This window comes from Brassica napus, chromosome A9, assembly GCF_020379485.1.
Source record: "Brassica napus cultivar Da-Ae chromosome A9, Da-Ae, whole genome shotgun sequence".
Taxonomy (NCBI): Eukaryota; Viridiplantae; Streptophyta; class Magnoliopsida; order Brassicales; family Brassicaceae; genus Brassica; species Brassica napus.
In genome coordinates, this window is record NC_063442.1 from 9890741 (window position 1) to 10033269 (window position 142529).

The 142529-nt window shown below is 34.1% G+C and overlaps 18 protein-coding genes, 4 long non-coding RNA genes, 1 other non-coding gene and 1 pseudogene across 37 annotated transcripts; 16 read left to right on the top strand and 8 right to left on the bottom strand.

The window, feature by feature from the left end:
* The first annotated feature begins 20392 nt into the window (after positions 1-20392).
* LOC106417496 (WRKY transcription factor 6) lies at positions 20393-23118 on the top strand. The gene is made up of 6 exons (XM_013858314.3): positions 20393-20920; positions 21045-21146; positions 21253-21399; positions 21480-21806; positions 21924-22037; positions 22361-23118. The coding sequence occupies exons 1-6, from the start codon at positions 20549-20551 to the stop codon at positions 22955-22957; spliced, it is 1659 nt and encodes a 552-aa protein (XP_013713768.1). The 5' UTR covers positions 20393-20548; the 3' UTR covers positions 22958-23118.
* A 4150-nt stretch (positions 23119-27268) lies between these two features.
* LOC106417577 lies at positions 27269-33907 on the top strand. Of its 10 annotated transcripts, none has more exons than XR_002654428.2 (7): positions 27271-27629; positions 28223-31929; positions 32030-32139; positions 32243-32601; positions 32700-32781; positions 33127-33191; positions 33372-33907. It is a non-coding gene; the product is annotated as an uncharacterized LOC106417577 (long non-coding RNA). The 10 variants fall into 10 exon arrangements; XR_002654427.2 differs by having other exon boundaries at positions 27274-27629; positions 28223-32139; positions 32243-32340; positions 32457-32601; XR_001283393.3 differs by having other exon boundaries at positions 27276-27629; positions 28223-32139; positions 32243-32291; positions 32393-32601.
* Positions 33908-38154: 4247 nt separating this feature from the next.
* Positions 38155-41319, top strand: LOC106373008 (S-type anion channel SLAH1-like). Its single transcript, XM_013813250.3, has 2 exons — positions 38155-40149; positions 40236-41319. Exons 1-2 carry the CDS (start codon positions 39289-39291, stop codon positions 40518-40520), a joined length of 1146 nt encoding a protein of 381 aa, XP_013668704.1. The 5' UTR covers positions 38155-39288; the 3' UTR covers positions 40521-41319.
* A 4180-nt stretch (positions 41320-45499) lies between these two features.
* Positions 45500-52981, top strand: LOC106417979 (S-type anion channel SLAH4). The gene is made up of 3 exons (XM_013858702.3): positions 45500-45744; positions 51420-52305; positions 52578-52981. Exons 1-3 carry the CDS (start codon positions 45500-45502, stop codon positions 52875-52877), a joined length of 1431 nt encoding a protein of 476 aa, XP_013714156.1. The 3' UTR covers positions 52878-52981.
* An 843-nt stretch (positions 52982-53824) lies between these two features.
* On the top strand, positions 53825-55717 carry LOC106418280 (UPF0540 protein At1g62060). The gene has a single exon (XM_048739789.1). It carries the CDS (start codon positions 53880-53882, stop codon positions 54312-54314), a length of 435 nt encoding a protein of 144 aa, XP_048595746.1. The 5' UTR covers positions 53825-53879; the 3' UTR covers positions 54315-55717.
* Positions 55718-59499: 3782 nt separating this feature from the next.
* Positions 59500-62131, top strand: LOC106418367 (pentatricopeptide repeat-containing protein At1g62260, mitochondrial-like). Of its 2 annotated transcripts, XM_048739790.1 has the most exons (2): positions 59500-59822; positions 59916-62131. In XM_048739790.1, exons 1-2 carry the CDS (start codon positions 59807-59809, stop codon positions 61709-61711), a joined length of 1812 nt encoding a protein of 603 aa, XP_048595747.1. In that variant the 5' UTR covers positions 59500-59806; the 3' UTR covers positions 61712-62131. The 2 variants fall into 2 exon arrangements, with proteins under 2 accessions (XP_048595747.1, XP_013714547.1); XM_013859093.3 differs by having other exon boundaries at positions 59504-62131.
* A 182-nt stretch (positions 62132-62313) lies between these two features.
* On the top strand, positions 62314-63288 carry LOC106357114 (UPF0540 protein At1g62060). The gene has a single exon (XM_013796800.3). The coding sequence runs from the start codon at positions 62579-62581 to the stop codon at positions 63017-63019; it is 441 nt and encodes a 146-aa protein (XP_013652254.2). The 5' UTR covers positions 62314-62578; the 3' UTR covers positions 63020-63288.
* A 2271-nt stretch (positions 63289-65559) lies between these two features.
* On the top strand, positions 65560-66256 carry LOC106373016 (UPF0540 protein At1g62060). Its single transcript, XM_013813257.3, has one exon. The coding sequence runs from the start codon at positions 65628-65630 to the stop codon at positions 66072-66074; it is 447 nt and encodes a 148-aa protein (XP_013668711.1). The 5' UTR covers positions 65560-65627; the 3' UTR covers positions 66075-66256.
* Positions 66257-69883: 3627 nt separating this feature from the next.
* Positions 69884-73028, bottom strand: LOC125577842. Its single transcript, XR_007316247.1, has 7 exons — positions 72495-73028; positions 72061-72261; positions 71407-71523; positions 71063-71312; positions 70916-70987; positions 70662-70786; positions 69884-70579 (listed from the first exon to the last, which is right to left on the bottom strand). It is a non-coding gene; the product is annotated as an uncharacterized LOC125577842 (long non-coding RNA).
* A 1523-nt stretch (positions 73029-74551) lies between these two features.
* Positions 74552-75910, top strand: LOC106373023. The gene is made up of 2 exons (XR_001274802.3): positions 74552-74798; positions 75657-75910. It is a non-coding gene; the product is annotated as an uncharacterized LOC106373023 (long non-coding RNA).
* A 3917-nt stretch (positions 75911-79827) lies between these two features.
* On the bottom strand, positions 79828-79934 carry LOC125578694. The gene has a single exon (XR_007316777.1). It is a non-coding gene; the product is annotated as a small nucleolar RNA R71 (small nucleolar RNA).
* A 6908-nt stretch (positions 79935-86842) lies between these two features.
* LOC125577847 lies at positions 86843-87349 on the top strand. Its single transcript, XM_048739796.1, has one exon. The coding sequence runs from the start codon at positions 86843-86845 to the stop codon at positions 87347-87349; it is 507 nt and encodes a 168-aa protein (XP_048595753.1).
* A 213-nt stretch (positions 87350-87562) lies between these two features.
* Positions 87563-88894, top strand: LOC125577844. Its single transcript, XM_048739794.1, has one exon. The coding sequence runs from the start codon at positions 87563-87565 to the stop codon at positions 88892-88894; it is 1332 nt and encodes a 443-aa protein (XP_048595751.1).
* A 71-nt stretch (positions 88895-88965) lies between these two features.
* Positions 88966-89703, top strand: LOC125577846 (uncharacterized mitochondrial protein AtMg00860-like). Its single transcript, XM_048739795.1, has one exon. It carries the CDS (start codon positions 88966-88968, stop codon positions 89701-89703), a length of 738 nt encoding a protein of 245 aa, XP_048595752.1.
* Positions 89704-89756: 53 nt separating this feature from the next.
* On the top strand, positions 89757-94894 carry BNAA09G13510D (transposon Tf2-1 polyprotein). 2 transcript variants are annotated; one of them, XM_048739792.1, is made up of 2 exons: positions 89757-94417; positions 94508-94894. In XM_048739792.1, exon 1 carries the CDS (start codon positions 89757-89759, stop codon positions 91500-91502), a length of 1746 nt encoding a protein of 581 aa, XP_048595749.1. In that variant the 3' UTR covers positions 91503-94417; positions 94508-94894. The 2 variants fall into 2 exon arrangements, with proteins under 2 accessions (XP_048595749.1, XP_013668716.1); XM_013813262.3 differs by having other exon boundaries at positions 91523-94417.
* Positions 91578-92594, top strand: LOC111200668. The gene is made up of 3 exons (XM_048740306.1): positions 91578-91583; positions 91756-91815; positions 91857-92594. Exons 1-3 carry the CDS (start codon positions 91578-91580, stop codon positions 92592-92594), a joined length of 804 nt encoding a protein of 267 aa, XP_048596263.1.
* A 200-nt stretch (positions 94895-95094) lies between the features above and the next one.
* Positions 95095-96927, bottom strand: LOC125577843 (transcription termination factor MTERF2, chloroplastic-like). The gene has a single exon (XM_048739793.1). It carries the CDS (start codon positions 96673-96675, stop codon positions 95338-95340), a length of 1338 nt encoding a protein of 445 aa, XP_048595750.1. The 5' UTR covers positions 96676-96927; the 3' UTR covers positions 95095-95337.
* A 122-nt stretch (positions 96928-97049) lies between these two features.
* On the bottom strand, positions 97050-98516 carry LOC106418852 (annotated as a pseudogene).
* A 9605-nt stretch (positions 98517-108121) lies between these two features.
* Positions 108122-110008, bottom strand: LOC106418604 (transcription termination factor MTERF15, mitochondrial). 3 transcript variants are annotated; one of them, XM_013859449.3, is made up of 3 exons: positions 109867-110008; positions 108464-109748; positions 108122-108352 (listed from the first exon to the last, which is right to left on the bottom strand). In XM_013859449.3, exons 2-3 carry the CDS (start codon positions 109728-109730, stop codon positions 108315-108317), a joined length of 1305 nt encoding a protein of 434 aa, XP_013714903.1. In that variant the 5' UTR covers positions 109731-109748; positions 109867-110008; the 3' UTR covers positions 108122-108314. The 3 variants fall into 3 exon arrangements, with proteins under 3 accessions (XP_013714903.1, XP_013715005.1, XP_013714829.1); XM_013859551.3 differs by lacking the exon at positions 109867-110008 and having other exon boundaries at positions 108479-109855; XM_013859375.3 differs by lacking the exon at positions 109867-110008 and having other exon boundaries at positions 108464-109854.
* A 750-nt stretch (positions 110009-110758) lies between these two features.
* Positions 110759-112623, bottom strand: LOC125577848. Its single transcript, XM_048739797.1, has one exon. It carries the CDS (start codon positions 112364-112366, stop codon positions 111011-111013), a length of 1356 nt encoding a protein of 451 aa, XP_048595754.1. The 5' UTR covers positions 112367-112623; the 3' UTR covers positions 110759-111010.
* An 8600-nt stretch (positions 112624-121223) lies between these two features.
* Positions 121224-125390, top strand: LOC106373038. Its single transcript, XR_007316248.1, has 6 exons — positions 121224-121633; positions 121738-121975; positions 122045-122183; positions 122268-122328; positions 122408-122869; positions 122944-125390. It is a non-coding gene; the product is annotated as an uncharacterized LOC106373038 (long non-coding RNA).
* A 963-nt stretch (positions 125391-126353) lies between these two features.
* Positions 126354-127275, bottom strand: BNAA09G13560D. The gene has a single exon (XM_013813285.3). It carries the CDS (start codon positions 127076-127078, stop codon positions 126482-126484), a length of 597 nt encoding a protein of 198 aa, XP_013668739.1. The 5' UTR covers positions 127079-127275; the 3' UTR covers positions 126354-126481.
* A 6814-nt stretch (positions 127276-134089) lies between these two features.
* Positions 134090-137116, top strand: BNAA09G13570D (uncharacterized GPI-anchored protein At1g61900). 2 transcript variants are annotated; one of them, XR_007316249.1, is made up of 9 exons: positions 134090-134475; positions 134763-134882; positions 134954-135535; positions 135618-135863; positions 135976-135987; positions 136086-136229; positions 136325-136369; positions 136471-136683; positions 136948-137116. XR_007316249.1 is itself a non-coding variant. In XM_013859838.3 (8 exons), the coding sequence occupies exons 1-8, from the start codon at positions 134406-134408 to the stop codon at positions 136542-136544; spliced, it is 1293 nt and encodes a 430-aa protein (XP_013715292.1). In that variant the 5' UTR covers positions 134090-134405; the 3' UTR covers positions 136545-136815. The 2 variants fall into 2 exon arrangements, 1 of the variants encoding a protein (XP_013715292.1); XM_013859838.3 differs by lacking the exon at positions 136948-137116 and having other exon boundaries at positions 136471-136815.
* A 378-nt stretch (positions 137117-137494) lies between these two features.
* LOC106357136 lies at positions 137495-138199 on the bottom strand. Its single transcript, XM_013796818.1, has one exon. It carries the CDS (start codon positions 138197-138199, stop codon positions 137495-137497), a length of 705 nt encoding a protein of 234 aa, XP_013652272.1.
* Positions 138200-142529: the final 4330 nt, after the last annotated feature.

Below are 142529 nucleotides of genomic sequence, written 5' to 3' on the forward strand. Positions count from 1 at the left end.
ATAATCAAAAAGGTGTAGCTTAAAGTATTGTCTTTTATTGACTCTTATCATTAGACAAAAGAATAGATTCCCATGGAGTTGTAATGGTTCATGCACACTTGGACTATTGTGAGAAATGTTTCTCTAAAAGCACATGCTAATTAATTACTTACTAAATTTATTTTCTGGTCTTGCAATGTTTGGTGAGATTTAGAATAAAGTTACAAGGAAAAGATAAATAGAAATAAGTTATGAGACTTATGTTTGAATAATAATTATTCACCTTTTTCACAGAGAAAAATAAAATTGTATTTTATTGAGAAAAATGAACTACGTAAAAGTTTTCTTATAAATTTCTAGATGAAGAGTAATCATGTACAATAAAAATATGAGTAGCATAATATGTAGGGCAATTCTCCTGAATAACCTTTTTAATTTTGAAAATATTATTTTTAATTTTTTAATTTTTAAAATTTAAAATTATATTCTCAAAATCTCATCTCTTAATTTTAAACTTTAAGTCTAGTTAACCCTAGTGTATAAATGTATTTTTATCTTTTAATAAAATTTATTTTAATCATTTTCTTGATTGATGACTATTTTGGGAAATTTCTCAAAGTATTGGCATATTTTCTTTTAGTTAGCTTTCTCCAACTACAAATAAAGTCTACAAACTTGTCGTCTGTATGCGCCCAAGTTGTTTTATTATTCTCGTTTACTTTTCTTTGTATGATATATGTATGAGAAGATATATCCATGAGAGAGAGAGAAAACTTAAAAAAAGAAAGAAAAAAAAAGCTAAAGACACGGATCTTTCGCCATTTTCGTAAATGGGAGTCACAAGAGAGTCGTAAATGGCAGAACAAATCCCTTACATTCACTTTTGTTGCTCTAAAACTTAATATTACTTCTTATCTCTTTCTTTTTATTTTTTATATATTCTGTTTAAAGATGGCAGACATAATACGGAACCAATGATTCTTTTCGTCAAACCCCAATGCTTTTTCTATCCTTGATGTTTTGAAGGCAATGAAACTGAATCAATTGATTATGACTTTCGAGAAGCAAGTAAATAATTATAAATAATCTAGACTTCTTGTTTGAACAAAAATAATATAAAATTTTTATTATTATTTTTAAGCTTCGAATGTTTTCTACCGCACCACAGTACACCGCAATTAATAATTACAAAAAATCTTTACAAGTATCTATTGATCTGTGTTTTTATCATTATTAAGATTATTCTGCAGTTGTCTTGCATATTTTCATTTGAAACCTAAATTCTTTTCCACGATTGCTTAAATGGAATATTGATAAAAGAGAGATGTGATAAAATTCAGGGTGAGTATTATTTACAGGTATAAAAATCAACAGGTAACTGACTGCTGGTAATATTAATACTCGGTTGTATATTAATATAATTATGGGGTCATTGCAAGATTTTTATAGAAGATTATGTATTGAAACGTAACTTGCAAGTGAATGTTAATAATAGAAGGTACTTTAAAGTATCCACTTTGTAATTCCAAATAATTCAGAAGAGTTTTAGAACAACAAACTCATTTGTCACATTTATCTTCGTTATGGAATTCTACTCATATAAACTGATTCAGATTGAAATGAAAGTAAACAAATACTAAAGTACGATCTAATATATCCGGTCATTTCATTTCACTCCGCTAAATTCAGTATCCACCATTCCAATGTATAGTAACTGCATGGAAATAGTTGAAACTGAGGCAATCCTTCTTGAGTTTAATCCACTTTGTTCCCATCAAATTTGCAATAAAATAATTTAGAAGTTTTTTCGGAAATTAAACAGTTTAGGCAAGATCGGACCATTAATCATATTTGTGGTGTCAAATTTATGCATAGCGAATATTCTTGACCTAAACGAACACACATCTCATTCAGTTTCAATCACACGAGGTGTAAGTTAGTCAAAATTTATATTGATAAGAAGGTGTTATCATTCTGTAACCTTCTTCTTCCGTCGTTGATTTTTTTGTCCTCATTGCCCCCTACAAGTCGTATATATACTATAGACCTGTATGACTTATCCACTCTTTAAATTTTCTGTTTAATCTTGTATAGCCGTTATATTCAACGACTTGATGTTCCCAAAAAAATAAGAAAGAGCGTAGTTGATTGGTCAGTTTGTTAAATCCTTTTGTCACCCAAAAAATAATGCGTTCTAAATCTTCGGGGAAATTAAAATGATACGTAAATAACTAAGAAAACATCAATAAAACAAGAAAATAGGATTTTGGATGTTTTCGCTTTTTATTAGTTTTTTTGAAACTTTGAAAAGAAAACGTGACCCAAACCACAAGGTTTCTTATTATCTTCTGCTCTTCTTCTCTTGTTGGCCTTATCACTAAACAAGCAACCAATGCAGTCAATAAACTTGTTCATACACGAGACAGTGTTCTAAGAGATGTTGGTTTCTAGTTGGAAGGAAAATCAAGTTTATTGATAAACTGAAAATAAAAAAAAATTAATTGGTAACTATTTCATAATATTCGGCTAATTATTATTAGATTAACATATTGTGATGAAAAGTTCACCTAACAATTTTAAACAAACTAGTAAGTTAACATCTAGAGTCTAGCAAGTCGTAGACTAAACTAGATGACTATATTTTGTACGCCAATAAAACTATGATCAAATTCTATACTTTATAAACTATTTTGTACGCCAATAAAATTATGATCAAATTCTATAATTTATAAACTATTTTTTGTTAAAAGTCTTACATCTGAACATTTACTTGATATAAAAGAAACTGTTTTAAGTTTTCAATCTACTCTATAACATCCTAAATCTTTATTTCTTACAGATTGTTATTTTTTTTTTCAATTCGTAAGCCCTATCCTTCTTTTTAAGATATTCATATAAAATGGTTTTATCCTTATTGATGATAAGTACTATAATATTTTATGAGATTTGAAATATTTATTAACAACTTTTCCATATTTTACTTTCATTTGTATGAAATCAAAGTTTTATATATAATATAATCCATCTTTAACTTATTATAATCATACTTTTAACATTTAACTTTAAAATTCTCTTTAGAAAAATAATAAAAAGAGTAAGTTATCATCATTATATTCAAATAATTAAGCATATTACATATAGCTTACTATCAATTAATTTTAGACCCGTATAGCTTACAGATTTATTTTTAGTAACCATATAAAGAAAAAAAAAAAACTTCTCTCTCTTCTCTCCTCAAAATCTTTCAGAGAGAGAAAGTTTGTCGATTTGGTTTCTACGGCGACCTTTTTGGTGTTTGATACTCCGTCGCTCTAGACCTTCCGGTGACGGTTCTATCCGACCGGACTTCAGACTCCGGCGTCGCACCTATCTTCGGTGGACGGTCGGCTTTTGCCTCCGGTGTCCTTACCTTTCACTCCGGTGATGGACGGCCGCCTTTCGACTCTGCGTCACACTTTTCGTTTGTGTTGACGGCGGCTTATCATCGGGATCTTCCCGATTATGTTCGATTTATGGTTCTCGTGTCTCCTCTGTCCAATTGATTCTCGTTCCTCCATCCTTCGGCTGTTTCTCTTTCCTTCCCTCTGATGAGGTTGCTTCATCTTCGAGCAATTCTTTATCATCAAAGATGTCTGATCTTATTCTGGAAAGACGAAGGTTAAAGGATCGATTGATGTCGATTGTGCTCCTTCATGAATCGTAGATCTGGTGGCTGTTTAGGGTTTCTTCTCCGATCACGGCGGAGTTCCCTCTCGCCTCCTCTCTGCTTCCGGTGGACGAAAGTGACCATCATCTTGACGCGTGTACATGCATCGCTGGGCGACCGTACGCGTGGTGGACGACGTGTCATTCTCTTCCTCGACGGGTTTCTTCTATGGGCCTGTTGGGCCTCTAGTTGTGTTGGTTTAGTTTGCCTCTCTTTTGGGCCGTTTGTTTGTAATGTTGTGGGCTTTGTCCTTTTGGACTTTGTTCTATTAATAAACTTTCAGAGGAAAAAAAAAAAAAAAAATTTAGAACTAAAAGGCTAATAATTGTGAATGGATTTTTTTACGGCAAACGAAGACACTGCTGTTTCATTAGTCAAATTTGAAATAGTTTGGGAAATCAGACCGGACTAGAACACCGGTAAACATGAGTTTTTTTAGGGGTGGGTGTTCGGGTACTCGTTCGGGTTTGGATCGGGTATTTCAGATTTTCGAGTATTTCGGTATAGAGGTGTAGAACCCGTTCGGGTATTTCTGTAATTCGGGTCAGATTCGGGTATTTTTAGTTCGAATTCGTGTATTTCAGATCGGGTTCGGATATTTAGATTTTGAAAAAAAAAATTAAAATTTTTTATTTCTCAAATTTCTTGTATTTAAAAATATAACTTTCACTTAACTATTTTTTTATTTTTAATAGATTGAATGGTTAATGGATTTGGACATAACATTTTAAAACTAAAAAAACGTTAATTTGATCATTGTTTTTAAATTTTGGATGTTACTTTTTGTTAATTCTTGAAATAAAAAGTTTGACATGCATTTTAAGTGAGTAGCAAATCATTTTCTCTGTAAGTGTATGTATATCATACGAACTTAAAGTATGTGTAGTATCAATATAAATATTTTATATAAAATGAGATATGTAAACTAGAAATATAAGGTTAATTATATATATGTTCGGTTATATTCGGATATCCATTCAGGTTCGGATATTATCCTTTCAGGTTCAAATTTCCAATCTCTCCTAATTCAATACCCGTTCGGATATTTTGCTACTTTGATTCAGATTTCGGTTAGGGTTTTTCAAATCGGGTTCAGGTGTGGCGTCGGATATCGGGTAAAGTGCCCACCCCTAAGTTCTCTATGAAAGGATCTTGCGATTCTAGCTAAAAAATAATCAGAAAACTCATTGTCTTCGAGGAATATGACAAATCTTGAAATTTTGGAATCTTGATTGAAGGTTATGTATATCTTCCGGATCTGTTGAGAGGTTTGGTCACTCCAGGTTCTCTGATCATATTAATCAGGTCCATACAATATGTTCTAAGATTATGACATGTAGAAATGTTTAGCATATTTTCTATGATAGAAAATATTACACTCAAAAGCAGTTTCAAGTTATTTATAACACAATAAGGCAGATTATGCTATATACACACTTTTTTTCTAACTTCATCACAAATCGTTCAGTTTTTCAAGTTAAAACTAAACTGTATTGTAATTAGTAGGACCCATTTTCATCTCTTTTTTATCTTATTTTCTCTGAAACTTTCGCATCTTCTTCATTTTAAAATCTTTGATTTCCACTTTTTTTTTTCAAAAGATTATATTTACAAACTCTAGATTAAGCCACAAATTCAGTTCATAGTGACTGATTTACCGTCACAGACCATAGATATAATGATTGATCTAAGTTGACAAGTTTTCCACCGCAATTCACAGGTACGACGAGCTCCACTACCATCTCTTTTCTTCTACAAAGATCTTCTTTTCTGCAGTATCTCAAGTTCGATGGGAAATCTCAACGTTGTGCCCTCAGCCTCTCTTCCATGGTGTCCCAAGAAGTCTTCGTGGTGATTTCAGCCTCTCTTCGTGCCTCTGGTGGACCGTAAAGGGAAGTTGTTGCTGCATCCGAGATTAGATCGCCATTGTTAAACCTTGAAATTAAAATTTCTTAATTTTCATATGTGGTCCTTGTAATTTTAAATATTTTTACTATTGTCTTAAAAATTTCAGATTTGCAAATAAGTCCTCTTCTGCTAACCTAAAACTTCTAACTTTTTATTTTAGACCCTATTGAATGAAATGAAGAAATAAATATACCATAAACCTCTAAATACTTCTTTGTAGCAACTATACTCAAAATCATTAAAATTGTTAAAATATCATAATTTGAGAAATGTTGATATACCATGGATTCTACCCATTTTCAGCCATGATATATAAGTGTTTTAAGATATAATTGTTATGTTTTGGAGTCTTTTTAAAGTATTTTACAGGTTCATGTACGTTCTGGAGAAATATGGTGATTTTGGAGCCTTTTGAGTGTTGAGCTGCACATATGCGTCAGATGTTTAGCTATGGATGGAGACCTTCCCGCCTTATATTGAGCCCATATTTTGACACAAGATAGAGCTTTCAGTTAGCTTTCCAATCCCGCCGGTTTGAGTAGCAAAAATTATGTCCGTTTTACTGAAGAGTGGTCAGTCTGCCTCGCGATAGGAAGCTGTCGAGGAGATGCATGACTGTCGATCGATGAAACAGCATTGCCATCGATCGACAGTGATGCCAGAACGTGGGCCAAGCATATTTCAAGACCGATTGAATCCCAGAAGCCACACAAAGTTACCAAAATACCCATGGAGGACCAAAAACCCTATTTATGTATTTCTAAGCCATTGTTGATGGCAACAATCTTTCTATTATCCTATTATATTGTTTTCTCTTAGGTTCGGAGAGAAAATCAATTCTCTTTCAGAGATTGATTGGAACTCCATTGGTTTTATCATTGATTTCTTATCTATTATATTTTTCAGACTATGATTAATTTGTGTTACTGCTTGCATGTCTGAGTAATTCATTCTGTTAAATTTAGGGATATCATGAGCTTAATGTCATATTGATAGTCTGTTAGGATTGCTAGGGTTGTTTACTGATTTCTACACCAGGGTAGCTTGTAATACTAGGATCTGAAATAGTTAGAAAAACACGACAGTGTGACTGATTGTTTGAGCCTAGAATCATAGGATAATTGAGAGGCACGAAAGTGCAATTGATTAACAGAACCCGAACCCTGAGTGGATTAGTTATCTAGGCGCATACAAGAGTTGGTTTAGATCTAATTGAACATTATTGATCTGTGCGATAACACTTGCCTGAAGAAGCATCAATCGACACTTTGACCATAGTATCGATCGACGCTCGCTTCTGGTTCGCAGCGAAAGAAGGAACACATGACTTGGACAGCTGATTAGCAATTGCATGCGAAAGCTGAATTGCTACTTATTAAAATATAGTTTTAGAATTGAATCTATAAGACCCTTGGTATCCTTGATTGTAGTATTGAATCTCTTGATTGATAAATCTCTAATTCTAGCTATTTCTCCTAATTGTTTACAACATCAATCAACCAATCGAACAACTACTTTCTTCACCTTGCTTTCATTTATCTACTGTTTATTAAACTGTTTGCCTAGCTTAAACTTGATTTCTATAGTCTATTGTGTGCCCTAGCTCTCTGTGGATTCGATCCCTAAGTACTACAGTTGAACCTCTTATTTAAGAGAGTAAAATAACTCATTAGGGTAATTTGAGTGATATCAAATGTACAAATGAAACTGTGTACAAGTATCATTTCGTATAAAATTGTACACATAGACAGTAAAATATATGTGCACACGTTGATGATATTTGACATACCGAGTACCTTTCAATTATCATTCAAAATGTGATTTTGAATTTTTAACTAGACAATGTGATTTACGGTTTTAGTGAAAAAACATGATATCTAATTATGATCTAACCAGATAATTTTGTTTTAATTGTGATCTTGTATGCAATTGTAGTGCAGTTTGTTTATATATAAAGAACATATGTAGTGTACATATGTACACTTTGAAGTTGATGTACGTATACAATATGAGCACGTAGATGTTACTATTACATTTTAATTTGGTAATTTAGATTATTTAAATAGTATTTAATTGTTAATATGTGTACATGTACCAGGTCTAGAATGCATACATGTGTAAATTTGTACATGTTTATATGTGTACATTTGTACATGTGTACATATTTATATGTGTACATATGCTACCATATCCAATGTACAGTACAATCATGTTTTTCACTAAAACCGCAAAACACATTGTCTGGTTAAAAACCCAAAACCCAAAATCACAATTTTGAATGATGCTTGAAAACTACTCAGTGTATCAAATATCATCAATGCGTACACATGTATTCTAGTGTCCACATGTACAATATTATACCCAAAGGTACATGTACCCTGATTCATTCGTATATTTTTTAAATTATGATATTTAATAATTTTATGTACATAAATGTTATGTTACATTTTAAATTTATATTTACATATTATAGGGAGTGGATTGAACAATTAAAAGTTTTTGCAAAATTAAAAGAGATGTATTTAAAATTTGATAGTTTGGGCCAAATTGATAATAACCTAACAAATAAAGGACCAAATGTAAAAATGTGAGAAAAATTCTATTGTTGCTGAGCTTCACCGTGCGATACCGCAGTGGATTCCCACATCACACCAACCATTACATATTGTAACAGTGCAAGGTGGATGAGTTGCGGAGTACGACGTGGAGGAAGAAGCATAGTCATGTTGATTTATGGCGAATGAGAAGACGAACCGCCATCGAACTGAGGTTCATCAGAGTCACGGATGAGAATTAGGAAGCACGGCGAAGAGGAGATGTAAAAGAAGAGAAAATGAGATTGTGTTTTTGTTTATGAACTGAAAAAAAAATCTGAAAAAATAAAGAAAATAAAAAAGATGAGAAATTAGTGAGTCTTACAGATTAGTATGTTCTAGTTATACTTTAATTAGTAATGAATTGAATATGTTAGTAAAAGTTAAGAGAAAGTGTCATAGGAGCGGAAACTTAAAACTGCCTTTTAACGTTAATAATTCTTTTTTATCACATAAGTAAGTGCTTCGAGTTCTGAATGTAGTTCTAAGTGTATAGTTGATTATGTTCATATATGTGTGATAGGCATCGATATAAAAAAAAATACTTGTAAAGCCAAAACTATTATCCACAAGATTTCTACGTCTTTTAGCAAGAAAAATAAAATTCTACGTCATGCTAACTCGGCCACGTGGGATAGTATCATGTTGGTCAACTCATATCTCAGACAGCTCTGCAGATTTCCTTCTCCTTTTTTCTAAGAGATTTTCTTCTTCTTTTCAGTAATCTCTTTTAGAAAAAAAAATCAGTGGGGCCACTTTTGACATATTACACGGTTTCTTGGCTCCTTCCTCCGTCTTAAATGTGAAATTAGTAAAATACTTCATCTTACAATTTAATAGCGGCTTAAAATTAATAAAAATATGCATCGCATTATATGATATTTTTTGGCAATAAGGTTTATCTGTACACTTTGTTAGAGAGTTCTCGATCACAGAAACCTTTTAAATATATCTACTAAAACAAACGTCTAACTGAAGAAATAATTGACCTAAATATTTTTATATAGAAATTTTTAAAATACAAGTAACTATTCGATTTCACACATAGCAATATAAATAAATTATTAAATTGATATAAATTATTCAATAGACTATATACTTTTAGTTTATCAAGCCTGGTTTTGGATAAAAGCTAGGTAAGCATGAATTTAGAGTCTTCGAAAATCTATTTATTCAAGAGCTAATATTAGCAAACAAAATATCAATAATAGTAAGAGCATCTTCAATCCAAGATTTTATTTTTTAAAAAAAAAAGAAAAACTAAATGAGGATTGGAGTGCTGATTGTTCTAACCATAAATCATCAAAAAAATTATTAAAAATTTATTTATTTATATTATATTTTTTGGCATAAAAAAAGTTACTAATTGATAAAACTTCACAGATACATATAAAACATGCATTTAATACATTATATAATACACATTATTATAATATTATATAATATATTTTTATTCTATGTGAATTTTATTTGATGTATTTTTATTTTGTGCGAGTTATATTTTAATGTTATGTAGTATTTATCCTATTTTATTTTATTTGTGTACTTAAGTTATTATAACTTAAGTTTAGTATATGTATTTGTGAAAAATACTAACTATAAAGATTCAAAAAAATAAAAGATAGTTTTCAAGTTTTAAATAATAAAATTTGAAGATTTGAAATTGAGTTGTAATGATACAAAACCTCAAAATTTGAGGTTTGAGGTTGGATTGAAGTCTTGGAGATGCTCTAACACGTCTTTAAAAAATGATTGAAGAAGTTAATTATCTCCGAGTTTAGCTATGTCTATTTATTCATATTTTATATTGTTGACAATGAAGAGTTGACATAATTGTAAAAAAATTCAAATTATTTAATATATATTTAAGGTGTCATAGATTCAATTTTATTTGGAAAGGATCTGTTCCTGTAAGAAAAATTAATTTAATATAGTTTAAACATGGCTCTAGAAAATGTATGTGATTTCGAGCTCAAAGTATTTAGATATTTAAAAAATGATAAACCAAGAACTATTATCCAAAATCGTTTTGTGGTTTATGTTTTATAACCTAATTTAGAAAAAAAAAATTAATAAATGTAATCCAAAAAAAGTTTAGAAATATATAAATAAATGCGTCGTGAATATCCGCGCGTTCTTATTTTCAGAAAAGCAAAATAATTTTGCTTAAATATGAGAAAATACACTAATGACACATATTGTTGCCTCTATTATTTATTTATTTTTGAGCAACGGTTGCCCTTTATTAGAGGTAATATTGACACGAGAGACGGAGAAAAATGCCATAAAGATCAGAAGAAAATAAAGATGATTTTATATCGGGACCTTTTATATATCTTTGAGTTAAAAATAAATGTGATTAGATTGAGAATAAAAAGGCATACAAGTCAAAGCTAATGACTCGGTCGTTCCGATACACAGTCATGTAAACCAAAAACTTCAGATCCACGTCTCTTTTGTCAATACGTGGGAGCCCTTAAAGGCTCTTGATTCGGGTTCAAATTATAAAAAAAAAGATCTCTCTGTCTTTCTTCGTGTGTGGACTCAAACTAAATTAAGATTTTATTACCTTCTTAAAATTATAAATAAAAATGTCATGTCAGATATGGTGACACGTTTGTTCACCATCTAGTTTTAAATTGATTTTATGTCTTTCATGGCGTACATTTATTTAAAAAATTTAATAATTTTTTTTATCGTCTATTTAATTATGCTATTACAATTATGAGAATATTACATAGATAATTTTACAGTCGATAATTCTACCATTTTGTGAAAATACACGTCTAACTGCATTACTCCGAACCGTCTTATGAGATACATGTTCGATGGTACGCCATACACCAAACTCAAGATCTCTTGTAACATATTTCTCCATAATCTTCATAATTTTTATTTTTCTGAGATTTGAATCCCAGACTTTCGAATGCAGAAACATTAAAAAACTCTTAATCAAACCACTAGACCAAAAAAACTTTCACAATGGTTGGTGATTTATGTTGTAATAATTCTGATTATTTAATCATATAAGAATTAGCATTAAGAACACATGGGAACTCTCTCTATAAAAAGCTCTTCTCTCTCTAACTTATCTCTTCTCTGACCTCTCTCTAAAAGCAGCTCCCTTGCCTCCGGCGTGTGGCTACCTCTCCGCCGCTGCCGGAGGGCTCCCTCCTCTCCTTAGCTTTTTTTTCCTTTTCTTTTGCTCCTTCGTCTAACCTCTCCTCTCCCTCCGATATGTGGGTCTCTCTCGAGGAAGAGCTCCTCCGATGATGGTAACGCGGCCAGACTCGGTAGTTGCTCGGGTCTCCGGCGTGACTACGAGGTTGGACAGGCGACGGCGCGTCAAGGGGTCGGCTTTTTAGGGTTTCTCGAGTGGGTTCAAGTTTTCTCATGCTTTTCGAACTCACTTTCACAAGACGTTGGCGCGTGTGGAGGTTTCAGTGGCTCCTCCCCCAGATCCAGGCATCAATCTTCTAGATCTGCCTCTTGTGGTCTGGGTTTGAGGCGCGGTGTCGGATTTTCAGCTTGGTGGGCTTTCCTCGGCGTCTTGGTCAGCCTCTGCTTTCAATCCCGGTGTCATGAGTGCTCCGGAGTATCCTTTTTCTCGGAGGCGCGTTACACCTTGCGGCTTCTAGTGCGTACTAGAGCTTCTCTGGTAGGCGTGTGGAGGTTCGATGGGCTGTTCTCCGGCTTGGTCGTCTATGGCCACGTCGTCACGGTCCCAGAGATCTCTCTCTCATCTGCGGTGTCTCTATTCGGTGTTCGTCTCCAGTCCGCCTTTGAAGCTACCGGAAAGCTTCTTTGGCGATTGCTCCCAGATGTTTTCAGTTGGGTCGTATCTTGGTCATCAATGCGACAATGTGATAGTGTTAAGTTAGCCGCGTTCCGGTTCTCGGAAACGGCAAGCAATGAGGCAGTCGTGCAGCTTGGGTGGTCTCCGGCTCATGTTTCTTCCTCGATGGCTTTGCTTGTTGAAATCAGCATATCCCAGTGCTGGTGGTGGTTCATCATCAGCAATGTTTGGTTTCTTCTAGCTTTTTTCAGGTCTTTGGGAGTCATCTGGTCACGGCGCAGCTACCTTCTTGGACCCGACTTCTTGCTTCCGGTTGAGGTTTTTCCTTTGCCATTTATTTTCCGTTTCGTATATATCGGATTGCGCTTCATTTCATAGGAATGAGACTCTAGTTAGTGTGTTTGGATTGGACCTTTGTGATTCTCCGTGGTGCGAGGGCGTGGTTCAGGTGGGATGCACCTTATCGGTTTTGAGCTTAGGAGATTGAAATGACCAGTTAGGGATGGCGGTAACCCCAAACAGTGTGGTCTGTTTTGATTTCCTGAGTTTTGGTCGGTCGGTTGAAGAAGGAAGTGTCTAGTAAAACTCGATTCTGTGTGTTGGCGTCATCTTTTGAAAAGAAAATGGAGAGGCAGTGGTCGGCTTGACTTCGGTTAAGTCGGCGTTGTTGGCCGCGTATCTCTGGCGATGATTGGTGACCGGTTCCTTGAGCCGAGATTCTTTCCCTCCCACTATTTTTTCGTTTATTTTTCCATGTATTTAGTGATAAGCCTAGTCTATTATCGAGTTTTACTGTTTATCCAATGGCTAACCGGAGGTTTGTTCCGGTATGCCTTTTATGGGTTGATTTTAATATATATATATTTATTTAAAAAAAAAAAAAAAAAAAAGCATTAAGAACACATGGCAGCAAAATGGTAAAACCTAGAACAACAAAAAAATCAATGGTAATATAACCATGTTGCCAATATTTTTAAAGATGGTATGTCTTTGAGGGTGATTGGTGAAAACTTTGGTTAATTTTTTTAATCTCACAATCATATCTACTTTTTTATTTTATAGCTGTGGAGAGCTAATTTTCTAACACTCAAAAAACAAATTCTATAAACAGACGTACACCTCCTTTAATCTACAGTAATATATTTCACTAATATAATATAATAATGTATATCTTATGTATGTAATCCAGAAATATGTTACAAGTACTATTTACGAATATGAATACATATATATGGTATATAAATAAAAAAGTTTCATCATACATATATAAATAAAAAGTACATATTTTTATATCATAAGCATTTTATAATTTCTACAATAATCAATCAACTTCTAAATTTTAATTTTAAAATATTATTATTTCAATTTTAGTATTAATATAATAAAATTTAATCTCAATATAAATGTATAATGTTAATACTAACCAATCATGCTTTGTTTTAAAACTCACAGCTAAAATGTTACGGCTACAGCACAAAATCCTACATCATATATTCTGTAGCAAAAATATAAATCCACAGCCGTTGTCAATCAAACACAATTTTTTTATCAAATTATTAATTAAACTTACTTTTCCCTAAATAATGACTTTGACTAATAGTATAAAGGTTGCTCTGGTTTATTTTGGACCTGCATATAGATATTATTATTTTAATCATATTTTTATTTTTAGAAGGAAAACTAATATAAGCAAAAAATACTCCATATTTTTTTTTTTTTGAAACATAAACTTTCATTAAATTTGGATTTAAGATCCAACATACAAGTTGTTCAAACAGGCTTTGGTTAGGACATCAACTGGCCCATTAAAATTCCTAAAGACAAAATATAAAAGGCAGAGGACAAAAGAAGAAGAGAGATCGATGATGTCCATGGGATTCCATGGAGCTCCGATGGTCCTCGTTTCGATCGATTGCTCTGACGAGCACTTGAGAGTTTGAGCATATTCAGATGTCAGTGATGTTGAGAGAGATCGCATGTAAAAGCGCTTCCCTGACAGCTAGAGATTCGGCAAGCAGAGAAGAAGAGACATGCAACTGGATCATGGATCCCTGATTGAGTTCGGAGGAGGAAGGAGAGGTGAAAACCCAACTGATACTCGCTGTAGAAGAGTCTGACCTCTAAGCGGCTCCCGTATTGTAACATATTGAGATCGTCATTTCCGAAGGGAGCAAAGGTAGGATCTGATAACTGGTTGATCTCCCGGCGCTTGAAAATTGAGCTTTTTTTCATTCCCTGACCAAGAGTATAGCTTTATTGAAGGTATGTCGATCTGTTTAGGAAGAGGAGTTAGTTACGAGAACACCAGATTAACTAACACAGCCAAGGAAGTAAGTTGATGGAGATCCCATAAGGTTAGAGATTCTTCCTTGATTGTAATCTTACAATGAGAGCTTTAATTGAATCGACAAGATTAGGGTCAAAAGGATTGTTCCATGGTCCAAGCTTCCACACATCTTGAGCGTAGCGGCAATGTGCTAGAGATAACTCCCCTCCTTTGTAGATTTTCACCTGTGGCAAGGCGCTCTTGGACCGCTTTCCAGAAAAACATCTTGAGCTTAAGAGACGGAGGTATAGACCAAATATTCTTTTTCCAGTCGAATATTTTCATAGTTGTGATATGATTATCAGCATTTATAATCACATTGTTGTTTAAATTAATGTTCAGATCAGTGGTTGAGCTCGAGAGTAATAGAGAGTCGATCGAGATGAGGAGTTATGCATAGAGTAGTAATTGGATTGGACTGAGTAGAAGATACCTGACTTATCTGCACTCCAAATGTAAGAATCCTGAGCTTTTAGGACGCTGGGTTGGGAGACTGAGTAGATACCTGACTTATCTTTTCTCCCGTTCTCTCTCTCATTATAGCTATGTAAAGCTAAATACAAACTTCTAAATTACCATTTCTTTTATTATGGAAAAATATCAACTATCTTTTGTTTGCTATGTCAATCTAAACACATGTACGTTGTCATCAAGTCTCCAATATATTACTCCATTTTTTTACTTCAAAATGAAGTTGGGTTTTACTCCAATGTATTACTTCGTTTTTTACTCGAAAAGAATATTCCCAAATGATTATTTTTTATTTAGTTAATATTTTTTAGTAATACCTTCAATTTATAAAAATTTAATAACTAACCCAACTTTTTTATGTTTTGCTCATTAATAAAACAACATATGGTATCTTATATATTTTAATGAGTTATTGTAATTTTTAATAATAAAATTTATTATTAACTAATGAAATCTTCCCACATATTATCAACTAATGTATTTAGTAATGAACAATGAGTTTCTTTGTCTTTGATTTTCCTAAATCAAACAAGAAACTTCTGAAATCAGACTTTTTCATCCTCTGTAATTTCAATATTTTTGGGTAGAGTTTCTCTTCCAACTTCAATTGGTGCAATTTTTTTCTAATTCAAAAGCAAAATTATGCATTAAAAGAACATACATAAGAAAATAAAGTTTTGTTTTGTTATTTGAATTTCGTATAGGATCCAAATGTTTGTGCATATATCAAGCTCAACAAATGCACACGTTATCAAAATCGAAATGTTGACCTACAAGATAAACAAACTCATCTATTCCGTTTGAATAATATTTCACTGATCTTAGTAGTTCCGAAAGCAATTTACTAGATTATTAAATCACTTATTTTATATTAATTTATTTTTTCAGTTTTGATTTTTATTAGTTTATGCCTCTTTTATGTAAAATTATTAAATAATTTTTGTGGAATATCATATTTCTTTTCATATTAGTTTATCATTTTAAATATTATTTAAGTATAAAATAAAAACATTTAAAATTAAAAGGACTATATCATTAATAAAAAATTTAATTGTAAAATGAAGTAATGAGTAAAGATTATTCGATAAATGGAGTAGTCCCAGCGATTATCCTATTTTAGAGTTAAATATAGAATGAGGTTTAAGAATAGGCATATTTAGCTCAATATTAAAATTCGGCGTGGTAATTGTAGATCTATGGAAACTTTTTAATAATTTGAGAACCTTGTCATTTAACGCATCTCTTTCCGATTATGTCCTCGAAACTATACGTGATTAAATAATACAAGTAACCTGCAACCGGCAGTTATGACCATTTTTCAGTTTTATTTTTGAACCTATTGAAAAAGTAAACAAGTGTACAAAATGGATTATATTTTTCCAAATTGGTGAGAGAAGAGTTGTAAGATTTTTTCAGAGAGGAGAAGTGAAGAGAAGAGGAGAAGATATTTTCGGCGAGGATAAGATATTTTCGAAGAAGAGAAGGGAAGATTTGTTGCAACTATGATTCGTGTCACTGTTCATAACGTATCTGATCACACCTTCATACCGAATAAGTTTCTTCATTCACATGGGCGTCCGAAACTTGGAGGTCAAAATATGTAAACATCATAAACCGGGTACAAGGTAAAGAAACCGTAGTTGTCTATACATAAAAACAGGGTACAACTTATAGAAACCGGATTTGAGTATATACATAAAAACCGCGTACAAAGTATAGAAACCGGATTCGAGTATAATTGTCTGAATACTATTTTTGTCGACTTACAGGAACTTCGTTAGGTGATCCCGGCGGAGATGAGTAATGGCTGAGATTTGCCAACATTTTTTCACTTATCTTATGATTCTCGTACTCACCTACTCCCGTAGGTTGTTTGGAGGAACCGGGAATTGAATCTGAAACTTTTTTTTCGTTGGGAGAAAAAAAATCAAAAGCAAAAGTGAAAGAAAAGAAACGAACTTTGCTTGAAGAAAACATAAGAAACAGGGGACATGTTCGGTATTACACACATAAAAGAAACGACAAAGGTTGTTGTAATAAGGAGAGAAAAGAGACCAATTTTAATGGCAGTGACTCGGAATCCACATGATTTGAGGATGAGACCGATGCTACTTGCCGTACTCGTACTCACCTACTCCCGTAGGTTGTTTGGAAGAACCGAGAATTGAGACCGATTCGGGGAATAATATTATTACAGATCCCTTTGGTTTTTTAGCATAAAAGAGAAAGAAAGTCTTGATTCTTTGCATTATTGACACATTTTGTGTGCAACCGCCTGTTTTAAGTAATCACGTCTGATGTGTAATAGGTACTATGCTTTGCTTTTCGTATGGAAATAAGAACAGTCTTGGTATTACCTAAAAAAAGTACAGTGTCTTACCCATCTGCTTAATTATCTCCTATATTTTTGATATCTAGTGCAAATCCCCTTAAAAATATTTTATTTCAAAATAAAATTTAAATAAACAATGGAGTAGGGTTGGAGATGCCTTAAAAACTTATTTTTTTCATATTTCGTTATGGAAGGATTCTTTAATAGTTTTCAAAATACAGACTCTTTCAAATCACATGTGGTAACCCATGATTAACAAAAACAAGTCGGTGGTAGGCAAAAAACATAACAATTTGACTTTAGAGAACGAGTTCTTAATCTAAAAATAAGAAAGTAATTAAGGACATACTCGTATGTCATAATATAGAAAATTCGTCGGTTGATCCAAAAAGAAAATTGTCAAAAAAAAATTGTACTGTATGTGTTTCTTCTATATAACATGGATGGGACCCAGCCGCACACGGAAGTAAGACCTACGGACCGGCATACCCGGTCTCCAGTCAGATCATAACAAGCCGGGCCGTCAAAGTCGTTGACTCAGTGAGCCTCTCTCTTTTTCTGATTTTATCGTCCAATTTTCTTATATTTTGAATATAATAATTAATAAATGGGAAAGGAAAAAGAGATAATCACATGGAACGCGCCGTAGTAAACGGGGCGGTGGATCAAACTTTTCGTCCTTGTACTTTCTTGATCAAAGGAACTAGTCAATGTACTTTCTTGATCTTTTAAAATATGAAGACCATTGTGCCACGCCGCCACATAACCATTTTCTCGTGATTTTGACATTACAAATAAATTTGATAATATCGGGTCATACCACTCGACCTGGATTTTTTTTTTTTTTTTTTGCCTCTAAATATTATTTTATTAAACGGGCCAAGCCCAACACCAAAAAAACATCATAACCCAACGAAACAGACCAAACGGACCAAGTCGAAGACAAACTACAAATGGCCTCAGGCCCAATAACAAACCGGACGAACCGACAAGAAAACACGCCAACGAAACGCGTGTTACTTTTAACGAAACGAGAAGACACGTGTCAGCCAGAAACGAGGCGAGACACGCGTCACACAAACAGACACCGGCACCGAGCGCAAGCCGAAGACGGAAAACAACCGCAAACTTCGCCGGAACACGCCGGGATCAGAACGCGACGCCATGGACCTTAACAGAATCACCGCAACCACCTCCAACTACTGTATTGGAAGGTTAATGGAAACAGCTTCTTCAATCGAACGCTATAGAGAGCTCAATCGAAACTGAAATCGAGAGCTCATCCAATCTCAGGTCCTCACACACCATGAACTCGTCACACCTCGGTCACCAACCCAAACATTAGACTATAACCGGCGAGCACCACACGCAGTCAGAGCTTCATCACCGTGAAAAACGGAAACCGGATAGTTCCGCCAGAAGAAGCGCGGAACCACCAGAAGCAGGAGCCGGCTACACGCCGTCGAGAGGACCACCATGTACCGGAATCGGATTTTTCCACCGTCGAGGGGACCACCGCAACTCTTAATCTCTCGGAATCTCAAAGAGAGAGAAGAGAGAAAAAAAGTCTACCATCCCCATTCACTCACTCTACCTGGATCTTATATATGGCGCATACAAATTTGGATTTAAATAAGTTTTGGAGTAATTCCAAACAACTATAATATATCTTACAGATCAAAGAAATACAAATGAAAAATAGACAAAATATTAATACTATTCATATTAAACAACATGTAAACTCTTACAAAATATATATAGACTCACTATACTGCTGAAGTGGCTTATACTTCTCTCTCCTTTTCCTCTGTTCTCTCTCTAAGATCTTTTACAGAGGAGAAGTTGAGGAGTAGAAGTATCACGCTGGTATTTTCCAGGCGAGTCACTAGCCGTGGTTGGGCTCCTTCCGGCGTCGCATCTTCTCTAGATGGTCGGCCGACTTTTAGATCCGGAGTCCGCGCCTTCTTCTCCGGCGTAGGACGTCCGGCTCAAGTTCTTTCCGGTTACGGTCTCATCCGACCGGATCTCAGTTTCCGGCGTCGCATCTATCTTCGGTGGACGGCCGGCTTTTGCTTCCGGCGCCCTCACCTTCTTCTCCGGTGTTGGACGGCCGGCTTTTGTCTCCGAGTCACGATCTTCCTTGGTGGTGACGGCGGTCTCTTATCGGGTCTTCCCGATTATGGGTTTGATCTACGGTTCCTGTGGTTTTCTTGGTCCTATCGATTCTCCTTCCTTTCATCCGATCGTAGACGGTTGAGGGATCGATTGATGTCGATTGTGTTTTGAAGCGTAGATCCTCTGAGCGAAGTGGATTTCAGCGAAGACCGTTCTGTTTGGACGGTTTCTTCTCCGTTAAGGCTCCGTTTCATCGGAGTTCCTTTCAGCCGCTTCGGTTTCGCCGGAGGAAGACAGTTATTCATGTCTTGACGCGTGTCCATTGGTTGCAGGACAACCGAACACGTGGTGGACGGTGCATGCTTTCTTCTTCAACGGGTTCTCTCTTTGGGCTTGGGCTCAAAGTTTCTGTAAATGTTGGGCCTTTGTATTGGGCCTTTGCTAAGTTTCGTCCGACCCGTAGTTTGGGCTTTGTTCTGTCTTGTTGGGCTTGATCCTGTTGGATCTTGTTCCTTTAATAAAATACCAGAGGAAAAAAAAAAAAAAACTCTTACAAAATTTTCCTTCAAATGTGTATATATATGAATTTAAATATATTTAGTTAAAAATTCATAAACTACATTAAAATAGTTAGGACTTATAAGACCATGATTATCCATAATCTTTTAACTGGGGTTTTTAGTTTCGGGTAAGAGACGGTTCTTAGTTTTCTTAGATTTTAACTAAAGAAAAGATAAGAACCGTCTCTTAAATACTAAATATAACGAAAAGTGTAAAAAAAAACAAAAAATAAGAAAATGTCAAATCATGAGTTAAGAACCTCGAGATAAGAAATCGAGGTTAATCATGCCCTAAGATGTCTAGATCTGCCTCGCAAATAGACACTGCCTAAAAACTACCTAGACCATATTTTAAAATACTGATTTTCTGAAGAATATATTTTCAATTAAATGTCCATGGAAATAAAACGGGGTTAGAATCCGGGTGATTTTCGGGTCAGGTCAGGACCCAGCATGACGCAGGATCTGACGTAAATCTTCCATTTTTTTCTCAAAGTCTCCGGAAAATAAAATCAAAGTTTATTTAATTCACAATTTCAAAAAAAAAATGTGACGAAAGAAGAAGAAAGAGCCGGTCCACGTCCCAAACCCTTTTTATAGGAGAGTCTAATGTTCTGGCAGAAGACTTCACAATCTCTTTCTCTCTCTCTCTCTAAACCAAACCAAACCAAACAACAAATCTTTCAACTTTCTCTCTCTCTCTATCTTTATAACCATCTTTCTCCTTTGGTTCATCTCGTGATCTTCTTTTTTTTTTATTTATGGACAGAGGTTGGTCTGGTCTCACTCTTGATTCATCTTCTCTTGATCTCATAAACCCTAACCGCTTCAAGAATAATAACCACCGCCGCTTCTTGAATCCATTGACGATGTCTAGAATGGGCGACGAGGATGACCAAAAGACGAATATGTCCATCGACGGCAGTGAATTCAGGTTTCCCGTAAGTCTCTCCGGTATTCGTGACCGTGAAGATGATGATTCTTCTAGTGGAGTCGGCAGAGAAAACGACCGTGAAGTTCCCGGAGAAGTGGATTTCTTCTCCGACAAGAAGTCTAGGGTTTGTCAGGACGAAGTTGACGACGCTGGATTACGGGTTAAGAAGGAGGAACAAGATGATCGAACTGACGTAAATGTAAGTTCGAAATTTTCGATAACTCGTATAAAAGAAATATGTTTTTTTTTTGTTAAAAAAAAAAGAAAAGAAATATGTTTTTTATGAAATACTCATTAATTATCGTGAATTTATTTTTGAATAGACCGGTTTGAACCTTCGAACCACGGTTAATGCCCGGAGTGATCAATCAGTGATCGACAATGGAGAATCGTCCGAAATGGAAGATAAACGTGCAAATAATGAGGTAATTTTTCTTAATTTTACGTGCGTTAATTAATACTGTATTATTTGCTTTATGGATGAAAGGATCCGGTTTAATTTGATATTGTAAATTTTTATGTTAATCTTAGTTGGTTAAGTTACAAGATGAGCTGAAGAAAATGACCATGGAGAATGAAAAGCTAAGAGAATTGCTTACACAAGTGAGCAACAATTACACTTCACTTCATATGCATCTTGTTTCACTTATGCAACAGCAGCAACAACAACAGAATAAGGTAATTTAATAATAGATTTATTAACCACAAATGAACGGGATTTACCATAAGTTAATATTAACGAAACTATATGATCTTAGGCATTAGAGGCTGCTGGAAAGCATGAGGAAACGATAGTACCGAGGCAATTTATCGATCTAGGCCCTTCGAGAGCATCAGATGAGGCCGAGGATTTGTCAAATTCTTCATCGGAAGATAGGACTCGTTCAGGAGGTTGTTCTGCCGTTGAGAGGCGTAATAACGAGGTTAGGGACGGAAAGAGACTTGGACGTGAAGAAAGTCCTGAAACCGAGTCTAACAAAGTTCAGAAAGTGAATAACAGTAGCCCACCAACGTTTGAACAATCCACAGAAGCTACGATGAGGAAAGCCCGCGTCTCGGTTCGGGCCCGATCGGAAGCTACTATGGTAAGAATTTAGACAATACTCAAAAGTTAAAACGGTAAATTTAATTGACTTACGTCACAAAATGAAACCTATGCTAAAGAGATTAATTATGTTTGTAATTATGTTTTTTTCTTATAGATAAGCGATGGATGTCAATGGAGAAAGTACGGCCAAAAGATGGCAAAAGGCAATCCATGTCCGCGGGCTTATTACCGTTGTACAATGGCCACGGGTTGTCCCGTTCGCAAACAAGTATGTATATTGGTCATCCAAGTTTTGTTTTTAACAATTTAAATTGCATATATAAAACATGAAACTAGGTAGGAATAAGATACTGAATATGTTTGGGGGCAAAGACATGTAAACTGATCGGTCTATATATTGCCGTTTATGTGTTAAAACTTGGGTTCATTTCCGGTATTTTTATATGTGTGAATTAGAAAATGAACATACGAACCGAGTCAGTTTTAGAATCTTGTAAAAGATGTAACCATTAGACAAAAGATTCATGATTAATTAAATAGAGATTTTGAGTGATTGGCTAAAATGTTTGGTCCGTGATTGTATATTTATAGGTCCAACGTTGTGCGGAAGACAGATCCATTCTAATAACGACCTACGAGGGAAACCATAACCATCCATTGCCCCCAGCTGCAGTGGCAATGGCTTCCACAACCATGGCCGCGGCTAACATGTTGCTATCCGGGTCAATGTCTAGTCACGACGGGATGATGAACCCTACCAATTTACTAGCCAGGGCTGTTCTTCCTTGCTCCACAAGCATGGCTACGATCTCAGCCTCTGCCCCGTTCCCTACAGTCACATTAGACCTCACTCACGCACCTCCGCTTCCTAATGGTTCCTCCCCTTCCACAGCCGCCGCTACCAACAACCACAACTCACTGATGCTGCGGCCGCAACAACAAATGACAAATTTACCTCCAAATATGTTACCTCATGTAATAGGTCAGGCATTGTATAACCAATCCAAATTCTCGGGGCTGCAGTTTTCCAGTGGCTCTCCGTCGGCAGCACAGTCGCACGCGGTGGCTGATACAATATCAGCACTAACTGCTGATCCGAATTTCACGGCAGCTCTTGCATCCGTTATTTCTTCTATGATCAATGGGTCGAACCACCATGACGGCGAAGGAAACAACAAAAATCAATAGAAACATATATACTACAAACAATTTGTTTTGTTTTATATTTTACATTTTCAATTTTTTTCAACTGGGTTATAAGATACAGTGAGTTTATTTCATTGATTCACATTTGTTCAGTTTCACACAAAACTTCTGGTAAATATACACAATATTTTAATGTTGAACAATATCAGCTATTTATTTAAATTATATTCCTTCGGTTTTTTAATGTATGATCTTTTGAAAAGTTTTGATGTTTTAATATGTAAGTTATTTTCATTTTTTTAGGTAATTTTTAATTTTATTAAGAATCGTGTAACCAATAGTATTTTGTTTTGAATTTCGTAATTAGTCAGATAGTTTTTAATTTATATTTTAAATTGATATTTTTAGATAAAAAGTACGTAACTTAACTAGCATTGCCTTTAATAATGACATTTCTTTTTGTGTGTATATTATACACGACATGTGGGCGCCGAATACAGAAACCTAATAGTTTGGCTGTACCTTCAAAGATAATGAGATAGCGTCAACAAAGTGTACTACATTATGACACTTATTGAACATTTAATAGAATCTGTATTATACATACTGAATATAACAACTGCAAAGGTCAATAAATGCCGCCACAAAAGTTTGACACGTACGTAATTGCTGTCTAATGAAGTCACCTATAGATCTGTAAGAGCATCTGCATCGCAGTATGCTGAGCGTCTCTTATGTTGAGGGGGCCCACAATTTTTGACAAAACCGTCTTCAATTGTTGCAGAAGAAGTATATTGAGTGTATGCTGTACTGTTTTGTGGGCCCCACGACGCGTGGCGGCCCACAATTGGTTTTGTTTTTAATTTTTTTTTTTTATAAATCAGAAAAAATAAAATAAAAGTTAGAAAATTAGAAACCCAACCACGTTTCTGGGATAAAGGTGCTCTAAGCTTTGATATAAACAAAGAAAAACAACTTCCTAGAAACTACGAGTTTAATTGTTTGATCAATACTATGAAAATCAATAAATCGAGATAGCTAGGTGAGCAGACAATTAGACATATAAAGAAAATTTCAGATTAATCAATTTCTTCACTTCTATGAAACAAAAATAGATACTAAAGGAGTGGAGAAAATTTTATAACGTGCAAAAATTTTAAAAATCGTTTAGATCATCTTCAATCAGTTTCTATATATATATATATATATTCTGTTAAAATTAGAGGAAATCTAAAAACAGAAAAATAAACTTTTTCATTGTATTCTTATGACCTGAATATTTTAAAGGAAATTTGAACCAATAACAATTTTTTTATATATTTCACTAACTAACCATTTTCCTTTTTTTCTCTTCATTTTTTCCTATCTCTCTCTACTCTTTTACTACTAAACTAATATTTCTCCAATATATTCACTCAGCAAATTATCCGATATTTTATTATTTTCTGTATATTTAAAAAAATTTAGAGAAATAATGTTTTTACAACAGCATCATTCTTTTATTAGTAATAAGAGGAGTTTACATAATCTTCATGATCAGTTAGAGATTTGGGAACATAATGAAGAAAAAATAATGTTTTATGTTATACAATTATATAATCATTGATCTTTTTAGAAATTTCTTTTTTGAAGAAAAAAAAGAAGGACTGGAAATGTTTTACAATTTTTTTAAAAAGAGCAGAAACCCGTAATTTTCTTTGTTTGTTTAATCAGTTAAATCTGCGGGATTATAATTTATAAAAATAAAGAATAATATCTCAATCTTTGGGAGGAAACGATTGGCAGAAGTACGTTTTTGACTTTCCGTGCAATCCAGTTCGACGTGGGGTCATGATTTACCAGTAAGTATTTATTATGTTTAATTTTAAATTGCACCAAAAACTATAATATTGTTTTTTTAAACTAACTATAATATTGTTTTCATAATTGTTTTGTATGCTTTCTGATCCGAGATGCCTCTCCTGCTCTAAAATACTCTTACCGTCTTTCACACATGACATTTGTTGGAAGTCTCGTATAGAATCTTGCAGTTCTTTTTTCTTTCTAAAAATAAAATAACTTAAGACAATTTCATCCACCAAAAGTTCAAAAAACTCTAGTTCGAATCAAAGTTGGACTGATTTTGTTATCAAAAAGATAGCTGGATTGGCTTTCAATTGTATACTCCTTTTTTGAAGTGAAAGTTTTGAAGTATTTTACACACAAGTTAAAAAAATCATATAAATTTATAAGAAAATTTTGATTCTGTTTTTTTTAAATCATTTGTTTTCTAACTAAAAGTAACTTACTGATAATACTACACCAAATTTTTTTTTGGTAAAAAATTACACCAAAAATTTACGAATAATAAAAATGTAGAATATATAATGGTCAACAAAACAATTTTTTCATCAAAGATGTAAGAATATCACATAAAATAAATTTCCAATTTTTTTATGTTGACTAGACTTATTAATTAGGAAAAAGTGAAGTCAAGAAAACGATAAAAGGTAGTATAACAGTTAGCTTCAAAAAAATGTGCGAGAAACTGTTTGTGAAATGACGATAGAAGTATTATAGTCAGTATATAAAATGAAATAAAGGAAATGCAAAGTCATGGGTGATAAAAAAAGGTGAGGGGTCGGTGACCTCAGGATTTTTTTATAAAGCCGCCCTTTATGCTACATTGCTATGTTACTTTTTTTTTTTTTTGAATATCTCATAAGGTTTGCATGAGGTCGAGAAGTCTCTCTTCTCTACGACTTCTGTAAAGTGTAAATGGAGTCGTTGAGACACATGTCTGCATGTGGTCATACTCTTTCTGATCCATTCTTCTTTAGAACTCTTGTAATGGAAGTCATCTAATTGGTTGTTACAATATGGTTATGATTGGAAAATTTTGGAATAATGCCGAGTAAATATAAATGTGAAAAATAGAGTAAATATTAAAATGTAGAAAGACGAAAGAAAAGCAAAAAGTAACGTTAATTGTATTTCTCTTGTCAATTCAAAAGTAACACTTTTACTGTTTTTTCCACTTTATCAATAGTACACATAGTAAAACTAAAATAGTAATAGTCATTCTGATTGATAACATTTTAGCTGAACTTGAAATAAAATTGTTTTATTCCAAAATATTTACTCCAAAAGAGTCTGATCGGTAAACATTGGAGTAAATAAGAGTAGAGTAAATGAGAGTAAAAGTTATAGAATAAATGAGTGTAAAAGTGAGAAAATAAACAAAAATAAAAATTATAACCAGAGTAAGTGCTTTCCTCTTTAAAAGCTACGATGGAAAAAAGAAAAACAGCTCTCATACCTTTGTTTACACAGTGACGAGAGGAAACATAATAAAATACTATAATTAAGTTGCGTTTCCATCTGATTGGTGAAATTCACGACAGACGCGAGAGTAATAAAATTTAGCTGAAAGATTATCGCTAAAGGTGACATACAGTCATAGCCTATACAATCACACCCTATGGCTCGTAAAACAATTAGATATATTTCATCGAAAAGAGGATATATGATACTCCTTCCGTTCCTTAAAAATATATATTCTAGAAAAAAAAATTATTTCTAAAAGATTTATTTTTTACATTTTTAATGCATGTTTTGTTAACAAATTGCAAACTTCAAAAATCTTAATTGCACTAATTGATTTTTGTATTGACTTAAAATTATGGAAAGAAGATAAACACAAAAATTTATGTAAATATAATATGTTTTATTAAAATGTGTGAAAAAATCTAGTATATCTTTTAAGAACATAGGGAGTAGTATATGATATGTCGTTGACAACTAGCAACCATTTTATGCAATTCTATCATTTTAATTTCAATGCAGTATTGATGCATAAATTTTGAAATGTCAACCAGATCAAATCGGTCTAGGCCATTGTTGGCTGGATTCAAAATTTTGGATGTTTGGAACTAACACATTTTAGTATATATAAATTTGATATGAAGTGTATGTTTTACCAAACTACATGTAATAGTATTTAAAAAATTAATTAATCATGAATGAAAAACGCTCTCTGATATGTTAGCTTTACTAAAAAAACTGGAAGTAGAGATGGTAATATGGACTATGTTCCGCGGGTCTGGTATATTAAGACATGTGGTGGAGCGGGTTTGGTCATGCAAAATATAGACCCATTTTTTAATGGATTTTGCGGGTGTGATCTGCATGGTATTGGGCTATTTCGGGACAGACCGAATTTAATTTGCGGGAAAATGGGTTCTTGTCGAATTGTGTTACTTGCATCGAGAATCTTCTTTCTTGGTTCTTTTTATTCGGTTTCACTACACCGAAGAGAAGTAGAGCGACAAGTTTGGCGATTGCATGTTCTTCACTTTCTTCTCTTCTTATTCGATCAAAATGATCACAATTGTTAGTCTATTAAGTTTCTTCTTTCCTTTCAATCATGACTCTTCTTTTCGTTGTTGTCGTTGTTTGTTTTTCATTTCTTCTCTTCACCGAAAAGAGAGAGGCGACCACAACTGAACCTCTTCCTTCTCTACACAGTAGATCGACATGCATGGACACATGCATATATTTCATTCTTCTCAATGGACACTATTTTAGAGTTCAACTTAAAACACTGTAGGTAACTGTCTGATTGACCTCTCATCTTTATATTATATGCTTTTCTAGGGAAAGGAAAAAGAGAACTTTCACCGGGATCGAAAAGGATTACCTTCGACTTCGAACAAGAGTTTCGAGGAATCATATGGTATGATAAAGTCATGACTACTCTTATTTGATGATTTAAAATGATAGCTGTTAAGTTTCGGTTGATTCATGATATTAAGTATCAATTGATTGTTTTAGTATGAGCTGTTTTGTTTTAAACATTATTTGTTTAACTGAAGAAACCAGTGCTTGTAACAAACCAGTTTCACTAACTGAACAAACCAGTTTCTGTGTCCAAACATTTAGAGCTAATGAAAAATCCAGTTTTGCTCACCGAACAAGAGTATAAAATATATACTCTGAGTCAGTACCGGCCCTGGCATAAAGCTGGAGAAGCTGGTGCTTTGGGCGCTAAGTTAGATTAATATTTTAAGGACGCCACAATTGTTAAAGTTTGTTTATAGTCTAGTGGTTACGTATCATTGTATGTGGTCAAAGGTGTTGGGTTTGATCAACTAGGGGCACCAAATATATTTTTGCTTTAGGCATTAAAATGTACTGGGCAGGGCCTGCTCTGAGTGAAAAATATGCACACGATTCATCCATGGTACTAGAATTTCTGATGTATGTTTCTCTGTCCATAATAAGTGACCATGTTGTCTTATGTCTGATAATGTTGTTTGACGTGTGCAGGTATTATGAACCGACGTCCCGCAGGCCGACCGCGAAGGCCTATACCATTGGCGGGGCGGGAATTTTCAGTTAAAACAATCAAAGTTTAAAAAAGAACACCTCATACTAAAACAATCAACTGATACTTAATACCATAAATCGACCAAGACTTAACTGCTATATAATCATTATTTAAAATCATCAAATAAGAGTAGCCAATACTTTATCATAAAATATGATTCCTCGAAGGTCTTGGTCGAAGTCGAAGGTCTTCCTTCTCGATCCCGGTGGCAGTTCTATTTTTCCTTTCCCAAAATAAGCATGCAATCAAAATTTTAGAAGTCAATTCGACAGTTACATGCAGAGTTTTAAGTTTAACTCTAAAATCATGTTCACTGAAACGAACGAAAAAAAATAATATATATATGTGTGTGTGTCCATGCATGTCAATTTACTGTGTAGAGATCTGCGGTCGTCACTTGTCAGTGAAGAGGACAAATAAATAACAAACGTTAGACCAAAAAATAAATAACAAACGAAGACAACAACAAGAAAAAGAGTCGTGATTGAAAGGGAAGAAGAAATTTAGAAAACTAAAAGTTGTGATCAAAATGAAGAAGAAGAAAAGTAAGCGAAGAACATTTTCAATCGCCAGACTCGTCGCTCTACTTCTCCTCGGTGAAAGTGAAACCGAAGAGACAGAACCAAGAAAGAGGATTCTCGGTGCAAGTAACACAATCCGACAAGAACCCATTTTCCCGCAAATCAAGTTCGGCCTAGCCCAATACCGTGGGGATCACACCCGCAAGACCCACAAATAATGGGCCTCGATTTTTCCTGACCAGTTCCACCCTGCCAGAAGTGTTAATGGGCCAGGGTCTGCGGAACAGATCACATATTGTCATCTCTATACTACATGAACCTATATTAAACGACTAACAATGTTTATATATTAACTAAATGTTTTAAACTTAATATTTTTTTAAACTGGACATTTTTATTTGAACACAATTTATAAAGTGAATATATTAATCCGATATTTTAAATTACCAGAAAACAAAACTGAAAAACCAAACTAATTTGAAATTGCATAGATATCTAACAATTTTTATGTATTTGAAATGCTTGTTATTTTACATTAATCAAATATTTATAATGAATTGTAATTTTGTTGCCAATCAAAATTTTTTTATACTTTCTATTCTACAAAAACTACATTTATACCGCTATTATATCATACAACACTTTCGTTCGGCTTTTCTTAAATCATCAATGTATAGTCACCATTTAGATCCACAGTGAGAGAAGTTGGAGTGGTTTTAAGCATTTAAATGCTTCCAATGTCACTTGGTCGAATCTCATGATTTGTTTTTGTATTTTTATGGTTTTAAAAATATAATAGACCAATTTTTTTTTTAATTCTTTTTTTTTAACACTGGATAATTATGCTATTACAATTCTATAGCCGACAATTTTACCTGCCGTATGAGGATTCACGCATGTCTGCATCACCTGAGTCGCCCTATGGGATCCACGCTTGACGATACTCATTGCGCCATGCTGCATATCTTTTGTAAACCTTTTTTCTCCCTTAATTCACATAATTCCGCCTTCTCCGCGAATTGAAACCAGACCTCCTGGTGTAGAAGCATTAATGAACATTTGGTCAAACTACTGGACCAAGGAAACTTCCACAGAAAAAAAAAAAATCTGGAACCGACTCTAATTGTACCAACGTTTCATATTTCAAACCTAGATCTAGCTAGATTGACACAAGGAGAACGAAGAGGGTACAAATCTAATAGCAACGACATAAAATCTAGAACAAGAATCGTAACTGGCAGACACGGTTTTTGGTAGGCATGAACATTCATGGACCAATCGGTTTGCGGTTCGAATTCGATAAGGTTTCGGGTTTATAAATTTCAACCCCATTCGGATATTATAAAAGTACGATACATATTCAGTACAGGTTAGTCGGTCCGGTTTGGATTTAATAACATCTCTAAAGACCGGTTTGAACCCGATATAAATTCAGATTTCAGATCTTTATTAGGTTTTTGGTTCCAAAATATAGATATGTGTTTAGTTATACCTGAAATTCAAATAAAGATCCAATAAAACAAAGATCAAAACCAAAAAAAATTAAATAAGAAATGAGAAATGCTCTTGTGACGACTCTCTTTGTATATATTTCAGGTATTTTGAACAACTTATAAGAGAAATGTATTTTTTAGATTTTTGTATATTAAATATAAAAAAATCTATTTATTTATATAATTTTGATTGGAATTTTTTCGGGTACTTAAAATATTTTGGTTCGGTTTGGGTTTTTTAAATAGTAAAATTTTTAACCTGTTTGAATAGTTAATCAGCTTTGGTACCGGATTTGAATATTTTGCCCGGCCCAAATTTTTGGAGTGCACCGAAATTGTATTTACAGTGAATCCATTTTTTTTTGCAATTTTAGTTACAATTTAATGTTTTTCAAATATTTATAACCCATTTTGCAAATTATTTTATTATTCTTATATATATAAAACATGCACAAGGTCCACCAACAGAATGAGCCAGGCCTGCTAATTAGTAACTTTCTTTAGGGTCATCTTCATCGATAATGAGATGATCTACCTGTTCATTAGCAACCAACATATGATCTCCGCGAGTTCCCACTTTCCAATTTTGCATAATCCAACCAAGAACCCTACAGTTATTTCTCAAATTCTTGGGCCGAGAATTCAAGACATAAGGTCCACCAAGTATAACTTTACAAACATATTTGATTGTTTTCTTACGATATCTAACACTATTAAAAGGAGAATATAAAGCCTTCTAAGCTATGCCACGTAAGATTAAAAAATCCACCAATCAAAACATGGCAGCTGCTAACATAGTGACACGTTTCCTCTCTACAGCTTAATCGTCTCGACTTCCTACGGTTCTCTGGAAAATAGAAATTGTTATGAAAATCCTGCATAATAAAGTCTCGATCTTAATCAGGTTTCTTCAACTTCTCTCTTTTGCAATCTCCAAAAAATATCCCGACAAGCTTGTGTTTGTTCATCCTCTTCAAAAGTTTGCTTAATTGTTTGAAATCAGTCTTCACCTGATGATTACCGGTGTACCGGTTATGAGTTAAGCGTTCCTATTGGAAAGGATGATGAGGTAGACGGATTATACTCGGTTGATTGAAAAGTGGTTCAGTAGGGTTTGGCGATTAGGCGGTCAAACAAAGGATTACTTCTGGATCAATTTGAGCAATCTCAATTTTAATTAACTGGAGATGTAAGATCTTCGATCATGGGCGTCGGTTTAGGCGAAGGAGAGCTCATATGGTTATCGGTGCTTTAAAGCTTTGTTAAAACGAAGAAGAAGAATGGATTGAAACTAAACGGAGATGGAGATTCCGGCGCAGCACACGGCGGAGAAGAATCGTGGAACGTGATAGTCGAGGAAGCTCTTCATGAAAGGCACGTCGCGGGCCAAGCAGTTTCCTTCGTCTTCCGCCATCTCGGCGCTAATCAGTAAGGATTCGATCAGTGTGAAGAAACGAAGCATTGGATTTGGGGTCAGCAGGTGTGCAAGCTTCTATGTGCCTCCCCTAATCAATCAGGTTCCATCTCTTTTTTTTTCTCTCTCTCTCAATATCATGCATCTCCCCTTATGAAATTGTATGATGCATTGCATTTGTCGGAGCTGTTTAGTAGGTTCGGAGGTGCAGACACAAGGTAAGATTATTCCAACTCTCTCGAAACTGCTCAGATGCTTAGAATAGACCACATAAGCTTCTATTTATTGTTATCTTTATTTGATCCATGTCTTCTTAAGAGATCTCGAACTGGATTATGTATGAAGACGTTGGTCTTCTAGGATTTCGTGTGAGATTACTTGAAATCAATCAAGTATTTGAATCAATCCGTCAAGCTTTTCACCACCAGGTTCATATCTTTCTCCCTCACGACTCCCATTTAATCTTAACCCAATCTTTTTTTCATGCTTTCATTGGAGCTGTTTGGTACATGTGTGGTTGTGGAGCTGCAGAAACTGGATACAAATTATTCTGAGTCTCTCAGATGCTTAGTACAGCCACGTAATCTTTCCTTCCCTTCCCCCTATCTTATTTTGTTATAATTGCTAAGGTAAGAGCTTAATAATGTATAGAATGTGATTATTATCTTATATAAGTTGCAGGTATGGATTCTGTAAAATCAGTATATGAAATTCATTGTATAAATTATTTTTTCACGTGCAAAAGGTCAAGTGGAATCTGTGATTCCTTCGGAATATATGTCTCCCCCATCTTCCCCATTCCGTAAGACCCTCTTTCCTCTGTTTTGACCTTTCCTCACAAAAGCTTCTGAACTTTTGTACAAAGTTGGATAATTGGTCACTTCACAGAGGTAAAATATCATACAGTTTCTTATCTTTTACCATATAAAAGATATTTGCTCATTCCAGTGTCGTTGTGTATTGAATTACTTTATAATGTTTTTTCCAGTCTGCAGAAGCTACTGCACAGAAAAACTGAAGCATTCCTTTCAAATGACTACTATGAGTCAGACATTGCATGGATGGACTTGGTACCTCTTCTTTGCCTATTCATTTTTATAGATAAGAAGTGTTTCATAAGAGAATATGTTTTGTCTGGTGAGCTCTGGTTATTTATTATCAAGTCAATTTTGTGTTTGGGAGTTTGCCATTGAGTCATTCACATTATAACTTTAAGTTTCTATCAACTTATGTAGGATTCGGAGTTAGATATTACCATTGGTCCATATGAGACATACGAATTTCCGTAAAATTTTCCTTTCGCAGTGTTGTACTTTGCATTTAGTTTGACATTTGTACATTAACAAATTGGATTAAATTTACATAAGGTTCTTTGCATGATATTTCTCTCTTATCTGTCTTTATTTTCATTGCAGGCTTCATTTGAATCCGAGATGATAAAGCCACAACTGATCTGAAACTCTTTGGTGTCAATCTAAAGGTACATTCCCCTCTTTTTGCAGCTTGGATCAATCAATGTTCTAACTGCTTACGTTACCATTTTGTCTGAGGTCATTCATTTTTCGTTTTCATTTTTCAAAAGCTATTGGAAGACAATCTCCCGCTTAACAGAGTGTACAAATTAAAAGATGTGTCTGCTGCTCCAATTCGTTTTTTTCAGTGACATGAAGGAGTTGTTGGTCGGATTTCACTGAGTATCAAAATGAAGCTCCAAAAGCAGAAGTTACACGATGAAGAATAGCTCCAAAAGCAGAAGTTACACGATGAAGAATCTGGAGCTGAGAAAACTGAATATTAGTAGCTGCGGACAAGCCGGACGAGTCTTATGACTGAGGACAGGAGTTTACAAACGACGTAATAACTTTGAGGATATGAGTATACATAAAAGACACTAAAAGAGATTGCGGATAGAAAGCTTGGGAACACCAAGAAGCCATAAAATGAAAACAAGACAAAACATTATTATATGGAGTAAGCTTCTCACTACAATAAGTTAATTCTTATAGTACACAAGTGCTGCTTTTATTCTTTTCGAAAGAGCACCTACCTTTTATATTTAATAGTTTCCTACAAAATATAGAAAAGACTAAATCATTATTCATTTTTTATTGATTTACTTTCCTGTAAACCAAATTTTCCACCATGAAAAAAATGTAAATGATTATAATAATGATTAAAAATATACGTTATTTCTTCTTTTGTTTTCTTTAGTGAGCAAATGTCAGCAGCAGTATACGATGTGATCTTTTTTTTATAGTAACCATATAAACACATACATAAGTAAAATAATTAAAATGTGCATGGTGAGGCCAAATGTTTAACAGTAAATTTATACAAAGTACAATATAAATTTAAATGTTAACTTATAAAATATTAATCCTTCCCGAAGTTCTAAAAGAAAAAATGTTAAAAGTTTGACAGTGTCACATGTTTCTACTACAAACGTTGTTAAAAGTTTGTGTTAGTTATTTAAACAAAAAAATATATAAAGTTTTAGTGTCAGAAATATATTGAATTTCCTTTTAATAATATTACCTAATTCAGCAACAATATGACGTCTATATTCGATTGCAAAGTGAAACTTGAAGTCAATACTCGCAAAGTTATAAAATCGTGTTTTTCTCAAAAAAACCCAACAAAGACAAAATTTAATGCAAACATGATAGCATATATATTTCAAAGATCAGCATAATTCAAATCACTATGGACAACATCTATAAAACAAAATAAAAAATGAGTTCAAACAGTTGTTAGACATGTTAGTAGACTGAACTTCAGTTGTTACCTTCTTTCATAAGATTTGTCTTTGTTTTTTTTTGTCTTCCACCTTTTGTTTTGCCTTTTTTTCAAATACAAACGGTTTGGTAGGATTTTTTCCCCAACAACATTTTGCTTTGCATTTTAAAATATACGTTTAAACTGGTATCATAATTACGTCTTCCTATTAACATAATCGGTGTCTGATAAAAAAAAATGCTAAATCCTACAACACCACAATAGTAGTCGAATTTGGTTAGATTAAAAAGTAAAGTTCAACATACAACTTATGTGTAGTAAAGTCAACATGAACTCCAACTTTGAAATTAAACAATCTTAATCTGCCCCTTCATATCACGGATATGCATCCAGCTTCTAATAGTAAAAAAGAAATTTTGAAATGTGAGACCCACTGTCAGAACTGAGATACGAACATCCTATGGCTGGTTTGTATAGAGATTCAAGATCAACCCTTTTAAAAATTATATGTAGTATTTGTAAACAATAACAATTTTTACCTTTGCCTATTTTACCAAAAAACAATTTTTACCTTTTAACTCATCTTTATTTCATTAAAAGTTTTTTTCATATTTTATTTAGATTCACTTAAACAAATTCATGTTTGTTTATCTTTAGCACATTTTATCTATTGGAAGTAGATTTAATCTTTACCTAATTATTTGAAAATACTACACCAGTTATTTTTATGTTTCGAATGGATCCACATCGACATCTCCAAAATAAGGACGGTTGAACACAATGATTACGAAGAAATTTGGGGGTCTTACATTATCAAATCACACGCAGAAACTTTAGAAGGTTTGATACAAAAGGCTGAAACTTTTCAAATTCAAACAATTTTCCAAGTTTTCTTTATGAAAAAGTTATCAAAAAATATTATATATTTATGCTAAAAATTATTAACCAGATAATCCGCGCGTAGCGCGGACACGGACCTAATTTAAATTAACAGTTACGAATTAAGGGTATGACTGGTTTTCCCGCTACCATCCGCAAACGCAGCTTTTGCAGTTAGTAGCGGTTGCTGGCGTTTTGCAACAATCGTTCAAACCGCTCTAAACCGCTCCAAATCGCTCCAAATCGCTCTGAACCTCATAAATTCAAAAGCTGGTTCCAGCTAGCGTTTGCGGTTGCGGGCGTTTGCGGGAGGATAAAAAAAATTATTTTTTTTTCAAAACAATATAAATACAAAAATAAAAAAATTCAATAAAAAAATTAAAGTGAAATTATAAAAATGCTAAAATATATCAATTAAATTTTAATTAATATTATAAAACTTTAAAATAAAAATATTTTCTATATTTTTAAAAAAATTAAACTATAACTTTCTAAATATAAATTTTATATTTATTATAATATTATTATTTTTGATATTTTTATAATTGTATAAAATGTAAATATTATTAATTTATTATTTAACAGCTGCTGCATTTGGTAGTTAACCAGTCATAAGTATCCCGCAAACGCACAAATTTCTAACCGCAGAACCAGTCGTACAAATCTCTTAAAACCGCTAGAAACCGCAACCACCCGCATCCGCAAACTCCCGCAACCGCAACCGCAACCGCTGCGGTTAAACCAGTCAGGCCCTAAAAGAGCGTAGATTAATCCCGAAACATTTGAGTACAAAAAAGAAAGTTGATGGGCCAACTGTATGCAAGAATCACCCACACGGTCTTACAGCATTTCAGTTCTTGATATTTACAAACCTTTTTCTTTTTGCTACACTGTGATTTCCATGATATAAAAAACCTCTATTCAGAAACTCGTCACCCCATTTTATTTTTTTAACAATTTACATCATTTTGAAGACTCAACACCCCATTTTATTTTTTAACACTTTACATCATTTTATATTTCTCCCACCTTATCATTCAACACACATTTAACTTTTACACACTACAATAACTTTGTCTAATAAAATTCCATACACTATAGTAGAACTTCTATGAATTAATACTTGATAAATTAATAATCTCTAAATATTAATAAATTTTATCGGTTCCAACTTGGACCGGTGTAAAATATGATAAAAATCGACAAAATAATAAGATAATATTTTTAAAACTCCTATGTAAATATATAGTCCAATTAAAATCATAAATTAATAATCTATCTCTATATATATTTTATATAAGTATAAACTAAATATTATATTGTTGGTTTTATATTCACAATAAAAAAACTTCTATTTTTCTTAATATTTTAATATATTTTGATAATATTTAGTAAAATTATATCGAAAACCACATAACAATTATATGAAACATAAAAATATACACCAAATAAGATAATAAAATAATATGAAAGTTAAATTTCTAAACTTTAAATAATTTACATATGGTAAAATCAAATATTTGCTTGTTTTGTTAATAAAAATAGAAAAAATATAAAAAATATAAAAAAAAACTTTTGTAAATTAATATCTCTATAAATTAATAAAATTTTAAAGTCACAACATTATTAATTTATAGAGGTTCTACTGTATTTTACTAATTAATAATTATTTTTCTACATTTAAATTAAATAATTATTAATTAGTAAAATACAGTAGAATCTCTATAAATTAGTAAAAATAGATGATAAATGATGTTTAACTTAGAAATAAGAAATGGTATGCTAAATGTTATGTGAAAAGTCTAAAACATTTGTTTACTTTTCAAATAAGATTTAATTTAACTATTACATATTTTCACAACATTCCAAATTGACCGCGAGAGAGGTTTGTACTTCTAATCTCTTAAAATTTATGATAACCTTTGCATCTGTTAATATATAAAAACTGCATCATAGGAAAATCTAACACTAAACACCTATAATTCTTGGTCACTAAACCGATTGGTTTCCACATAAGATAATGCTTTGCCATAAACATGTAATGTTGGAAGCTTTGGGGAGTGTTCTTATGCAAATGGCATATTTCTAACTATGTGTCATCAAATCTAATGACCTCTTCTTTTATAGTTTGATATGATTCGTTTTTCTTACGGATATTAATCCGTATAAAGTAATTGAATCAAAGCCAGTAATTGCCATCCAAGCATCGAATCTAATGACCTCATCTTTTATTATTCCATTTTTTTCAAAAAATTTATAGAAAACGAAAAGTTTCAATGGTTAAGATTTTTTTTTAAATTTCCTATTTATGTTATTGGCCCTAGAAGAAAGTTTGCAGTTATTCAAAAATCTCTCGACCGTTTATTCATTTTTATTATCAACGGTTAATTACTTGTGTGAGAGACACAGATATGTGCTTCATGACTCACTTATCAAAATATCTCCCACCATTTATTTTTACTATTGTAAATCACCGATATATAAATATATTTAATCTAATTACTTTTTGCAGTATGGTGTACTAAGCCTGAAACAGCTAATATAAGTGTCTACACAAACCCCACACCTCATGTCGTAGTGAGTTGCTGACAAAAAAAAACATAAAGCATCTAATATAATCGATCGAGCTTAGACTCTTAGATTCCAACTTTGCAAAACCGATTAGTTACAATTTCTTTGAATTTAAATGAAGTTCCCAAGTTCAGCTAAAAATTCTGAATATATAACACATTTATAACCCTATTAAAATCCCGTTTTCAGAAATATGAAGTGAAGGACTCACATTCTTGATAGCATAGATATATTTGAATAAAGCGAAAGCTAAGAATGCACTTTTATATAAAATAGTAATGGTTGATTTAAATAAAATTATCTAAAAACGTTACCACTTTTTATGACCGGTTTTCCGTACATGCATATTTTAAACTATTATAACTTTTGCTTTGTACACCAAATTATGTTTTAAAGTGGGGCTAGGCGACGAAGTGCTGGAACACACTCTAAGCCTAGGCGAGCGCTTAGGGACGCCTTTGGTACCAGAGGCGCAACTACACAAGAAAACATAAAGTTAGCCGTCTTTGTTGATCCTAAACCATGTTAGCACTTTTTGTAATTATAAAACCACGTAGAGGCAAGAGTGAATATATAAGGCTATATATGCAAAGAGTTTTAGTTAAGACTTGTAATTAACTTTATTAGGTTTTTATTAGGTACGACGAGGCTTTGCTGAGCTAGCACTTTTGTTAAACGGCCTAACCTCATTTATGCTCAGCCTGACCTCCCCTTAAGCCTAGGTTTAGTCTGCGCTTTTTAACACATGCTGCAATGGCTCACAAAACGTGTCTGACTTGCAAATCGCCTGTTTTATTGTAGTGATTCATCCCTTAAGCATTGGCTCTTGACCTTGATCAATAGGTGACTACATCTGACTATGTACTAGAACTTGAAAGCTTATCATCTTTTACAACAATATAGTTGTTTATCTGCATTTACATCTTATACAAAGTTAGATTGGATTTTAAGAATTAGTGGGTCGCTGGCATCAGTCTCTCTTTACAGCTAGTGGTAACATCCTGTGATAAGAAAACCTAATAATCCTGTTCAATTATAATGGTACTAGTTAGGTAAAGCAGCAAAATATATATAAGATTAATCTGTAAAAGGGATACAACTGGAATGGATTTATATATTCATGAAGCTTAAACAAGAATGTTGGGAAGTAACTATACAACTTACAGAACTTATCAAAAGTTACTATAAAAGTTGCTATCCTTATGAGAATCCATTATCTTTTTAAGTAAACATCATTGTCCAACACTAACTAACTCCCCCCTTAATCACGTGTGTTTTGTACTAATTAATCTCCATTAGCTTCTCTGCCTATATAATATGAACTCCATCCTAAGGTTAGAACAACTCAAATCCAGAACAAGCCATTACCTCTGTTCCATCTATATACCGAGATGGAAAGGTTGGTGATTCCTACGCAAGAAGTTCATATCGATATCGATGACTCGCTATCGATCAGTAAAGAGAAAAACACTGACCTCGTTCATGCCAAACCCATTGTTCTAATGTCTATTTTGAGTGGTCTCCATGCGGGCTATTTCAGAATAAGCCTCTCTCTCTGCAGCCAAGCTCTGCTGTGGAAGATAATGATTGCACCTGATTCAATGAGCATGTCCCATTTGCATAGCAATCTCCCGTCTATGGCATTCCATCTCCTGTGGTACTTAGCACTTGCAACACAAGTGTTACTCTGTCTTTTGTATGCGTTGAAGTGTTTTTTCTTCTTTGACATGGTGAAGGAAGAGTTCTCCCATTATATTGGAGTGAACTATCTTTACGCTCCATCCATCTCATGGCTTATCTTGCTTCAGTCAGCTCCCATGATGGAACCACAAAGCATTTTGTATCAGACATTATTCTCGGTGTTTGCTCTTCCGGTCTTGACCCTCGACACAAAGCTTTATGGCCAGTGGTTCACCACAGAGAAAAGGTTTTTGTCGATGATGGCAAACCCGGCAAGCCAAGTATCAGTAATAGCAAACCTAGTGGCTGCAAGGGGAGCAGCAGAGATGGGTTGGAGAGAGTGTGCTTTATGCTTGTTCTCGCTAGGGATGGTTCACTATTTGGTTATCTTTGTCACACTTTATCAACGCCTACCAGGTGGAAACAACTTCCCGACCAAGCTGAGGCCAGTTTTCTTCTTGTTCTTTGCTGCACCAGCCATGGGAAGTTTAGCTTGGAACTCTATTTGTGGAAGCTTTGATCCTCTAGCAAAGATGTTGTTCTTTCTTTCAATCTTCATCTTCATGTCTCTGGTAAGTTTACAACATACCAAGAAATAGACATGACATCGTATGACAAGACATATAACCTTTTTTTGTATTTTTATTAACATTTTCAGGTCTGTAGGCCAAATCTTTTCAAGAAGTCAATGAAGAGATTCAATGTCGCATGGTGGGCTTACTCGTTTCCAATCACCTTTCTTGCTTTAAACTCAGTTCAGTATGCACTGGAGGTGAAAGAACAGGTCGCTGCTGGATTAATGCTCATCTCCTCATCTATCTCAGTTTTGATTTTCCTCGGTTTGATGATACTGACCGCAGCAAACAGCAATCGACTACTCAGACGTGATCCTGTTCTCGGTTCTGTTACTAGTCCAAAAGTCAAGTCAAGGCAAAGAAGCTAGTCTTCTTAAGATTTTCCACTTACAAAACCAAGTGCTTGTTTTTTTTTTTGGTAAACATGTTAAAGATTATATTACCAAACCCAAGTGCTTGTTTTTTCATAGCTTCCATGTTCTTTTTTTATGTGTACTCTTTCAATGTATTGATGCAACCACCATGGTTTTAAGTTTTAACCAGAGATGGCTTACTAGTAATAAATGGTGCGATCGTCATGAAACTTTTCCCTAACTGCAAAGAAGCGATGCATCTTTGCAGTTCAATATTTTCCAGCAAGAATTTCATTGGAAAAACTTGGTTATATTTTTCTTTTGTATTTTGATTTCAATATATTTATAATAGTTATTCGCAATTAGTTATATATATTGTTGTAAAATAAATGTGATATCAACATACTGACTTTTTATAAAAATATAACAGAGATTTAATTGTATGTTCCATAGAGTGTTGTTTGATGCTTAAAATGACCATGGTTTCTTTTGATAAATCATTAAGTTAGAATAATTATATACAATATTAGTTTTATTTTAAATATATTTCAATATTTTATTTTAGTTAGAATTAAGATTTTCAATACCTTTTTGTAAATATTTGTTTATATTTACCTATCTTTCGAGTTTTAATAAATTCACCTATATATTAAAAGAGAAGTCACTTTAGTGAGGTCTGGTGTGAAGTTTCAAAAGAATTGTTATAATTTGATTGGTCGATTTTTTTAATTTTTATTTATTTAAATTAGATCTAAAAATTTAAAGTAAGTCTATAAACATTTAACATCACTTGCCATATAATCTAAAGAATATTACAATTAACCATTTCTGGCAACTAATTCTCGAAATTATAGAAAGATTAATAATGTTTTATTTATTACTTTTAATATTTATAAACTATAAAATATAATGAACAAATTTTTATATAAGATAAATATAATAGTTGTATACTTTACTTGATGAATTGTATTCGAATATAATTATATAATAACTATTTTAAATATTACAAAATCCAAACATGCTTATTAATATGATTTTTAAATTATTTATCGTTGTTTACAGAATAAATATATCAGAATTTTAAAATTATTTATATAATGTTATAAAGTATTTATAAAAATATAAATTCTACTATATATTGATTGAGAAATCACATAAGTGATTTTTTTATTAGGTGTTGATCATAAATAAACTCTTCAAATTGTTATAGGTTGATTGACCGATGATCTTTAATTTTATTTATTATAATTATATCTAAAAGGAAAGGATAATTGAATTACCACTCCCCAAATAATATACATAATATTAGAAATAATTATTTATGGTAACTAATTGTTGAAACTATGAAAGAGTAATAATGCGATCAATGTTTTATATATTTATAAATTACATAAAATAATAACAAAAATGTTTATTTGAATTGATATAATGATTTTATATTCGTATAGAAAGAATTATATTTGTATATAAAGTATCATAATAACTATTAATGTCTAATAATTCAATGCATGTTTTATAAATCATTTATAAAATTATAAATATATTTATAAAATTATTTATATTGGCTTATCAGATGTTTTAAATTATTATAAGAAGTTCTAAGTCATTTATTGAAGCTTATACATTAATTTATAAAATGTATTTTGAAAATTTATCCTCCTATTACAATATTTTGATTTTTTTAATTTTTTTGTTAAAATTCTCCAACTATGTTTACTTAGTGTAGAAACCACTAAACTAAAGATTTACTGGTAGTAATGGTAATTATGACCTGTTAGAGTTTAATTCATTAAATAAAGTTAGTTTATGGGTTTTTCGTTAAATACTTAGTTTGAGGGTTTTTACCCAAAACAAACTTAGTTGAAGAGTTTTAACGTTAAAATTTCTTATTCTTTCCTTATTATCTATTATTTAAATCCTTATAGTGGGATTTGTTTTATCTTCTTTCCGAATATCATGCATTTAATATTTAAATATATATATAGCAAGATTTAAGTTACCAAATTATGTATATATAATAACCAGAATATCTTTAAAATTTTATTAGAAGATATTCTATCTCATAGCTGAATTAAAATTTATTAGAGGATATTTTATCTCATAACTTCTCTTGAAAACTAGGTCATTTAGAAACTTAAACTAATTTTCTATATAAATATCACGCCACCCCTATTAGTTTCACTCATCTATCTTTTAAGTTTTCATATGTTTTTGATCGTTCTAATTTAAATTCTACTTTTGTGATATTGCGCAGATGTATGATAATCAATAACTCATAGACGGAAACACCATTACTGGTAATTTTATGGGAGATTCTTCTTCTCCGTTTATTTTTGTTCTCTTCCTCTCCATGTTGTATCTCTATCTATATTTTTACATCAGTAGTGATTCAACTAACAAAAAGAAACGACTCTGTTTATCCAGGAACTGATCATCCCTTTCGAAAAAGGTAATTCTTTTTTATAAAGTTAAATCCCTTATCAAGAATATAATATAAGATGTGTATGCTAATCAAGTGTAATTTATTTATTGTGCGTGATCCTCTTCGGTACGTCTGAGAGCCAAATGTAATCTCAAAGCTTCTTAAAAAATTTGAAACTCATTGACGTTGTCCTATCAATTATATAATTTGTTATCTTTTGGGGATTGTTTACATCTTTAAATATTTTTGTTAGAATTACCTCTTTTCTGTCTCAAGGCTTAGAGAAGGAAACCGTAAATCATCTATGTTGTTACAATGAAACCAATGATAATAAATCTCAGGTAATTCAAATCTCTCTTTTATATTTCATGGCTGACTTTTTTTTTGGGTTTATGCGTGAAATATTTGTTTTTTCTCAATTATATTTTTCTGATGTTTTATGATTAGTGTTAAATGTGATCGTTTGAAGCATAATGCATTCTCAGAACACACTTCCATGATAAACACTTCTATGTAAATTGTGTCAATTATGTTAGTGATTTTGCATCTGAGTATTTTGACTGATGTTCCAAGAGAGAAAGCGTATCATCTCAAACCGAGATTGTTGGGAAAGGTAATTGGTTTATAGATGTAATTGGATAATTGACATCTAAAGAATACATTTTATTAGATAGTACCAAGCAGTCTTTTTAAATTTTTTGAACTCTAACTTTTTAAACTAATAGAATAATCATGCTTAACCTATAAGCAGTTCAAAGAGTTATATATCTAAAGGATACACTTTATCAGATATAAATGATACGTTTTATTAGATAGTATCAAGCAGTCCTTTTAAACTCAAACAATGCCATGTTCTGAGTTGTACACATTGTATTGACCTTTTTTTTCCTTGCGGTGTGTATTCAGATAGCAATAGTGAAGTGCAAATATGAAGTAATATCAAAAGCAGAGATAATCACATGGGCCTCTCTTGAACATGGCAAACAACAAGCAGTTTTGCCAGACCCGAATTTCTTAAACAGGTTTTCTACTTTCTTTTTTCTTTTTATTTAGTTTCATCTGATGAAAAGTTTGAATCACAGACTCTTGACATTTTAAAATTTATATTATTTGTTTGCGTAATGGTGCAGAGGTTTCAATGAGACCGGCTTATCGTTCTTCCAAGAAAATATTGGTGAATGACAAGTTTGAAGCTGAAGTGAAGAAGAATAGAAGGATGATAAGCTTGAAGGAGACGCTGCTTTGAACAAGTTCTTCCGTGAGATATATTTGAATTCTGATGAGGATATGAGAAGTGCTAGAATAAATCATTTGTGAGTATCTATCTATCTATATTCCTATTTAGTCTTTTTTTTCTCATGGAAATTACAATGTTTTGGCATTTTGATTGACTCTTTTGCAGCTTTGCACAATTAACAGGTGGAACCTATATTAGTTACGTTTGGAAATTGCAGTTTTTTTTTAAAAATATCATTGGTTTAGTAGTTTACTGTTATTTCCTTTTATCAACTTGGTGCGTGGTACGGTCTTGGTCTTGATGATAGAAGTGACCGTGGACTTGGGACTCTGGCAGTCATGGCTTGGCGGCTGCGGTGCACTAAACATGTGCTTATGTGACACGAGATAAAGGAGTTGTGCTGAAAAAATAGCATGTTATATTGAAAAATAAGTAAAATGGGATTTGTTTAGAAAAAAATAGCATGGAATTTAGGGTACTGATCATCTCACTCGTACATGTATATATTGATTGCAATGCATCTAAAATCAAAATATTATAAATTAAGAAAAATATTAAAGTTATGTATAATGCAAGTTGTGTCAGTTACTGACAATTGTATATTTTATTTTAATAATATTGAAAATCAATTTTGAACTTTCAACTTGGCAAAACTAAACGACAACCGCTTTAGTTGAATATAAATGAAGGTAAAATATCAAGTGGGGTTTGGTCTTTTGCTAACCTTCCAGAAGTTGAAATTCTTTTTTTTGATGAAAACTTCGTGCGATTTTTTGTTTGGGATGGATGAAGAAGTTCCCAAAGGAAGAGATGTATTTAGGAACTTTTTCACTTATTAATTAGCCTACGTTGCTCAAATTCCAACAGACTTAAACCGTAGTGGACTTCGAAGAATTCCACCAGAATAAGGACGTAACCTATGGTAGATACATCTAAGATAAATAAATAATATTTGTTACTTATGTGTTCTTTTTATTTGAGTTCCTCGAGTTATTTTCATCCGAACTTACAACATAAAGCAAAATAATTTTAAGAAATATTTAAATTGAATTTCAAATATCTCAACCAAAAGAAAAAATAATTATTATGATTTGACATGTCAGCCAGTTAGATCGTGCATTTTTTTTTAGGTCATTGTCGTTTTCCTTCGGATTTTCAGATTTATGCGGTTTAAAAACTCACAGGACCACTTGGTTTACCGATCTGACAAGATTTTACGATAGCAGTCTAACTCGTACTCTCTTCTTTGAAATTTTTTAAATTTACAGTATATAAGATATTCCAACAATAATAATTATATATATGGGTTTCGTGAGATAATCAAAAAGGAGCTTTATGATGCACGTGAATTCTTTATATAAAGAATCTTCACGTAAGGCAAACTTAATATCGTTTTTGAGAAGAACAAAAGTCAACGTGAGGTACTCACGCGACAACCACGAATACGATCAGAAAACAATCCGTTCAACAGAGGGAATTTCGGCGACGTCAATCCATGATCTAATTTCAGAGACAAGATATTTATATTGCTGCACAATCTTAAATCATTCGTTTCAAAGTCTTGCTGCAAAAATATACAGGTATATTCAAACTTTATTAAGATTTAGATTTAGTTTGGTCGAGATTTAGATTTTACGAATTTATATTTTTTTTACTTGTATTATATACACAGTTATAAATCTCTAAATTTCAACAATACTTAATTAAAATTTTCTAAACAATACTTAAACTTATATTTTTAATATAAATTACTTAAGTGGCTCTTTGCATAACAATAAAAAGTATCAAAATGATACTTTTGTAAACAGAAGAAGTAAAATTTATATTTTTAATATAATTTATTTACATACTTAAACTTAATTTTTTTTCTAAATTGGTTACTGAAAGTGAGACATGCATCTCAATAGCTTCTAAATAAGTTTTCATAGTTTCTTGATTAAATATTTTTTGTCAAAGATTTGAGATGTTTTACATAGTCCATATTCTTAGGATTTGTAATGTACGTGATATTCTCTAGTCAAGGAGACTAGAGCACAATACGTGTGTGTTTAATTATCATCCACCGAAACTTAATTAATAAAATGAGTAGTTGATAGAAAATATATTTACTTAAGAACTATACTGCTGGCAAACTCTAATAATAAACAACCTTATATATCTATCTATAATAGTAAGAGGAAGAACATTTCCAGCGGTTCTTTATGTTGAGAAAACATAAAAATATGAAGAATAAGTTTTCCAGTAATAAATTATCTTGAGGTAAAATTTAAGTTTATAAACATCAACGCATGAAATTGAATGAAATACTACTTACAAACTTATTTTGATGTTGAAATTATTTATTTACAAATTGATTCTCAAACTTTTATATAGTTTTATTTTATATCTAAAATCTTTGTTATTAATAATGCAACAAATTTATTAGTGATTGCCTTCTCGCAGTTATCAGTTCATATAAATCATTATATATTTTATTATAAATTAAATTTATGTCTATAATAAAGGCTTAGTTATAATAAAATTACGGTTGGGTAAAATTGAAAATTAAAAAAAAATGGTTAGAATTTAGTAGTGAATAGTGATAGTAAAATATATTTGAAATGTCTCCAAACCGAAATATTATGGCTATATATCCGAATTAGATTTATATGATTAAATCATTATTTATATTTAGATTTAATGTCCAAAAAATCTAAAATTTTAAAAATATTTTGAAATACTAGAAACATATACAAATAGTCAAAATTAAATATCTATAATAAGTTAAAAATACTAATTACATCGAAATATTTAAATTATCTATTGATTATCCATCTAAATATTGAAGATAAACCAATGTTTATGTTAAGTTTAAGTATTTTGAAATATATTATTCAAATTTATATGTTATATATTATTTTATTTTTAGATTTTTAGAAAATTAAAGTATATATGAATTTTAAATTTTATAAATAATTTAATTGGGTTATGCAAACTTAAACCTGAACCCGAATTAAAATTTAAAAATACTCGAATGAGGTTGAAATCTTTAATCTTAAAAACCCGTATAAACCCTAATCGAATCCGAATGGATATCCGAACGTCATATCTGTAACCATTTGAGATATACTTGGCACAAATAGCATAAGATAATTAGTACAAAAGTTACAAGATACCATTTGTTCATCATAAGTGCTAAGTTTTTTCCTTTTACCCACTTCGGATCTGATTGTATGTCATAAATAGCGTTATATTTCAGAGAGAAATATGGGAAAATTACATGTTTACCACTTTTATGGTACCACTTTTCATTTTTACCACCAGTAAAGAGACATTTTCAAAAATACCTTCTTCATTAAGTGGCAAAAGACTCTTATGCCCTTGTTGTTTATATATATAATAAATTATTATTTAAATAAAAAATAAAAATAAAAAAGTATAATTTTTTTTATGTTTTCGAAACCCTAAGTCTAGGTTAACCCTAAGGATATAATTGTCTTTTAACCTTCATTAAAAGTGAAGGTAAAAGTGGTTAGTGTAAACATGAAAAGTGGTAATGTGAATGTGATATTTGTGGCAATTTTCTATTAGTAACCCATTAGTTAACCCTAAGTGTATAATTATTTTTTACTCTTCATTAAAAGTAAAGGTAAAAGTAATTAGTGTAAACATGAAAAGTGGTACTATCAATGTGCTATTTGTGGCAATTTCCCGAGAAATATACTTACTTTCACTTCAAGTATTATCATACCTGTCAGGTGGATAACTTTTCATCTATCTTTTCGCTAGTAACTGCATAAAGAGTAAAATTGTTTATTTTGAGGAAATATTTATTTTAAAAGTTAATTTACTCCGCATTTCATTGAAAACTTTCCAATCAAGCGAAATACATTTTTTATGTTTTATTCTATTCACTATTTAAATGAAGAAAAACACTCAGTCAACTTTACTTCATATTTTGCTAGAATAATAGCATATGTTTCTTTTTTTTTTTTGGTAAAAATGTTAAGATTCATTACCAAATTTTAAGTTTTTTACAGAACAACATAGACACCAAAAACAGTTTAACAGAAATAAACTAAACACAAACTCAAACTTGGACAATAGAATAAACCGACTACAAGAGGAGCAGCTAGCTAGCAAAGACGCACCAGAGTTGTAACCTACGCTTGCCGCAAAATCAAACCTGCAGTTATAACGAGGACTGAACCCGGTAGAGTATGGCGATTCCCGATGATCAGTCCTTAAAAATCCAGGTTGTCAAAAACAGCTCGTGCAGCCCGCCTAATCCGCAGCCTCCACGAACAAACAGCATCCTTCGCAACCGAGCGCACCCGCTCACACCAAATCGAGCTTTATTTGGAGAAGAAACCACCAAGAGCCGCCACAGATTACCGGACCTACATCAAGAAAACAGAAACGAGCAAGCACCACCTTGAGTCAAAGTGGACAGAGGCAGTCCTAGACCATGCCCCTGAGACAAGCAGGCTCTGAACGTGCCGCCACCAAAGGAAGAAGCCGTGGTTGACAAGGCCGACGACTCTCCACCTCGCACACGCACCGCGACGGAGAACCCGTAACAGACCTTCACGATTTCGAACCGAAATCAACCCCTGGAAGCCCCTGCGAGATAGACTGACCGGTCTAACAAGGAACACCTGCGGAGAACACCAAGACACGCAGAGAAACACCGCAACGCCACCGCCTGGAGAAACCGAGAAGCGCCTTCAACCAAGCGAACCTTCTCACTCATGCCGAGAACGGAAGGTAGAGGAAGCAGAGGAAGGAGACTGATCTACTTCCGGAATCCAGATCTGACGCCAGATCGAGACTTCCACGACCACACCCGACCGAGGGAACCTCACATCCACTCTTCCTCCCCGCTTCTCTGGAGTTCCGAGAGAGACAGCACCAGATCTGGAACCGCGGTGGCGCAAGCCCCCAGAACACCGAAAAAGGAAGCAAGAAGAGGGAGGGAGAGGAGAGGCGAGAAAGAAGAGAGCAGCGATGGGAGGGGGCGGACCGGAGCCGAGGAGGCCGCCGACCACCCAGTGCCGTGCCAAGGCATATTGACACCTAAGGCAAACTTAAAAATAAATGTTTCATTTAAAATTTGGAAATAAATGTTTTCATTTCAACTTTGGAAATTGTAATACCTATTTTTAAATATAAAATTACTGAAAACAAAAGAATTTCTTTGTAATTTTTTTAATACAAAACATTATTTAAACAAAACAGTAAAAAGGACTAAGACATAATTCTTATATTCAAAAAATTATTTTGCCAAATTTCCATAATCAACATTTATAAGAAAATAATTTTATATAAGTATATGATAGTTAGGCCATTCAATAGTATCAATACATTTTGGATGTATTTTATAAAATTAGTAACTAAAATAACTAATTAGCAGTTCAACACTATTATAAAATGATTTTTCTATTTAACTTTTATTTGAACGAAACTTTTCTATCTAACTTAAATCACAATAAAATCATTAAGATTCTCTTCAGTCGCTTTCCATACACAAGATTTGACATGTATTCATTGTTTAAGGTTCTATATCTATTGTGAATTGTGATTAAAATCCTAACATGAATTCAAGCGAAAACAACACCATGCTAAACTTATATTACCAATACCCTAAACAAGAATTTGGGGCCCCTAAAGTATCTATTTTTTGGTGAGGCCTGAGACAAATGCCTTTCTAGTAACACATAAGGCACGGTTCTGCGACCACCCAACGAGATAGGCCTGGGCGTTCGGTGGTCCGTTCGGTATCGGTCCGGATAATTCGGATTTTTGGATTTTCGGTGTTATGCTCAGAAGTATCATTCGGGTTTTACTAATTATCGGATCGGTTTCGGTTCGGTTCCTTCCTGGTTCGGTTCGGATTGGATGTAACCAATGTTTAAAATCGTCCAAAAATTTTTTTTTTTAAAGCTTAAAAATTGACAATTTTTTTTCAAAATATATAAATTGTTTACAAATCTAATTAAAAATTAGTTAAACTATCTAAATTAACTAAAAAGTATTCAAAATAACAATTAAAACAAACTAAAAAATATTTTGAATATCCTAAAATATCTAAATCATCTTAAAATATATAAAAACATTAACATATTTAACTAATTTCGGATATATTCGGATCCTAGTTCGGATGTCGGTTCGGTTCGGATTATAACCAAACACCAAAGTACTAAGCTCATAAGTCCCGTTCGGATATTTTGATATAACAGTTCGGATTCGGTTTTAGTTTTTCCGGTTCGGGTCTAGGTAGGTACTTCGGGTTGAGTTAAAAACGCCCAGGCCTACAACGAGATCTGCAACTAGGGTTTTCTTTTTTTTAGAGAGAGTAGAAGAGAGAAGGGAGAGCGACATATGTTTTTTTTTGTTTTACTCTTGTTTTCAACATTTAATTTCCCACCATTTTCCACTTTTTTCTTTTTCTCCAATTTACTCTAATTTCCTGTTACGCTGGAAGTGACATTTTTTACCCTATTATTGTTACGGCCAGTTTCTATAATATTATTTACTTGTAGTACCCAATCACACTCTTCTAGTACTTCCACTGAGGAAAAAATGTTTTTAAGCTTCTATCATACGTTTCACTAAAATACACTTAAGAGTTTATCTCTCCAAGTAATAACCGGACTTATTATAAACCCAACTGGATTTTTTTGTGAAACAAAAAATAAAGTACAACAACCATACATATTAATTTAGCGTTTTTACTGTACATATGTAGTAGTATTATATATCAAAGGTTTATTTACTTAATATTCTTTTTTATAAATGTTTAATTGGAAAAGATTTATGTGTATTGAAGTTATTGAAGCTGAGCAAAAGTTACTAAGAGCAGCATTAACCATGGTATATAGGTTAGGATGCTTAGAAAAATAAGAATAAAACAGTGGGTGGGTTTCATCATTTTTGAAAAATAGGGTGTTTCTGCTGCCTAAATAAGCAGCCATGTTGGGGAAGATTTTCAACTGTTCGCGGGTTCTACTGACACATGACAACCTGTGATTGGTGGGTTTTTGAATTTTTTTTTAATCAGAGAAAAGAAAAAAAATTAAAAAATAAGCACCCCGTGCTTGGTTAATGCTGCTCTAAACGTTGATGTCAAAAAGAAAAGTTACTAAACGCTGCTATCCTTATGAGATTTCATTACCATTTTGAACTATCATTTTTGTCCAACACTATTCCAACTAAGTCACCGTTGGCTTTGATTTCTCTGCCTAATGCCTCTTTATGAATCTTTTTTTTTCCTAAGGTCAGGAGACCTCACAGAATCAAACAAGCTATCAAATCAATATACTGAGATGGAAATCTTGGTAGTTCCTTGTCAAGAAATTCAAATCAAAATTGATTACCCAATATCCAGAAAGAAAAAGAGATATACTAACCTCGCTGATGCCGAGCCCATTGTCCTGATGTCTGTTTTAAGTAGTCTCCACGCTGGATATTTCAGAATAAGCCTTTCTCTTTGTAGCCAAGCTTTATTGTGGAAGACAATGGTCCATTTGCATAGCGATCTCCCGTCTATGGCGTTCCACCTCCTGTGGTATCTAGCACTTGCAACACACGTGTCACTCTGTTTTCTGTATGCTTTCAAGTGCATTTTCTTCTTTGACTTGGTGAAGGAAGAGTTCTCGCATTACATTGGAGTGAACTATCTTTATGCTCCTTCCATTTCATGCCTTCTCTTGCTTCAATCAGCTCCTCTGTTGGAACCACACAGCGTTTTGTACCAGACGTTATTTTGGCTGTTTGCTGCTCCGATCTTGACCCTCGACACAAAGCTTTACGGCCAATGGTTCACAACAGAAAAAAGGTTTTTGTCGATTATGGCAAACCCGGCGAGCCAAGTTTCAGTGATAGCAAACCTAGTTGCTGCAAGAGGAGCAGCGGAGATGGGCTGGAGAGAGTGTGCTCTATGCTTGTTCTCGCTCGGGATGGTTCACTATTTAGTTATCTTTGTCACACTTTATCAACGCCTACCAGGCGGAAACAACTTCCCAACCACTCTGAGGCCAGTTTTCTTCTTGTTCTTTGCTGCACCAGCCACGGGAAGTCTAGCTTGGAACCACATTTCTGGAACCTTTGATACAGTAGCAAAGATGTTATTCTTCCTGTCGCTCTTCATCTTTGTATCCCTGGTAAGTTTACGCAAGGCGGGTCGTGTAATTCTAAGGCTCTAGACAATCTAATAAGGATTTCAATAAAAAAAATTAAACAAGTTTGTGAACTGATGTTTGAGTAAAATATATCTTATATTTTTTTTTTGGTAAACAATATATCTTAACTTTGGGGATCGTTGTCCAGTGTTTCACTTACTTATGTCTGGGACCGGCTTTGAGTTTGCTGATATGCTAAGAAACAGAAATCATATGACTGGACATTCACCTTTGTTTTTGTTTAACATTTTCAGGTATGTAGGCCAACTCTTTTGAAGAAGTCCATAAAAAGATTCAATGTTGCATGGTGGGCTTACTCGTTCCCAATCACTTTTCTTGCTTTAGACTCGGTTCAGTATGCAGAAGAGGTGAAACACCACGTCGCTTCTGCTTTGATGTTTATCTTCTGCTCCATCTCAGTGTTGATCTTCCTTGGTGTAATGTTACTGACAGCAGCGAACAGCAAAAGACTGCTCAGACGTGATCCTGTCCTCTGGTCTGCTACTGGTCCAAAGACAGATAAAAAATCGCTGTCGGCCAATGCGAACTGGTAAACCAAATACTTCGGATAGAAATAAAACCTAGCTCCGTCAGAATTATAAATAGTCAGAAAGTTTATTTATTAAAAAAGAAGAAGAAAATAGTCTACAAATTTTCCTCCCAAGTTTCATGAAACCAATGTTCTCTCTCTTTGTTTCACTTTTTCTCGAATTCATCATGATTCATGACCTCTATTGTAAACAAAAACAAAAACGCAAAAAACACAAAATGGTAATATATATATATATATAATTTGTGTGAAATTAAAAATATTAATATTTTTATGTAAAAATATTTATATATATTTGTCCTTATTTATGATTATATAGCAATAAGGTACGTAGATATTAATTTTATGATAATTAATATTAGCATTTGTTATCTTGATAATAGTTTATTATTATGTGTGATGTGTGATAATGAATTAAAAGATTTATCTGTATTGTATAATTGTTTTTCAGACTTAATACGTACACATTAATATTTTTTAAATTTTTTTTATAACTTAATAATCATATACAGTATATAAGAACATTTCGTTCTCATAAGATAAAACATTTTTAAGATGTTTATTCAATTCATCAGTCATTCAGTTTTATACTTTTATGTAATATAAAATTTAAAATATGTTTTCAAAATTTGTTTATTCGAATGTATAGATTGTCTCAAAAGTTTCTAAATATTTACAATTTACAAAACATTTTATTAAATAACTAAAGGAAACATTTTTTCCAGATTTGGATAGCTTAGGGGGCTATTGGCACTAAGATTTTCTCACGACACCGTCCGTAACTCTCTGACGTTGGATAGTACCTTGAATTTGACATCTTGGTATATGACTGTTAGTTAAGGGTTAAAATATTAACTGATGCATTTAAGCATGTATTTATCTTGTAAGAAACGCGCTCTTTTCTTGAAAACTACATGTCTGTGTGTATATAAAGTAGCTGAATAACGATACAACTCATCAAAAATAGAAAAAGGAAAATAAATATAATAACAGAGAGAAATCGAAGATGAATGCCATGAAGTTTGTTGTCCTTTTGATCTTTGTTGGAGTTGTGTGTGCCAATGTTGGCGCAAGGCAGCTTGAAGAAGTGTCTAAAGAGACAAAGTTAGGCATCTCTATTCCCAAAACTGTCACTACGAACGGCATTGGAGCTGGGCTTAGCAGAGTTTATGCTGTAACTAGTGCCAACAATTATGAAAATTCCAATGCTGGTGCTGCTGCAGGTCCCGACGGTCCCAGCGCAGATACATCTGCAACTGTCTCTAAAAGTACTTATGGATCTGTCGATGCAGAAGGTCCCGCCACCGTAAGTGCAGGTTCTGACAGTTACACTTATGGTGGCACCACTGCTGGTGCTGCAGCGGATTCTGATGGTTCTGGGAGCAGTGGAACCGCTTATGGTGATGCATCCAGCCGTACCTATGGAACCACCAACCCTTGAGCGATTGGTGATCATGCTCAAGTCTCCGCGTATATTAAAAACAAATACTCTACAAACCCAACACAATCTCTTTTGTATTCATAAATAAAACTAGAGATTGTCGCCTTTATAAATTATGATATAATGTATATGCTCTTTATGTGTAACGTGTAATATAAATACAGTAATTACGACCTAACTAATCTAAGTGAATAATACATATACATACATACGTGTTTTCCTAAGATATATATATCTAAGTCTAAGCTCGCTAAACTCTTTTTAGAGCATGATTAATGGGGAGTTATTATAGTGGGATTCTTAGCGAAATATAAGAAATCGTCTCTTAACTTATAACTAAAAAATTTAAGAACCGGTTCTTAGATAAGATATTTAAGAGCCGGTTCTTAATTTTTTATTTAAAAGTTAAGAGATGGTTTCTTATATTTTGCTAAAAACTCCACCCTAAAAACCCCCATTAATCATACTCTTACATCTTTTGTTTCGAGTCAAGACTCCACGTTGCAAGAATTAATCAAAATATGTTGTCTTTTATTTTATAATGAATTTAATATATATTATTTAGGGCCTGACTGGTGTAACCACTGCGGTTGCGGAAGTTTGCGGATGCAGATGGTTGCGGTTTTAAGCAGTTTTAAGAGATTTGTATAACTAGTATTGCGGTTAGAAATTGGTGCATTTGCGGGATATTTATGATTAGTAAACCACCAAATACAACATCAGTTAAATAATAAATTAATAATATTTATATTTTATATAATTATAAAAATTTTAAACAACAAAATATTATAATAAATATAAAAATTATATTTTGAAATTTTAAAAAATTATAGAAAATATTTTTATTTTACAAATTTATAATATAAATTAAAATATAATAGATATATTTTATTATTTCAATTTAAAATTTTTATTTGTATTTATATTGTTTTTTAAAAAGGAAAAAAAAATTACCTTCCCGCAACCGCTAACTGAAACAAGCTTTTGAATTTAAGAGTTTACAACTGTTTGAAACGGTTTAGAGCAGTTTGAATGATTGTTGCAAAACGCCAACAACTGAAACCAACCGCAAAAGTTGCTTTTGCGGTTGGTAGCGGAGAAACTAATCATGCTCTTAGATGTCAAGTTTTGATCAATGATCAATCTATCTGTTACAATAGTTTTAGTATGTAACTACATTCATTTTATATTTAATATAAGTTTTGAACATAATAATTTACGATAATGTTAATATAAGTTTTGAACATAATAATTTTACGATAATGTTAGTGTTAATTTTGAACATAATAATTTTACGATAGTAAAGACACTTTCCCTTTTAATATAAGCTTTGCATAAATCAATGGAGTTTTCTCAATTTTAGTTTTTTGGTGGTTGTAAGAATATATCAGTCGAGGTAAATCCAACACCACTTCGTTGTTTTCAATCTGAGAAACTTGATTCTGATGCCAAATCTATCAGCTCTTAAAAGGATGAGTGAAGATTTATTCTCATACAAAAGGCGTATGTGCGTAACCAAAGAAGAAAAATGTCGATTAAGAATAAGTTTTCGAAAGAGGAGAAACTAAAGTAAACGAAATCATGCGGAAACAAAAACCCGAAGTACGGACAAGCTGGAAATTTACACCAAAAAGATCAACACCAAAAAAATTTGAAGCTAAATAAATATTTCTTATTTAAAACAGGGTCAATTCAAAATATATCATAATCCAATAACATAACAATATAAAAAATAAAAACTTATAGATAGTTATATACAGTAGACGTTTCTTCATTAACTCAGATCAATCATAAAACAAACTCCCAACTAAACATAAATCGTAAAACAAATCTCCAACTAAAAATCCTGTGAAATAAACTCTCATCTTCATGTCCGTTTACTTTTTCGCCCCTCCGTAATTTTTGTCGTCAACAGTAGACGTTTTTCTGTTAAAACAAAATGCTCCGTTTCATTTAAAGGGAAAACGACGACATGTTTGCTCAAAACAACACGAAGTCTATTTTAAACGACACAAAGTTGGTAAACACAACACTATTATCGGGAAGTAATCTTAATTTCCCCCAATTCACCTCTTTCACTCGACGAACCCTAATCTTCAAATCGAAGAGATGAATCTGTGACTGCTGGGTGTGCGTTTCAGTGCGAGAATCGTGTTGCAGAGAATGAATTTTCCAAGCCCAAGGTTAGTTCTTCGTTTGTTTACGTTTTCTTTCTATTACGGTTTGAAGATTTGTACTTTTGATTGAGATTTTTTTCAATCAATCTAAGCGATTTTCATTTGCTTTTACATGACTTTCTTCTTTCGTTTGTGAGTTGGAGGATATTAGGCTTTAGATGGATCTTACAATGGTGGTCGGACTAAGTGTTGTCGAGTGTATTTCAGAAGACCAACACTTGAAATGCTGAAAAATGTCGTCTTAACAAATGGCTATGCAGAGAACATGTGTAAGTTTTCTTACATCCCTCGTCGAGCTGTTGGGGCGGATCGTGTAGACTTGGTATCTGATAGCGATGTAGAAAACATGATTAGAGGTTCAAATGAGGTGGATAGTATGAATATATATGTCATTAGGGAAGACGATCCATGTTTAGATGATGTTCTTGTGGGATATTTATATGCAGAGGAGGAGGAAGAGTCCTGTGATTTTTATAAAAATGATTATGTTGAGAGTGATGGGTTTGATGATGATGAAGATCGCAGAATTGAGTTATATGTAGGTCAACAGTTTGTGTCGAAAGAAAAATGCAGAGAGACGATCCAGAAGTATGATATCAAAGAGAAGGTTAACATACATTTCAAAAAATTTGAAAAGAAGAAGTTAGCTGCAATATGTGAGCAAGAGAATTGCAAATGGAGATTATATGGTTCCATTAACAGCCAATCAGACAAGATGGTTATTAGATCACACATAGAAACCCACAGTTGTAACCCTATAGGTGTTGTTGACCTATATAGCGCACCAAAGATAGCTGCAGATTTTCTAAATGAGTTCAGGCAGAACCCGAAGCTTTCTGCAGAGTTGATAATGCAAAGGTTGGCTTTAATAGGTCTTCGGGTTACAAAGACCAAGTATCAAAGTGCTAGGCAGATTCTGAAATATATCATAAGTGATTAGTATGCGGAGCAGTTTACAAGACTGTATGATTATGTTGAGGAGTTAAAGAAGACCAATGCTGGTTCTATGGTTATTTTAGGATCGAAGGACAGAGTTTTTTGAGAAGGTTTACACATGCTTTGAGTCGCAGAAAATAGGTTGGAAGAGTACATGTCGTCGTGTGATTCATTTAGATGGAACTTTTTAAAAGGACGCATGAAAGGGATATTGTTAACCGCAGTGGGAAGGGATCCTAATGATGCCGCATATGTCATCGCTTGGGCTATTGTACCGGTTGAGAACAAGGTCTACTGGCAATGGTTTATGGAGTTGTTGCGGGAAAATTTAGGATTAGAGGAAGGAAACGCTCTTGCACTGTCTTCAGATCAGCAAAAAGAACTTGCATACGCCGTCAAAACCGTAATGTGTGCAAGGCACATTTTTTCTAACTTGCGAAAGAGATATAAGCAGATGGGTCCTCTTCACAAGGTGTTTTGGAAGTGCGCCCGAGCCTACAATGAAAATGCTTTTCAACAAACTGGACACAATAAACGAAAATGTAAACTCGATCTTGTTCCTAAGCCACCTAAATTGCCTCGTGGAAGAACTTTCAAGAACTCAAAGGCAACAACCCAAAGTCCTCTAACTGATGAACCTTGATCTGTTTTTAATGTTATTAAGTATCTATGTGACAATTTGGTTATGTCTTTGTAACAACTCTCCTATTTAGGATGATGAGATTTTATATCTATGCTACTGCTTATGGTTTCACTGATGTGCAACAAGTACAAGAAATATATTAGTTAACACAAACTCATGTTATAACCATCCAAAAAAAACACAAAAGTCAGAAACAACAACAATAGGACTATCATAAACTCATGTCATAATCATCCAAAAACAACACAAAAGTCAGAAACAACAACATAATCAGAAAAGTCATAAACAACAGCATAATCAGAAAAGTCATAAACAACAACATAATCTTGGACTAAAGCGTCTAAAGACTACATATTTATTTTGCCTGACAACAACTAATACATCTAAGACTTCATCCTAAGACACTCGATCAGGCCTACGATCTCACTTATGTCTTTCTTCATATCAGCTAAGTCTGATTTTATGTGCCAAATCTTGCACCATCATCTCCAGTTTGTTTGCCACAACTACAAACTCTTCATCATGTGCTTCATCAAGTCATTAGAAATATGGTTTTGACCCGAATTTGCTCCACATCGATAAAACCTTCTTCCCGGATTCCTTGCGGTATTTGACATTATTATTAACACAATAATAACAGCTCCACAGTCGCACCTCCTTGAATTACATGCTCTAGATCCATCGAATTCTACCTCAGAACACACAAAAATAATTCAAACTCGACCAAAGCTAAAACACAAAATGCTCAAATCGATTTTACAGAATCAAGTAAAAAAACAATATATGATCTCGGTTTGACGAAAGAAACTTACAATTGGTCCTCTCTTCTCACACTTGCACTTCTGAAGAACCATAATTTTCAGATTTGGGGGGTTTTTGGAATGAGTTGTGATTTTAACTTCTGTGAGGAAATATGTCGACGTTTTCTCTTTAAATGAAACGGGGCGTTTTGCTTTAACAGATAAACGTGATTAGTTCACGACAAAGGTTACGGAAGGGCGAAAAAATTAACGGACATAAAGATGAGGGTTTATTTCACAGAATTTTTAGATGGGGGTTTGTTTTACGATTCATTTTTAGTTGATGGTTTAAATCAGTAAAAATCCTATTTATTTAGTTACTTCTCCAACATAAGAGTACTGTTACAGATGTTAAAATTGTAAAAGTGTACTGTGTGACTTTCTTTCCAAGTTCTTTGCACTTGCACATATGCTAAATAAATATGTGGGCCAATTCAAAATATATCATAATCCAATAACATAACAATATAAAAAATAAACACTTATACATAGTTGTATAGAATTTTTTGTATTCATAAATTAAGAATTATTATATATTTTTATATAAAGTTTATAACCATACACATAACATTATACTGTTTATTTTTCAATTTAAAATTTGTCTCTGGTTTGTCCTTTTTTGTTTCAACATTTTATTGCTATTTATTTATCAAATTTATCTTATTACAACATAAAAATTATATGAAAATTAGCCTTTAGTTGACATATGATTTACGATTTGTACCATTGATCTTTATATTTTTAGACTTTTATTAAAATAAATCAAATCGATTTTAATTAAGGGGGATTTGCCTAAACCTACTATCTAAGAATACCAAACCGAAATTACTTCCCGGCCCAAACATTATAAACCGATCAATTTGATTGCATCCTCTGAACCGGCGATATTCACATCGTCTTCACCAAATTACCCAGTGGTCTTCGCCGTCGACGACGATGAGCCGATCACGAGGTATCTTCTCGATTCTCAGGAAGGTCCATCAACCATCGTCTCGTAAATGTTTATGTACAAACTCTATCTCTTCTTCCTCTTCGTCAAGCTTAGGATTCCGAGCCACGAACAAGGAGCTAAACCAGATGATAAGATCAGGATACATCGCCGAAGCTAGAAAGATATTCGAAAAGCTGGAGGCGAGGAACACGGTGACGTGGAACACAATGATAAGCGGATACGTAAAGAGGAGGGAAATGACTAATGCGCGGAAGCTGTTCGACGAAATGCCTCAGAGAGATGTCGTCACTTGGAACGCGATGATCTCTGGCTACGTTTCTTGCGGGTTTCTCGAGGAAGCGAGGAAGCTGTTCGATGAAATGCTTAAAAGAGATTCCTTTACATGGAACACGATGATAAGCGGTTACGCTAAGAATCGAAGAATAGGTGAAGCTCTGTTGCTGTTCGAGAGAATGCCTATGAGAAACGCTGTTTCTTGGAGTGCTATGATCAGTGGGTTTTGCCACAACGGTGAAGTGAGTCGCGGGGTTGAGTTGTTTATGAGAATGCCTGAGAAGGACTCGGCTTGTTTATGCGCGCTTGTGTCTGGTTTGATTAAGAACGAGAAGCTGGAGGAAGCTGCGAATGTTTTAACTCAATATGGTTGTGTAGATTCCGGTAAGGAAGATTTGGTGTTTGCTTACAACACATTGGTTGTAGGGTATGGACAGAGAGGACAAGTGGAAGCAGCTCGGCGTGTGTTTGATCAGATTCCTGATATTTGTAGAAACTACGTCTCGTGGAACTCGATGATCAAAGCCTACTTGAAAGCAGGTGACGTGGTCTCTGCGCGGTTGCTGTTTGATCAGATGAGAGACAGAGATACTATTTCTTGGAACACGATGATCGATGGGTATGTGCACGTATCTAAGATGGATGAGGCTTTGTGTTTGTTCTCGGAAATGCCAAACAGAGATACGCATTCTTGGAACATGATGGTGTCTGGTTACGCTAGCGTTGGCGATGTGGAGCTATCTCGTGACTACTTTGAGAGAACGCCTGAGAAAAACATTGTCTCGTGGAACTCGATCATAGCAGCTTATGAGAAGTACAAGGACTATAAAGAAGCTGTTGAAGTTTTTATACGGATGAACGTTGAAGGAGAGAAGCCTGACCCTCATACTCTAACTTCTCTCCTCAGCGCATCAACAGGGCTTGTGAATCTGAAGCTAGGAATGCAGATGCACCAAATAGTTCTCAAGAGTGTGATCCCTGACGTGCCGGTTCACAATGCTCTTATCACTATGTATTCTAGATGCGGAGATATAATGGATTCGAGGAGAATCTTCGATGAAATGAGAGTTAAAAGAGAAGTGATCACATGGAATGCGATGATAGGAGGGTATGCTTTTCACGGTAACGCTTCAGAGGCTTTGAACCTGTTCTGGTTGATGAAAAGCAACGGGATACATCCTTCTCATATAACATTCGTCTCGGTTCTGAACGCTTGCGCTCACGCGGGACTCGTGGATGAGGCTAGAGCACAGTTTATGTCCATGGTAAACGAGTACAAGATCCAGCCGCAGATGGAACATTATTCTTCGCTGGTGGATGTAATCAGTAGACAAGGGCAGTTTGAGGAGGCCATGGGTGTGATAAAGAGTATGCCTTTTGAGCCAGACAAGACGGTGTGGGGTGCAGTGTTGGATGCTTGTAGGATTTATAACAATGTTGGGCTTGCACATGCTGCAGCTGAAGCAATGTCGAGACTTGAACCAGAGAGCTCGACACCTTATGTATTGTTGTATAACATGTATGCTGACATGGGACTATGGGACGAAGCTTCTCAAGTGAGAATGAGGATGGAGAATAAAAGGATTAAGAAGGAAAGAGCATCAAGTTGGGTATGATGATCAAGAACTAAGAGAAGCATAAAACTTCTTCTCTACAGCCAGAGAACAGAGGACGAAGGGTATGATGATCAAGAACTAAGAGACGGTATCAGTGTCTCTATCCTTTTAGGTACTCATAGTCATAGGTTCCCAAAGGGCGTCGTTGAGGCTGTGGAAGAGTCACCTCCTGAATGACCCATGATTCTTGTTCGATTTTGGCAGCCATTAAAATTACTGGTGCCTTCTTACATAATCTATATAGTTTCTGCTTCATCCCATCTTCCAAATTGTTTGCCGGTCAAAAGAGTAAACCTTTTTGTGTGTTCTCTTAGTATAAGATGAATTAAAAAATTATCGTAACTGACTAGTGACATGGTCTTGTACTTCTCTGAATATTAGAGAAACTTGAGCCTTTCTAAACATCAGAGCTTTTGATTTCCTTTCTCATACATATCCCATGATCCCAATTTGTGCTAATCTTCAGTTCATTTGAGTTTTGTTTTTACTTGTTGAGATCAAATATGTGTGTTTGGAGAGAGTTAAGGCAATAAAAAGAATGTTTAAAATAAAGTTATATTATCTCACGCCACGAGAATTTTCTTACGTTGGAAAAATAACTATAATTTAATATTTGAGTCACATAAATCACAGGTGTTTGACATATATTTTTTGGATAATTCGGTGTTTGACATCTTGGTATATAAGACTATTAGTTAAGGGTTAAAATATTAACTAATGCATTAAAGCATGTATTTATCTTGTAAGATATGCACAATTTAATATCTTGAAAACTACATTTATGTGTGTATATAAAGCAGCTCAAATGTATACACAGATCATTACAAAAAAAAAACTATTAATTAATTAGAAAAAAGAGAATCAGAGATGAATGCCATGAAATTTGTTGTCCTTTTGATCTTTGTTGGATTTGTGTGTGCCAATGTTGGCGCAAGGCAGCTCGAGGAAGTGTCCAAAGAGACAAAGTTAGGCATCTCTATTTCCAAAACTGTCACTACCGCCAACGGCATTGGAGCTGAGCTTAACTACGTTTCGGTTACAACTACTGCCAACAATTATGAAAATTCCAATGTTGATGCTGATGCAGGTTCCGGTGGTCCCAGCGGAGGCGGATCTGGAACAGTCGCTAAATCTACCACTGGATCTGTCATTGCAGAAGGTCCCGACTACGTAAGTGCTAGTTCTATCAGTTATGCTTCCGGTGGCACCACTGCTGGTGCTGGAGCGGATTCCGATAGTGCTGGGGGCAGTAGTACCGCTGACGGCGTTGCATACAGTGTTGCTCAAGGCAGAACTGGCGAGCCTTGAGCGGTTGGTGATCATGGTCAACTCTCTGCGTATATTATAAAAAATAGTCTACAAACCCAAACACAATCTCTTTTGTATTCATAAATAAAACTAGAGATTGTCACTTTTTATTAATTATGAAATGTACATGATCTATGTGTAATGTCTATTGTATATGACATAAGTACAATAGTTGACCTATTTAGTCTCCGCTAATAATACATTTACATATATGTATGTGTTTCATGGTTTCTGATGACAAAATATACAACTTTGTTACGTTTCATGCATGTCTGATATCGCCTCAAGATGATAGCATTTCTAATGTATTGTTCTCTTTTTTTTTTCTCAAAATGAAATAACTCTATACTGAGTTTTATTCGAAGCATATATTTTTGGAGTAAAAATGAACCAATGAATAAAATTAATATATTACTTCCTAAATAGAGAGTATCGGATTAGAGAAAATATTATTTTAAATTCTATTTTAGGAGATTAAATTTGGAGTAGTATTTGGAGATGCTCTAACTCGAATCTAACAATATATAATTCTCCCGGTCGCATAATGTCGAGAGACATACGTATGTTACGAGTTACGACTAATGTATGGAAATCACGTACGGGTTTACAAGTTAAAGAGTAAGCTGGCCCAATATGCCAAGAATCTTTCTTTCACGTGACCAGGTTTTAAACTCAACTTCCATCTCCTGTTTCTGTCTTATATTAGATGGAATAACACTCCAGACTCCACGTTACAAACAGAATTATAAAAGAATTATGCAATCTTATATTTGGGATTACCTCTTTGTTCTAAAAGACTATCAGTCAAAGACTGTGATCCATTAATATCACAGATCAGAAAAATTACAATGCTTGGATGAATATGCACTTGAGCTTGGCGGGTAGGCTCACTCTCGTTTCTTCGGTTATCCCAGGTATTATATGCTTCTGGACATTGGAATTTTGTATTCCGGAAAAGGTTTTGAACATGATAAATAGCTTATCTACTTCCTTTCTTTGGCATGGTTGTCTGGATAATCCAGTAGGTGCTAAATTCTCTTGGCAAGATGTTTGTTGCCCTAAACTAAAGTAGAGGGAGGTTTAGTGTTGAGGAATTCAGCCTCTTGGAATATAGTTTTTGCACTCAAGCTTATTTGGTTGCTTCATTTCAGAGCTGGATCTTTATGGGTTGCATGGGTTAGAATGAAATATCTCAACCGATACTCATTTTGGTCGTCTCGGCTTACTGTACGTAATAGCCTTGGACCTAGGGATTTCAACTGACTCACTTTTGAGTGATTGCTTCTTAACGGTAGCTGGACTTTGCCTCATCCCTGTTCGGAAAGACACCATACAAATTCTTTAGAGTAATAGCCTCATCCCTGAATTCTTTAGAGTAATAGCCTTGGACCTTTCTATACGAATGACATTGGATGGAGAGACAGTTGTTCCTAGATGAAAATGAGAATTCCGCTCCTTCCAAATTCCATACAAAAATGCTTGCCATATCTGTAGTACAACCAGTTTGAGAAGTCCATCCCGGCGGAAGACAGAGAACCAGTCAATAACACTTTGCCAACTAGTAGGAGCATTTGAAACACCCAAGTGAACCAAAGACGTTCTCCAAACCTCGGCTGAGAAAATGCATTCGAAAAACAAATGATTTCTGGATTCTTGCTGTAAACCACAGAGCAAAAGAGTACCTTCAACATCTAGACTCCACGATAGTAGCCTGTCCATAGTAGTGTTTCAGTTTAACATGAAAAGCCATGAAGCATTATGATTGACTCCCTACAAGGGAGAGATTAGTAAAAGTTGGGGTATGCAAGTGACACTAAGCTGTTGCTTGTGTAATTCTTTGGTTGAAAACACAGACCATGTCTTCCTGAGATGTAAATGGACAGAGGAACTTTGGGGCATGGTGCTGCACAGATTGGGGATAAGGCAGATAGCTTTTCACACATGGAGGGCGTTTTCGGAATGGCTTAATATGAGGAACTCACACTCCTCTAGGCTCCTCAAACGCCTTGTGTCTCCCAACAACAGTCTGGACAGAGAGGAACAGAAGGTTTCACGACGGCAGCAACACCTGTCCAGCTCAAGTCTTGAAGATAATAGACCGCCAAGTCCGAGAAATCATCCTGGGTCATCGGCACCAACAGAAATTCAGCGACCTAATGCAAGATTGGCTCGCTTTTGCCTAGACCTTACCTTGTTTTTATTATTTTTGCCAAGGCTAATTCTAGAACGTATTAAAAGTTAAAACCTATTGCATCTTTACAATCCCGCTTAATTAATATGAAAATTCACATTGTGGCAAAAAAAAAAGGAAGATCACAAGTCGTAAGAGTTAGGCAATCCTCGGTGTCAGTAAAAAGAGTTTCTCACGACACCGTAACCCTCTGACATTGGATAGTACCTTGAATTTGACATCTTGGTATATAAGACTGTTAGTTAAGGGTTAAAATATTAACTGATGCATTTAAGCATGTATTTATCTTGTAAGAAACGCACTCTTTTCTTGAATATTACATGTCTGTGTGTATATAAAGTAAGTAGCTGAATAACGATACAACTCATCAAAAAAAAGAAAAAGGAAAATAAATAAAATAACAGAGAGAAATCGAAGATGAATGCCATGAAGTTTGTTGTCCTTTTGATCTTTGTTGGAGTTGTGTGTGCCAATGTTGGCGCAAGGAAGGTCGAAGAAGTGTCCAAAGAGACGAAGTTAGGCATCTCTATTCCCAACACTGTCACTACCAACGGCATTGGAGCTGAGCTTGGCAGAGTTTATGCTGTAACTGGTGCCGATAATTATGAAAATGCCAATGCTCGTGCTGCTGCAGGTCCCGACGGTCCCAGCACAGAGACATCTTCAACTGTCTATAAAAGTACTAATGGATATGTCGATGCAGAAGGTCCCAACGCCAGTACTAATACTTACAGTACCGCTTACGGTGCCACCGTGGCTAATGCTGCAGCGGGTCCCAACGGTGCTGGGAGCAATGGAGAGGCTTCCGGAAATGCATACAGCAGTGCTTCTGGCTCCACCACCAACTCCACCACCGAAACTTGAGCGATTGGTGATCATGCTCAAGTCTCCGCGTATATTAAAAATACTATACAAACCCAACACAATCTCTTTTGTATTCATAAATAAAACTAGAGATTGTCACTTTTATTAATTATGACATAATGTACATGCTCTCTACGTGTAATGTCTATTGTATATGACATAAATACAGTAATTACGAACTATTTAATTTCCACGGATGATATCTCCCTCGGCTAACTCAAATCCAATAGTAATGCTCGCGGTTGCCTAATCGCTATAAGAAAATAGCTCCAATTAGACCAAAAAAGAAAATCGCTCCAATTACTGGTGGGTTCACCGGGTCTATCAACATCAAGATCATCACCATCACCTCTTGTCTCCTCTCTGAGGAGTTCCTTTCCTCCCGATATTATGAGGTGGAATTTGTCTATTTCCATAACTGATTTGCTATCTTGTGCAGGGTCCGTTTGAGGCCTTAAGATGCAATGGATTTCATTTCGATGGTGTTCTGAAGTGTGGATTGAGTGTTAACGTCACACTTCAAAGTGATTAAATCTCAAGCTTCTGGCGTTGCTGTGAACCTTCAACGCATTAGAGTCTTACTCTAAATTTCCTGTCTTTTTATCTTAAAAGTTTCTCTCTCTCTCTACATCTATTTTTTATGCTTTATTGTTTTTTTGTTGGTAGAGTTTGGTTAAAATATCTTCCTATTTGTAATCCAAATGTTTGAAAAGTAATGAAAGTTTGTGTTCAGAAAAATAACATACACCTTATACAGGTAAACATATATTAATCTTGGAATAACGATTAGATAAAATAGAAATATGACACAGTACTACCTTAAAGAATAGCCGAAGAAAAATGAATGATTAGAAATATGCGCATTGCCCAGCTTTGGGGATTAAGGAAAAGTATGTGTAATTATATACACACGATCTTTAGATTCAATCGTCCATAATCGCCACGAGCGATCAGAGCCTTCTTTATTCACATGTAATATATTTATGTCATAAGCAATGATTTTTAACCCGATCTAAATATTGAACCAGATTACTTCAGTTACTGTGTTATTGGGTCGATTGTGGTTGAACCAAAGATCAATAGATTAATAAATTATAAATTATAATTATATATTAGTACAATATTATTTATCATTGAAAACATAAAATAATATCAGAAATCTATATTTTATTTACAAAATATAAAAAATATCTTAATAAGTATATATTTTATATATTAAATAAGTATAATATAATTATCAAAACAAATAATTACTTTATATTATGTGAATATATAGAACAGTTTAAAATTAAAAAATACAATAATATTTTATCTATAATTTTTATATTACTATAATAAAAATAATATATACTATTATCTACGCTAAAAGGTTAAAACATCTCAAATTTTAATTTTAAAAATATATTTTAAAGTCTTCCACAAATAGAAACATAAATAACCATAAAGGAGCTGACAAAAAAAATATAAAATAAAGTAAAAATATATTTCTTCTTTAGAGTGCGTTAAAGTTTAGTAAACAATATATATATATACACCAAAAGTTAAACTGTAAACACATTTTAAATTATTATCCATATCCCAACATAGCTGATTGTAGGATATGTATATATTAAATAACACTAGGGGTCGATCGATCCGCCCTACGGGCGGGATATTCTTTATATGTGATTTATGATATAATTTTTTTTTGTGATTTGTGTTTTAAATTTGCATTTGTAAGAGAAATATATGATAATGATTTTTGTTTTCCAGAAAATTTGAAGTATGGAGAGATTACATGTGATAATATATATTTAAAATTAAATAGTTGTTTTTATATTAAAGAATTGTAGCGTTGATATGTTGTGAAGGCTTCGAATGGTCTTCATGTTGTTTCCTCTAACAAAAATTTGATCCAATATTCAGGTGATTTGTAATATTTTGGGTTTAGAAGGATTGAGTTGTGAGTAATTTATGTTGAAATCATAATCTTTCGATATGGTATTCTAGTGGAAGTGGTGATTATTTAAAACTGCATTTCTTATTTAAAGTAGAATGTTATATTGAATGCGAAGAACGTAAAGTAAACCTAACCAAAATAAAAAAAAACATTGAAAACAGAAAATGTGAAAATTGAGTAGCGGTCGATGTAAAACCAACTCCAAAAACTTTACCATTTTTTATAGTAATAACAATCAATGCAACGATTTTCCAGATTATTGATATGGAGCTTTCTTGGTGGCATTATAAATATTATATTATTAAGCAATGTTTAGTCGACTCCATCATTTGTCAGCTTCAGACATGTCGGTTTGTCGTTCATGACGATCCATAAATTTCATACATTCCTAATGTTCTGCTATGCATAGTAAAATTATGGCATAGAGATACTTACCAAGATAGTTACCTCTACCATAGTCATTGTTTTCCATTATACAAAAATGTTTAGCCTTGTTACGGCTTTGTTTTATTGTCAAAATTTTTTGTTTTTCCTAATATTAATTCTTGAATGGAAAAAAAGTCTGCATTAGTTTTTAATAAAATATTTAAAATGCCTATTTTATCATCAATTAAAAACTTTCTCTATTTTCATTGCATTTTTATGATTTATATTATTATTTTACTTTTAATTTTATGTGTTAGTTTTTTTGAATTTGGCATTTGAATTTGGCAACACTTATTGATTTTCTATTTCTTTAAATTATTAAGTCATACAATGAGGAAATATGTTATTTACTATAATAAAAATTACTTAAAATAGGTAAGTAAAGGAAAACCTATACAAATTGTAACTATATATATGCTTGTTTGAATTTTATATGTGATTATTTTTAAAATCAGATAAATCATGTTATTTGAATTCATAATTAGGGTTTGAAAATAAATGATAAAAAGTTTATTTTACATTTAATTTATTATAAAAGTTATCTAAATTACTAATGTTGGGACAAATATTTTATTAATTTATATAGTAATTAATTTATGAAAATATTTATTTCTTAGATTTTTTATATTTTGGAATATTTTTTTTTATAAAATAAGAAAATAGTTGATTTTATTCTATATGTATAATTTGAAAATTTAAATTTGACTTTCATATTGCTTTTATACTATTTATTATACATAAAATATTTTTCATATGATTTAAATGACAAAATAGTTGATTTTATTTGATACATATTATCTTATTATTTTATCGTTATCTGATATTTCGAGTCCAACTTAGGACCGACGAAATTTATTAATTTATTATAAAAGTTCTATAAATTATTAATATTGGATCCAATTTGGTTCAGTTCTGACTTTTTAAGTAATTTTGAATAATTCGTTTAAAAAGGTAGATAATTTGGATTTTTTGGATTAAATATTTAATAATTCATGTTGTTCGGATAAAAACATCAAATAAAAGAAGAGATATTCAAATAATGGTTTATTATAGTGTTTAAGGACATTTTGTTATTTAAAACTAAATACTGTAAAGCTAATATTTTTAGATATATAAGCTATATTTTAGATATTCCGGTATCTAATTTGTTTTTGTTACGGTTTTGGTTTAGTTTCAATTTGTTTGGTTATGAATATATGAAATTTTTGGCCATTAGTAATTTTTTGCTCTGGTCTGATTTAACATCGATTAAATTTTTAAGCTCACACAAAATAGACATGGACCACTTAGGTGTGTGGCATAATGTGCAGATTTCCAACGCATAGATGCTTTATTTTATTTTCTTTTTTACAAAAAAATATAACTATCTTTAATTAAATTAAATTTTTGCCTTTTCAAAACTAAACTTACTGAAATTTTATTTAAAAAATAATTTAGAAGATCATGTTAAAAATAATTTTCATTCAAATTTTCGTACAAATTGTCAAAGGTAATTCTGACCTACACAGTAAATATGTACTTCGTCAGGTAAAAAGAAAACAAATGGTTAGTGATCTATTCACATCAATGAACTATAAGAAATTGATGTGTATCCGGTCCAATATTAAAATATGCTTTTATTGATAAATAAGTTGGAAACATGAAACCAAACGATGTTTTGAAAAAGACAATGCAAATGACGTTTCAGAAAATGCAGGAAACTATATATGGGTAACTTATGCAGCTAAGCTTTCATCAGAGTTGTTTGAGCAGCTGTTGTGGTTTCATTCAGCAGAGGAGTTGGGTTCACAGGGATTTCACCACTGCCTATAGCTATGTCAGTTTCTTTTAACTTCTGACCATCTGAGCAGATGCAGGACACACATATAGCGCCACTGCGCCAGGCATAGAATTACCACTGGGGTGGTTATTTCCGCCCTGTCAACACGCATTACAATATGTCACACTGCTAGAAGCATTGAGAGCGTATGCATTTAGCTCGGACACCGTAACAGATGCAATTTTCTTTACACCACCATATTTAGTAGAACTTGTGGAGCAGCTAGCTCCAGACTCGCCCAAACCAGCGGTTGGTCAAGTCAACATCTCTTTATTTGCAAGTTCCAAAATATATAAACTTGAATCATCATGAATAGGCGACCTGCAAATTTTAGTGTATTCAGTATCAGATAATTTCTAGAGGAAAACATTACAAACAGAGATGGTAGAGAGATGGTTTTGACCTCCAACAAACTTGGGACTAATTCTGGTGGAAACAATGACCGTAAGCTCAACACGTACCCTAAATAAGTTCTGGTGAAGTTGGCTGGCCTGAACATCGAAAGCACTGAGACGAACAGTTGTAGTCCTGAAAGAAAAATTGGAGCACTTTAGGCTCTTGGTCTTAAAACCTCAGAAAAGTAAACATGAAAAATCATCATGTTGCTCTAATCTATTTATATAAAGAAATTTGAAATCAAAATAGAAGTGAACGAACCTTTGTAAGGAAAAGTCTCTCGGCATGTTGCTGCAAAGTACCACCAACTTTCAGCCCCAGTGCCCCCAGCGCCTGAATGACACAGAAGACAGATAATTAAAGGAAAAATGCTTCAGGGATCATATAAACATGAAGTATGGTCATTACCTCCTTAAGCTTTTGAGGTCCCACGTCTATCAATTACGAAGTTGAGTTAATGAGATGTGCCACTCTTTGTCAAGGTCTTGCAATGGCTCCGTTCGTTGGGAAAAGGTGGAACGCAACGTTGACGTTGGAGATCAGAGTAAGTCTTCTTCAAGTTCTGGCATCCATTTGGTTGTGAAACTCTTTTTGAAATGTCTCTCAAAAGCCCTTCTACCCATGTAGACACTGTTTCCACGTATCTCGCATTCAACTTCTACACGACACAACAACACCAAATTTGATTAGTTAACATAGTGGTTTTCACTGTCTACTTTAACATTGACGATGGTCTAAGAACTTCAAAAAACCTGGCCAAGTCCATGAAGCTTGTAGAGCCAGTATGGTATTGGCTTCCCGTCCTAACCCATTGGCAGCTTCAGTGGATTGTAAGCACCACCTTCCTCTTCATTACTTTCTACAGATCACTGTGTGGTGTAAAATAAATACCAATAATTATCTTATCTAAAGGCCCGATTTGGAAATCAAGGGATATCGTAAAGAAAAGTATGCATCACCAAGCTTTAAATTAAATAGGATATAAATAATCTGCAATAAAACTCTTGGGTGCAGACAATATGGTTTCTCTGAGATTTAAAACTTATAATTACACAGGATATAGAGGGTTGGCCACAAAAATAGAATATAGAGAACAAAAGAAAACAAAGAGATGAAAGCAACTCTGTGTACAATCATCAAAATTATATTTATATGTGTTTGCTTAAACTATTCTGAGATTTTAAATAGATACTAATCTACATTTTTCACCAGCATTATCATCTGTGTATATGTTTATCAAGAACATAACAGAGATCATGAACAAAACTGAAATGTATATGTGAGTTGCTTATGTATCTCAATCTAGAAGACTATTCATGCACATAGATTTCGTATGGGTAATGAAAAAATCCAGTAAACTTCTGTAGTGTGCGGTTATTATCATGTACATAGATTTCCTATCTTACCTCTTCAGAAGAAGAAAGGCTATGGAGTGAGAACAAACAGGGCCTTCGTGATTGTCAACTGTATCGATCAAAGCGCCCATTCTATAATCCGAGAGCTGGATGCCACCTCTGTGTAATTTAGAGAGACTCCATGGTCTTTTGGGGTGGAAGGTCAACTCTTTTTATCGAAATATTTCAGTGTTTTCCCAGTTTACAAAAGCTCTACACAAAAAAAAAACATATTGGTCAGTTCATAGAAAACCAAAAAAGCGCAGAAGCAAAATTATAATCAAAAGTATTTTAATGGACATCGAAGTTTTTAGTAAAAACAAATGGACATTGAAGTCTTTTTAAAAAAAAACTAAGAATCATGAGAAGAAAAAATGATTCAACTGACAACACATAAGATTAGTTTACTGGAGAAAGCAATTAGTAGCAACAGATCAGATCAGAACCTTGAATCATTGTCGACTCTGGTCAGGAAAAAGCTCAGGCGTCTCCTTGCGCCGTAGAACAAAGAGGAGAGACGAAACAGCTTCTTCGCGTAATTAGAATCTTCAAATCTAGAACTCGCCATCGATTAATATAGTGATGTGGAATGCAGGATGAATTTGAAGAGTTTCTTATTTGTTTAATAATAATTGAATGCAGAATTTACGATTGAACTGTAACGACAAATTAGGTCGGTTTCTTTCGTCGTCGGTAAGACGGTGAGAACGCGAAAGAGAAGTGCTTCGGTGACGTGGAATTATTCATTAACATAGCTGTTTTCTAATTGGTTGATTATTTAAGCTGACGTGGACACCTTCTCGATGGATTATATCTTCCTTTTAGTATTGTATTGATTACGTTGGAATATATGTATAACAACTAATTAATGAATAGGAGAAAATTTGAAAAATGTTAATTTCTTCCATTTAGAAAAATATTTACAAAGAAAGAAATAATATCAACTAGAACCAAAAAATTTGAATGTGCAAATCCGACAATCAGAAGTAGATTCATGAAGAATTAATTCTCATGGATATGCATAATAATTCCAATAGCAATAAGAAACATATTTCAAGTAGTTGAATCAAAATCTCAGATTGAGATTCTGTATTAACAGCAGCTCTTTTTTTACTAAAAATAATGTTTAATTTAATTTTCAAAAAAAAAACATTATGTAGCTTTAAATTTTGAGTGACATCATTGTGACAGTATTATGATAACTACTACGTAGGTCATATTTTAAGAAAATGATTACTAACTGTAAGAATAATACAACATCATATGATCACACATCTGAAAAAATAAATATTAAGCACCTGAAATATATGAATCACATGAAAATATCCATGAACTATTATGTGTTATGATCATAACACCATCAACATTATTTTGATAGCTACAAAAGTGCTAACTTGTAATTCGACAACTTTTAATGTTGGTTAACATTTTTTTTTACATTTTTTAATATGTTATCCCATGTTCTTTGATGCAGCCTTGCATTTTGAATACTTTATTTTGGTGAATAAAATTTTTTTGGTGAAAAAATTATTTAAATAAAACTTGCATAAACTGAAACTAATTAATGAAAGATGTGTAAATAGCATGTTGTCAAAACTCTTGTATAATTTACATGATATCTTAAAGGATATGATCATATGAATATAATCTAACAATTATCGCTTGAGACTATTTAATTAACTAAAAATAATAAATATTATTTACTTAACAAAAGAGGTTTCCTATAAAGAAAATCCTCTAATAATTATAGTTTGGCTTGACCAAAGTAGTTTTCGTACTTCTGCCAACGCGTGCTATTTTATTAAATAATCTGACATCTGTTTAACAAAAAATATGTGATATCGAATAAATCATCAGTTGTTAAGAAATGACTAAATGTATTGGTAAACGTATTTTCAAATAAAAAAACATGATTTTGACAAAATAGCTTAGCATTATTTAAATAAAACTCACCCACACTGAAACTAATTATAATGAAAAATATGCATATAATAGTGTGTTGTCAAAACTCTTTTGAATTTAAATGATATCGTAAAGGATATGATCATATGAATATAATCTAACAATTATCACTTGAGACTATTTAATTAAGTAATGCCAAAAAAACAAACTAAAGAGGTTTTCTATAAAGAATATCCTCTAATAATTATAGTTAGTAGTTGGATATTTGCAAAAGGAAAAACTCAAAATAAATAGTAAAGGTAATAATTGGGTATGCCATATATTTGATTATATGATAAATTGAAAATAATAAATATTATTTAATTAACTAAAGAGATTTTCAATAAAGAAAATCCTCTAATAATTATAGTTTGTAGTTGGATATTTGCAAAAAAATCTCAAAATAAATAGTAAAGGTAATAATTGGATACACCATATATTTGATTAAATAATAAATTGAAAATAATAAATATTATTACTTAACTAAAGAGATTTTCTAAAAATCCTCTAACAATTATAATTTGTAGTTGTATATTTGCATAATAAATCTCAAAATAAATAGTAAAGCTGATAAGTGGATATATCATTTATTTAATTATATAATAGATTGAAAAGTTTAATATAAATAAAAGTGAATCTAACTTTCTTCAGAACTTATATATAGGATAGGAACATAGAAGGGTTGTGAGTACTACACAGCTTGGGAGGGGAAAGGAAGAGCGCAAAACAAAACAAAAACAAGAAGATGGTTTCATTTGGCAAATTTTTCTTCCTTCTGCTTTTATGCCTTAATCTTCTTATGTCCCCAAGTAAGCCAAAAATTATTTAATATTTTATCTTATATGTTTCATTATAGTATAATTTCATATATTATACTTTTACTTGTTTCAAGATATTTGGGATATATGTTGTACAGTTACCAACAAGGATATACAGATCCACATCTAATAATACAATTGACTTTGTATATCCATGCTTTCACACCTAATAATACAATTGACTTTGTATATCCCTTTCAAAAGAGATTTTTATCCAATTTTCCAAGTAAAAAATTTCAATTATATTTTATAATAAACTTAATAAAAGAGTTAAACTGGATATTTTGTCTAATTTCATTAAGTATAAATTGATTTTAATGAAAACAATATTAGATTGGCAGTTTTTTATGATATCATCATTCTAATTTTTTTATTCGGCAATAAAAATAATGATCATAAATTTTCAATAGATTTTTGCACGAAAAGTATTTATTTTAAGATATTATAGATTTATACATATAGAATTTTCTCACAGTAGTATATATATATAACGATTAATGAAATGGTGTGTAATACTGAACCTCATAAAATAATGAACAAAATAATACATAATGCAAAAATGATTATATTTTCAAAGTTAATAATATATTTTTAAATATTTCTAATCGAGAAATGAATTTTTTATCTTAAATTTTAAAATATAATGGCTTTATCAAGCAAAATATTTTTTGCTATGCTATGTTACTCCTTATGCTCTTAACCTAAGCATGAGATAAAAAAAATGGTAAATACCGTTCTATTTAATAAAATATTATGACTCCATTTAATCGTTTCGTTATAGTTGAACATATAATACTTCGTTTGTTACAAAACAGTCACAATTCACTGATCACTAAAATAAAAATTCAGAACCTGCGGAAGCAAAGATTGGTATAGAACCTATAGGTCTTTGCTCGAAGATACCCAACTGCAATCAGAAATGTAAGGAAGTAAAAAAGACTACTATTGGGGGAATATGTTATAGGAGATCTCCAAGGGACACCGAAGACACATGTGGTTGCTTTATAATAATCTCATATATCGCTTCTTAAAGATATTGATAGTGATGTAATAAAAGACAATGAGTATCAAAATATTTTAACTGAAAGTGACAAAATTAAGTATTATATGATGCAAATGATTTATCCAAAACTTGTTTCTTTTTGTTAAAAGTAGGGCTGTTCAATATGGTAAAACCAAACCGAACCGAAATAGACAATATGGTTTGGTTTTGGTATATAACCGATTAAACCAAATAAACCGAACAAAACCGATTAAAAGTAGAAACATGTAAATATGTATCTATTTTATAACAATACATGAAAATCTATTTGTTACATAAGTTAAATTTGTGTTAATAATTATTACCATAATTTTATAGTAATAAAAAACCTTAATTTGTAAAACATTTGAACTATAACTAAATAACAATACATCGCAATTCAGACATCTTATTTTCTAAGTCTTTTTTTGATATTTTTGATTTATTTTAGTCTTCACTAAATTAATATGAAGATTATAAATTTGATGGACAATAATTACTGGAAAATTTTCAATTGAAAAAGCATGACTTTAATGAACACTAAATATGGAAGAGTGGAAAAACTTTTCTTTCATGTTTTTGTTTTGTTTCATATTTTTATTTTCAAAATTTCAAGCTTTGATTTTAGTTATAGATTTGATTATTTTATTTGATGGTAGAAACATTTTTACTTTTTTGTTCATTTATTTAAACATGTAATATATTTTTAATAAATGACTGTGTTGATAATATGATTCTAAAATTCATATAATATCATCTCAAACAAAATAATTATGTTTTTTGGTATAAAACCGAATAAACCAAAAACCGACGGTATATAAACCGAACCGAACCGAAGTAAATATGGATTTAGAATGGTAGTTATATTTTACTAACCGAAATACTGAAAACCGAAAAAAACCGAATCGAAACCGAACCGATATCCGGATTGAACACTCCTAGTTAAAAGTAAGCAACCCGCCCTTGCCATCAGAACCTTTCAGTTAAGAAAAACTAGGACCTAATCCACGCTTAATACAATTTTATTTTATTTTGATTTAAAACTTCAAACTTGTACAAAAATATGTTGTGAGTGCTTAAATTTTTATTGAATAAGAATTTTAATTTTAGATAAATTTATGGTAGGTATTTCATTTAGTTATTTATTTATATTGGTCTATGTTCTAAAGATTAAAATTGTCTATGCTAGTTATAATTTAAAGTAATTATGATAAAGAGACTTTTTATGTGTCTATGTTTATATTTTGCCATATTTTACATTCTGTAATAAAAAATTTAAAACAATTGTAAGCTAATATATAAGTTATTTGATATTATACATTACATTTTGTAACTATATATAGAGATAGACGATAGTTGATATCATTTTTTTATATCAGTTATCTTAATATTTCTCTTAAGAGTTCAATTTTTTTTATATATCTAATATTTATATGAAGTAATACATAAATAGTTAGAATCATGTTCTTTGTTTATACGATAACACTTACAGTTGTTTATACGATAACACTTACAGAGAAAAAAATTAAATTTATCTTGTAGAAAAAGGATAATGATTTGAAACATTTAAATATTTTTTTTAAAAGATTGGTTTTCAAAATTAATTATGTTCTAATTTCTAGTTGGTAAATTTCTGGATACCACTCCGCATATTGCAAAAATTCATGCGATTGTGAACAAGATTTGGAATCTGAATGACAAGGCGCAGAAGATTGAAGTGTATAAGGTTAATAAAACCACAATGAAGTTTCAAATTCCAAATTAAGATGATCGTAGAAGAATTTTGAGAAGAGGCATTGGAATCTAGCTGGTGTCCCGGTGGTGATGACTGATATCTTGCATATTTACATTGTTTTATCCATTCATCCATGAGCATTTTCATCATATAGATTAGGATTTAGCCATGTCTAGGTTGCTTTTGCATTCATTGTCCTTATTAGGTGCTGGAGTGTGCCATGGAGTGATTTGAGATGTTTGGGAGCATTGTGATCCAAAAGGGGGTGAAAGATGAGCATGGATGGAGCCTTTAGAGAAATCTTCTGTTGCTAAGATTTTGTGAAGACACAGAAAATTGAGTTAGCTTTCTAATGGAAGTGGTTTCAAGTCATTTGGAGATGTAATGAAGGAGTTATGATCAATTTACTAGAGGCATATCCATCCTGGTCGAGCATCGCAGAGTGACCTCTCAGAGCGACCTACCGAGGTCGCTCCCAGCCAGAGCGACCAGTCCAGAGCGACTACCTCAAGTCACTCCCAGCCAGAGCGACCAGCCAGAGCGACCAGCTCAAGTCACTTGCGTTTTGACGCGTCGAGACACAAAAAAACGCGTCGGGAGTGACCTCCTGGAGCGACTATGCTAGGTCACTCCACGTGTTTTGCTTGGACGATTTTTATGTTATTTCAGGGGCCTTTTGGTCATTTGTTTTGATGTTTTTACACTTTCTAAACCTAAGTTAAGTACTTTTGTAAGCCATTGGAGGCAAGATAATCTCTTTTGGGGAGAGAAGAACTAGTAAAAAACCTCTTTTGATTCAGATTTCATTGCTTTCATCTTGTGTTCTTGTTGATTTCTTATCTATTTCTCTACATGGTTAATCTGAAATCCAATATGGGTTTAAGAGGAATCATGGAGATTAGTGAGTAATCACCTTTTGAATTCATGGGTTAGGGAGATTAAGGGTGATTAGGTTAGAGCTAGGATGTTTTAGTGTAGATCATTCGTATTTTCTTGCTAGTAGAGTAATCATAATGCATCTTCTGAGTTGGCCACTCAGTTGTTGATCCTTAGGCATTTCTCACCCGAAAGGTGTTCGATGAAATGCCCGAGACAACTCTCCTAGGCTTTTAGTATACTTTGCCAAAGACATTTGTTGTTAAAGGTGCTAAGATAGCTAATAGACTTGTTAGTAATGATTGCTTTCATATTATTCAACCAAAGACATTTGATGTTTGAGATATGTTAGCAAATGAGCATTCATGTAGACATAGAGCTTGCTTAGAATTGTTTCTAGGCTTAAGGTCGATAGTTTGATCGATCATTTGCCATCCTTAGTTCGATACTTGATCACCCAAGGTCTAATCCCTATGCCCATGAGTTCTCTTTTCCCTTAGTCAAGAAAGTATCATTCTGTTATTGCTTTTTTTAGTTTTAGTCATAGCTTAAAACCCATCTAAATCATTGGTTGCACTTAGATTAAGTGAGTACTTGCATTCTCAGTGCTTTTATATCCCTCAGAACTGGTTCGACAATCTTTTATACTACAACATTTGTCTTAGGAGCCTTGAAAACTCCTAACATCAAATTGGCGCCGTTGCCAAATTCTGAGTAGATTTCAACATTGAGATTTAGTCACTTGCTTGAGACTAAGTCATTTTTATTTTTTTTTGTTACTGATTCTCTTTCTTCACCTCCCTTTACTCTACAGGTGTATGAACTTGAGGAGCAGGGGTCCATCAAACCTAGTTCCAAGAGCTGCAGACATTAGAGCTTTAGAGAGAGAGTGTGCTAGAAAGAGAAGAGAAGAAGAGCAACAGGCTCACTTGCAGAGATTGGATACTGATATGGGAGACATACCTCAGGATGATGCTGCCGCCAATGGAGCTAACAACGTTCCACCAAACCAACAGCGAGCAGCTCGACCCATTGGCACTTATGACCGCCCCAACATTCATGGTCATAGATTGGGAATCCGAGCACCAGCTGTAGCAGCCAACAACTTTGAGATCAAATCAGGACTCCTCAATGTGATTGAGAACAACAAGTATCATGGCTTGGCTCTAGAGGATCCATTTGATCACTTGGACAGGTTCGACAGCTACTGTGGGTTGTCAAAAACCAATGGTGTGTCCGAAGATGCCTTAAAACTCAAGCTATTCCCTTTCTCTTTGGGGGATAAGGCACGTCAGTGGGAGAAGTCTCTACCCAGTGACTCCATCACCACTTGGGATGACTGCAAGAAAGCATTCTTGGAGAAGTTCTTCTCTACTTCAAGAACTGCTAAGCTGAGAAACGAGATTTCCAGCTTTCAACAGAAAAACTTGGAAGGCTTCAGTGAAGCCTGGGAGAGATTCAAGGGCTACCAAGCTCAATGCCCACACCATGGCTTTTCTAAGGAGAGCTTGCTGAGCACATTCTACCGTGGTGCTCTTCCTAAGTACAGAGCCAGACTGGATACAGCTAGCAATGGGTTCTTCTTGGGGAGAACTGAGGAGGATGCAGAAGAGCTGGTTGACAACATGGTAAAGAGTGATGCAGTCTACAGTGGAGACCACGACAGAGGCAGTAGAACAGATGATAAGCAGACGAGAAAAGAGATCAAAGTTTTGGAAGACAAGATCGACCTACTCATTGCTGAAAAAGCAACCCAAGAGCAGCTGAAGTTTGTTGGTAACTCCAAGCAGGAAGATCCACTTGCTGTCAATGAGGTTGAGGGTTTGGAAGGTCAAGAGGAGTTGTGTTTCATCAACAACAATGGTAGCTGGTACAAAAAGGAGCCCAATTTTCAGTACAACAACTACCAACAGAAATCATATCCCAACAACCAACAGAGTGGTTATCCGCCTAGAAACAACCAGCAAGGCAGCTATCAGCCTCAGCAAAACCCCTCGTCTGGTTCCTCTGCTCCTCAAGAGAGCAGCATTGATACCTTACTGAAACAAATCTTGGAGTCTCAGACTAGAAGTGAGAAGCAAGTTGGTTATGAGTTGAAAAACCTTCATTCCAAGATTGATGGGAGCTACAATGAGCTCAACAACAAATTCTCACACCTTGCTTCTACAGTCAGGAATTTAGAGAATCAATTTGCTTCCATGAACACTCACCAGAATCGCCAGCAAGGATCTCTACCTGGAAAGTCTGACCAAAATCCCAAGGAGGCCAAAGCTATCACCCTTAGGAGTGGTAAGCAGTTACCTCCTAGAACCCTCACCAAGGATGCTGAGAAACTAGGTGAGGGGGTTGCCATCAACATAGATGATGAAGTGGTGATTGTTCATGAGAAGATCAATGACGAGATCTTGGAGAAGATAGTGGAAGCCAAAGGTAAAGGAAAGGTTGGAGAGGAGAAGAAGACAGTAAAGGATGGTGAAGTTGTTACTCCAGCAAGTGAAAGTTCTTTTGTTCCTCCTCCCTATGAACCCAAACTTCCATTCCCTGGTAGATTCAAGAAGCAGCTGCTAGAGAAGTACAAGGCTCTGTTTGAGAAGCAAATGAGTGAAGCTCAGGTTGTAATGCCCATCATCGATGCTTTCATGTTGATTCCTCAATACAGCAAGTTCCTGAAAGATGTTGTAGCTGCAAAGAAGAAGGAGATGGAAGGCATGATGATTCTTACCCATGAGTGCAGTGCCATCATCCAGAGGCTTGATGTTCCAGAGAAGTTAGAGGATCCAGGAAGCTTCACACTACCTTGTGCTCTTGGACCTATGGTATTTGAGAAATGTCTCTGCGATTTGGGAGCTAGTGTCAGTTTGATGCCTTTGTCTGTTGCAAAGAAGCTTGGATTCACTCAGTACAAAAAGTGTAGACTCTCTCTGGTGTTAGCTGATCGTTCAGTGAAGTATCCTGTAGGCATCTTAGAGGACCTCCCTGTGAAGATTGGAAGGTATGAGATACCTACAGATTTTGTGGTGCTTGAGATGGGTGAGGAGGCTCAAGACCCATTGATTCTAGGAAGGCCATTCTTAGCTACAGCAGGAGCTATTGTTAATGTGAAGGAGGGCACGATTGATCTCCATTTGGGTAAAGAGAACATCCTCCACTTTGACATCAAGGGGAAAATGAGGAAACCAACTGTGTTCGGGCAAGCCTTCTACATTGAAGAGATGGGCACTCCTGCTGATGAGCACCTTGAAGAGTTACCACCTGAGGACGACGAGGAGGGAGCATCTCCCTCTACTCATTCCCCATAGAAGGTAACCCACCACACTCCCTTGTATATACCATTTCATTTTTGCATATTAGTCTTCTTTTCGGTATCTCTCTCTACTTGACAACACAGAGACTGTGTAACTCAAGTTTGGGGGAGGTACCAAGTATTTGATCATGTTTGCTTTGATGTTGTTTCATTGAGTCATGCATTACATACCTATTTGCATATATAAAAAAAAAAATCAATCATTTAATTTGCATCATTTGCATTTCTAGGAGAGTCTAGAGCATATAGGTTGCATTCACTTGCATTGGGAGCAATGATTTTAAATGCCTTGTAAAGAACACTACGTTGCACCTGAGTAGCTTTTGCACCTCTCAAAAAGACTTGTATGTTTCGAGCCTTGAAAACTCTTCCTGAAACTTGTTGATTGCTGAAACTCAGTCTTTGAAGCCAACTACAACCTTATTTGAACTGAACGAACTTAATGCTTCTTGCTCATGGTCCCTTGTGTACTGAGTCATGGCTATACACACTTGAGTTGTCACATCCTTTATGCCAATCTTATTTTGACAAACTCTAGTGGTAGACCACTCCCAAAACCTTTCCCTCTTTTTAAGCTTTCATTGTTTGATGAGTGAGACCTTCTTCGGAAAGTCTTACATGTGCATAATGTTGAGAGTATCGGGAACGACAATGCTTGATCTTCATTCTTTCTAGATTGGGCACTCTATTGTCTAGCTATAGGTGGGGGTGAGTGTTGTGATTATGATTTGGGAGCAATGAAAAAGGAAAAAAAATGACTCTTTGTGTTTAAGTGAATTGTTTTATTGGGATAAGTAGAAAAGCCTCTAGTTCAAGTTTTGAAAGTCTTGGCCCCCAACCTAAAAAAAAAAAAACGAAAAAAAAGAGAAAAGAAAAAGAAAAAAAATAAAAAGGGGCTAGCAAAGTTGTTAGGAGCTAAGAAATATTTTGAGGTTCTGAAAAAATCCCTTGTAGATTTCAAAGAGAAGGAGTTAAAGTTCTTAGGATCTTTTGGTGAGAGATGTGAGTTGGGTTTGACATTTGGGAATGATTGTGTAATTGTATGTTTGGAAAAAGGGTAGAACAATGGAGATTGAGCATTGTATGCATGAGTTGATCCCTTTCGTAGATATATTATGTGCAATGTCAAGGCTACTTGTTTCGAGAGTAAACCACCTTAAAGATCATATGTTTTGAACCTCTTGAATCACTTGAATAAAAGCCTTCCCTTACCCAACCAAATGACTTGGACCAACTGACCATTTGCAAGAATTCACCTGATGTTTTGTGCTTAATGAATGTGAGAGTTGGTTAATTTGAATGTGTGGATGCTTGATGATGAGTGTAAGAACAAAAAGAGTTAAGATAAGCCTAGAGAAGCTAGAGTGTAATAAGAGAGTGTGCTAGTTGTGTTTCTTTTGGCTATATGCTCCCACCTTCAGCCTCTCTCCCTATGAGTTCTAGAAAGTTCACTTGTGGACAAGTAAAAGAACAAGTTTGGGGGAGTTGATATCTTGCATATTTACATTGTTTTATCCATTCATCCATGAGCATTTTCATCATATAGATTAGGATTTAGCCATGTCTAGGTTGCATTTTGCATTCATTGTCCTTATTAGGTGCTGGAGTGTGCCATGGAGTGATTTGAGATGTTTGGGAGCATTGTGATCCAAAATGGGGTGAAAGATGAGCATGAATGGAGCCTTTAGAGAAATCTTCTGTTGCTAAGATTTTGTGGAGACACAGAAAATTGAGTTAGCTTTCTAATGGAATTGGTTTCAAGTCATTTGGAGATGTAATGAAGGAGTTATGATCAATTTACTAGAGGCATATCCATCCTGGTCGAGCATCGCAAAGTGACCTCTCAGAGCGACCTACCGAGGTCGCTCCCAGCCAGAGCGACCAGTCCAGAGCGACTACCTCAAGTCACTCCCAGCCAGAGCGACCAGCTCAAGTCACTCGCGTTTTGACGCGTCGAGACACAAAAAAACGCGTCGGGAGTGACCTCCTGGAGCGACTATGCTAGGTCACTCCACGTGTTTTGCTTGGACGATTTTTATGTTATTTCAGGGGCCTTTTGGTCATTTGTTTTGATGTTTTTACACTTTCTAAACCTAAGTTAAGTACTTTTGTAAGCCATTGGAGGCAAGATAATCTCTTTTGGGGAGAGAATAACTAGTAAAAAACCTCTTTTGATTCAGATTTCATTGCTTTCATCTTGTGTTCTTGTTGATTTCTTATCTATTTCTCTACATGGTTAATCTGAAATCCAATATGGGTTTAAGAGGAATCATGGAGATTAGTGAGTAATCACCTTTTGAATTCATGGGTTAGGGAGATTAAGGGTGATTAGGTTAGAGCTAGGATGTTTTAGTGTAGATCATTCGTATTTCCTTTCTAGTAGAGTAATCATAATGCATCTTCTGAGTTGGCCACTCAGTTGTTGATCCTTAGGCATTTCTCACTCGAAAGGTGTTCGATGAAATGCCCGAGACAACTCTCCTAGGCTTTTAGTATACTTTGCCAAAGACATTTGTTGTTAAAGGTGCTAAGATAGCTAATAGACTTGTTAGTAATGATTGTTTTCATATTATTCAACCAAAGACATTTGATGTTTGAGATATGTTAGCAAATGAGCATTCATCTAGACATAGAGCTTGCTTAGAATTGTGTTTAGGCTTAAGGTCGATAGTTTGATCGATCATTTGCCATCCTTAGTTCGATACTTGATCACCCAAGGTCTAATCCCTATGCCCAAGAGTTCTCTTTTCCCTTAGTCAAGAAAGTATCATTCTGTTATTGTTTTTTTTAGTTTTAGTCATAGCTTAAAACCCATCTAAATCATTGGTTGCACTTAGATTAAGTGAGTACTTGCATTCTCAGTGCTTTGATATCCCTCAGAACTGGTTCGACAATCTTTTATACTACAACATTTGTCTTAGGAGCCTTGAAAACTCCTAACATCAATGACCAAATGGTCACCGGTGATTGAAAAGGAAAAACCACCAACACAGTCCATTCCAATGTGGGTACACCTCAAAAATGTACTTGTCTATGTTCTCATGGCAAGGATTAAACTTCTTGACGAGTCCAATTGGGAGTCCTGGTAGACTGCACCCGGAGACAGCGCAATGCCTAAAGATTGATGTGGCAAAGATCTTTGTAACTGTGGATTTAACAAAGGACTTGCCACAAAAGATGAACTTTAACATCCAAGGAGAGGAGGTGATGGTGGAGTACATCTATCCATGGCTACCAAAGAAGTGTTCGAAGTGTGAAAAGCGGGGACATTCAGTGAAAGCGTGTTCTAAAGAAAAAGAATTTCAAAAAGAGAATCAGGAGGAGATGGAAGAGGGTGAAGTCAGAGAAGTTCGAGAAGTTCGAGAGGAGAAAAAAGATAAAGAAGAAATTATATCGAGAAGTTTGGAAGATCCTGAGGAAAATACTGAGTGTGAGCAAGTGGCTTTGGTAGAGTCTTCTGAGAAGTTGAAGTTGAAAGAGGGAGAAGATGTGAGTAGTAAGGAAGAGATAACTCAAGGTACAGAAAATGTTGAGAAGGAGAAAGAATGGTCAGATGTTTCACCGGGGAAATCTAGCCGCTCTTCTAATTCAAGTCAAAAGGAATTGGAGTCTATTTTTACGAAATCAAGATTTGATGTGTTAACACCGAAGGAGGGTAAAGAAGTGACAGTTTATGAGAAAGAGGAGCAAGAAGAAGATGATCAACATGACAAATTGCAAGACAAAGAAGTTATTCATAGGAGAGTATTACCTCGAGAATTTAAGATTAATCATAGATATCTCATAGCTAAAGCATGAGGTTAGACAGCTCAGGATGTTGATTCTAGCTATCTGAAGAAAAAGAAACCCCGTCGTCAATAATATGTATGGTTTCTACTGGAATATTAGAGGCTTCAATAAATTTTCTAAGCATATGGTGGTACAAAATTGGGTGAGGAAGCGTGGTTTTCAATATGGATGTTTAATAGAGACAAGAGTAAAGGAGAATAAGGTGAAGCGTATTTTGGAGATGGTTTTTCCGGGATGGTCCTACATCACGAATTATGATCATCACCTTTTGGGAAGATTATGGGTTATATGGAGCCCGAGAGTGAGGGTCACACCGTGTTTTTGGGGTTCAACTCGAGTTTTTCGGGTTCAAGTCGATTCAGATTTACATAAAAATGTACATACAAAAAATTAAATAAACTAATTGATAAATTATATTATTTTAAACATTTTTTCCGATATAATATGACTTTGTATCATAATAATATACAAAAATTCTAAAATAATAAACACTGGGGTCAAAATCTAGTGTGTTTTGAAGTGTAAAATTTTTTGTTTAGGACACCCTGAAACCTCCGGTTCTGACCGGCCAGTTGAACCAATAAAATAATAAACAAAACTCTGTCGTCTTAAGGACACTCTGAAACCTCCGGTTCTGTCACCGTCTTCTGCTCAATTGCTTACAAGACCTAGTAGTTCCGTAGAAAGTCGAACAGTCAGTAATCACCCATGTATACTCTGAGACTGAGTCTCCATGGAAGAAGGTTGGTCGAGCTACAGAAATGGCGTAACGTGAGAGTTTCAGTGACCCTTCTTCAAAATGCATCCTTCTCTTCTCCTTCTGATGTAAGTCCACGAAAAGGTCAGAACTTTACTGTCTCTTCTTACCTGGTTGACTCACTGGATTTAACTAGGAAACTGATAGTTTCAAATATACTTACACGAGGAAGAAAGGGAAAGGAGTGGATTAAAAGACTCTAGTGGAAACAGAAGGTTTACGGTTACAGACTTGAAGAATAAACAAAGGAGTATAAATAGTCATTGTCATGGTTGTTAGATCTTTATCGATTAAGTACATAGGTGATTCTTAGCGATGAGCTGAGTCTACTCAGGTGATAGAGTAGTTGAGATTCTCAGGTGATAGAGATCTCCATTGTTGTACTTATCGAGCTTACTATCAAAATACATACATTTCCTCTGTTATCTCTATCTTCACTCTATCATTGGTGCGGTGAGCTTGGACGAATCGAACGCGATCGGAGTTTGCGAGTTGAATCGAGTCAGCTCAGCTCGAATCGATCATCGGAGTTCTAAATCACACCGGCGAAGCGATGTCGAAGGCGAAGGTGGGGGAAAGTCCGAGACCGGTGGAATCGGAGGAGGAATTCGAAGTCGAAGATCAAGATATGGATATGGAGTTCCTCAAAGGCGGTTACATCCGTCTCAATCGAGCTCGCAAACAAGCAGATTCCAAAATCGATGAGGTGAATCAACAGTTGCGATCGATCCTCAAGATTCTGGAGAAACCTGACTCGGCGACGAGGCCACAAATGGAACCAGGATCTTCCCAGCATCAGGTATACTCACAAAATTGGGAACGAAACCAGGATTATCATCCGCTAGGTTATCGATCTGGGCATATGAATGTTGCGAATAGAGAGTCGATGTTGCAGAAAATACAGATGCCAGTTTTTGCGGGAACGCAACCTTATGTGTGGGTTACAGAGGTGGAAAGATGGTTTACTATTGGGAAGTATGAGGATGATGAAAAGCTGGAGCTGGTTGGGTTGAGTTTAGAAGGAAAGGTTAAGAAATGGTTTGGATGGGAGTTGAAATGAAAGGGATTTGCTAGCTGGTTTGAATTTAAAGAGAAGTTGATTCTGCGATTTTCAGAGTCAATTGAAGATGAACCTGCAAGCAGACTCTTTGCTATCAAGCAAACAGGGTCAGTGAGCGATTACATCTCAGAATTTGAGGAGTTCTCAGCGCTAGTGCCGAACTTAGACGATGACCATCTGATCAAGATCTTTTACAACGGTCTCAATCAGGAAATGAAGGAGGTGATTAGAATGAAGGAACCTAAGGGGCTGGAGAACCATATTGCCGCAGTCCTACGAATGGAATCGAGTGCTTTTTGTAAAGTGGTGAGCGAAGCAACCAAGAAGGGGGCAGTGACGCAACCGAAACCCTTTACAAACCCACTGAAGTCATCTTCCGGGTACAACTCACAGAGATCAAGTTCGGAGGCTGCAACCAAATACAATTCAGGTCAACAGTCGAATACAAGCACTGCGGTAACTAAGAAAGATCAGAGTATTCAGAGCAGCTCTACAGATACTCGTCCTCGAATGAAATATTCGAAGGAAGAGTTAGATAGGATGCAAAGGGAGTTCATTTGTTTCAAGTGTGGGGCAAATGGGTGGACTCGAGCCCATAAATGTCCTAATCAAGAGCTGCGAATTCTTATGGTAACCAATGGATGGGAACTGGAAGTGTTAGATGATCAGGAAAGAGATGACATTGAGCTGACGGAATCATCTAAATCTCGAGAGTTGATGACATTATCACTCAATTCATTCTTGGGTCGTCATTCACCAAAGACAACCAAACTCTATGGCAAGATTGCTAACCTTGAGGTGATCGTGATGCTAGACAGTGGGGCTTCACATAACTTCATCACGCCAAAAGTGGTCCAGCGTCTGAAGCTGCAGATTTGTGCTGAAACAAGCTTCGACATTCAGCTAGGAAACGGTGTCACAGTACAGAGTTCAGGGGTGTGTGCTGATGTTCAGTTTCAACTAGCAAATGCAGAGTTCACATCGGACTTCATCACGTTGGAATTACGGATGGTGGATGTTATTTTAGGAATTCAATGGCTTGAGACTTTAGGAAAATGCGAGGTGGATTGGAAGGCGCAGGAACTGTCCTTTGTTCATAATGGGAACAAAGTGACACTGTTCGGGGATCCAACACTCCATTGTTCCAAACTCTCGATGAAGTCATTGGCTCCTATCTCAACTACTGATGTTAAAGGAAGAGTAGAGCTTTATACATCAGCAAGTGAGGTAACATTACCCATTCCGTGTATTCCGTTGACGTTGGCGAAACTCTTGGAATCCTTTGATCATGTATTTGCCCTCCCTACGGGTCTACCTCCCTTTAGAGGCATTGATCACGCAATAAATTTGCAACCAGGAGTTTCCGCCATCTCCGTGAGACCATACCGTTACCCACACGCAACAAAGGTGATTATGGAAAAGATGGTGAATGAAATGTTGGAATCAGGAATCATCAGAATCAGTACAAGTCCGTTCTCAAGTCCGGTCTTGTTGGTCAAAAAAAAGATGGAACTTGGAGATTCTGTATTGATTACAGAGCGCTGAATAAGGCAACGATTCCAGATCGATTTCCCATCCCAGTTATTGATCAGCTCCTAGACGAATTACATGGAGCTATGGTTTTTTCGAAACTGGATTTGCGTGCGGGGTATCATCAAATACGTACGAAAGAGGAAGACATTGCGAAGACTGCTTTCAGGACAGTGGAAGGGCACTATGAGTTCCTTGTAATGCCATTTGGGCTTACAAACGCCCCAGCCACTTTCCAATCCTTGATGAACACAATCTTCAAGAAGTACCTCCGGAAGTTTGTCTTAGTCTTCTTTGACGATGTGTTGGTCTATAGCAGAACAATGGAAGAACATGAGGAACATTTGCGAGTGGTGTTACAGATATTGGATCAACAGAAGTTACTAGCAAACAAGAAGAAGTGCTCGTTTGGTTTATCCCAAGTAGAGTATCTCGGCCACATAATTTCAAAGGATGGTGTTGCTACAGACTCAGCGAAAACTAAGACTATGAAGGAATGGCCCATTCCGAGATCAGTTAAACAGCTTCGCGGGTTTTTGGGGTTGACAGGTTATTACCGACAATATGTTAAGAGTTATGAAACAATAGCCAGGCCGCTAACAGACTTATTGAAGAAGGATAATTTTGAATGGTCGGCGCCAACTCAAGAGGCGTTTGAAAGGCTCAAACAAGCAATGGCGGAAGCTCCTGTGCTCGCATTACCAGATTTCAACAAGCCCTTTATCATTGAATCAGACGCTTCAGGGTTTGGAGTAGGAGCAGTTCTGATGCAGGATCGTCGTCCTATTGCTTACTTCAGTCACGGGTTAACAGCAAGAGAATAACTGAAACCTGCGTATGAGAGAGAACTGATGGCAGTGGTTATGGCAGTGCTTAAATGGAAGCACTATCTGCTGGGGAGGAAATTCATTGTCCAGATCAAAGAAGCTTGAAATATTTGCTGGATCAGAAAGAAGTTAATATGGAATATCAAAGATGGCTGACGAAATTATTGGGTTTTGATTTCGAAATTGTTTACAAACCAGGCTGTGACAACAAGGCTGCTGATGGATTATCTAGAATTGAACCTATGCGGAGTACAGAAGTGAATTCCTTATTGCTTTCGTTAACAATTCCCTCAGTGATTCAGTTACAAGACCTCTATAAGGAGATTGCAGACAGTAAGGAGATTCAGGAATTGATCAAGCTTGTTTCAGCGGGTACCGTGGCTAACAGACACTACACGGTGACTGATGGGAGACTTTGGTATAAGAAGAGGTTGGTTATTCCGAAGCAGTCCGCCTTCATTCCTCTGATTTTATCTGAATGCCATGATAGCACGTATGGAGGTCATTCTGGTGTTCTGAAAACAGTCAAACGTGTGCAGTTGATGTTTCATTGGGAGGGGTTATACAAACGTGTGCAACGACATGTGATGGAGTGCAAGATATGTCAAACACATAAGTATTCAACGTTATCACCTGCTGGGTTACTACAACCATTACCTATTCCTCAGCAAGTGTGGGAGGATGTTTCGATGGATTTTGTTGAAGGCTTACCAAGTTCTCAAGGGAGTAATGTGATTATGGTAGTGGTGGACCGTCTCAGCAAATATGGCCACTTCGTGGGGTTAAAACATCTGTTTACTGCGGTCGACGTCGCATCTAAGTTCATGACGGAGGTGGTAAAACATCACGGGTTTCCTAAATCGATTGTCTCCGATAGAGATTGCATCTTTTTGAGTAACTTTTGGAAGGATCTCTTTCGCCTCTCAGGAACAAAATTGAAGTACAGCACAGCCTTTCACCCGCAAACAGACGGGCAAACAGAGGTTCTCAATCGTTGTATGGAAACGTATCTTCGGTGTTTTGCTTCTGGTCATCCAAAGACATGGCATAAGTATTTGGCGTGGGCAGAACTGTGGTACAACACTTCGTTTCATACCGCGTTGAAGGCAACACCTTTTCAAGTGGTGTATGGAAGAGAACCTCCTAAGTTGTTGCGGTTCGAAGAAGGGTCTACGACTAACTATGATTTGCAGGTGGCGTTAAAGGAACGGGATGAGATGCTACTACAGATTCAACTACATTTGGCTAGAGCTCAACAACTCATGAAGACGCAAGCTGATAAGCATAGACGGGATGTGCAGTTTGCAGTGGGTGATCGTGTGTATCTTAAGTTGAAGCCGTTTCGTCAAAGCACAGTGGCTCGTCGCTTTTGTCAAAAACTGGCTGCGAAGTTCTTTGGTCCTTATGAGATTGTGGAGCGTATTGGAAAGGTGGCTTATCGTCTCAAATTGCCAGCGGAAGCGAAGATACATCCTGTTTTTCACATTTCGCAGTTGAAGGCAGCTTTGGGACAGTATCACATCTTACAAGAGATACCACCTACTTGCACGGACTTGGAGAACTTAATATGGGAACCTGAAGACATATTGGCTGCAAGAACGAATAACGATGGACTGATGGAAGTACTCGTAAAATGCAAGGGTCACTTGGATCATGATGCTTCGTGGGTGTTGCTGTCGGAGTTTCAGGCTTCTTTTCCTCATTACAAGGTTGAGGGCAAGCTTGCTCTCAATGGGGGGAGTATTGATAGGTTCAAATATACTTACACGAGGAAGAAAGGGAAAGGAGTGGATTAAAAGACTCTAGGGGAAACAGAAGGTTTACGGTTACAGACTTGAAGAATAAACAAAGGAGTATAAATAGTCATTGTCATGGTTGTTAGATCTTTATCGATTAAGTACATTGGTGATTCTTAGCGATGAGCTGAGTCTACTCAGGTGATAGACTAGTTGAGATTCTCAGGTGATAGAGATCTCCATTGTTGTACTTATCGAGCTTACTATCAAAATACATACATTTCCTCTGTTATCTCTATCTTCACTCTATCAGAAACTCGCGGACTCCATCTCAAAGAAGGTCACTTTCGAGGAGAAGGGTCATCCTGATTCAGTCCTCACTCTTCTTAGAACTCATGGCTTCACTGATCTCAGATCACCACCATCATTACAGACTACCCATTACTGCTTGTAGCAGATGCTGATGAGTCTCTTGCTCCCAAGCTTAAGTTGCTACAGAACAGAGGAGCTTCAACCTCTGAGCTCACTGAGGTTCTTTCTAAAGTCCCCAAGATCTTGAGAATCAAAAAGGACAAAGCTTTAGGAAGATACTATGATTTCGTCAGAGAGATTATAGAAGCGGATAAGAGTTCTAAGTTCGAAAGGTTGTGTCTTTCTTTGCCGCTGGGTAGTAGACAGGAGAATAAGATCAGGAACGTTTTGGTTTTGAGAGATCTTGGTGTGCCTCAGAGGTTGTTGTTCCCTCTGCTCATCTCTAGATCAGCACATGTCTGTGGTAAAGAAGGGTTTGAAGAGTCTCTCAAGAAGGTTCTTGAGATGGGTTTTGATCCCACAACTCCGAAGTTTGTCAAAGCTTTGCATACTGTTTATGAACTGAGTGATAAAACGATAGAAGAGAAGGTGAATGTGTACAAAAGACTAGGCTTTGGTGTGGGAGACGTGTGGAAGATCTTCAAGAAGCATCCTTCGTTTCTTAAGTTCTCTGAGAAGAATATATCAAACTCTATCGATACGTTTCTAGGCCTAGGATTCAGCAGAGTTGAGCTTGCGGGGATGGTCAAGCGCTTTCCTCAGTGCATTGGGTTATCTGCAGAGACTGTAAAGAAGAAGAATGAGTTTTTGGTGGAGAAGATGAAGTGTATTTGGATGTAGCATGGACAAGAGGATTGCTCCGAGGTGTGAAGTAATCAAAGCTCTAATGTCCAAAGGATTGCTTGGGAGTGAACTTCCTTCAGTATCTTCTGTCTTGGCGTGTACTGATCATATGTTTCTGAAAAAGTATGTGAGTAAGCATGATGACAAGGTGTTTGTGGACGAGTTAATGGCTATCTTCACCAAAGATGGTGACTTATAGATCAGAAAGCTTGGCAAGGTGTGTGTGTTTTTTTTTTCTTTTGCATTAACTTTAGATTTGTCTATGGATTTTTTTGTTGCCATTCAAACTGTTGTAATCTTATCAATTGGTGTCAACTAGTTCTTTAAGTTTGGAGCATTGAAACGTGATGCTTTGGTTGATATGATAAAGCAGGAGAACATTTTGTAAGACATTGCTTGGTTTATAGAGAATTTCAATCAAGAAGACGAGTGGTTTGGAGCTCTGACATGGATCTTAAATCTAGAGTTAAAAATCTTCATGTTTGAATCCAGATCGATTAGTTTGGACCGTTTGGTTACTTCTTCATATGTACAAAAGATGGGGATCCATAGGCAAAAAGGGTGTTGAGATGGGATTTGAATCAACCACCTCAAAGTTTGTGGAAGCTCTACGCATTGTTTCAAAACAATAGAAGCAAAAATCAATGTCTATCGCCTATGGGAAATGTTCAAGAAGTGTTCCAGTCTCTCTCTCTCTCTCTCTCTCTTTCATACTCGGAGAAGAAGATATTGAACTCCATTGAAACATTTATAGACTTGAGTTTCTGATGAACAGGATGAATGGGCCACTATATATAAAGGCCAAGATTTAGATAGTTCTTTTACGGCCACTTGCTGGATACGTATCGTTCAAATGACCGTGATAGATGATCATCAAACACTTATTTACCAAGAACGATTTTTTCACTACCTTCACCTCTGAATAAGTGAACCATTCTCTTTGCTGTTTTGTTTGATGCCTGCAAGCAAAGAATTCAACAGATTCGATGAGCACTCATAGTTTCTTGTGTCATTTTTATATTATTTTGCTATTATGATTTATATGAGGATTCAATAGATTTTATATCATTTATTATTCTATGCGGTTTAAAGATAATCACCACAGTTCATGAGGCAGTGACACAATTTTCAGAGCTTTTATGTCCAAAGAATTTTTTAGTTTTGAATAAAAATTTAACAGATCATAAATATGTCACATGGAATGAGGCGTTAATTAGTTGCCTTAATCTCAACCTACATTTTACTCTGCTATGTCTTATATTAAGTGTCGTTCAAAATTTTTGTACACGAATTAAAAAAAATTGTCAACTTTCTATGTTACCCTACCTCTATTTAATATAGTTTTATGTTTGGTTTTATTAATTAATGAATTAAAATAATTGTAAAAATAAGAAAAATTATTAAATATATGCATTGAAAACGTAAAATAACACTTATAATAAAATAAAATTTAAAATCTAGAATGACAAAACTTAATATAAAACGGAAGGAGTATACTTTATAGCTAAATATCCCAAACAAAGTTTTCTTTGCAAGTCGGAAACGAACAAACTTTGAGTTAGTTAAGTGCATCCAAAGACAATCCAAAAAAGAAAAGACAATCCAAAAAGTATATAATTATATTTCTACAAATTATTAAATCTAAAGATTTCAACCCTGATCAAAAAGGGACAACCTAAATAATACTTTCCAGTATTTTATAAAACAAAAAAACAACACATCTACTATTAATCTAGGAGTCTCCGTTCTCCACATTATCACACATTTTGCTAACCAAAATCGTCTTTCTTCTCCAAAGAAAACCTCTCAACACATTAGAGGTATGTATCTCTAGATGTTTATATTACTTTTCTTTTGATAGGTTGAAGATTTTTGATATGATGTTTGAACTAAGATGGTTGACTATTTAGTTTGTGAAAAGATATGACAAGTGAAGCACCAAGTTGGGCTGATCAATGGGGAACTGGAGGGATCGGAGAGATGCCGGAGGAAGATAACACCAAAAGTGCCGGCGGTAAGAAGTCCGGCACGACCAAAGCCAAGATTATTGACTTCATAAGTTTCAAGTGGATGAAGAATCTTGTGCACAAGAAGAAGACAAAAGACTCTAATTCTTTAAAATGAAAAGAAAGACAACATTTTCTATGTACCCTTTTCCTTCTGAAGATATCAAAATCTATCATTGTATTTGTTTATTTTCATGTTGAGTTTCATGTGAGTTATGTATGGTGCATCCCACGATTGAATGTTTTTTGTTTGTTTTGTTATATATGACATGGCTCAAAATATTCTTCAAACTAAAATGTTATATTTTCAAAACATGCAGGCTGCATTTATAACTTTTTTTGTTTTATTTTCTCACAAATTGTTTTTTAAAAGCCTCATTATATTTTTTACCCAGCCTTTTTACCATATGTAAATGTGAAAAACTCTGAACTACAAAAATGCCAAATTCAAAGCAACATTTACAAAAAATCAATCGAAAGCAACAAAAAGATTGGAGAAATTACACGTTTACCACTTTCATTATAGCTTATATGCATGAAACACCAAAACTAGACAAATATAAACAAAACCAAAAGTGTTTTCACCACTGTAAAGTCATGTAGAGAAGAGAAACCCATCTTCATCTCTGTTCTCAGTCTCATCACAGTAAGGATACAGATCAAAAACAAAGATTACAAAAGATTCAACACGAATCTATCTAAAACCTAACAGAAAATAGAACCCTTAACGTTTCTCATTGTACTAGGCCTACCTTATGAACTCTGGTGAAGATAGCCATCAACTCAGCCACAAGCCCCATGTCATCATGCTTCCTCACATACCTTCCTAAAAACACCTTATCGGTACACGCCAAAACAGAACACACTGAAGGAAGTTCACTCCCAAGCAATCCTTTAGACATAAGAGCTCTGATAACGTTACACCTTGGCACCATCCTCTTCTCCATGCTGTAAGAAAACACCTGAGGGTGAGAAACCACAGCTTCTAATGACCAATCCATCTCCTCCACAAGAAACTCAGTCTTCTTCTTAACCGTCTCTGCAGAAAACCCAATGCACACAGGATACCTCTTGATCATCATCGCAAACTCACCCTTGCTGAATCCCAGCCCTAGAAACGTCTCAATGGAGCTGGCAATGTTCTCCTCTGAAACGCGTAAGAACTGCGGATTCTTCTTCAACAATGCCACAACCTCTTCATCAAGCAGACCACACTTCTTCAATGTCTCAAAGGTCTGAGTAACCTTCTTCCCAGAGAACTTGAGAGAGTTAGGCCATTTCTTGAACATGTCCCACACATCCTCAACAGAGAAGCCTAGCCTTGTATAGACATCTACTTTCTCTTCTACTGTTCTGTCGCTCAGCTGGTAAACAACGTGCAGAGCTTGGACAAACTTTGAGGTTGTGGGATCAAACCCTTTCTCAACAACCTTCTTGAGAGATTCTTGAAACCTCTCTTTCCCGCAGACAGGTTGGTAACGAGAGACAAGCAAGTGAAACAACGACCTCTGAGGCACGCCTAACTCTCTCAAAGCCGTTACGTTTCTGATCTTATTCTCAAGATTCCCCTGTGCCAAAGAAGAATGAGACAACACTTGGCACTTGTGTATAACATCTCTGACGAAGTCATAGTAGACACTGAGAGTCTTGTCGCCTCTTTTCCCCAAGAGCTTAGGAACCGTGGAGACGATCTCTGTGAACTCGGAGGTTGAAGCTCCTTTCATTGAATGCAAGAACTTAAGCTTGGGAGCGAGAGAGGTCTCGGCGTCTAGTAGAAGCAGTTTGGGGTAGTCTGTGATGATGGTGGAGATCTGAGACTCTGTGAATCCGTAGCTTCTGAAAAGAGACAGAACTGAATCAGGGTTGATGCCCTTGTCGTTAAAGCTGACTTTCTTTGAGATGGACTCTGCGAGTTTTGGAGTGAAACCCAGAGATTCAATGAGGTAAGTAGAGACTGTAAAGTTTTGACCTTTAGTTGTAGCAGAGGAGGAGAAGGAGGGTTTGGAGTAAGCAGAGAATACGAGCTTCTGTAACTCGGTAGACCTCTTTAGATGGAGTATCAGAGAATACATGATTCTTAAATCTCAAAGAAGTGAAGAAGAAGAAGACTCACACTCAACGTTCAGCACCATCGACTCATTTTGTCGGAACTCAAACTCCCCAAAGGTCCCAACTTTGGTCGGAGAAGAGAACCAGAAAGAAACGACTTTTAGTTTTAGGGTTTAAATCTTGGCCGGTCAGAGAGACAAAACCAAAACTGATTTCATCGGTTTAATTGGTTCACTATTGATTCATTGGTTGGTATAGTAACAGGAGATGCATAGAGAAAGAATAGCTCAGTAACTGATGATTGTTAGGCTACAAACACAAAGAGAAGGAACACAGGTTGGATCCGAACTCAAATTGAGATTTACCAAAACGGGTTTCAGACATTATTCATAAACAGTTAGGCATCTAAAGATTCATCGGTTAACATTGCTCACTGTTGTATCTGATCAGTGACTGAAAACACCATCCTCTCATCACATACTTGTGAAATATTCCCTTATTTTTATATATAAGAGATGCACTTCTATGTTACCTATAGTCAGCATCAAAAGATCCACAGATGAATCTAAAAAACAAGCAAGCATTAAAGTTGCTCATTTAGTTGAAACAGGACCTCTGGTGAAAATACCCATCAACTCAGCCAAAACCTGCTCATCATCATCATGCTTCATCACATACCTTTCTAAGAACATCTCATTGGTACATGCCAAGACAAAAGATAGTGAAGGGAATACACTTTCAAGCAATCCTTTACTCATGAGAGCTTTGATTACATTACACCTAGGTACCATCCTCTTCTCCATGCTGTATCCAAGTACCTGAGGGTGAGAAACCACAGCCTTAAGCGGCCAATTCATCTCCTCCACCAAAAACTCAGTCTTCTTCTTCACCAACTCAGCAGATAATCCAAGGCACTGAGGATGACGCTTGACAATCATCACAAACTCTTCTCTGCTGAAGCCTAGCTCTAGAAATGTCTTAACGGAGTCAGCGATATTCTTCTCCGAGAGTCCCAGGAAGATTGGCCACTTCTTGAAGATTGTCCAGACCTCCTCCACAGTAAAGCCTAGCCTTTTACAGACTTTAACTCTTGCTTTTATTGTTTTGTCGCTCAATCCGCAAAGCATATGCAGAGCTCCAACAAAACTAAGGGTGGTGGTGGTGGGATCAAAACCCATCTCAAGGACCTTCTTGAGTGACTCTTCAAACTTGTCTTTCCCACTTACAAGCTGCGCATTGGATGTTAGCAATGAGAATAACAACGCATCCCTAATTCTCTCAGAACTGTTATGTTCCTAATCTTGTTCTCCTGTTTCCTACCCTGTGACAGCAAAGAAGAAGAAGGAGACAACTTCTTGAACTTGGAACTCTTGTCAGCTTCTATAATATCTTTGACGAAGTCATAGTATACGCTTAAAGCTTTGTCCTTTTTGGAAACAAGGACTTTAGGAACTTTGGAGAGAACCTCAGTGAGCTCAGAGGTTGAAGCTCCTCTTGACTTTAAAAACTGAAGCTTGGGAGCAAGACAAGTCTCAGAATCTGCGATAAGAACGTGTGGGTAACCTGTGATGATGGTGGAGATCTGAGAATCTGTGAACCCATGAGTCCTAAAGAGATTCAGAACAGAATCTGGGTTAACCTTTTCGTTAAAGCTCACCTTCCTGGAGATGGATTCTGCGAGTTTTGTGGTGAACCCTAGAGATTTAACGAGGTAAGTAGAGACCGTAAAGTTATGACCTTTTCGACTCACAATTGCAGCAGCAGAGGAGAAAGCAGATGCATTTTGCACTGCGGATCTCAAATGATGCCATTTTTGCAAGTCGAAGAACCTTCTTCTTCCATGGAGTATCAGCGAAGAAGACATGACAAGTTGAAGAAAATTTATGGACTCTCCAAGATTCCTCTTCACTCGCCAAACCAAAGATCGGAGAAAAGCAAAAACATGGTTCGAACAACTTACCTAATAGTCTAATACCGACCCAAATCCAAATGAAACTAAAATTGAACCGAATTAAAAAAAATTCAAACTGAACCGAACCATAACCGGTTTATATAGTTTTCTGTAACCGAAATATCCAAACTGGATATCTGACTATTCAAAACAAATCATAGTACAACTGTGAGAGTTTTGTCGCCTCTTTTACCCAAGAGTTTAGGAAATGTGGAGACTATCTATGTGAACTAGGAGGTTCAAGCTCCTTGCATTGAATGCAAAAACTTAAGCTTGGAAGCTAGAAATGTCTCAGCGTCTAGTAGATGCAGTTCTCAGAACTGAACTCTGGATTGTCCTTGTCCTCGAATATGACTTTCTTGGAGATAGTCTCTGCGAGTTTTGTGGTGAGATCCAGTGAGTTAACGAGATAAAAGACTGTAAAGTTTTGACTTTTTCGACTCATAGTGGTAGCGGAAGAGAAGTGTTTGGAGTAAGCAGAGAATACGAGCTTCAGTGATAGACTCATACTACACAGTTTCTGTAACCCAGGAGACCTCTCACACTTAATGATCAGGAACTACTCATTTTGCATCATCTTTATCGTTTAGGACTTCACTCATTTTGTCGGGACTCAAACTCGCCAGAGGTCCCAACTTTGGTCGGAGAGGAGAGAGGAAGGAAGAGATAACCAGAAGGATTTTAGGGTTGAATTTTTGGCCGGTCAGGGACAAATCCGGAACTGGTTTAATTGGTTTACTATTGGTTAATTTATTGGTAGAGTAACGGATGTTCACACTGAAGAATATTGCCCTTTTTCTGAAACACTTGCATTCTTGTTTATTCCTAATAGTGTTATTCAGTATCACTGGATATTTGATTTAGGCCTTACCTGATTGATAGATACGAAGATGACAAAGTAGTAACAATACTGCAATACCATAGAGGAGCATTGGATATTTGATTTACGCCTTAACTGATTGATGGGAGCTGTAGGCTGGAAAACAATATGCTCTCGTAAATGTATTTAATAAACTGATTTGTAGAATCTTAAATGATTTATATATCAAACTATCATATAAAATTAGTATTATGATAGATAATTTATTTATTTATATATAATATATGTATATTTACGTGTAATCCTCGATTAGTTGATTTGGTGCTAGATACTATCTTACGGCACACATTACGTCTAACGAATTTTAAAACAAGAGATAATAAGAAGCATAATACTTATGTTAATGCTTTGCCAATTAAACGCTTATTTGTGTATACTTAGATCTTAGAGAATTTTGGTATTCTTCTCATTTCGGTTTAATTCGGGTTCAGTTTGGATTCGATTCGGTTTAGTTTGTTTAAATAAGATTTTGACCAAAGTCAACTAAAATTAGTTTGGTTTGGTTTGTGTTCAGTTTGGTTTGGTTTAGTTCGGTTTTATTTTTGTTTGTTCAATTCAATCAAGTTGGTTTTTATTTTTGTTCTAGTTAAGTTAAAACAATAATAATTATAAAGCATAAAACAAATCATCATTTGACACTAAATTATTAATTTTTCATATTTAAATTAAAGTCAAACATCATAATAAAATGTAAAAGACATGATCCAATAATTTTATATTATTATTTTTGAATCTAATATAAATAGTAAAGATTTTTTTCGATTTTGATGATAGTTTATGAGTTTTTTTTAATTGTTATTTATATTTTTGTATTCATTTAGAAGTAAAATGTATAAAATTATGTTTACCTTTTTAGTTTAAGTGGTAAAATATTTCCAGTTATATTATTAGTATATTTAGTTAAAAGAAATTTTTTAACATAGTCATTTTCAGTTTATTTTCATAAAAATAGCCCTAAAAATGACCAAAAAAGTTTTATTAAAAGGTAAATATACATCTATACTATACAGAGTTAGAGTTTAGAGTTAAGGAGTGCTGTTTTGAAAATGATGTTTCAAATTTTAAAAATAAAAAACAAATATTCAAACTTTTAAAATAAATGAAATTATTTTGGTCATTTTTAAAGTCATTTTGATGACAAAAACTTAAAAATAATTATTTTAAAAAATTGTCTTTTAGTTAATCTAATTAAATAACACTTTATTATTCAGTTCGATTTAAACCAAACCAAACCGTCCATTTTGGATTGATATATTTTGAACCAAATGGTTTAGACATATATTTTGGTTTTTGGTTTTGGTTTGGTTTCGGCACGCCTTAAAAGATTCATTGGTAATATTACTCACTGTTCTATGTGACCAGTGAGTGAAACACCATTTATGGTCTAAATAGCAAATAACTCAGGCACGAGCTGGTTCTCATCAAGCTACATCACACACTGGTCAAATATTTATTTTTATATTAAGATGCATTTCCTCTGTTACCTAAAGTCAGTATCAATAGATCCACAGATGAATCTAAAATCTACAGAGAAGCAAAATAACAACCATTAAAGTTGCTCATTAAGTTGAAACATGACCTCTGGTGAAGATAGTCATCAACTCAGCCACAAGCTGCTCATCATCATGCTTCATCACATACCTTTCTAAAAATATCTCATTGGTACATAACAGGATAGAATGTGTGGGAGGAGTTCACTTCTAATTAGTTCAGGGCCGGGCCTGAACACAAGCTAATAAAGCATGTGCTTCAGGGCCCGGACAAGTATTATATTTTATAGGGCCAATAATTTCTTAAAGTTGCTGTAGCTCTATTGGTTAGAACATCATTCTGTGTTCTCAAAGTTTGTGTTCTCAAGGTTTGACACTACAAGAAAACGTAACTTTAACGAGGAAGTTTAACGAGGAAAAATAATCCTCGTAAAAAAACGTTGATTTTGCGAGGAAAGTACATGGAGAAAGAAAAGCATCGTTATTTCGTCGTAAGGTAACGACAAACGATATTCGTCGTAAAGACGATGTAAATTGACGTGGCTTTTACGAGGAAATAGTTTTTCCTCGTAAAAGCCACGTAAATTTCGCGAGTGCTTTACGACGAAATATTTTACGTGTACTTAACGAGAAAATTTTGAATCCACCAACTTGGTAGGTGGCTCACGTTTTTTTTTTGGCCATACAATTAATTTTCGTCGTAATTTCATAGTAAAATTACAACTACCAGATTCGAAATTTTCTATAAATATGGATGTTGGAACATCATTTTAAACACACCAACAACAAAAAACGTGAAAGAAAAAAAAATGGCTGGCTCTGGGACTATTTACGAGTTGCGGAATTGGATGTATATGCATAGAGATGCTAACGGGAGAGTGACGAAAGAATACCTTGCGCGGCTGGAGACATTTATGCACCAAGCAGATTCAACACCGCTCGCCCAAGAAAGTGGTAAGATGTTCTGTCCTTGTCGGAAATGCAACAATTCGAAATTGGCAAACCGTGAAAATGTTTGGAAGCATTTAATAAATAAAGGTTTCACGCCAAATTACTATATCTGGTTTCAACATGGGGAAGGTTATAATTATGATCAGAATGAAGCTAGTAGTAGTAATAGCAATTTTCAGGAAGAACCGGTTAATCATCATTTGCATAATGAACATAGTTACCATCAGGAGGAGATGGTAGATTATGATAGGGTTCATGATATGGTAGCTGATGCATTCGTAGCTCATGATGAAGATGAAGAACCTAATATAGATGCAAAAAAGTTTTACGGAATGTTAAACACGGCGAATCAACCACTTTACAGTGGTTGTAGAGAAGGTCTCTCTAAATTGTCGTTGGCTGTTAGAATGATGAATATTAAAACTGATCACAATCTACCTGAAAGTTGCATGAACGAATGGGCGGACTTGTTTAAAGAGTATTTGCCGGAAGACAATGTGTCTGCTGATTCTTATTATGAGATTCAGAAATTAGTTTATAGTCTTGGGTTGCCTTCGGAGATGATAGATGTCTGCATCGACAACTGCATGATCTATTGGGGAGATGATGAGAAGCTAGAAGTATGTCGATTCTGCAAGAAGCCACGATTCAAGCCGCAAGGACGGGGACGTAATAGGGTACCGTACCAAAGGATGTGGTACCTACCAATTACAGACAGATTGAAAAGATTGTATCAATCAGAGCAGACTGCTGCAAAGATGAGATGGCATGCCGAGCATACTCAGACGGATGGTGAGATGACTCATCCATCAGATGCAAGAGCCTGGAAACATTTCAACAAAGTACATCCGGATTTTGCTAGCAATAGCCGGAATGTGTATCTCGGAAAATGATGATATTTCTAGTGATGACGAGAATGTCGATGTATCCGATTGATGTATTTGATTTTGTGTAGTTTGTTTTATGAATAAGGTAATGTGAGAGTTTGTTTTATGAATAAGGTAATGTGGGAGTTTGTTTTATGAATAAGAAATTGTGGGAGTTTGTTTTATAAATAAGTAAATGTGGGAATTGTGGTTTGGAATGAAAATAAAGATGGGGTTTGGAATATATGAAGTAGAAGATAAGGAATATGGGGTTTTGGGGTTTGGGGTTTCGGATTTTAGGGATTTAAACGTACTGCTCGTTAATTCCTCGTAATTTGACGTCGAATGTACGACGTAATCCTCGTTTATTCCACGTAGGACAGAATCGTCGTAAAGAACTCGTTAGCTTACGTGGAAATAACGACGAAAGTAAAAAAAATAAAGAAAGCGAAACCCGTTAATTCCACGTAGGGCAAAATCGTCGTAAAGACCTCGTAAGGTAAATTGACGTAAATACCACGTAAAGTAAATGACGAAGGAGGCACTCTTTAATTCCACGTAGGATGATTTCGTCGTAAACACCTCGTAACAGAAATCGTCGTAAGGCCTAAATCGTCGTAAACGAGTCGTAAACTAACGACGATATTACGATGAAAATATTAAAAATACTAAAAAAAAAGAAGAGAAGAAAGATGCTTGAATCACATTTGGCGAGACTTACGTAAGTCTCGGCCACATGAGTTCCAAATATCTTCTTCTCTTCTTTTTTTTCCAAATTTTCTAAATTGGTGAAAAGCGGGACTTGCTACTTCCTCATAGTATAAAAACTAGAAAAAAAGAAAAAAAGAAAGATACTAGAATTATATGTGGCGAGACTTAAGTCTCACCCACATAAATTCTAATATCTTCTTTTCTTCTTTTTTTTTTCAAATATTTCTAATTTGAAAAGTATTTTGGTGAGGAGTGTGATTTGAGATAGGGTGTGTTTTGTGAGTTTGTGTGTGTGGTTTGAGAAGGAAAGTTGTGGGTATTTATAGAAAATAAAGGCTCGCTAATTCCTCGTAACTGGTTAACTCGTTAATTCCACGTAACCCATTTCGTCGTAAAAACGTCGTTAACGAAAACGCGGGCCTTTGTATTTCGTCGCTATTTCGTCGTAAATGAAAACGCGGGCCTCTGTAATTCCTCGTAAGTTTACGAGGAAATTACGAGGACAAGTAATCTTATATATATCCCGAGCGAGCTCGCTCCGTCTTTCCTCTCCACTTCCTCTCCACTTCCTCCCTAATTCGTAGCAATGGTAAGTCTCTCTAATTCCTCTCTAGTTTGATTAGTTTAGGATAGATTAGGTGGTTAGTATAGGGAATTTAGATAGGTTTACGGATCTTATGTTATTTAGTGTTGATTAGGTGGATAATGTTGGGAAGTATATTGTTCACGAAAATTTAAAAAATTAAATTTTTTTCTCAGGTTCGAAAAGGTAGACTTACTGCCCATTACAGAGAGATGTTCGGTGAGCCGGGTAGTCGTTTAGACCCGTCGTCTTCTTCAGCTCCCGGTTCTTCGGGTCAGGAGACTGTCCCCGAGACTCAGTACACTCAGAGAGTCATTGGATCTCCTTCTTCTAGTGCACCATCGGTTCTTCACGTGCCTCCCCAGATGGCTCCTCCTCCTGTGCCTCCTACGATGCCGGCACCTCCGATGCCCGCGGCCGAGATTCATCCCGATTTGATGGTGCCTCCGAGTGCTCCTTACTCGCAGTACACCGTAGAGGACATTCTCCGTCTGCCAGGCAGAGAAGGTTTACCAGTCATCGACCCCGACCGACCGGACGGAACTTTATGGTATGTTTCATTATTTTTTTATTCTTTTTAAATTCTTTTATATTTTTAAAAAATAATTTATATTTTAAATTTGTATTTTTCAGGTGGGGGATTGACGGATGTTTTGCATCGGACGTAACCGACACGATAAAAGGTTACTTCTCCATGGCACATCCGAACTGGAAAACGACGCCCCACTACGTCAGAAAGACGTGGTTCAAAATTTACGCTGTAAGTTCTATTAATTAAATATATATCTTTAAATTTTATTATTATTTATATATATATTTTTTTCTAAAAACTAATTATAAATTATTTTTTCCAACAGCAAAAATATAATTGGGCCTTGGGGATCACTGAGAGGGTGAGGAAGAAGTTTGTCGCGAAGGCGAAAGTTCGCTTGTTGGACACGGTCTCCAACTGGAAGGGTGACTGGATCGTGAAGGGGTATGAGCGTGGCAAACCCGCTGAGCTCACCACGGATGTCTGGGATGGCCTCATCCGATATTGGCGTCTTCCTGATTCCATTAGAATCGCCCAGTCTTGCTCTAACTCCCGTAACACAGTCGATGAGCACGGGAACGGGCCAATGCTTCACACTACGGGCCAAAAACCCCACGCCGGTGTCCGTTTGGAAATGGTAATTACAAATTTAATTATATTAAATTTTTAGTATATTTTTATATATATTCTAATTAACAACTTTCTTAAATGTTTTTTTAGGCCAAAGAGACGGGAGAATTCCCGTCTCTTATGCAACTTTACGAGAGGACCCACAAGAACAAGGCGGGCCAATTTATAGATGGCAAGTCCGAGCAAATCTACAACGATTTGGCTGCTCGGGTTGAAGAACGCCAGACCCAGCTGACCCAACAGTCCACCGATGGATTACCCGTCACCTTATCCACACCTGAAGTGGATAAGCTTTACGAGGAGGTAAATTTTCTAAAATTTTAATTTTCTTAAATATTCATTTAATTTAACTTTAAATTTACTAACAAAATTTATTTTTTGTTTTTAAGGTTGTCCCTAAAAAAAGGGACGGACGTTGGGGATTGGTTCCGTCAACGATGTTCCGAGAGCGACATCGTCTTATGTTCAGCGACGGGATGATGAAGTCTCTCAGCTGCGTAGGGAGTCCGAAGAGCTGCGTAGAGAGTCTACTCAGCTGCGTAGAGAGTCTACTCAGCTGCGATCTCGTATGGGTGGACTCGAGGGCTTCTTGGACGTTGTAGCGGCCACAAATCCGGAATGGGCGACTTTGTTGAGGAACATGCGACAACAAAATCCTATCCCAGGCCAGTCACCGACCGACGACTCACATGCCGAGGCGGATGTTCAGGCGAGGAGTGATGAATTCTACGAGGCGATTAACGACCACCCTTAGTTCTTTTTAATTTCGGTCCTTGTATTATGAATTCAAAACTTATTTATATATAAAATATTTTGGTTTTGATTTTTTTAGAATTTTAATTTTATTAATAATTAAAATATTTTAAATTATATTTATAATTATAATTTTTTATATTTCTATAAAATAATGAAACGAAGTAAATTCGTAGCTAATTTTGCGGCTTCTTTACGTGGAAGCTTAACGTGGTTTTTACGAGGAAATATTTACAAGGAAATAACGTGGAAATCTATCAAGATTTTTACGTTTTCTTTACGTGGAAAGCTATCAAGGTATTTACGTTTATTTTACGAGTATTTATTTACGTGGGTTTTACGAGGAAAGTTTTTCGTGGTATTTACGAGGAAACTTAGCGACGTCCTTACGTGGAATCTTTACGTGGTCTTTACGACGAAATATCCTCCTTCGCTTTTACGACGAAATTATTTCCTCGCTACTTTACGACGAATTAGCGAGGATATATGCGTTACGACAAACGTATAACGACGAAACGGGTTTCCTCGCTAATTCGTCGTAACACTGCTTTTACGACGAAGTAACGAGGAAAACTGCCCTCGTAAAACTTGTGTTTTCTTGTAGTGTGAGGGTTCGACCAAGTATAGGGCCAAAATATTTTCTGAAAATAAAGGGCCAAAATATTTTTCTATTTTCTGAAAATAAAGGGCCAAAATATTTTTTATGCTTAAGGGCCAAATTTTTTCAGGCACGGCCCTGAATTAATCCCTTGGACATTAGAGCTTTGATTACATTACATCTTGGTGCCATCCTCTTCTCCAGGCTGTATCCAAGTACTGCAGGGTTTGAAACCACAGCTTTTAGCGGCCAATTCATCCCATTCACCAAAAACTCAGTCTTCTTCTTCACCGTCTCAACAGATAACCCAAGGCACTGAGGATAACGCTTGACAATCATCACAAACTCATCTCTGCTGAATCCTAGCTCTAGAAATGTCTCCACAGAGTTAGCTATATTCTTGTCCGAGTATATATTTCAGGAAGTTTGGACGCTTCTTGAAGAGTGCCCATACCTCCTCCACTGAAAAGCCTAGCCTTTTGTAGACTTCAACTCTTCCTTCAAATGTTCTGTCACTGAATGCGTAAACTACGCGCAGAGCTTCGACAAAACTAAGGGTTGTAGGATCAAAACCCATCTCAAGGACCTTCTTGAGTGACTCTTCAAACTTGTCTTTCCCACTTACAAGCTGCGCATTTTAATTATATTTTTAGATTTTGGATAATTCAATATTCTATTTTTAATTATATAATTAAGAATTTTATTTGATTAATATTTAGTTATATAATTTATGTTTTTAAATTTTTACTAAAAGACTTTTTTCAGATAACAATACAATATATATATAAATTATCTCTTTTTTAAATTATATTTTCAGATTTTGGATAATTCTTACTATAATTAATCTTAACCAATTATCTAATCAAATCAATTAAAATTTCGTTTTTATTTTTTTAATTTATTTATACATTTTATTTATTAAGGGTATAAACGATATTAATCACTCTAACTTTTAATGTCAGAGCTCGATTTTATATTTTTAATTATATAATTAAGAATTTTATTTGATTAATATTTAGTTATATAATTTATGTTTTTAACTTTTTACTAAAAGAATTTTTCAGATAACAATATAATATATACATAAATTATCTCTTTTTTAAATTATATTTTCAGATTTTGGATAATTCTTACTATTATTAATCTTAACCAATTATCTAATCAAATCAATTAAAATTTCGTTTTTATTTTTTTAATTTATTTATAAATTTTATTTATTAAGGGTATAAACGATATTAACCACTCTAACTTTTAATGTGAGAGATCGATTCCAAAAATTTAATTCACAAATAATAGTATAGATATATTCGAACAATAATAAAATAAAATATTTATTTTATTGATTAATATAATATTAATTGTTAATAAATTTTACATAGAAATTAAAAACTTCATCTAAATGTCTACTAACATGTTTGTAAATTTGAGTGTGTTCATTGAAAAAGGATATTTCATTGTGATAATGTGACTCAAACAGAGAAACTTAACCTTCAAAATAGCTTTTCCGGTTCCAACTGCATAGGATGATGTGGAATAGATGTTTATGAGTCTTAATGATGTACCATAAGTTTACAGAATGTGCTCTCTCAGTATCGGAAAAGGAGTTTCAACTACAGATTTAAACAGTTTAGAGAAAACAGTTCAGGTCCGGATCATATTGAGAAGCCTAACATTCTTCTCATCTTGTTGTCAGTATGTAATGCAGTCAGAGCTTTGATTACATTACACCTTGCCACCTTGGCACAGTCCAAATGCCTGAAGATACAAAAACCACAGCCTTTGAACGCCAATTCATAATGTAATCTTGTTACTCTCACAACGAGAAAAAAACAAGCATTAAAGTTTCTCATTAAGTTGAAACAGGACCTATGGAGAAAATACCCATCAACTCAGCCACAAGCTGCTCATCATCATGCTTCATCACATACTTGTTTAAAAAGACCTGATCAATACAAACCAAGACAGAGTGTATAGAAGGTAGTTCACTTCCAAGCAATCCTTTACTCATGAGAGCTTTGATTACATTACACCTAGGTACCATCCTCTTCTCCATGCTGTTTCCAAGTACTGAAGGGTTTGAAACCACAGCCTTTATCGGCCAACCCATCTCCTTCACCAAAAACTCAGTCTTCTTCTTCACCAACTCAGCAGATAATCCAAGGCACTGAGGATGACGCTTCACAGTCATCACAAACTCATCTCTGCTGAATCCTAGCTCTAGAAATGTCTCAATAGAGTCAGCTATATTCTTCTCCGCGTATCCCAGGAAGATTGGCCACTCCTTGAAGATTGCCCACACGTCCTCCACTGAAAAGCCTAGCCTTTCGTACACTTCAACTCTTGCTTTAATTGTTTTGTCGCTCAATGCGTAAAGCATGCGCAGAGCTCCAACAAAACTAAGGGTGGTGGTGGTGGGATCAAAACCCATCTCAAGGACCTTCTTGAGTGACTCCTCAAACTTGTCTTTCCCGCATACAAACTGTACATGGGATGTTAGCAATGAGAACAACAACTTCTGAGGCATCCCTAATTCTCTCAGAACTATTATGTTCCTAATCTTGTTCTCCTGTTTACTACCCTGTGACAGCAAAGAAGAAGAAGGAGACAGCTTCTTGAACTTGGAACTCTTGTCGGCTTGTACAATCTCCTTGACGAAATCATAGTATCTGCTTAAAGTTTTGTCCTTTTTGGATCCCAATATCTTAGGGACTTTGGAGAGAACCTCAGTGAGCTCAGAGGTTGAAGCTCCTCTTGATTTTAAAAACTGAAGCTTGGGAGCAAGGGATCTCTCAGCATCTGCGACAAGAACTTGTGGATAATCTGTAATGATGGTGGAGATCTGAGAATCTGTGAACCTATGGACTCTAAGTAGACTCAGAACAGAGTCAGGGTTAACCTTGTCGTTAAAGCTCACCTTCCTGGAGATGGATTCTGCGAGTTTTGTGGTGAAACCCAGCGAATCAACGAGGTAAGAAGAGACTGTAAAGTTGTGACCTTTTCGACCATCTTGAAGGGTCGAACTTGCAGAGGAGAAAGGAGATTCATTCTGCAGCACGATGTTCACTGCGAATCTGAAATGACGCCATTTCTGCAACTCGAAGAACCTTCTTCCGTGGAGTATCAGAGATGACATGAGGCAAATGCAATTTACCTAAGTGAGAGAGCACAAGAGAAGAGAAGAAACGAATCCCTAGTTTCAATAATGAAATATATACAAATATATCACTAAATTATTAAATTTTCTAACAGGTTAGGTTCGAACCTCTTACCTAATGCCTACGGACGAACGTATTTGTAAACTCAGACATGAACGAATGTTCATAAGTCTTATTCTCAGTTTTACTATGTTTTAGGTTGGGTTCGGTTTGATTCCTTCTGGATTCCATCCAGATCAGATTATAAATAATGTGAAATCGCCAAAAATAAATTTTTTAAAACATTCAAAAGTTAACAAAAATATTCAAAATATATAAATTATTCATAAATTTAATTAAAACTAGTTAAACTATCGAAACTAACTAAAAAGCATTCATAAAAAAAAAAAAAATTACAACAACCTTTAAATTATCTAAATTATCTTAATATATACAAAAATATTAACATATTCAAACCAATTTTGGATATTTCGGAGCATAATTTGGATTTCGATACGATTCGGTTTGTACCCGAATCTGAAAATACCAAGCTCTCCCATTTGGATATTTTGTATAACAGATTTGAATAGAGGTGTCGGTTTTTTCGGTTTCGTTTAAGGTCGGAACTTCTGTTGGGGTAAAACGTCCAGGCCTATGTAAACTCGAGTGGTGGTTTCATAGTAAAAAGCATATTTACATTGTGATTCGAACAGAGAAACTAAACTCTTCAAAACTAGCTTCTCCGGTTCCAACTATAGAATGATGTGGACTATAGATGATAATGATAATGATTATGAGTCCTAATGATGTGACATAGGTTTCAGAGTACCATAAGCTCACAAGAATGTGCTCTCACAGTAAGTAGTATATCGGAAAAAAAGTTTAAACTACAGATTTAAGAAAACAGATCAGGTCCGGATCATATTGAGATTTTCAGAAGCCTAACATTCTTCTCATCTTGTTGTGAGTATGTAATGCAATTAGAGCTTTGATTACATAACACCTTGGCACAGTCCAAATGCTTGAGGATACAAAACCACACCCTTTGAAGGCGCTAATTCATCTTATTCACCAGAAACTCAGTCTATGTATTATTATTGCACTTAAGACTAACAAAAATCAGCTTAAAAAAATCTAAAGAGCTAATAAGTCTTGAGCTGATATTCATCCTTTCTCACATTTTGCATCACAACATGATCATCAACGCAATTAGTACTACCCAAATAAACCAGGATCTGAGCAAAACAAACCGGATCAAGAACCAATTAAACGTTATGGTCTATGACGCACGAGATCCTCTCAAAATACCCATCAGCTCAGCCACAAGCTCCTCATCATCATCGTGCTTCCTCACATACCTTCTCAAAAACAATTCATCCGTACACGCCAACGCAGACCCCACCGGAGGTGGTTCATCACTTCCAATCAAACCTTTCTTCATGAGAGCTTTGATCACATTACACCTCGGCACAACCCTCTTCTCCATGCTCAACCCAAGCACACCGGGGAAAGAAACAACGGCCTGTAACGGCCAATTCATCTCCTTCACCACAAACTCAGTCTTCCTCTTCACCATCTCCGTGGAATAGCTAACACAAAGTGGTAACCGCTTGAAAATCACCGCCACGTCATCTTTACTAAACCCCAGCCCTAGAAACGTATCAACACAGTTATGCTCCGAAGCGCCAATACACTGCGGAAACTTCTTGAACGCGGAGAGGATCTCTTCCTCCACAAGCCCACACTTGCTGAAAGTCTCAAACGTCTGAGTAATCTTCTTCTCGGAGTTGGTCATAAAAGTAGGCCATTTCTTGAACATCTCCCACACGTCTTCACCACTCAAGCCTAACCTTGTGTACACGTTGACCTTGTCTTGTATCGTCTTCTCGCTCATCTGGTAAAGCATGCGGAGAGCTTGCACGAACCTGGAGGTTGTGGGATCGAAACCCATCTCGAGAACCTTCTTGAGAGACTCTTCGAATCTGACTTTGCCGTTTACAGCACCGCTCTGGGAGATGAGCAAAGGCAACAAGAGGTCCTGAGGCATGCCTAACTGTCTCAAAGCGAAAACGTTTCTGATCTTGCTGGGACCGTGTGGTAATGGTAAGGAGACTTCGAACTCGGAGCTGCTACTCTTGTCGGCTTGTACGATCTCTCTGACGAAATCGTAGTATCTGCTTAAAGTTTTGTCCTTTTTGATTCGCAAGATCTTGGGGACTTTGGAAAGGATCTCAGTGAGCTCGGAGGTTGAAGCTCCTCTCGACTTTAGGAACTTGAGCTTGGGATCAAGATCTCTCTCAGCGTCTAGTGTAAGCAGTCCTGGATAGTTTGTGATGATGCTGGAGATGTGAGAATCTCTGAACCCATAACCTCTAAGAAGACTCAGAACTGATTGAGGATTGACATTGTCTTCGAAGCTGACTTTCTTCGAGATTGATTCTGCGAGTTTTGTGGTGAAACCCAGTGATGTTACGAGGTAAGAGGCTGTAAAGTTGTGACCTTTTCGACCATCTTGAAGGGACGCACTTGCAGAGGAAAAAGCAGATGAATATTGAAGAGGGTTCACCGCAAATCGCAAGTTACGCCATCTCTGCAGCTCCAGAGACTTTCTTCCGTGGAGAATCAGAGAAAGCATGAGAACGAAATGCCGATAACCTAAACAGAGCAGAAGAGAACGAATCGGCTGCTACGTTTCTGAAGAGACCTACAAAAAAAAACGTTTAATTGGTTCTTTATCCGGTTTAACTCCGGTTTATATTTAGGTATAGATCGGTTTGGAACGGGCGCTAGTATCAGTGTTGAAAAAGCCTTGAACAAATTCTCTCCTCTTTTGAATTTGTACCGGTTCATTGTAGCCAAGATAAATTTAATGCAATCAACAGTGACATTCCCATGAACATCTGCCTAAACCGAAACTAACCAAAGTAACCAATACTGGTTTAATTCAAGGAAAAGGAGAGAATGGCAATGTCTTACACCTTCTCAATCTCTACCAACTACCAAAGTAACCAATACTGCCATTGGCTCGTTTTTAAAGATATTCTAGCAATTAGTATGTCATATTTTTGAATTCAGAAGTATACTTTGATATGTATTTTTAGAATATCTGTTTCCTACCGGAAGCAGATTAAGCAGGTAAATAAATAGATATGCTCTGGTTGTTCAAGCCATTAAAAATTGGAAAGTAAACTAATTTGTAGTTCGAGAATCAATACACGTAAAGCATCAAGTCAATGAGTTCTGTAAATTTGTAGTGATGAAGAAACATATCAAACACTGAAATATCTGAATAAAACAACTCACAATATCATTTGTTAACCTAGCATCTAATGTAATAGTCGCCTGCCAATTCTAATAAACCTAATTGTGATCCATTATTTCTGTAAGAGTTACCTCCAAAGCATTTTTCGAACTTTCAGTAATCTAAGATCGGTTTTTCTTCTATTTATTATATGTTGAATAGAAACATGTCGGCAGAACGAAATTTTAAATTTTCATTTATTAGAACTATTGAAAGAAACAGTAAATAGAGCTTGGGATAAGCGTATTCAAAGATGTAAAGAGACCACAAGACGCATATGAAAACAACTTTCACAATTCATTTTCAAAGAGACTCTCTTTTTGAAAAAAAAAAAAGTAAAGGCACAAAGAGACCAAAGAGACCCAAATCGTTTTTGACAAATTTGCCTCCAGTATATACTTTGACGCAACACTCTCCGAACTTATGTCACGCTCTCTTTTTCTGAATCACTACTATACCCATTACTCCATCATTTTTTTTGGTTACCCACTACTCCATTTTTTTCATGTATATACTTTTCTTTTTATGGTAAAATGAGACTAACATTGGGGAGTTTTATGTCGAAGTCTATATGTGGCTATGTTGAGATTTTGTGAGGACTCTCCCAAACAAGAATCGAGTTAGGGATCAAGATCAACCTCTTTTACAGAGATACATCAAAACGCTAATATTCCAAAATCGTTTGGTCTCTTTCACGCTTATGTGTTGATATACGATAAGTCGATAAGTGTGATTCATTTCGATTGAGAGAATAATGGTTAGTGAAGAACTGAGTTTTTAGTATCGATTTCGAATAAATTTGAAAAGAACTATTATTATGTATGTGTGTGTGGTCTCCAACCTGTAAAGATTACGAATGGATTACTGTTTAAAGAAAGATCATAATCAATTATTTTTCTTCTTTTCAAAATCAGTTATAAATATAAAATGATCAACACCCGGAACTTATGATAACAATTTAACGAATCTGCTCTGTAGAAGTGACCGTATGATATGGTTTGGGGGCATCAGCCTACAGTTATACACACACTATATAAAATATGTATAAAGCATAAATATCCACTTTATATACATTGCAAATAAATGTGATGTAACTCAATAAGTCAAAAGTAATGGTGGTTCAAAAAAAGAAAAAGAAAAAAAAGGTCAAAAGCAATGTTGAGTGGGTTTGTGTATGTGTGGGGGAGTTACAAATATTTGGACACAAAAAAAAATTCCTATTACCTAACAAAAATTCAAGAATCTTTTTCCTTATTTTTTAATTGGAATATTTCAATATTCATTTTTATTTAGTGGCTATTGAGTTTATAGGTCCTTTTTGGTATAGTAGGATACTTGGAATATTTCCAATATATTGATTGTCTCGTCCTACTCAAACCTTATATAGTTATTAACATTTATATATATATATATATATATATGTTTCTTAATACAACATTTAAGATTAATTAAAAATTAAGATTAAGAAAAAAATTTAAAAGTGATTTTCAAATTTAATTATGTGTCATCACAAATTCATTTCAACCAGAAATAATGTTATAGTTTATAAAAAATATAATATGACATTAACCTAATTACAACATGTAAAAACATTTTTTTACGCAAAATCATATTTTTGCAAGATTTATCGAAATATTGCTATAATTCATATATCTATCATTTATAACATAACTAAATTGTGATATGTACAGTATGATTTTAAAAAATATATATATTTTTGCAAGGTTATTGAAATATGGAAATGACTAATAATTAATATATCACCACTAAAGTAAATTATATATCACATTAATAAATAACTAAACTGATATTATAATTACAAAAAAACATCATAAACATCATGTTATAACATATTTTTAACAAGTACCTAGACATTTTTTGAGAAGTGAATTTTTCAACTTTGGTTATGTTTCATCACTAAATTGTGATATGTACAGTTTTCCTTATGGCAAATCTCCAAAATAGCACATTTCTAAGTTTATATCACAAAAATAGCACTCAAAAACTAAAATGACCAAAATAGCATTTTATCTTTTGAAAAATTTAAATTTTTTTATTTTTCAAAATTTGAAATCTTATCCCCAAAACCTCACTTCTCAACTCTAAACCCTAAAACCTAAACTCTAAACCCTAAACCCTAAATTTTTAACCCTAAACCCCACCTCTTGAGTGCTATTTTTGTGACTTTTGGCCTTGAGTGCTAGTTTGGGAACAAAAACTTGATTTAGTGCTATTTTGGTCTTTTTTTCTTTTCCTTATTAACATATATAGTTTTGAAAAGGTAAATAGGAATAGAACACAAATAGTCAAATAGCTGCATTGAAAATCTAAAATGAAGTGTTTCCAAAAAAAGACTATGTTGTGTTTCCAAAAAAGTGTTAAAAAAAGACCATGTCCATAGATAACATTCTTTTTCTTGTAACACGAAATTAGGTAATTTATCAATTATTTTAATTTAAATAAAAATAGTGTGCTTTGTACTATTTTGGGCAAAAATATATTATTGTGTTACTTATAGGAAAGAATAAAATAATAAAAATAGAAAAATATAACAAATTAGCTATTAAACACTTGTGGGAAATTTAAGATATTGGAATAGCTACTAAGTTTTTATATTGCAATTATGTCAAATAGTATTTTGATAGATTTTCTAAACATGCATTTGATAAGATTAACCTTATTACAGCTTCTGGCTTTCATCATTATTATTAAATTTCTATTAATCAACTGTAAAGGTATACATTTGGTCAAAGTCAAAACCCGTACGCAGAGCCGGCCCTGGGTTAAAGCCCATAAAACCAGGGCTTTAGGCGCCAATATTTTGATATATTTTAGGGGCGCCATATATTGAACAAATATGTCCCACTAGCCCAGTTGTTCAAGCTTTGTTCATCTTTCCTTCATGCGTCTGTCAGCAGTTCGAGCCTTGATTCTTCTTTCTTTTTTTTTCTTTCTTTTTGATAATAACTTAAATCTGACAGATTTTGATTCCTTTATTGATAATCTTAGTTTCCATGTTTATATAATTATATAATAAGATCATATATAGTAGTCATTATAAAATAAAACAAATCAACTAAAAAAAATCTTATTTCCTTTTCTAAACTCATATTTTTTTCTTCTACTAGTTATCTTCTTTTTCACTTAATTATTTTTTGTATCTTTAAAAACTAAGAATAAAGATGATATTTATTTTTGGATTCAGATACTCTCTCATGGAACTTTGACAGTTTGAAAGATTCATTAAGTTTACAAACTAAACCAATTTCAAGATGATGTTCTCTTGTGTTATATTTACCAGAATTATGTATTTTTATTTTAAATAATTATAACATTATTTTCATTTTAATCATTTTTAGAGAGTGTTATTAGAAAGAAAATAATAACTCAGCTAAATTGCTGTAAGATGAATTATTATAATCTAAAACCAATCCTATTCTCAAGTAACATAATTTTTTTTAAAGTAATTGTAAAATTATTATTTTTCTTTTAGATCAATGTATAAGGTTTTTTGAAGAAATTTCTAAATCATGAAAAATTAATTTTTTTTTGGTTTAGAAAGCTAAAGTAAAAAAAAAATGTTTTTAAAGAGCATTATTTTGTTCGTTCGCTTTAGGCACCATAAGACCTCGGACCGGCACTGCCCGTACGTATACATTGTGTAGTGTTCAAGTCGCCAATTTTTTTTATATTTTTTTTTTCATTTTTATTGTTATTTAGAGAATATTATTTTATGTTTTCTATAAATTAGAAAAAGAATTTTTTTTTCCAAAATAGTACAAACCAATACAATTGCTTTATTTTATTTAAGTTAAAGTAAAAATAATAAATAAATGATTACATGTTACTAATAAAGAATAAAAAACAAATAAAAATCTTATATATTTATGAGTGTAATATTTTCACAATTCTATCTCCTTTTTTCTATCAATCTTAAAATTATATTTCTTCCATTTCATATTGTAAATGTTGTTTTGGATTTGTGCACATACATTAAAAATATTTAATTTGTATATTTTTAAATAGAATATCATTAATTATAACGCATAAGTTTTAATTGGTGACAACACTTTAGAAAAAATATGGTGAAATTCTTATTTCTCAAATTTTATGTCATTCTTGTTGAATTTTCTTTCAAACTACAGACACATGGATCCCCACTCTATTCTTTTCATTTTCTTATGAATGAAAAAAATTATGAAGAAAACAATCCTTCTCCGTTTTCGATGAGGAAAAAAATTGAATATTAATTCATATGTTTTTGTTTATTCATTTTATCAATTGAATACCAATTCATTATTATTTTTTCATTCAGTTAAATGGTTACCAATTAAAGGTTTAACCATATTTCAATCAATTAAAAATAAAGCGAACAATATAAAAAGATATATAACATATAAAATTAATAAAATTTGCATTAAAGTTCTAAATAACACTTATTTTGTAACGAAAATTTTATTTTATAACGATATTTAATATGAAATCTTGGGAATAGTTGTTTAGCATCAGCCAAAAATCATTTTTTAACATCATCAGCAAATTCTTCTAAACGATGAATTTTATAAACAGATCTTATGTTATAGATTTTAATATCAGTGTCAGGTTTTGTAGCTGTAAGTTATCTCTTCAATTGTGATTATGTATTATTCTTTTACTCATTCTTACAAAAAAAAAACGATTTGACTTTTAAAAATGTGACAATGTATCAACCTAATTGTAATAATTACAATTTCATTTACAAAGATTCATATTTTCGTATGATTTTTGAAATATTGTAATAACTAATATCTCATATATAGGATGAGCATTTTATTCGATATCCACTCTGAATCTGCCCCAAAAAACTTGAACCAAAAGTCCAACCAAAGTAGCAAAATATCCAAACGGTATTGAGTTAAGAGAGATTAGATATCCGAACCCGAACAAGTATTGTTTTTTTCATTTTATTCAAAATATTTCTATTGATGTTGCATATGGTTCAAGATCAGATAGTATACATATAATTGAGGACAAAGTGATTTGCTACACACTTAAAATGCATGTCAAGCTTCTTGTTTCATGCATTAACAAAAGTTGCATCCAAAATCTCAAAACAACAACCATATTAGTCTTTTTATATTTCAAAATTATATCTCCAAATCTATTAATCGTCCAACCTAATAAAAATTAGAAAATAAAGTTAATGTTTAGCTTTTAAGTACAATAAACTTGAGTAGCTTTTAAAATCTAAATATCCGAACACGATCCTAAATAACTAAACCTGAACTAAAAATATCTGAACACGATCTGGTATGGAAAACACCTCAATATGTTCTAAATCCCAATACCAAAATGCCTGAAAATCTGAAATATCCAAACCGAACCCGAATGGAAACTAGAATGCCCACGCCTAATTAAAGTAAAGTATATCGTAACTCTAACATGGATAATTTTATTTATAAACATTCATATTTTTGATAAGATTTTTAAAATATAGAAATGACTAACAACTCCTATATAACTATCAAGGTAACAAATGCATATCACATATAACTATTAGTATTTTTATATTTCAAAATTTTATCTCCAAATATATTAATCGTCCAACCTAATAAAAATTAGAAAATAAAGTTAATGTTTAGCTTTTAAGTACAAGAAACTTGAGTAGCTTTTAAAATCTAAATATCCGAACACGATAATAAATAACTAAACCTGAACTAAAAATATCTGAACACGATCTGGTATGGAAAACACCCCAACATGTTCTAAATCCCAATACCAAAATGCCTGAAAATCTGAAATATCCAAACTGAACCCGAATGGAAACTAGAACGCCCATGCCTAATTAAAGTAAAGTATATCGTAACTCTAACATGGATAATTTTATTTATAAACATTCATATTTTTGATAAGATTTTTAAAATATAGAAATGACTAACAACTCCTATATAACTATCAAGGTAACAAATGCATATCACATTAATAAAAATAAGCTAATTATGTAATTCGAAGTATTAAAAATATCAACTTATATATTATTATTTTTATAAATATATATTAATATTTTAATGAAATTAATTGTAAGTGTGTCTTAACAAATACTAATTAAATCAACAAGATTGAATTTATTAATAGGTGTAAATAAACGAGTGTACATATTTTAACTAAAAAAATAAAAAATCCAAATTTATTAGTATTTATGTATTCAAATATGACATATTTAAAATAAATACTTGTTATATATAAGCTAAATAGAATTGATATCTAAGAACATGTAATTTTAATTTTATTAAAAAATTAAATTCCAAAGTTAAAATCTATATATACTATACTAAAAGGGATATATGAGCTCCCCTAAGCTATGCCACGTCCTTTAATAAATTTAACCAATCAGAGAACATTGTTTTGCCATGTCATACAAACTTTTTACGATTAGATTTCAAGCAGGCCATTTCTATGGGCTAATAAAATTCTTCACTGGCCCATCTAAAACACACCATTCCAAAGGTGAATTTTTTTATCCCTTTCCAACCGTGCTCTTCCTAGACCTTAATAATAGTGATGGTCGATCCTAATTCTGTCGCTTGCGCTCCTACAAACCACCGTTTCTTCTCTGAATTAATCACGAGCGTGGCTCGATCATTTACTTATGTTCTTGATCCATTCTTAATGATTCGTTTCACCTCCTACCGTACCTTTTCCTAAGTCAGTTCAACCCATAAATCCTAAATAGCCCAATTCATAAAGTCTCGCTTCACTCCTCCATCTTCGTCTTCTTCATTGTTTCCTTCCGTTTTCTATACATTTTGAAAAACCCAATTCATAGCCGCCCATTTCAGCGAGCCTCTTTGTCCTCTTCTTCGTCTATACGTAAATTCATCAAGTAAATATTATTTTTTATTTTGTTTATCAATTTGGAAAATATGTTTATTGTGAGAGAAAATTCGAAAATTCTGTCGTGGATCATTTGGATTCGATGACCGGTCAAAGATTTTTTTTTTCAGCAATCGAAAAGTTAGTGTGATGATTATTATAGGAACATGTTGGTATCTTTCTCTTTTTGCATCTCAAGAATCGAAGAAGACAAATATTTATATATATATGTAACTGGCCATAACTCTGGTCTGTAGATTTGGACCATTGTGTTTGATTTTTTAATAGTGTTGGTTATGCGAATTGATTCAACCATCGGTGCTCTTAAAAAAAAAAAAGAAATCTGATCCTTTTTCTTGATTACCCGATGATTAATAGTTTCATATTTTAAAAGCATAATTATTTTCTCTCTTCTGCTCATGTGATCAGCTAGATATATTGAAAAATGGCGGATGGTGAAAATATTCAGCCCTTCGTTTGCGATAACGGGACCAGAATGGTCAAGGTAACAAAAACAATATTTAAAAGTTTTACCATGTCATTAAGTTGAAAGTGAAGGAGGTGAAGGATGAGTAAGAAGTAATTGTTATGTAAGACACTAAGACATCCTTTCATATTACGATAGCGCTCAAGTTAAAATTTGGTCTTTCTAAATTTGTTTGTCTGATTCCATGGTTTTAATTGTTTGCTCATCCTCAGCTTGCACCATTTGACCCAACCAATAAGAAGAAGAAAAAAGTTGTCATTTTGGAACCTATCGAGGACTCTACTGAGTCACATGCGGAGAAATCTGATTCATTGCCTGGTATGTTGATGCGTATATGTGCCATGAATTTCTTTTTGCTTCTCTCAATGGTATATATATGTTATTTTGTCTTATTTATTTCCCCTGCAGCTAACTGGGGCTTTGAGAATTCACTTTCTACAGTGAAGAAAAGTAGAAGCCAGTGCCTGCAGCTAAATGCTTTTTAAACTGATGTGTTAATGATTGTGTGCCTCACATTGTTTTTGTTTCTATGGATAGGTTGAATCACAGCTCATTGAATGAAAAACAGTATCACTGGTGCTGAAGATTTGGAAGGTATTTTATAATTCACTTCTTTGCTAATTAAATGTGTTTTGCAGCATGCCTTTAAGTAACTAGCTCCGTATTTTTCATTGGTCTTACTTGATTGTCTCCAGTGGGATCAGTGGGCTTTTGCTACTGTCTATATACTACAGATTCCAATGACATCATATCTTCACAGCCAAAAAGGGGAAGATGAACATGGTGACTTGAAGCCAGCCTTTATCACTGATGGTGGAAACTAAATTCTAGAAGGTGCTCGCAGGTAAACAACACTAAATCCATTGTATTACGTCTTCTTTGTTTCTTTTTTGTTATTCTCCCTTTCTCTATATGGCATCTTACCGGATGTTTCCAAATGAAATTTGGTCGTTCATTACGAAACTTCTTTATTTGATTACGTGGATTCCAGTTTTATTCACTTGAAACTCTGATACATGATATGATCAAACAAAAAAAAATTTAGCGACATTTGTATATACATAGAGAAGATGGGTCATTAGTCTTACTAGATAAATATATACATAGGAGTGATTTACAGAATCAAGATGCTACTGTGAATTCTGCTGACCCAAAAGAGGCAAGAGTATTAAAGAGATTCACTTCGTCCGATTCAATCCCATCGACATATATTGATGGTAATGGAGACTGGCACCGAGTAAGCAAAGGGAGCTCCAGAACAGGTACCTAAGAACTAATTTTGTTTTACCTTTCTTCAAAATTTAGAATTTTTTCTTCTCTTCAATGACTTAAACCTTTAAAAACTTTTTCTTTTGATTATTTTCAGATTCTCGATCTTTGCAACACAAGGAAGAAAGACCACTGCAATTGATAAGTGCACTCTGCGTGGACTGAGGGTCCTTAGCTGTTGCAAGACGGACTGTACCAGAGAAAACCAAACAAAAAAGCTCTGGTGGTCCATGGGAATTCGTTGGTGGATTGCCTTTGTTTGATCTTCCGCGACATGATAGTGCATACACCATTAGAAGAGCTTCAGACCTCGGTGTCAACATCAATGCTCACTGGTTAATATCTATCTACATACTTTTATCTTTGACTTTAATCTTCCTTATGTTGTATTGGTTTTATTATAGGTTATCAACTTGCTATTGCCAAGCTCGGTATGGGATCAAACATGTATCCATAGCACCAGCTTCTCTACTTGGATAAGAAATCCATCCGTGGGAGTTTAGGCAACAACCAAGTGACGTTTTTCTAATCTCTTGATTCAAAGTAAGTTTTAAGTAGTTCTACAAATTCTCGAAAGGAAATCCCTCAGAGAAAGTTATCCTAATCTTTTAAAATTGTACACTGTAGACTCTGATCCATGACATTCAGCAAGAATACAGAGAAGTTGTAGAGAGGCGTGTGTTTACAGGTTTTGAATAGGGAATCTGTCTAACGTCTCAACTATTCCCAGTAATGATGACTGATATATACTTTTTTGATATTTTTAGGTGTTGTGTTACTTCTTGACAATGGTAGTTACTCTCAACTAGCAGATGAAAAGGCAAGGACTTAAACCTCTGCCTTCCTCAGCTTAAATCTATTAATTCTGTATTAGTATTTAGTCCATGATGACCCTTTCATGTGTGTAGACGGTGGATAGATTGATTGAAACTGGAGACAGTGAGCATATTTTTCAGAAAACAATCATGGAGCAAGTAAGAGGGCAGGTTGGTATTTAGGTTTCGACAATAGCATGACTACCTGTGCAACAAAACAATTATTACGTGTGCTTGAAGTTAGGTTTTTCTGCTTCCGTGCGTGCAGGTAATAAATATTGGATACTGGCTGAGATTCAGGAGCGGCATGGCGCTTCAGAGGCTTAGAGAACAAACTCCTCTACATTGTAGCTTAAAATGCTGAATCTGAAAGTGTCAAACAAGATGCTGAATTAGAAAATGCATTTGAAATCGGTATGAGGTTCTTCCCATTCCATTTTTTCTCCGGGGCACAACATCTGTATTAAAGCTTTCTAATGTGTGTTCAGTCCAGGTGCTTGCTAAGATTCAGAAGAGGTGGAAGAGTCTCAAAGCGGGTCGAAAGCTAACTCTGTCTACATATGTGTTCTTAGAAAACCTTGAACCGTTTGCATGGAATGATATTGTTTAATGAACATTAGTATCGAAAGATTTTATTTGCGCATCTATGTATTAGTCGTTCCCAGGAACTAACATTTTATATCGAGCCAATCGCTTGCCAAAGGTTTTGCTACCAACTTTACAGAATTAGCCTTTTTTTTTTTTTGACAGACAAAAGTAGCCATTCAAATAGGACATAAACAAGTGATGATTTTTTTTTCTGAAAGGAATGGTCTATGAGCATCATGAAAAGTCCATGTTACGTTTAGGACAAACAATTACGTTGTTGAATACAAGTTTGATCTGCAAAACTTCAATTAATTATTTGTTTACCTGGTAACAGCCCACGTAGGGCAGCACTGCAACCACATCAACTACTACTGTGGCGCTGAAACGATGTAGTCTGACCCCAACCGGAATAGTGAGCCAACCTTTTCGACCTTAAAATTTACAAGTGAAGAAATTGGGACCATTTAGTTCTCTATGTCATTGAGCTCAATATATAGCAAGCTTGATGTAAACGTACTGTACTTTTCTTGCAGTAGATGTAGAGGAGACTCACTTATATCGACTAGAGAGGAGACAAGGGTAGCCACATTAGAGGACACACCATCTCACTAACACCCCTAAAAGGTAAAGGTGTCCTTCCATATCTTTAGATTTCTGGCTCCAAACCCCTTCAACTACGTGACTACCACTCTTTACATTCACCAATAAAGTCTCTTACAATACTACCAAGAAAAAAGCTTGCTTTACCGTTTTCTTTTCGGACTCAATCACTACGGTTCTCACATAATTGTAACTATCATTCTATAGTAACACCTTTTCTTACACTAATAAAGGCTTCAGACAAAAAAAATGCATGAATATCATTATTACCAGAAGTAACTACTTTTTTTAACATAGAAGTAACTACTTCTACCAGGTCAAGAAATCTGAAATCCATCAATAGACCAAAGAGAACAAGAGATGAGTGGGAAACAAAGAGTAGAGAAGTCTGAAGTTGCAGATGGTGGAGAAAAGAATGATGAAAAGGAAATATTCAAGTGGACTTACTCATAAGTAGAAAGTAGAAATACGTCCCCTTTTGTGATCTTCGTCTGACTCTAGAGGTCAAAGGTCCTATCGAAGTAGCGGAAACTGACAAGGATAATGTGAGATCTGAGTTGAGGTTGGTCTCATCTTCTACATGTCTCTGTGTTTATGATGTTCTCATGTATCTTACGCCATTCTTACATATATGTAATACGTTTTTTTAATTGATTTTTTTTTATTAAATAATATTCTTATTCTCCACTCTTTTAAAAATATAAAAGTCTTTAACCAAAAATTTAATTAACAGTTTAAAATTTAAATTCAATATATTAAAATTCATCCATTTTTATATTCTTTTGTAAGATTACTTAAAACATTAATAAAATGGAGTATATTGTTTTACTAGGAAAATATATTTTCTTGCTACATTAATTCGACGGTATGATGTTATTAGTTGAATTTACTGCTAACATACAATTACTATGACCACTAATTTATCGTTTTAGCCAAACAGAAAAATCATATTTCTGAGTTAGTAGTGAAATTTTGTTTTTTGAGTTTGCAGTGCAATTTTTATTATATTCTGTTTGAAACTAAAAAACTAATATATATTACATAATGCATTCTGTAATACTGCTTTTATGAAGAGAAAAAACTGTATTACATAATATATCAATCCTATTTTTCGAAAATGGTCAACCAATGTAATTAATTTTCTAAACAGTAGTTTAACATTTTCAAGTTACTGAACAGTTTAAATAATATAATTTATTTTCCGCATAGTTGACATACTGTTTTACTATAAAATTATATCCATTACACGTAAAATATATTTTAAATTATATATTTCATTTAAAATTTCAATTTCAATTATTTAACCAAATAAAACATAAATGTAACAAATTAAAATATATAATCCGCGCGTAGCGCGGAAAAAGACTCTAGTAAAAATAATAATATCAAAATATAAACTATATTTACATTTAAAGATAAAATAATATTAAATTTTAAAATTATTATATTTGCGCATGGCGAAATGTTCTTATATTTAGTCAATGCACAATGTGAGAAAGACTTTTTTAACATGTGAGAAACATAATTGTTAGAAATCTTCATTCAATCAATACGATCATGTAAAAAAAAGTGTATTTACTTTATAAAATAATCATGTTTTTTATGGAGGGAAATGTCATTTATGAACAGAGTGATATTTTAATGAAAATACTTCTTATATTTTATAGAAGGAAAATTGTTAATAATAGCATCTTTTGAGTTTTTGTCTTAAAAATAGCACTAGAAAGAGAAAGTCACAAAAATAACATTCATTAAAAGGTAAAATATCTCTAATACTCTTGGTTTAAAATTAAATAAATAAAAACAAATAAAAAAAATGAAAAATGAAAAAAATGAAAAAAAGAATTTTTTTTATAGTTTCAGATTATATGCTTTCAGATTCGAAATTTTTTGTAATTTTTTCTGATTTTTTTTTCAATTTTTTTTTCATTTTTTTCAAAAAAAAATTTATAATTCAAAAATACTTTTTGAAATCGTTTTTAAAATTTTTATTTTTAATTTTTTAATATTTTTTTATTTTTTTATAAAATTTTAAACCCTAATTTCAAAATTCTACCCCTTAACTCTTAACCCTGAGGTTTATATTCATTAACCCCAAATTGTATAAGTGTATATTTACCTCTTTAATAAAACATATTTTTGTGAATTTGAGCCTTGAGTGCTAATTTGAGAACAGAAACTTGGTTTGGTGCTATTTTAGTTTTTTTCTCTTTATAAAATTTCATTTCATTTTACACAGATCAAAAACTTTTAGAACATATAAACAAATTTTGTTAGATATATTAATAACTAAATATAAAAAATTAAACTCAAAGTTTATCAACTTTGAGAAGGTAAAAAATATTTGAATAGATATACTATTTAAAAATCTCAAGTGAAGTGATTTTTCTATTTCCTGAAAATTTATTGTTATATTTTTGGTCACTTCCGGAAAAAATATTTTATAAAATTTTTAACCTTATAAATATTCTTTATTAATTAGAAAGATAAGCTATATGAGTATTAATCAAAAATGATAACGTACTAGTTAAATATTATATCTACTATTATCTTAAATTTTTTTAAATACGTATGAAAAAAACTGAAAGCCAAATTTTAGGCCAAAAATAATAAGATTAGATTTCTTGTTGCACGTATAATCTATAACTCAGAGAGCTAGTGAAACTAACTAACATAAGACAAAATGATTTTTGAATTTTAGGCAACATCATAAGAGGAACTTGAATTTGTAGGCTCGTTAAAGGCCAAAAAAAAAACTTTGAAAATTACAAAATTACTTCTATTCTGCAAAAACAAATATTTTAACTGAAATCTAGAATATTGTTATTTAATAATTTCTTAGCCGTAGAACCCTGTTTGGCTCCAAATTGCATCACGAACCCGCCTTAGTTCCCTGCCTTTGAGTGTCCTTCCGACACCCTCAAACATCGACGCCCCACCGCCTCCCATTTTCCTGCTCCGCCGTGCTTGGCTCTTAGCAAGGTACTCGTGCGGCGGCATCATCCCCGGTTCCTCCTCGTCGTCACCGTCAAGCTCGTGTGTTGACTCAACCAAGTTGACTCGATATATCTTACTCCAATCCGGCACGTTAACCGGCGCTGAGGACGCCAAGTTCCGCATGATTTCTCCTCCTTCGCCTACTCCGCCGTGGATCTGCTGCACGAGCATCGGAGATGACGACGGTGCGTTTGAAGAGCTCTTGAAAGCCAGCGAGAGTCCTCCCACGCGCCCACTTTTCATAGAGTTAGCGCTTAAGTTCCACCCGCCGTATGAATCTTCTGTCTCGGTGTCGTGAATGACTGCCGGTGACCAGATGTCTTCCTCGTCGAGCTCTAATTCGTCGGTGATGGAGGTTCCGTGACTGTCACCGTAACTGTAGCTTCCAAGGTATCGATCGCTACGGTTCATCGTCGTCGGATTTCGACCTCTTGCCATGCAACTCAGCCACAGGCTAGCCTCTTGTCGCTTAATTAAATTTGGTTAGTTATAATAATTATACAATTATTATTATGGAGTTAAATGTTAGAGATTTTGCTATAAGTTTCAGACCGAGTGAAATGGAGGAGTATATATATAGCATTTGCGAGGAGAAAGTACAAAAGAATGTGACAATAAATAATAAAATTGTGCAATATGGCTTCTATATTTTCTGTTTCTTACTAAATGCCCTACAATTTTCGTTAGCTTAGAACAAAGTTTTTTCAAATCCATTGGTTCGTCTTTTGTTTTATTTTCCAGAAAATGTATTATCTTGCGTAATCTAATAGCCACATGCAGTAGCATACGGTATATAATACAGAATGGAAAGATTAATGGGAAAATTGTTTCTTGGACCAAAAAAATAGTAACTATGTCCTTTAAACTAATTTTTATTTTGTACCATTTTGTTTATGATGCTCTTTAATATTTTTGATAATAAATTAAACAAAAAGTTTTACAAACAAACAAAAAGTTGAAAAATAGTTACTACTGATCCGATGAAATACCTATATGAACTAAGTGGTATTTTTTTTCAGTTCTAAAAATGTTTAAATCATAATTACAGATTTTGTTAGAATTGACATTCTATGAAGTAGAAAATAAAATCCATTTTTTTCATTGAATCTTCTATGTTTAGAATACGTGATCTATGTAAATAATAGTACTTTAAACATATTTAGAATACACATTTCGCGCTTAACATATCGCTCTAAAATTTGTAGAAATCAGAATCTACAGATTACTATAAATCTAAAACCTGCAGAAATCAAAATCTACACATTACTATAAATCTAAAAACTTGTAGAAACTGAGTTCTACAGATTTATGTAAATAAAACATGTAGAAATCAAAATCTACACATGACTATAATTTTAAAAACCTATAAAAACCGAATACTACTGATTTCTTGTATTCGAGTAATAATAATCATTTCCGAAAAATATGGAAAAAAAGTAGTTAGAAATATTTAGTTTCCATATATGAAAAAATAGATTTTCGGCAGAAAAAAAAATTAAAAAAAGTGGAGATAGAGTTTCTTTTATTTGAGGATTTTTAATTTTTATTTTATTTTAATTACTTTAGTTATTTATTATATTTAATATTTAACAATCGTTTTGTTAATTGTAATTTCGAATTTGTAACTGAAATTAAGGGTATTATTTTTATTTTGAAGATAATTAGCCTAATGGAATATAAAATATAAAAGATTAGTCTAATGAGACAGTTATTATTTTTTTGGCATAAAAAAAATTTCCCATGATTTATTAACATCTTCGTTGATTCTTTTTATTCTTTATTTTTGATATCACTATTGTATTTCAAATTCATTTCATTATTTTTACTATTCTTATTCGGTTGCTATAATTTCGTTAGAATGTCCTGGTAATAATAGTCTTCTTTTTTTGGCTAAAAGACATTCTCCTGAAAATGCATGAAACCAATACAAATCTGACTTTTTAGGTCGTACAGTTTACAATTTAAAATGGAATAAAACGATTTTTAGTTTACACTTTAGCTGTAGGTTTTTGAGCAATTAAGCTAAACCTAGAAAGAATGAGAGAAAAGCCAACTCACTACAGATTAAATTACTAGAAATTATGTTTTAACTATACTAAAGGGTTCCTTCCAACTACATAATGTTTTATACTACGATATTTTTATAGCATTTTCATTTAAGATCAACGAATGATGAAAGTTGGAATAAATTTAGTTTTACAATAATTTACTATAAGAAATTGCGTGGGAAAAATATTGTGTTCAATAAATGTCCTTTTCGTCCAATATAATTCTTTAATATTCGGTCATCTTATGAAAAAGGAATTTAAGTTTCCACCATCTGTTTTTTGTATTTTGGTCAAATCTAAAAGAATCTAAGTCACTTTGATACGAAGGTGGAGGAGGAGGACCTTTTGGAACACGATAGAAACTGAAATTTTTAATATTTTATTGTCTACTTATGTGGATATTATAAAGATCCAGTCGTCCGACTCATAAGCCCTACCATTGCACATTTTACGTATACTTGATATTTGGCTTACTTTAAACGAATAATAAAATTTTAGATTTATACTTGACTCGTCGAAAACGAGTACTTGTTATTTTGAGTATTTATTGTTTTGAGTACTTGTCCAAAAATATGTTACTTGCAAATTACTTACCTTGTTCGATTACTTGCTACTTATAAGTATTTATTAATTACTTGATATATTTTTAAGTTTCTAAAAATTACTTGATAGATTACGAGAAAAGTTTATGAAAGTTTTCGATTTAGTAAAAACACGAGAGTTATTTTAAATAAAATATTTGCAGCTAATATAAAAATAAAGATGGAATTCGATAAAAAAAGTATTGTTTACTTCTTACAACAAAGAATTATCTGTTTATGACTTTTGTTTTTATGGTTTAGTTATCATTTTTTCAGTCATAAAACAAGTAACGAGTAATATCAAGGTGAATCGTAACTTTTTTTTGTGATACTTGTTATTTACCTTGTACTTGCAAATAGCAAAACTCAACGACTTGATACTTGACTTGACAACGATGAATAGTTGCAAAAACAAAGCGAGTACAGATCAAATAGCAGGTATAAGGCAAATATCGAGTATTCGTGTCCAGTCCTAGTTGCCCTCGCACATAAGATGAATTCGCTGTAAGAAACTAAGGTAAGTCTCGTGATGCACTCTTCAACGGCGCGTGTTACAGGTCGAACTTTCAAGAAGACAATAATGTTAGCAACTTGCCACACTTTTGGTTAAAAGAAACTTCGACTAGGATTAAGTGATTAACAAGTAACTTTCTTTCTTGTTGTCAAAAGAGAAAAAAAAAATAACTTTCTTTCTTTGTTTCTGATCTAAATAAATAGATTAAATATTAAATGAGTGTTTCAAAAAAAAAACTATTAAATGGATTTGAATGGATGACTGTCTGATAGGCCATCAAAGATAAATATTAGTATGAGAAAGTTTTTTTGTCTGGTGAAAATGTTAATACCCAAGAAAGTTTATATTGGATAATTTTCATAATTACAAATATAATGTAACAAAATTAAATTATAGCTCTGGATTTTAATTTTGCTCAAAACATGATTATATATATTTATCAAGAATTTTAGTTTAATGTTCACTCAGGTGAGCTCTTTTAAAATATTGTTCCTTTTTTATAGATTCACTCTATAATTTATTGTTATTTTCATTATATTTGTTGAGATATTCTTCTTTATGAGGTCGTGTTAAGTTTAAATATTTTTCTCTTAAATAATGGAGGTAACTTAATAAACAAAAGCAAGAGTCCACTTGTAATATTATGCGACGTAAACCTATGGTCCACTGTGGTCATCTTGAACGGCTGAGAGTGAACGACAGAGCATCAGACAGGTTTAGTAAACAGCAGCTACAACTTGCAACTTACAAATACTTTTTTTTTGTCATCTGTCGATTATATTTGAACGGATGAACTGCAGTTTTTACAAATAAAACCAAAAACTGGTAAAGAACACTCTTTCCAGAGCCATAAACCGGCGAGGCAAAGATTTCCCCCAAGTAACAAAACCAATAACAAAACATAGTACATAAACTGGACGAACAAGAATATTAAGAACTTCTAGGACTAACGCATAATCACCAAGAAGCGAAGCTACCATGAACCGGATGCCATAATGATCGAGAAAGCATGGGAGGTCACATATATTTGGGATGAGAGCAAGGCTTGAGTACCAACTTACAAAATACAAACACAAATTTTATAACGATTTTATTTATTATTTGTAGTAATAAATTTTAAATTATCTCATACTACTTTTCATTTTATAACAAATTTTTCATTTTAAACTGACATACAATACAAATTAAATAACATTCAGAATAGTCATTTTAAGGAAATGTAAAAAGAAAAAAAAATGATTGGCCATGTGCAAAGCCGTAAGGCCAGCCAAGATTGGATCTGTAGATTCCATCGATCAATAGCCAACCATAAAACAAACAAACAACCTTTGTGATTACAAGATAAATAATTTTCTAGTAAAGAGTACTCCACTAAGTTAATAAAAAGACATCTTTGAGAATAAAAATAGAAGCCATCCAACAGAGTTTGACTGACATGAAACTGATCGGTATTCTCAACAATTTGATTCTTCCGTATCATATTGACCACATTTCGATCGTGAGATTAAATAAAGTTTAAACCTGGCATGAGAGTTTTAGACTAACGATCCATCAAAACCACAAGCCATAGTATTATGAAAAATTGTTTAGATATTATAGTTGGAGAAGTCGATTCTCTGAGAGAAAAATACTAAGTTTATGTTTGATTTGTGCGAGTTAGTTCATGGTTGAGAGCAATAGTTTGTGATGGGATCAAATTCAGGTTTCCGGTACTCACTAAGAAAATCGCTTTCTACTTCTAAGCTTCTTTCTACTAAAAACAAGAGAGACAGCTGACTAAATCCAAGTCCAACTAAAGTTAAACCAAACTGAATACAAAAACTAATAAAAGCTGAACAAACTTATTAACTTATAAACTTACTCAACTTTTAGAAACATCTTCACAATCTAGTTTTTGTATATACATTGTATTAGTTTTGTTGAAACAGCTCATGAGATGGAATGTGAAAAAAAAAAATATGGCTGTTAAAAATTAAAATTTATTAAACGAAAGAAAGGATGACAAGATCTTAGCTCAGGCACAACCATACATGTCTATGTATGCCGGAAAGAATCAGAATCTTTACACACAAAAAAAAAGAATCAGAATCTCACCTGCCATAATAAAATCAAATCATTCTAAAAGACAAATGAAATAGTACACTAAATTATTTATTTTCCTTGGAATAGTGATACATTATTATTCTTATTATTATTGTTTTATGTTTGTTTTCTGAAAATTTATATATTAACTCCAACCATTAGTGTTAGAAGACAAGACCAAGAGAATCTCGAATATATTTGTATGCTTTCAAACTGATTTAGGGCTCCCACTGTTTTGCTGTCACAAGATGCTCTGCATACAAATTCTCCTAACAAAAAGAAGAAAAATATGAAAAAGGTCTTCTAACCAAATTTAGATTAATGAACTCCTTTAGATTGTCATTATTGATAGAAATCTTTTTACACAAAAAAATAAACAATAAATAAAAATATAAAAAAAGTATGAGACTCTCTTATTTGAAATTTTTCACTATTTCTTAAGAGATTCATTTAGCATTTGTTAAATTTTAATGGTTAATCTTATTTTAATTAAATTAGCTTGATAAATTCAATAGATTTCTTAGCAATGCTAAGCCAATGCTCTTATATCCATGAAAAACTAAGGGTGGACAATAATTAAATATCCGCATTTTTGGAGGTATTCGTGATCCTATCCATTTTGTCGGAATTATCAGTTATCCAATTGGATTCGATTTGTAGGTATCCATATATTCGGTGTCTGGATATCCGATTCTATCCTTACAAATAAAACAAAATAAAAATAAATAAAAAATTCAAAATAATATAAAATAATAATATTTTATTTTAAAAATAAAAACATATAGTTTAAAATTTTCAATAACTAAAATTATAAATTTAATAACTAAAATATTGTAAAACTTACATAAATTATAATAGTTATATAATTTATATTGGATAGTTCTCTTAAAAGATCCTAAAATAGATATTTCACCAAAATAGTCCACAAGGAAAAAAAAAGACCAAAATAGATTTTCATTAAAGAGGTAAAAGACCTTTTTACTTTTACTTTATAAATATATAAATATGCATAAAATAATTTATTATTATTATTATTATTATTATTATTATTATTATTTTGAATAATACGTTTTTGAATTCCAACTTTTTCTTATTTTTGGTTTTTTCGTATTTTTTTCTTCACAATTTTATCTTGAAATCCGAATTTTCTGAACCAATTTAAAAATATTTTATTTTAAATTTATTGTATTTTTTATTTTAAAAAAATTCCTAAACCTCACCCCAACCCTGACATCAAACCTAAACCATAAGTCTAAATTAGTTAACCATATGGTTATAAGTGTCTATTTACATATTTAATGAAATATTTTGATCATTTTGACCTTTATAAAACTATTTTGTGAAAAAAACTTTTTAGGACCATCCTAGGAAATTTTTCATATATATATATATATATATATATGTATAATTTTTAAACTATATGTATATAACAAAATGAATATATGTTCCTAAATATATTACTATATTTGATTTGTGTCGTTTCTCACAGATATTGCAAAATGCATATTTGTATTTGTTTTGCTACGAAGAGTTACATATATCCAATTTTTTTGGTTCAAATGGAAACAAATCAAAATTTACTATTTTGTCAAATCCTTAAGAACAACAACAAAAACCATGGTCAAAGATGTCAGAAAAAAAACCATGGTCAAAGATTAAAGACCTTATAACATTATAAAACTCATTTTATGGGCCATATAAGCCCATTACGCGTCCATCATTGCGTTCTAGATCCCGCAGGCCCACTTTACCATCAATCCTCGCTCTAGCTTCCGGAAGCAGCAAGCACTAAACATGGTTCCGATCACGTGCCCATACCCTACGCCTTAAGCACAGTCACGTGTCACTAGTGTTCCATTTCTTCGGCACGACGAAACTCTCTGAAAGTGAAACAAATAAACAAATAAATATGGCCTAAGATGGCAACCGTAGTTTACCGATTGTTATAAATGCGTTCTCACAGAGAAATCAGTCTGTACCGGTATTAACCAACAGGTTTAATAAATTACTCCAACGGTGCGGCCTTGTTTATTTAATTTCTCGGTACGAATGAACATTAAAATCGAGTAGTAGAGCAGAGTAGGAGTACCTATGATAAATTAATGATCAAATCCGGTTTACCAATTCCTAATTCGGTTAATATTTCGGTTTGATTCCGGTTATGTAAAAAAGATTAGATTTAGAGGTAGAGAGAGAGGAAAAGGTGGGAAGGGAACTTTAATGGCGAGAGTAATAAATGCTCTCAAGCGCTCCCCTTCTCTTATTACATTACACAACAGTCTGTGTTCATTGCCTTGTGGGGTCTCTCTCTGTTTTCTGTGAAGACGAAGACAGCTGTTTCTGAGTTTTACTTCTTCTTTATTCGTGTCTATCTTCTTCTCCACCAAGATTTTTACTTCAAACCCGCACAGAAACGACCTTTCTCTCTTTCTTCTTCCTTCTGATTTCTCAGACAGTAGTGGTGACAAAAAACATCGCTTTGAAAGAGACCAAAGACAGTCCACAATCTCTCTCTCTCTCTGTTAAAGGAAGGAAGAGAAATGACGAGAAGGGCGGAGTTCAAGCTAGGTCTCTTCGTGGTTCTTCAATTCATGTTTCTGCTATCTCTATGTGAGTCTTGATTCTCTTCTCTAATTAGGGTTTATAAGCAAAGGGTTTTATGACTTACCACTTTCCTTAATTGATTGGTACAATTTTTGATTGAAAGTTGGATTCTTTTGGCTTGATTTAGAACAATCTGCTTGTTTATTGTGATGGGTCATCCTAAAGTTACACTCTTTCTGTAGAAAATTAATCGAATATTCTGGTGAAATGTTGAGCTTCATGAGTGTTTATGTTAAGGTTTATAGATGCTGTAATGCTTCAACTTGTTGTGTGATGGTTTGGTTTGGGTATAGGTTCATCTGAGGAGTTCTTGCCTCAGATATCACCAGACACGTCTCCTCAACCATTCCTTCCCTTCATTGCTCCTTCTCCTATGGCTCCTTACATCAACACCACCATCCCCAAGCTCTCTGGTCTCTTCTTGTCTTAACGTTTCTCCATTGTGATTGCCTTTGGATGCTAACTCTTTTTTGGTGTCTTTCAGGGCTATGCTCGCTTAATTTCACTGCTTCCGAGAGTTTGATTCAGACAACATCACACAACTGCTGGACTGTCTTTGCTCCATTATTAGCCAATGTCATGTGTTGTCCTCAGCTAGACGCTGCTCTCACCATCATCCTCGGCAAAGCGAGCAAAGAAACTGGTCAGCTTGCCTTAAACAGAACTCAGTCTAAGCACTGTCTCTCGGATTTAGAGCAGATCTTGGTAGGCAAAGGCGCTTCTAGCAAGCTTGGGAGTATATGTTCCCTTCACTCGTCGAATCTCACAGCTTCTTCCTGCCCTGTGACCGACGTGGATCAGTTCGAAAGCGCGGTGGATACGTCTAAGCTTCTTTTGGCTTGTGAGAAAGTTGATCCTGTCAAGGAGTGTTGCGAACAGGCTTGCCAAAACGCCATACTCGACGCAGCTACTAATATAACTCTCAATGCCTCTGAGCCTTTGATGGATAACTCGGTTCGGATCAGTGATTGTAAGAACATAGTGCACCGTTGGCTCGCTACTAAACTTGACCCTTCTCAGGCTAAGGAAACTCTCAGAGGTTTAGCAAACTGCAAACTCAATAGAGGTAAAAGTATAACCAAATCAGGGTTCAACATTTTAAATTATGATTTGTTAACATGTTTTTTGTGTGTGTGTGTTGGTTTCAGTTTGTCCTCTTGTGTTTCCACACATGAGACACATCAGTGCTAACTGCAGCAACGAGTTGAGTAACCAAACAAGTTGTTGCCGCGCAATGGAGAGTTATGTGTCTCATCTGCAAAAGCAATCACTTATAACTAATTTGCAAGCTTTGGACTGCGCAACCTCTCTTGGGACAAAGCTGCAGAAGCTAAACATCACTAAGAATGTCTTCACTGCTTGTCATATAAGTCTCAAAGACTTCTCTCTTCAAGGTTCTCTACTTTGCACTTTCAACATCTATTTTCCTTTTCAATATAAATCCTTAACCTGTTTTCTTCATCTTTCTGGTTCTTGATGATGCATTGTGGTGTTGGATTCAAACAGTTGGAAACCAAGGTGTGAATTAAACTTTTTTTTATATTCATCGTGTTAGAAACCTTAAAACCATTTTTATTAACTCTTAAGACTTTGTTCTTTGTATTTTTGGTTTAAAGAATCTGGTTGTCTGTTACCAAGCTTACCATCCGATGCAATATTCGATCAAGACACGGGAATAAGCTTCACTTGTGATCTGAATGACAACATTCCTGCCCCATGGCCTTCTTCATCTCAGTCCTCAGCCTCTACCTGTAAAAAGAGTGCGTTGTTATTATCGTATCTAGCTTCTTGATTTTAGACGTATACATCTCTTTTGTGCTTTAACTTATATCCACTTTTGTCTTTTCTTTTGCAGCTGTTAGAATCCCTGCTCTTCCTGCTGCAGCCTCCTCGCAACCCAGTAAGTTTTTCCTGTCTAACGTTACACTAGTAATAGGCCTAGCTCTCACCAAAAGATAGCTCAAGAGTTAAGATTGGTATATTTTCTTTTTGATCTCTCAGGTCTCTACAATGAGGGAGTGAAACGTTTGGTGATCTTTGTATTGTCTATGGTTCTTGTGATGCTTCTGTCATGATACCAGAACTAAACTGGGTTCACTCTTATCTCTTACCGGTTTACTAGTAATAGCTGTGGTTTTTGTGATCAAACCGGTACAGTCAGCTGTCGGAAGTAGTATGTTGACATAACCGGTTCAAGTGCTTGAGTTGTTTGAGGTATAAGTTTCGGAAAGTCTTTTATCTTTATTGATTCATGATTCTTGGAAACCTTTTTAATGTAAAGAAAAAGGTCTTGTAGGATTTATTTTCTGTAAGCTTATATATATATATAATATGTTTACTTTGCAATTTTTATATATTTATAGACATTTGATTTCGGAAATTAAAAATGCTACTTGGTTAATTTGTATGCAAAATTTAAAATTTCTTCTTTTTATTTCATATGGACCCGATTCTAGTTGGTAAATTTGTCAAAATCAGGCATGCATATAAGCTTTGGGATGGTGGAAAGAAGTGATGGCTCTATGAATTTTGATCAGGTTTTGCTTATTTGACCTCCCATGTGATGTTTAAACAGCCATTTTTGCATGCCACAGATTGTGTGACCAAATGTTATTCGTTTCATATCATAGGTTTTTAGTTGCTAATCTTTTTAAGGATTTAAAATCATGACTTGTGACAAGTCGCGTAAATCAAAACAAACAATAACATGCGACTTATGATCTAATCGTGCAATCAATCCTGTGATAGCAAAACACATAGCAACTTGTGATTTGTGATATATGACGTTCGACTGTATCGCAAGTCGCAGTTGCAGATTGTTGCGACATGAAAACAAATAGGACCAACATATTCATGCTATTTTCGCATGTGATGATAGTTTTTTTTTTTTGCTAAATTGTAAATATCATATAAATGAAAGAAATATTTTACACAAACAAAATCTTAAGTTTAACACATCTTGGTAAAAAGAAAGAAAAAAACAAGATGGGTCATTGACATCCAAAGTTCAGGATAACTTAGACATTTATCGCAACCACATAACCATAAGTGAACTGAAGAGCTTGTTTGACCTCTTAGAGGAGATAATGTTCTCCATCTCCCTGTCAATGGCTCTGAATACATTAGTAGGTGGCATGGAAGTGTTGTTATGGATCAGGTTGTTTCTCTGTTCCCAAATGTGAAAGACGACCACTTGGGAGGCGAGTTTCCTGAGCAGAAAAAGCCTCCTTGATTGTGGCGCTCTGATCCAGGATAGTAGCTCCGCCCAGTTAGCAAACATCTGCAAAGGAGGGTTGCATCTGGTGAAGACATGAGCCCAGACGTTATTGGTGTACTGACAGGAGAGGAACAGGTGATCCCTTGTTTCCGGAAAGTTTGCGCAAAAGGGACAAGACACTGGTATCGATAGACCCCAAGATACCAGTCGAGCTCTTGTCGCTAGTCTATCATAGTTCGCTATCCACATCGAGATAGCGTGCTTCGGAACAGCCCCTTTGAACCAAACAATATCATGCCAAGGTTGAGCTGCTTGTCTTGGCCGCAAGACCTCCCAAGTAGCCTGAGAATTAAAAACTTTCAAAGGGTAATTAGCAGCTTTCCATTCAAAAACATCATCAACATCAGGTAATGGAAGAGTAATAGTAGTGAGGTAAGAGTGAAGATCCACTTCCTGATGAGATCTAGGGTGTGGTAAAGACCAAGCTGAACCAGATATCGCATCCGCCACCATTGCCTCTTTCCTTACACGAAGCGCTCGCGGTCCACCAATGCTTATGTGGTTGATCAGTTGGCCAAAAGGAGTCCAAACATCGAACCAGAAACTAGTGGTGGCGCCATTACCCACAACTCTATTGCAAAATTGCAAAGCTAAAGGCCTGAGCTTCAGGATTCTTTTCCAAACCCAAGAGTCAGATTGAGCGGGTTCGATGGACCAAAATGAGTTTCCGGACAAATGAATAGTTGGACCTTTTGTGATAAATTTTTTATTTTACTCTTTTATATATAAAACCAAGAAACATCTGATTTTTTGTTATCATTACCAAGAATGAAAGGTCAAGAGTTCTAGTTTATGTTTTAGATTGAAACCGAAGAAATTAAAATTCTGAAAACTATAGACTTCGGTTGAAAATTTATGTTAAAGTCTTGAACATTACATACTTTTGACATAATCCATCCAGTCCAAGACAAGAGTGTTCGTTGGATCTTAGTATGGCTAAAGCATATATGTTGGTGGGCATAACTCCGATGAGTGTCCAATGATACCAATATCTTCTTTTTTTATTTGATAAATCCTATTGGTTGATCCGATCGACTTTGGGAGGAACTCGCTTAGTGCTACAGAGTGGATTGGCTACCATACTGCTTAAGCCGAGTTTGGAATACCTTCCGACTAATATTAAAGGGTTAACTGATAATCTATTACGATCCACCATGTAAATCACTTGGGCCGAAGCTCAATCCCAGACTAGCCAAGTGATGATAATTTATTTCCCAGAAAAAATCGAATTCATAACTGATGGAAGTACACACTGAGCCACAGATCTCAAATGATACAAATATCTTTAATTAAAAAAATGTGAACTGGAATTGCGTTTAAAGAAATTGAAACTCTACGAAACACGTTCATGGGAACAGTTTTTTTGTTAATGGCAACATTACTGGACGTCTGGACCTATTATTGGCACTATTAGGAGGATTTAGTATGTGAACTGCAATGGGAAAGATTATAACATCACTATTTAGAAAACATGTCATTTTCTATTTCGTTTTGGGTCCTAAAATCTCAGCCTGAACTTAGTGGGCTTGATGAACTAGGATACCTACAATGTGTTGCATGAGAGAAGGTTACATAAAAGGACACATTATGAATTCTCTTTACGCGTGAAGACACATTCTGATCTTAGAACACTTTAGTTGTACGGCTGTGTAAATTTGTGACAAAAATGACCTTGATATGTTTTAGAGAAGCAACCATTACATAACTTAGTTTGGAGAGTTGGTTCCAGCTGTGACGTTTATTCTGAGGTTTGCTGTTTGATGTATTTCTCTACATAATTTTTTATTTTTTAACAATAAATCAACTTTTCATACCCCAACATATTTGATCCATAATCAGTTTCTAATTCTCAAATATGTATATATATATATAAGTATATATGTCAAAAATACGATTTTTTTTTCATTTTATTTTGATATCCATGTGTATATTTATATTTATATTAAAAATTTAACTTTAGTTAACATAGTGGAATGTCGTGGATGTGTCCGTGGTGGATCAGTCACTGGTGGTTAGGTTCATGGACAATTAATGTTGTGGATGCATTCGTAGTAAATGCAATTAATTTACTGGACACAGTTTATATGCATTATGTGGACGTCATTTGATGGACACAAATGAGTTAATTAGGTGGCATTGCGTACAATTTATGAAAGACAGACTCATCTGGATGGTCAAAGTTGTATTCATGAACTCTAGCAAGTTCTTCTTCAGTCAAACTATAGTAGAACAAGTAATGCCACATCATTCATTCTCTTAATATTTACTGGAGCAATATGTGGACGGAGAAAGTATTTCTTGAATAAGATTCATACGCTCATAACATCATTTAAATACATTCAGCGTCGATTATAAAAGTTTTGTATTCTGATTATCCTGTTTTTAAATATTTGGTGTTGTGAGTAATTTGTTTCTCTTCGGCTATGTTTATACTCTCCACAATACATTCATCCATGATATACTCACATACATATTCATGAGACACCATCCACGACACACTAACCACGAGAATCCTATCCACTATACATTCATCCATAAAACACTGTCCACAAATCACCCATCCATGAGTATTATAGATGATAGGAAAGTTTTCAGATATCCTTGAATTAGTACACATGCTCTCAGACATGGTTCGTAAGATCACAAAGTCTAAGACATTTCATACTTGAGTTTCCACTTGATTGTACAAAAACTTGAAACACAAATAGCCAATTGCATAACTTCTTTATAAAAAAGTTAACATAATTCTCTTGTCCACAAGTATCTTGTCCATAACTATTTCATTAACAAAGACTCTTACAAATAATTTGTTTTCTTTTTCTTAACTTGTTTGATTCTTATATATATGTTTTAAATTTCAAATAATGATACAAAAAAGGGAGAATATGAAAACAAATTACAAAGAGGGCTAATTACAAAATATATTCGATTATTGATGGAAATAGAGATGCAATTAAGAAGATGGAAAAGCTTATAATAATCTTGGTGACCCAGATGACAGTGGACTCAGATTTGCAGATACATCAGGGAGGATCGCCGAGGATAAAACGGAGAGAAACGACGTACGTTGAGCAAATTTTTTGGTGACCACAACATCCGTAGGCAACCCATTTGATATTCGTAGGCAAATTTTTCGGCACATCTATCATCCGTTGTTTAATTTGGGATTGGAATTGAGAAAGTTATTTTGAAGCTAGAGAAGATAGAGGTCTAGTGGGGAAGAAGAGTTATTTAGTTAAGGGTGTTTTTTTTTTGTCCGTCATGAGTAAGTTGTTTAGTTAAGGGGTGTCAATGTCTTTACACAGCAAAAAAGTGTGTAGCAAGTCCAATGTGACCTTTAGTGTAATTAGAAACTGGAAAAGTGTCTGAGAGAGTAAATATTTCGATAAGATAACATGTTTTCAATTTGTTGATGTGATTTTCCAGAGCAACACTATGTGACCAAAACTTTTTGGAAAAATTAACGATGTGACATCTCAATGGGTTGCCTATCTTAATATATCACGTGATACAAAAATGTACCATGCAAGTTGTTGCAGAGATTAGGAGTTTTAGTCAACTTGCACAAGACTTTTATCACCTCTTCATTTATGATCTTCCACTTCAAGAATGGGATTCAGTAACTTCAGTTTGGCGTTGATGTCGGACCTTTGTCCCAATGTGTTAAGATGTCTTCGGCTTTATGATCTTCCACTTCAATAATTTGTCGTATAACAAATTAACAATACTTATATGTTTTTGGTAAAATAAAGACAAGATAAGTTTTTTTTTTTGGGTTTTCTGCAAAAACAATCTCCAAGTGATTTTTTTTGTTGCAAGTTTACCCTCCAAATGAAAAATGCAAGTCAAACCTATCAACTCCATTCAACGTGCAATATAACCCTTCCATTAAGTAGACGTGTATGATATGTGTATATTTTGATGGATCTTAAAAATACGTCGTTTTGCAGAAAATCCTTTCTTTTTTTCTTTTTTGTAATACAAAGACATGATAAGTTATTTTACCAATTTATCTCACATATGAATATAGGATGTATATCCTAGTTCGTTTTTTTTTTCTATCTATTCCTGTGCTATTTAAAATACTATTTTATTCAGATTTTTCAGGACCACCTGAGATTTTTTCAGTTTTTAATCTATCATGTGTGATGTAGAATATGAATGCTTGCCTCTTGAAAATGTACTAGTGGGTTTATTTTTGCCATACGTTTGACATAAAAAAATTGATTAAAAATTATAACGTGATGTATGGCATAAAAATACAAAATTTAATTACTTCTTACAAGTACAAAACAAAAGCTCCAGTTTTTTCACTCATCTTTGCCATACGTTTGATTAAAAGATATAACGTGATATCTGGCATAAAAATACAAAATTTAATTACTTCTTACAAGTACAAAACAAAAGCTCCAGTTTTTGTTTTTTTTTCACTAAATTAAGCTTATCTACCTTCTTAATTCATTCATCAATAGATATATAGACCCAGCCAAACCCACGAGATTCTCGAGTTTTCGATCTTACATAACTCCAAAACGATATATGTATGAATGTATATGATTTAGAAAACCCTAGCCTGCTACTAAATATAGCAACCTACAATGTTAGGCTATCTATGGGAAGGAATATGCATGGTAGATATCCATTAGGTAGAAAACAGTTCATCTATATCATGTCCATCTGTCAGAATTTATAACGCAGTCCAATCAGAAGTTATGATTTAAATCTGATTAGATCAATAATTGAACTATGCATAATTATTATTTTAGCTGTAAGTCTGTAACCA

Coding starts and splice junctions, on each gene's coding strand:
- LOC106373016 (XM_013813257.3), top strand. CDS start 65,628: ATGAATGCCATGAAGTTTGTTGTCCTTTTGATCTTTGTTGGAGTTGTG.
- BNAA09G13560D (XM_013813285.3), bottom strand. CDS start 127,078: ATGGCAAGAGGTCGAAATCCGACGACGATGAACCGTAGCGATCGATAC.
- LOC125577847 (XM_048739796.1), top strand. CDS start 86,843: ATGTCGAAGGCGAAGGTGGGGGAAAGTCCGAGACCGGTGGAATCGGAG.
- LOC125577844 (XM_048739794.1), top strand. CDS start 87,563: ATGAAGGAGGTGATTAGAATGAAGGAACCTAAGGGGCTGGAGAACCAT.
- LOC125577848 (XM_048739797.1), bottom strand. CDS start 112,366: ATGCTTTCTCTGATTCTCCACGGAAGAAAGTCTCTGGAGCTGCAGAGA.
- LOC106418367 (XM_013859093.3), top strand. CDS start 59,807: ATGAGCCGATCACGAGGTATCTTCTCGATTCTCAGGAAGGTCCATCAA.
- LOC125577846 (XM_048739795.1), top strand. CDS start 88,966: ATGGTTTTTTCGAAACTGGATTTGCGTGCGGGGTATCATCAAATACGT.
- LOC106417979 (XM_013858702.3), top strand. CDS start 45,500: ATGATGCACGTGAATTCTTTATATAAAGAATCTTCACGTAAGGCAAAC. Junction 45,745..51,419: donor CTTGCTGCAAAAATATACAG/GTATATTCAAAC, acceptor TTTTTTCCTAAG/GTCAGGAGACCTCACAGAAT. Junction 52,306..52,577: donor TCTTCATCTTTGTATCCCTG/GTAAGTTTACGC, acceptor TAACATTTTCAG/GTATGTAGGCCAACTCTTTT.
- LOC106373008 (XM_013813250.3), top strand. CDS start 39,289: ATGGAAAGGTTGGTGATTCCTACGCAAGAAGTTCATATCGATATCGAT. Junction 40,150..40,235: donor TCTTCATCTTCATGTCTCTG/GTAAGTTTACAA, acceptor TAACATTTTCAG/GTCTGTAGGCCAAATCTTTT.
- LOC111200668 (XM_048740306.1), top strand. Junction 91,816..91,856: donor AGAAGGGTCATCCTGATTCA/GTCCTCACTCTT, acceptor CACTGATCTCAG/ATCACCACCATCATTACAGA.
- LOC106418604 (XM_013859449.3), bottom strand. CDS start 109,730: ATGTCATCTCTGATACTCCACGGAAGAAGGTTCTTCGAGTTGCAGAAA. Junction 108,353..108,463: donor GATGGGTATTTTCTCCATAG/GTCCTGTTTCAA, acceptor TTGTATCTTCAG/GCATTTGGACTGTGCCAAGG.
- LOC125577843 (XM_048739793.1), bottom strand. CDS start 96,675: ATGTATTCTCTGATACTCCATCTAAAGAGGTCTACCGAGTTACAGAAG.
- LOC106357114 (XM_013796800.3), top strand. CDS start 62,579: ATGAATGCCATGAAATTTGTTGTCCTTTTGATCTTTGTTGGATTTGTG.
- BNAA09G13570D (XM_013859838.3), top strand. CDS start 134,406: ATGACGAGAAGGGCGGAGTTCAAGCTAGGTCTCTTCGTGGTTCTTCAA. Junction 135,536..135,617: donor AAACTGCAAACTCAATAGAG/GTAAAAGTATAA, acceptor TGTTGGTTTCAG/TTTGTCCTCTTGTGTTTCCA. Junction 136,230..136,324: donor AGCCTCTACCTGTAAAAAGA/GTGCGTTGTTAT, acceptor TTTCTTTTGCAG/CTGTTAGAATCCCTGCTCTT.
- LOC106357136 (XM_013796818.1), bottom strand. CDS start 138,199: ATGGTGGCGGATGCGATATCTGGTTCAGCTTGGTCTTTACCACACCCT.
- LOC106417496 (XM_013858314.3), top strand. CDS start 20,549: ATGGACAGAGGTTGGTCTGGTCTCACTCTTGATTCATCTTCTCTTGAT. Junction 21,400..21,479: donor AGCAACAACAACAGAATAAG/GTAATTTAATAA, acceptor ATATGATCTTAG/GCATTAGAGGCTGCTGGAAA. Junction 21,807..21,923: donor CCCGATCGGAAGCTACTATG/GTAAGAATTTAG, acceptor TTTTTCTTATAG/ATAAGCGATGGATGTCAATG.
- LOC106418280 (XM_048739789.1), top strand. CDS start 53,880: ATGAATGCCATGAAGTTTGTTGTCCTTTTGATCTTTGTTGGAGTTGTG.
- BNAA09G13510D (XM_048739792.1), top strand. CDS start 89,757: ATGGAAGCACTATCTGCTGGGGAGGAAATTCATTGTCCAGATCAAAGA.